A 144,179-nucleotide genomic window follows, 5' to 3' on the forward strand; every position below is an offset into this window, starting at 1 on the left:
GACTTACTTTCTCTAGCTCTATGGAAACTTTTATAGTAGTCAGAAATACTCTAAATTTCCTCCCCTACATTTCTATATAATTCATACAATGATAATTATATGAATTATAATAATAAATGTACCGCTAGATATCCTTCCATTCCAATACACTGACTGATAAGAATTATGGATTGTTCCCATTTTTTAAGGCATTTTGATAGTTCCTTCAATGTTTTATTATTTGTAATTGTTTGGCGTTGAGTACTACATTAACTTGGCAAACTTATTCTTACAGTGAATACATCAATGGATAAATTGTAGATTAAATTCACAGAGCATATTTAATCAGTAGTTTTTCCTCTCATCATTTTGTGCTTGATACCTTGCTCCTTCCAGAAATGAGAAAGTACTCCTGCAAATTTAATAGCTGATCCTACTCTTTAATGCAAGTTCTGGACAGAGGGACTACCCATAGTAAATATGAATGAGGAGTGACAATGATGGCATAAGGTGACCTGATTTTGTATATGTTTATGGACCTATACAGTCTAGGATGTAGTTTCCTGGTTATTTTCATTATTACAGACTAGATAGGGAAGAAATGATCTTTACTGTGCTGTTTCAGAGCATGAATCATACTTTACAAGCCATTCTTGTCAGCCTATAATGTAAACTAATCTTCTAATAAGACACCGTGTCCTTCCATACACTCCAGCGAGGTTCACAGTGCTTTGAGCATTAATAGAAAATGATTATCTTTTCCTGAGGTGACCTCTTAACCCAAACAACAGCCCAAGTTCATCTGTATGTTTTAGTGGTATGTCTATTAACGTTGTTTTCAAGAAGGAGAGCATATTACACAAAGCATTATTGAGCCAGATTTCCATTATAAAACAACAACAAACACTCTTCATGGTATAGTCTCTGACTGCCTAGAGAGCTAATGTGAATGATTGGGAGTGAGGTAGCATCTATCTAACCCAGAACACCTGCCTATGCTATATAAATACAATAAATGAGACTGTATATTTCCCTTGGTTTTCTAGTTTTAAAAAGTGAACCCTTTGTGGTTTCTTGAAAATGACTACCCCTTCAATGTGTTTGGAAAGAGAAATAAACTGCACTCATATATTTTAATGTTGTCCTTTATGCTTTCATTAATCCAATTTGCTATAGGTCATAGAGCTTTTATTTGCAGGAAATGTAGTGTGAGTCAACACACACACACACACACACACACACACACACACACACACACATGACCCTCAAACTCAGCTATATACAATAAACAGGAAACAGGATATCCAACTAGCATTTAGGAAACATAAAAATTAATTCCTAAATAACACTGGAATTAAATGTAAATGAGTTTTCTAATGTGCTTGATATAGTTTATTTTCTTCAATATTTTAACACATCCTTTAAGATTTTATGTGAACTATTACTGTTATTTAAAACCGATTTTCTTATATACAGGAACTTGTACCCAGACCCTTTCTATTTTACTACAAATTCCTAATTCAGAGAGCCTAAGTGATCTTCACTGACTTCTTTTGGGCTGATATGTCACAGTATGAATTAGATGACTTCTTTATCTGTTTAAATTTCAATTTCCACTATCAGGAACACAGAGAGCAGTGTGAAGGGAAGAAAATGGCAATAAAATGTTGTTAAATAACTACATAAAGCACTCATAAAAAATTAATAGTGACCAAGTGATGGTTTACAGCTCTTTACATTTAGAGAGCTTTCCCCCGTAGGCTTTCGTATTTGATTAAAAAGAGTTTTCATTCTTGCCTATTGACCTCCTTCTGCATGCCTCACAGTAATATGACTGGACTCTTGAATAAATTGCTGTTTGCCTAATAATGATAAACTGACTTCAGCCCCACCTAATTGGCAGAGGTTTTAGTACATCTAACTGATTATAAATAATACATAAATTAGATCATTTCAGTAAAATAACAGACATTTTTTCTTATAAAAATGCTGATACATTCATACGTTATGAAATAACTTTGGCTAGTTTAGACCATTCAAACTGAAAATACTTGTTCATTTTAGGCAACACTGAAGCCCTATTATGGCTTCTCAATGTATCTCCCACATCATGCTATAGTTGTTTGAGAAACTCATGCCAAAAGAAAAAATACACTCTCTGTACAATCTATGCCAATGAAGCTTTGATAATCAGGCCAATCACCTAATTACAAGTTTGTATTTCTATTCCCACTGAGATGTGCCAATTAAAAGGATTCAACTTTAATTTGAAACAACATATTAGTCCTAATTGCCTTATGCATGCACTGTTTGCTTTGCATTTTTTAACCATTTCTCTCTCTCTCTCTCTCTCTCTCTCTCTCTCTCTCTCTCTCTCTCTCTCTCTCTCTCTCCCGCCCCATATATACCAGGGGTGCCAAAAAAAAAATGTGTACAAGTGGACACTTTGGACAATGTTGCTCCAACAGTAGTTTGCCTTAATCAGAAGTGTCTGGACATTGATGGTAAACACTTTGAGCACCTCTTGTAATTGCAGAAGTCAAACATGACTTGCATTCATCTTTTGTTATCAGTATATATTGAGTATTACCATTTTAATACAATTTCCCTATTTTTAAATGTGTATACATTTTTTGGCACCCTCTGTGTGTGTGTGTCTGTGTGTGTGTGTGTGTGTGTGTGTCTGTGTGTATGTGTGTGTGTGTGTGTGTGTGTGTGCCTGTGTATACCATGGTTTTAAAAAAAATAAACTGGTTCTACCTTTTCAAAACAAGCTTGTGTCATTATCCAGATAAGTTGAATTACAAAAATAATAACTATGGATCATCAGTCTTGAAAGAATTACTAATTCTCCCGTGTTAAAAAAAAAAGAAAGAAAACTGTTTCAGTTCATGATTGACATCATTGACTGAAGCAAATTAAGTCATTTGAAATACTAACAAGGTGACTCATATGCATATTGACTACATTCAATTCTCAGCATATTGCAAATTAATTCAATCGCTGCAAAAACAATTTGTGTGCTTTATTTGCACAGTAAGAACTGATTGGGAAGTCAAAGTCTAATGGACAACTATAAGAAATCTAACTATTATAGTCCTAAGGTACTACTTAAAGCAGAACTCCTAGATTTTCAATTCTCCATTGACTTCAGGTTTGGTGACTTTTCCCCTTGGTTTAGAGTTAAAAAAATGACAATGTTGAAGAAGTGAAAGCAGAGGCCAAGTTTCAAGCAAAGACATTAATGTCTCTTGGAACCTAGAGTCGAAATGTAGAAATAATTTGATTATAGGGCAAAGAAGAATAAAACTCCTAACCAAATGAAACAATGGCTTTGGGATGTGTAAGCTCATGAAAATTGTAGAAATCAGAGAATATATTCAAAAGCTAGTTTAAAAGAAATAAAAGAGAAAAGAAAAACCACACCCCACTTTTTTTCCCAGATGTAAACTTCAAAAAAGGAATTTTAAAATTGAAGAGACTGCCCTCAAATGTGTTTAATATCCAAGTATAATTAAATTTTACTCCTTTAAGACAGCTGTCTTTCCTATTCTAAACCTCCCCATTTTCCATACTTTATTACATAGAGTTGGGTATCATCTCATCAAATGGTTGAATCCAATTTAAAATTTAAAATAAATATTGATAAATAACAGGAAAAGGGGAACTAGAAATTGAATAAATATAAACACTGGTCATCGAATTAGAACCAAAAAGCATGAATAATACTCTGACAAAAAAAAAAAAAAAAAAATGCAACAGAGGGAACCAAATTCAGATAACAACAAAAAGAAATCTGCCTCTTACCACTGCAGATTCTCCTTCTAAGAGGTTTTGAAGAAATTCAAGTCCTTTTATGCTCTATAAAATAGTATAGCAGATAAAACGGTAACCTTTCATTTCCCAATGTAGAGAGACTCAAGATCACGTTTGTTATACTTACTCATTTTTCACTTATTATTAAAGACTTGGTTATAGACATCTCAGTACCAGAGCACGACAGATAAAAGACATATAAAGGAAGTTCAGAGAAGCGTAACAGAAATGATTAAGGGAAATAGGTCTTGACTTATGAAAGAAGATTAAAGAATCGAAGTCTCTATAACTGTGCAAAAGGATGACTAAAAGGTAAGATGATAAAAGCCTACAAATATTTGAAAGGTATAAGAACAGGGAGGACAAAGAACTATTGCGCATTTCACTAAGGAGATTATTAAGGTACAGAATGAACAAATGGATTGAGTTAAAATGAGAAAATCTGGGCCACATATCGTAAGGAAATAACTCTTCAAATGGGTAATACTTCCTAGACTCCAGAAAGAATGAGTTTAGTACTTATTAGGTGTTATGCTGCTCACCTTTTCCCTGTTCTACATAGTATGCACACTAATATCAACACATATATCAACACATAAAAAGAAACAGAAGAAAGGCTTATTCACAATTGGAAAAACCAGCGCAGCATTTTTCATTTAAAATTTTTCACGTTGCTTTTACCCAATTTCACAGAGAGCTATATTTATCTCTTAACACCTAAGAACTATAATTATGTGTCAACTGAATTCTGTTTCAGCCTATGACTCTGGGCAAACAGTGGTACTAAGAAGCACACAGAATCATAGAATTTGGGGGCTTAAAGGGAAGGCACATCTATTGCTAAAGAATCAGCATCCTAACAAATGACTACCAAGCCTCTGCACAAACCTTTTCCATAATCAGAAATTTTCAATCCCTGAGACTGCCCATGTCATATACACATGGCATGTGTGTATGACCTGTTACACAGGTTCTTCATTTTATGGAGCTGTTGCTGTTTCTCTATACTTTTCTAATTCCACTAATTCTACTCTTAGAGTTGTACAAAAATGAATTTGAACACAGCTACCATAACACTCAGACACTCAGATAAAACGTTCCTGTATCCCTCAATTATCTTTCACATCACATTACTTTGACACCTACTTCTATCTCATCATTATCACCTCAATGTATTTTTCTATTTATTAAGGTATCTCCTTAAATTTAACACCTAGAGCTAACCAAAATACTGTGAACTTGTAGACAAAAACAAGGATGAGGGTCTCCGTAAGTTCGTATAAATTGTCTCTGTTTACAGTAATAGGAGGATATGGCAGTATGAGGCTTGGGGTGGCCATTTTCAGTGAGATAATTAGTATAAATTACAAAGTGATGGAACAAAGTATGAGGTGCTCTTTGACTTTTAAATATAGTTATATGAAAGAACAGTGTTGTATTTTTTTCTTTTTTCTTTTTAATTAAAGTTTATTGGGGTGGAAATTGTAGTAAAGTTACATAGATTTCAGGTGCACAATTCTGTGACACATAATCTATATATCACATTGTGTGTTCAACACCCAGAGTCAGTTCTCCTTCCATCACCATATACTTGAGCAGAATAGGAAGTTCAGCAATAATTTGACAGACATCCATGGACAAAAATGACATTCTTTTTACAGTAAAATCTATAAAGAAAGAAATAGGGTCATTATTATTTTTTAGGAAAAAACCTTAAGATTAAGGCCAGCCAAGTTGCTGAGTTACGAGGACAGCTATCCTGGAGGATAATACAAGCCTGCAGCTAAATTTTCATAATGGAGAAATAAACATTTATTGCATTAGCCATTGGAACTGAAAATGTTTGTTACATCAGCATGACCTATATTGCCCTGATTAAAATATTTAGCCTCTCATATCAGTGCCAATGTGTTAACAAGTAAAATCATCTGTTTACCTGAGAGGTTTCACCATTTCGGCATAAGCCCTTTACAGTTGTCAGAACTTGGTAAGAGAGACATGAAACTTACATAATTTTATTAACTAATGTCACCTTAATAAATTTCATATATATTTTTAAAAAAGTATACAGGGCCTTTTGACTGCTTCAGCCTTGAAATGAGTCTAATTGTTTGGAGACCTGTAAGTGAGTGTGTGTGTGTGTGTGTGTGTGTGTGTGTGTGTGTGTGTGTGCCGATTTGGCAAGCACTAGTAATGTCTGCCATATGAGGTGATAACTCTAAAGGCCATAGAGCTGGAAAATGCCCAAGATTCTGTAGAACCCAGAGTTTGAATTCTACTTTTGGTATTCCCTCTACACTTCTCAATGAGGTCCTGAAGTGAATTATTTATTATATTTTTACTCTTTTCATTGGATGAATTTGCATTATACAGAATAAAAACAAATTCTTATTGATACCGATAATAATAAGCAAATAAATAATGATTTTGCAATTAGTTTGGTCTGCACTATTTCCCCATGCTTTCTTATAAAGTATATACATTATAATGGTTGCACAGTGATACCCACTGCAAAACTATCCCAACTCTTGAAAATGCAATGTTGCTTTATGAAATTAACAAAATTTATCTATTCTTTAATTGTCCATTCTTTTTTCTTCTTACTTTTAACTGGCTCAGTTATTCACTACATGTATCTTTTTCTACTTCATAACTTCAAGCTTATGCTTTTAACTTTCTTGTAATTTAGATCTACTATGACCCATTATTCCTGTTACTGTGCCTTGTAGTAGCTCCATGAATCCTTTGATCTCTCACCCCTTCAAAGTGCCTTGTGTTCCTGTTTGCATCTGTGTGCATGTGTTTTCTCCCACATGAACCTCCTAAAGCAGATATTCTGATTGGCTTATCTTAGCTTTGTAGGCTGGGCCACAAAATAGGTCACAATTCAATCTAGAGACTGACAGCTCTGGTTTAGAAAAGGTGCCCATCCTAGTATCACATTAGTTGTAGCTGACAGTAGGGGATTTTGCATGGTAGAAAACATGATTAGCCATCATTGCCCATTCAGGAGAGCTTATAGGCAGAGTAATTTCTTTTTGTTTTAATTGAAGTTTATTAGAGTGACAATTGTTAGTAAAGTTACATAGATTTTAGGAGTACAATTCTGTATTACATCATCTATATATCACATTGTGTGTTCTCCACCCAGAATCAGTTCTCTTACCATCACCATATATTTCATCCCCATTAACCTCATCTACCACCCTCTCCTCCCTACCCTCTGGTAACCACTAAACTATTGTCTTTTTCTTTGAGTTTTTGTTTCTTCATTTGTTTTTCTTGTCCTTTTTTTGTTTTCAGTTTTATATACCACATATCAGTGAAATCATATGGTTCTTGACTTTTTCTGTCTGACTTATTTTGCTTAGCATTATAATCTAAAGATTCACCCACGTTGTCGCAAATAGTACTATTTCATCTTTTCTTATGGCAGAATAGTATTCCATTGGGTATATGTAGCACAACTACTTTATCCATTCATCTATTGAAGGACAGTTTGGTTGTTTCCATGTCTTGGCCACCATAAATAAAGCTGCAATGAACATTGGAGCACCTGTGTCTTTACAGATAAATGTTTTCAGATTTTCTGGGTTGATACCCAGGAGAGGGATTGCTGGGTCATATGGTAATTCTATTGGTAATTTTTTGAGGAACCTCCACACTGCCTTCCATAACGGCTGCACCAATCTGCATTTCCACCAACAGTGTATGAGGGTATATTTTTCTCCACAGCCTCTCCAACACTTGTTATTATTTGTCTTGTTGATGATAGCCATTCTGACTGGGGTGAGGTGATATCTCATTGTGGTTTCTATTTGCATTTCTCTGATGATTAGTGATGATTAGTGAGCTTTTTTTAAATATGTCTATTGACCATTTGTATGTTCTCTTTGGAGAAATGTCTCTTCAGGTCCTCTGCATATTTTTTAATTGGATTGTTTGTTTTTTGTTGAGTTATATGAGTTCCTTGTATATTTTGGATATTAGACCCTTATCAGAGGGGTTGTTTCAAAAATCTTCTCCCATTCAGTTGGTTGCCTCTTTATTTTGTTGATGGTTTCTTTTGCTGTGCGGAAGCTTTTTAGTTTGATATTGTCCCATTCATTTATTTTAGCTTTTACTTCCCTTGCTTTTCTACTTTTTAAAACCTCTGCAAATAATAGAGTATATTTATCTCTCAAATGGGAGAAGTTGCAATTGGAGATTATTTCCGTTTATTATCTCAGGAAGGCAGACAACTAGTGAGGGATTTGGGGAAGGGTAGAGAAATGTTTTGTGAACTAATCGCTTTTTTCTATAATTCCTAAGATGGTGGGCTGGAAGAGGTAGTTTCTCACTGTTTGGGAATGTACACATGAAACAGTTTAAAGAAATTGAGCTGAAAGCTGATAAAAAACAGTAAATGATGTCATATGTAATTTTTCTTAAATTTCAATAATCTTGTTGACATTTTTTTATTGGTACATATTTCTGAGTATTCTGCAATTTTCATTTACTGCTTTGTTAATTAATTGAGGACTTAGCAAAAACCTGGACCAGTAATTCACTGAAATTACCTCACATTGAGGTAATTAATGGCTGACTAAAATATCTACATTTTTGCGTAAATTCTGGCACTGATATTTCTTCAATGTTTTCAATAAAAGTAGAAGGTATTATTTCAGTTAAATTTTGTTTGATCTAATTTAATTATCCCTTCTCTGTACAGTATTTCAGGATTCTGTCTCTAATATCAACAAAGCATTATCATCTTGAAATATATTCTAACAAAATTGAGTAAACATATTTTATAAACCCTCATTCAAATTATTGAGAAGAAAAATAATGAGTAAGGGAGTCATACATGAAGCTTTACACAATTAGAAACTTATTTTTTCAGGTAGAATATTAGTTAAGAAAATTTGGATATCACTACCAGTAACTGATTATCATTAATTACTTATTAATGCATCTAGTTGCCCTAACATTTATCATACATGAGGACAGCTACCTAATAATATATAGAATCTCATGAGATAACTTGTGAAATGAATTGAATAGCCATACAATGTCATTCATCTGTTAGACAGATATTTATGTTTAAATATTAAAACTAGTAACCTTATGTAGTAAATTAAGAGATGTTATCAACTTAGAGGTACATAGTTTATACAATGTATACAGGTCTGTATTTATAGTAAACATATACAGATCCATTGATAGGTTAACTTCTAAAAGCTCACAAAATACTACAACTCTATCCTGATATAAGCATTAAATGTAGAGCCATAAAAATACTCAATTTTCACAGAGAGGATGCATTAAATAATTACTGCTGCATAGTATAGATTAAAAATATAGAGTACAAATTGGGTGTTTGGAATTCTTGTTCTGATGGTCATAATTAGTTTAGAATGAGTCATTGACTATCTTTGGCCTCAATTTATTCATTGATAAAACAAGAAAACTTCTTGTTTTATCAGACCACTTCTAAATTATCTTCCTTTTCATATATTCTATGCAATCTAACGTTATTTAAATTATTAATGTGTTAAGTACCAGTCCTCTGAAAAAGATTATTTTAAAAAACATTATTACAGCATCATTGATACTCAATACTTTGATGTAAATACTTCCATTTTAAAATAAGTTATTGTTTGTTCTTTTCAAGTGCATTACCATTTTTTGTCATTTTTAATTGAATATGGTGCATTTTAAATGGTGCAATTTATTATCATACCTTAACCTTGAATGCATTCTTTTTATATTCACCATGGTTTCCTTTCTTTCTTTTTCTTTCTCTCTTTCTCTTTTTTCTTTCTCTCTCTCTTTCTCACTTTCTCTCTTTCTTTCTTCCCTCCCTCCCTCCCTCCCACCCTCCCTCCTTCCCTCCCTCCCTCTCTTTCTTTCCTTCTTTCTTTCTTGTTTTTTCTTGCAATGGACTTTATAATACTCAAACTTTAAATCTCTTTGGCTTGAAAAAATATTTATCAAGTATTGAACTGTGTGCTCTTCCTATACTATCTCAGTTGCAAAAATGTCACATCATTTTGGCATTCTAAATTAAATGAGATATATTTGCTTCAGCTGAAATCTCTCTTCAAGTAAATGACCTAGAAAAATGCATGAAAGTAGAATGGTATATGTAATGTAATCATGAATTCTCCTCTGTCTAATCAGCTCTGTAGGCTTTGGAGAAATGCAAACTGACACTTGCTGATTCTTACTCATCCCCAGGAAGAGTCCTTACTGCCACAACATTTTGATGTTATTCATCCCCGTGCTTTGTTTCTAAGCAGCTTAGTTTCTAAGTAACATCATAAAGTCCTTTGAAAACAATACCATTTCAATCTAATCATCTTGCTTACATTCTCCTTGTTCTGCACTACCTTCACAACATAACCTTTAAACAATACTAAGGACACCACTGCAGCTGCCACTGATATTCTGAGCAACTATCATCCATAACTAAAACCAGATGGTTGAGTGACAAGGAAAAAAGCAGAATAGGAAAACAGCAGAACAGGAAGTTCAGCAGTAATTTGACAGACATCCATGGACAAACGTGACTTTGTGGGAACTTTAGATCCCAATAGGAGATTGTGGAATGCTACTGGAGCTTAAGACAAAGGTAGGCCAATTTGAGAGGGCAGGCCGATGCTCAGGTAATAGAATCACCGACTGTGACCGCAGCTACAAACCCAGAAAAAGCCTTGATCTCCTGTGGACTTAGCTACAACCTGGTTTGGCCTTGATACTGCCACAAGCACCATCTGCCAAGGGACTCAGAACGAGTCACACCCACCCATGCCCCAAGTAACAGACCCTAGGTCTCAACTGTACGTAGATCCTAAAGTGGACTGAGGCCTACTCCAGACACTCTTTGATGCCAGTCATGCCCTCCTAGGCACCTGCTTAGAGACATGCCCATCCATACCCTGAAGCAGACCCTCTGACCACAGTCCAACTGCAGATCCTGAAATAGCCCTGTAGTTTGGTTCCAGCTCCTCTCATCCATGGGCCCAAAACACTTCTACTCACCCAAGGCCCTTCCAGGAGACACAGCCACCTTAACCCTGGAGGTAGGCCCACCAATTTCTGTCAAACTGCAGAACTTCAAGCAGCCCTGTAACCTGGCATTATGAAGATTCCTCAAAAAATTAAAAATAAAAGTACCAAGTGATCCAGTAATTCCACTCCTGGATATATATCCAGAAAAAATGAAATCAATTTCTCAAAGAGATATCTGCACTCCCATGTTCATTGCAGAATTATTCACAATAGCTAATATACGGAAACATCACTAAGTGTTCACTGAAAGATGAACAGATAAACTTAAAATATAATATATATATAATATAATGAAATAGTATATAGCATATAATGAAACGTTACTCAACCATAAATAAGAATAACATCATTCCATTTGTGACAACATGGTTGAAACTGGAGGACATAATGCTAAGTAAAGTAAGCCAGACAAAGAAAAACAAATACTGTATGATCTCACTTACGTGTGAAATCTAAAAAAAATGAACTCTTAGAACCAGAGATTAGAAAGGTGAGTCCTGGGCCTAGGGAGTGGAGAAATGGGAAGATGTTGGTCAAATATAAACCTTCTGTTATAAAATGAATAAATCTAAGTACATAATGCATAACATGGTGATTATAGTAAATAATACTGCATTGTATCCTTGACATTTGCAGAATAAGTATATCTTAAGTGCTCTCACCACACAAAAAGTGATAACTATGTAAGGTGAGGGATACATTAACTAACTTGATTATTAATAATCATTTTACAATGTATACATATATTAAATCATCACATTGTACATCTTTAAAAGAAAAATATCACATTGTACAACCTAAAAAATAAATAAATAGCTGCTGAATATAAACAGATAGAAAGATAGAAAGAAAGATAGATAGATAGATAGATAGATAGATAGATAGATAGATAGATAGATAGATAGATAGATAGATGATAGATGGATGGATGGATGGATGGATGGATGGATGGATGGATGGATAGATAGATAGATAGATAGATAGATAGATAGATAGATAGATAAATTGCATGGTATTCTTATAGTTCTAAGGCTGTCATCACCTGCCCTTGTCTCTTACTGTTCATTCACTCATGCTTTATGTTTCCTCAGAATAACTCTGGAAGACACAGATTTTTTTGTTTGTTTGTTTTAAAAAGATATACCTTTGTTAAGCTCTGCATACCTCTCTTCTACTCTACTTTATAAGATTATATGACTTGATTTTGAAATTTTCATTTCAAATACACATTAATTTGGGAAATAATTAAAAATAAGTTTTAAAAGGAAGAATAACTGAAAGGTACTTGCAATATCAAAAGTAATAATACTGTTGCCTTTTCCTTTCAAATATTTCCCTTGAAATTCCACTGGGCTTCTAACTCATTACCATTACCACCATAGCACTATTTTTAGGAGTACAGAGTGCTTTAATGTCAAACTCACAGCCAACTGATCTTCCACTAGCTTATATTCATTTCACACAACATAAAAATGAGCATAGTGCCAAGATTTATAGAAGATGAAAATAAGTAAAATATGTTGAGAACAGCTTTCTGTTAAAATAATTTTGTACCAGGAAAAAAAAGAAAGAAAATAAAAAGCTTGTTACATATAATCAACATCTTTTTGAAAAGCTATAATGGTAAAATATTCTTCTATAAAAAACCTCAATATATGAGCATTTAGTATTAAATGTTTATTTTTCTATGGCCCATAAACAGCAACATTTGGCTCTAGTTCTTTGTTTCATTGAATTCATCCTTGGGTAGTTGAATAGAACACATATCCTTGACATAAAACATGAAGAACTTTGCATATATTTAAAATGGTTTCAGGTTAAAGAAATAATTAAATTGTAAAGATTAGTCATTGTAAATTAACAGTACTTCATATGATGAAAATGAAAGTAATTATTTCCTACTATTTTGAGAGAAATAGGTTGTAGCCATATATGTCATGTCAGGGTTAAATGCTGAACAGAAAGGAAATAATTTTCAATTTTTTTTATTAAGTCTTCTATTCTTAAAATTAATTAAACAGGACTTCTGCCCCCATCAGAACTGTAATATATGAAAATACGTTGACAGAGTCTAGAGAAAGTGGAATACAAGAAATCTATGTATTTCAATTTACTCACAGAACATATTGCTTTTTTTTATAGACTTTGTGTAAAAACATAGCCATAAACAAAACAACCAAGGCCAAATTTAAATATCTTTCAGTGTTTAAATTGAGTATTTTTCAATTTAAATTGAAACTGAAGTGAATATTTGCCAGTGTATTAGTTTTCTATCGATGCGTAACAAATTAGCAAAAACTTAGGGGTGTAAAACAACATACTTTTATTATCTCACAGTTTCTTCGTCTAGGCACATCTTAACCTGCTCACATAAGGCTACATTCAAAGCATGCACTAGGGCTTCATTTTCGTCTGGTGACTTCAATGGGGGTGAATCAATTTCCAAGCTATGACTAATGGCCTTAGATTCTTGCTGGTGGTCATCCAGAGGCCACCCTCAGCTCTTAGAGGTCATCCACAGTTCACTGCCACATTGGCCATGTCCATGGGCAATTTACAAATGGCAGTTTACTTATTGAAGGTCATCAATAGAGTGGGAGCAAGACTGCTAGCAAGACAATCTTATAAAATGTAATGTAATCATGGGAATAACACCACTTTTCTCATAGTCTATACGCTAGAAGCATTATATTACACAAGGTATAAATACTAGAAAGCAGGAATCATTGCGGTGGGGGGTCACCTCAGGGTCTGTTTGCAACTGCACTTAGAAAAAAAATATATACATTTCCATATTAAACGCAATTGGGTAAATTAGTAATTAAGAAGAAAGAGTTCACAAAATACAAAATGCTAGCTAAAGAAACCATACAATATAATGCTGTTCTGTCCACATCATTTCTTCTAAATTATGCCATTATCTTTGGTGAAATGGCCAATTATCAGTCAGTGGCTGTATTGCTAAATGTAGGAACTAAGCTTAGTCATTTACTCTATTGATTTATTGATAGACAGACAGACAGATAGGTAGATAGACATACAGGCATATAGTCAGGGTAATGTTTTAGTAAACTAGTGCAATAATTACCACTAATTTGTTCATATCACTATGTCTGCCTGTGTCCTTTCCCCTTAGAAAGCTCGATCCTACACTGACTTTCTACTTGGCCATGTGCCTTGCTTTCACCAATAAAACAATAGCAAATGTGTCACAATCAGAGCCTTGAAATGTAATTAAGTATTGGGTCTTTATCTCCATTCTTGAAATATATCACCATCATGAAAATAAACCTGGACAAGCCCACTGGATGACGAGAGATTCATAACCCCCTTGCCCATTACCCCAACCAATACTCAATCAACACTTAAAAGCGGAGCTGCCCACCTGTTAAGTAGCTGACTGCAGATTCATGAATAGACCCAGGTTAAGTCATAAGAACTTCCCTGTTGAGCCAGACCCAAACTGATATTGCACAGAATTAGGAGTTAAAAACATGTTATTTAAACCCACTGGGTTTTGTAGTTCTTGGTTAAGCAATAAAATATAAGCAATAAATATATCTATAAATTATATGCAATAATTATATATATATATATATATAATAATTACACACATATATACACACATATCAGTGTGTAAAATCCCACAACCATAAATATTATTTGATATCATTTATATTTTAGAAGGAAGATAATTAAAGTGAATTATCTTCTTATAAATATTCCTTACAATAATAAACCATAATTTTTTTTTCTTTTGTTTAGCAACACAATGACTGAGGACTATGCCCAGCAAGGATCATTACTAAACAATAAAATATTTTGAAATAGGTTTTGATAAATTAAGATACTTCCTCTTTTTCTCAAAAAGGAATTGCTGCTGCCTGATTGCAGTGAGCAAGTCTGTAATCAAACGAGTTCTAACAGGAATTACACTACTTCAGCCATTTTTAGTAACCAGGATATTACAGCTGCATTTATAGTGTGTAAGAAAACAAAAATTTAATTAGCTATATTGTGGAAGGGGACCCAGATGGAGATATTTAAAAAGATGCATACATCAAAGAAAGAAAAGTTGCTGTGGTTTTGTTTTTATGAGAAAAAAGGCTAAAATATCTCTCTACTCTGCCAAAAAGAATTGCCACACTATTCTTTTATATTGATTAAATAAAAGTAAGATGTTTGTGGGAATTTTTGAAATAAGTTCTTAAAATAGTGAGGAGAACTTAGAAAATTTTGCATATCATAAAAACATTGTTCTATGCCATGTAACTGACTTTAGGATTTAAGTAAATCCACAGTGATTAATTTCTCTTTTCTTATTACTAAAAAAAAAGCAAAAAACTTATATCACACTGAAATCTTAACTGCTTTCCTCTGTCTACTCATCAATAAAATATTTGGGTGAAATGTGAAAATTTTAATTAGCTATCTTGGTGTTTAAATGTAATAACTATAAGTGTTATTACATTTATAAATTTGACATACAGCATGTAAACACTTAAAGGCATTTTATGTCCTAATAATTCCTGTTATACTTATTTAAGGATCAATGACATATAGTGCAATATATAGATGATGTATTATAGAAATGTACACTTGAAACCTATATAATTTTACTAACCAATGTCACCCCAATTCATTTAATAAAGATAAAATAATAAAGAACTTAAAACATCAAGTGCTTAAAAATACCCTACTTTCCAATCATCACCAAATCCCAAAGATTCTGTTTCCTAAGTACCCCTTGAATCTATTTTTTCCTTCCCAATTCTCTACCACTAACTTAGATCTGGCCCTCTTCACTTTTTGCCCAGATTATTGCATTGGCTTCTTAAATCGTCTCCTTTCCTCATTTCTTACTGTTTTCTGATCTTTGCATCACATTCCAGCAATATAAAATTACAAGTAGTTAGCTGAATACACTATTTTGTCTCTTAACTTCATGTCTAATTATGTACAAAAATGTCTTATTATTCACTATATGTGTACCTATCCATCTTCAAAAACTTGGCCTAGGAATTTCCTCCAATCATATTAAATAGTCCCAATGATTTAATAAATTCTGTTCTGTTCTGCATTTATATAACCTTTTGTTTGTATATTATACATTTTTTTATTATAATGAGGAGGCTACTTTATTGATGATGACAAAAATCTTTCAAAAATCACAAGTAAGCACAAGCAAGATAATCATTCAAAAATCACAGGTAAGCCTCAATAGATTTTAGAAAATGGATAAAACTAAATTAATAAATTTATATTTTCAATGATCTTAAGTTCATATTTCCTGCATTCTGTCAATAAAATGAATTGTTGATAAAATCATATATTTGGCATTCCCAATGAATGAATGATAGGAACAATTTTCCTCAGCATCTTCTCCATCTTACGTTATGTATTTTCATTCTTCTTGCTCTCTAACCTCAGTTATTCTAACATATTCTCCTTTAGAAGCCCCCCCATTAAAAGCTAAAAACACCCCATGAATTTCTCTTTTCCATGGCTTTTTTTTTATCATGACCATAAACACTAGACATCTATTGTTTAACCAAGTGACAGTACAGTTCTTTAGATTAATTAATTCAATAAATATCTCTAAAACACCAACAATGCATACTAAGATAAGATCCTAAACTTTCTGTACCTTAAGAAGTTGCTTTTTAATTTCTTACTGAACAAATACTTGAAGAATGACATGTTTTTTACTTTGATACCAGGAGTTCATTGTCAAGATCAAAACGCATAAATAAGAATTTTAAAATTTCAATAATGTTCCAGGTGTTATACAGCTACTTTCTGCTCTACACCCTAATTCATTTCTACCAGTTTTAATAACTCTGTCTGCTCTTCATTGCTGATCTCTACGTAACACAAAGAATGAACCAATTACTTTGGTACTTCACAGTTCTTCTTTTAAGAAACAACATTTGTGTTTTGATGGCAAAATAATATGTGGTATAAATAAGAAAGAAGAACACTATTTTTAGGAGCATGATGTGGACACTTAAAAATAATAAATAGTTCTTTTAAGAATATTCTATGTTTATCTTAGTTTAACTCCATGGAATAATAAGGATTTATAATTTAATTCCTCTCTCAATTATGACTTACCAATATAAGTCAACAGAGAATCACAGAACTTTAAAGTTGAAAGAGATAACTATGTCCAAATCCTTTATCTTACAGATAAAAATCTTAGGTCTAAAAAGAATAACTGATTATCCAAAGACCAAATATCCCTGGAAAGCCACACTATGGGCTCTTCTTGCTTCAGATTCAACTTACTACATAACTTGCCTATTCATATATATATATATATATATATATATATACACACACAGACACACACACACAGACACACACATATATTTGCATTTTGATGTCATATATATCATATGACATTTCTTAGTTACCTTGACTAGTGTTATTTAGAAGTAACTTTGCTTCCAATGAACTAAATAATGAAACCCAGCCATAGTGTTCAAACCTTGGGAGATCCTTCTCTGCTTTTAAAGCCTGTGTGTGAACTACTTACATCACTAAGGTTATCTCTGCTCTACTTTCTGTACATTGGGAGATCCTTCTCTTCTCCATCATTCTGTCACAGCCTTCAGAGAGCAATTGCATTACATTCCATGAATGCTTACAGTGCTTTGGAGGGATTTTTCTCATCTCATACTTATTTCTCATCTCATAAATTATGAATAATAAAACAATATATTAAATATATATGTTATCTGGAGTACAGTCCACATCATTGGTTGGATATAATCTCATTGATATTAAGAATGTTAAGCTACTTTGCTATTTCAATGTAAGAAGGCCATCTGAAATCTCTGGCATACTGGATTTCTGTCTAACAAAATTTTGCTAAGCTAAGAGAAAAATATAGCTCATGACCTATAGAAATTTAGAAATTTCGGTTTGACTATATGAATTAGATTAATAAATGAACAAATACAGCCTCATTCTCATAGCTGGCAAGAATATTACATATGCCTTAAAGAAATTAACAGAATATAATAAATCTCTATTTTCTCTTCAGTTCTTTTCTCCTTTTTTTTTTTTTTTTTTTTTTTTTTGCTAGAAATAAATTTAAGAGTGAAACTCTAATGGGTACATAAAAATTTATGATGTCATTTAATCTAATCATTCTTAGATGTCATAAATATGGCGGTAAAACATTTATGAAAAAGTAAAAGAGCAAAATATATATATGTATATATATACATATATATATACACACATATATATACACATATATATGTGTGTATATATATATATCAACATATATACATATACACACATATATATACACGTATACATATACGTATATATAACTCCAAGCAATTTTTATAAACAAAACTGAGTTTTTGTGACACTACATAGTTTAACTATTTCTACTATCAATCCAAATTGTTTGTCACAAAAATTTTTTGCAAATATTTTCCAAAAAGTTATTTTCATTCATTTTTGCCATGAATTGATAATTACAATTTTGAAACATCTAAAGTATCTTTAATTACCTCAAGCAATATAAGACACAATGGACCCTAACTTAATTAATTTTTCAATAGTTTCGAAGCTAGTCATAATTAATTTAAGGAAGCGAATTACTGTGTTTCCATGAAAATAAGACCTAGCCAGGCAATCAGCTTCTATATTATATATTATATTATATTATATTATATTATATTATATTATATTATATTATATTATATTATATTATATTAGATAAGACCCGGTCTTATAGTAAAATAAGACCGGGTCTTACATTAATTTTTGCTCCAAAAGACACATTAGAGCTGACGGTCTGGCTAGGTCTTCTTTTTGGGGAAACATGGTATATATCTCACCTCTATCCAATTCCACTACTCACTGTCTAAATCCCATACTGCCCTGTACTTTTGAGTGAAAATTTAAGATAAAAGTGAAATTTTAAAATGTGCTACCAGTATTTGGAGATGAGAGAGTAATTTTTGTCATACCAATGGGATTACACATTAAACACTGTAATAACCACAGGGAGCAAAACCACAGCTTATTATTTACATATAATAATTTTGCTAATTGACAATATTCAGGGTTTCTGGTATCATCTCTTGTGAGCAAATCTCCTTATAATTGAATAAGTATTTTGGCAAGTAATTTTTTCTTCCTTATTTGACTTGTCAGATACATCAAAAGATGATTGACTATCATGCCAGCAATGAATGAATAAAATGCCACACTCAAAAGTCTGTGGCAGAGCCTTCTTACCACATGAATATATTACTCAACAAATGCAAATGAATGGTTCCCTTCCTTCCTCTCTCCCATCCTTCTTTCTTCTTTCCCTTTCTTTCACCTTCATCTACTCACTCAGTATTCATGGTTTCAGTTTGTGGCTTTCAGAGTCACACAGATGCATTTGTTTCACTTATTATATAACTTTCAGATTCTATCCTTATTTATATTAATGTGAATAAACTGACATTATAACTTAGAATTGAAATGGATAACTTGTTATAAAAGTTCTTTCAATCATCTTAAAATATTTTTCCAGTAAAACATTCAGGGCAATATTTTCAGTAAACTGCTCATCGTTTACATTCAGCTACATATTATGCTAAATAAAAGAAATGAAATCCTTGCAATAAATTCCAAGAAACTTATTGTACTATAACAGAGAAATAGACAAATAAACAACAAATATATATGCTTACAAACTTGGGAATTATTGTCTTAAAATTCTTTTTTAACCAAAACAGAGACCTAGAGATATGAAATAATTTGACCAAAATCACCTCACTAGTAAATTCTTCTCAAATTGTTGCTTTAAATTGATTATTTTATCTCCAAATCTTGCATTCTTTCTTCTAGAAAATTTAGTTAATGCCTAAGCTGAATAATGTTTAAATATGCCTTTCCACACAATGGAGTAAACATTGTTAATATTTTTACTAATTTCAACTACTCTAGAAAATCTCACACAATATTGCATTATTCATCAAATCACCTAGTTGACACATGTAATTTTTTAATTAAATTATTAGGGTGACAATGGTTAGTAAAATTAAATAGGTTTCAAGTGTACAATTCTGTAACATCATCTGTATATCACATTGTGTGCTCACCACCCAGAGTCACTTCTCCTTTCATCACCATATATTTGATCCCATTTATCCTCATCGACCACCCCACTCACTCTCCATTTACCCTCTGGTAACCACTAACCTATTGTCTGTGTCTATGAGTTTTTGTTCTCTATTTGCTTGTCCTGTTTCTTTGTTGCTTTCATTCTTATATCCTACATATGAGTAAAGTCATACGGTTCTCGACTTTTTCTGACTTATTTCACTTAGCATAATAATCTCAAGATCCATCCATATTGTCACAAATGGCAGTTTCATCTTTTCCTTTGGCAGAGTAGTATTCCATTACATATCTATATTACCTTTTCTTTATCCAATTATCTATTGAAGGGCACTAGATGTTTCCATGTCTTGGCCACCATAAATAAAGCTGCAATGAACATTGAAGTACATGTATCTTAACAGATAAATGTTTTCAGATTTTTGTGGTAGATACCCAGGAGGAAGATTGCTGGGTTATATGGTAATTCTGTTTTTAATTTTTGGAGGAACCTTCACACTGCCTTCCATAGAGGCTGCACCAATCTGCATTCCCACCAATGGTATATTTGGGTTTCTTTTTCTCCGTAGCCTCACCAACACTTGTTATTATTTGTCTGTTAATGACAGCCATTCTAACAGGTCTGAGGTGATGTCTCATTGTGGTTTTGATTTGCATTTCCCTAAGAGCTAGTGAAGAAATTGAGCATTTTTCATACATCTATTGGCCATTTGTATGTCTTCTTGGGAGAAGTTTCTGTTCATGTCCTCTTTGAAAAGATTAATAAAATTGACAAACCCCTGGCTAGACTCACGACGATAAAAAGAGAAAAGACACAAGTAAATAAAATCAGAAACGAAAGAGGAGAAGTTACCATTGATACCACAGAAATACAAAGCCTCATACACGGATACTATGGGCGACTATATGCTACCAAAGAAACATGTAAATTTGAACACCAAAGAAGCCTGATTTGCTCAGTGAGTCATTTATGTATTGCTGTGTAAGAAGCTACCTTGTGCTGTTTTCACCTGTGCTCCTTCACCCAGCTAAGAATTTGGCAGAGGTTGGTTCAGCTGTAACATCTAGAATGTCTGAGCCTCTCTCCAGGTATCTTTTACTTGCAAGGGGACTAGAGCAGGCTGGGCTTCCTCACAGGTGATACCTGCATTACAAGAGAGTGCTAGATCTTTTGACTGGCTCAGTAGTTGCACAGCATTATTTCTGCCACATTCCATTGGTCAAAGCAAGACACAAGGCCGTATCTATAGTGGAAGAGAAATAAGAATCCACCTCTCAACGGGAAGACCTTCAATGACACGTTGCACTAGGGCTTTCAAACCAGGCCATAATTGGAATACCACATTTATTATACAGCATGAATGCAAATGTATGAATAAAACTCTGTATTTCAAATTGGTTTTTATATCTATCTCAATCATGAGATGTCTTCAAGACTTAAATTTAGCTCTTTGTATTCTTCTTCCATTTTTACTTCTTTGCAACCCCTTTCCATATTTTATTTTCTTGGAAATCTATAATGATAACTTACAAATGCATTCTACCATGTAAGTTAATGTCACTACATCAGACTCTAGATATCTGAAATTTAGACTTATCGTCACAGAATCCCGAACTGTCAATGCTACCTTTTTCATATTCCCTTTCAATTAATCACACAGAAGAGTGGTTTTAAATGTTGTTAGCAAATGACCACTTTTTCCAAATAAAATCTTACATAGAATTTCAGTAAGTAAAAATATAAACACAGTAATTAGTATAACTTTACTTTTATATAATATTTATAACATTTATTTATTATCATTTTAATCAATGAGAAGATTGAAGGTGTTCAGATTTTAAAAGTTGAAAACAAAGATTATTAAATTATGGTTATTATTGTACCTTAGTCTATCATCTAATGTCTTTCTTTTTGCTTGTGTGCTTTGATTGCATAATATAGATAAAATCCTGATTTAAACAGATCAGCAGCTACCATAGCTAACTTTAAAAAAAATCTCAAGATGTTCTTTAACTAACCTGAAATAAATGCTTACAAAAAGTATAATAGAAAAATAAGTGCTTCAAAGTTGAATTGTTATCAATATTAAAGTTGCTAGCACTCCTTATAGTAAATTTGAAAGATAAGCCATACCCTAAAATTATAACAATACAAACATATCAATAAGACACTCTTTTCATGTCAGGCCTCGTGTTCATTTCTTGTTGATAATGATTATTCCCTGACATAGATGATCCTGAGCCTTGACTAGAAATCATTCCAGTAATTTGCCTAGAGGTAATAATCATAAGATATAACTGAGAAAAGAATCCTTTTTTCTCTGTATTGTGCTCAGAGTGCATCGCATGACAAACTTATTTAGCTGTACAGTTCTTTCACTTTAATCATGTGGGCACAGATGGGTCTATATGCACACACAGCAAGGACACTTCCCTACCTGCAGCAATTGCAACAGATCCGCAACTATCCACTGGAACATTTTTCGAACTTATCACATCACAAACTGGATAAATCAAAGTATTTCTTGAATCCCTACTATGTTTGGAGCCAATTCAAACACAACAATCTGGTTTCAAAATCTGTATCAACTGGCTCCTTAATTCTTTAACATCATCTTCTACTGTTTCAAATACACTATATTCCTGTATAACCAGTCTTACAGAACAGGTCAATTTCCTTTCTACCCCCTATTCTGATGTTTCTCCTACCTACAATATTCTCATGTTCTCCTCTCAGCCCACGATATATATTTTTATATGTATGTATGTACACATGTGTTCTTTGTTTGTACTTATTATGTACTTATTTAATGTGAGGTTTGCACCTTATATGCAGGATAGCTTATAAATTCAAAATTGCCCATTACAATTGCTTTTAAAACTTGAACTAATTTTTAATAGCTACTATAAAGCCATCTGCTAATTCAGACACCTCCTTTTCATTATTGATTGCTATTTCTCCTGGTGATGGGTCACATCAACTGCTTTTTTTTACATGTCTAGTTTTTACTGTATACTGGACATTATGAATATTACATTATTGATATTTAGATATTATTGTTTCCCTTAAAAGAGTGTTTATTTTGTAGTTAATTTATCTACAGATATCTTTCATTTTTCCAAGGCTTTAAAAAACTTTTTGTTATTTATAACAGACAGCAGCCTTTACTTGAGAGCTAGAATAACCCTACTACTAAAATGTATCCTCTCTGCTACCTGTCATGTTAAATGAAGTCTCTCCACACCGGCTAATTGGAAGCAGAACTCTGTCCCATGCAAACAGCAGCTGTTGTTCAGCTCCTGCTTCCTTAGTAGTGGTGTGTATTTGGTATGACTACCAAATTATGTCTCCTCTTGGAGTGTCAACTTGTACACGTTTAGCTTGGCTCAGCCAAAGACCCAAGGCAAATCATATATAGGTTTCCGAAACTCCTTCTCTAGATAGGGATCTTTGCTCTGGTACCCTGCCTTAAACATTCCAGCCACCTCAATAGCCTCAAGTTCTGCTCTTTGTCTCCTTAGCTTGGTGGAATGACTTTTGGGCTTCCTCTTTCTGAACCATAGTCAAGAACGTGCATTCAGGCAGCAAACCAGAGTGATCATGTGGCTAATTTCACTTGTTTCCTTTCTCTCAATGATTGCAGTCCCATGACACCTGTTTTTCAATGTCTGAAAATAGCTCATCTATTTGCTGCAGTTTTGTAGTTATTTATGGTGACAGAGCAGATCAAGTTGCCATTACTTTTTGATGGTAGAAAGTAGAATCACACAACTCTACCACCTAGTAGTTGGTAACACTGTAGGGTGAATGACTACATGTGAGATACATCACAATAGTGCAGGGCAGGGGGAGACATCTTTAAACATTATCTAACAGAACCTTGCAAAATGAAGCAAACTCCTTTCGTAAACATTAAATTAGTATTTCTAGTAAGTGTGTGGTCACAAGCATCAAAATATGTGAAAAATGAAGTAGCAATATCACTCTTGAATAATATTAATATGCTCTTGTCAATTTATGGCAATCAGAATGGTGGGCAAAAATCTGGAATGGAGTAACCAGGTTCAAGTCCTGAAGCCTACATGTGCAAGCCTTGTAGTTACCACAGGTCTAGTCAGGCAGCGGGTCAAGTCAAGGAGGTCAGCAGGTAAGTCTATCCAAAAATAATCTCAATTTAGATTTTCCAGGGACAGGAATGACCAATACAAGATTCACCATGTGGTGCCGAACTCTCCGTGACACTCTATTCCAGTTTTTGAAAATGGATCCATGATTTTTTGCCTCTAAATAATCATCATGCTCACAAGTACAACAGAGTGCCACAGGGGAATATGTAAAGTGGGGAATGAAGTTTCTCTCCCTAATTGCTGTAAGCAAAAGAAAGCACATAGTTATCATAGTAACAGGTAGAAAGGTTCACCTATGTCACTGCAGAGCAAAGTAGCATTTTACTATGAAAAGCCTGTGAGGTTGACTATCAAGAAGCTTTAAAAGGCAAATTCAATAAGGTCCTGTACCTTGCTGTCAACATTCAGAGTAACTGACAATTAAGATTTGAATTGATATTTAAATAAAGAAGATTCATAAATGTCTAATAAACACATGAAAAGAGGCTCATCCTCATTAGTCATTTGAGAAATGCAAATTTAAACCACTGTGAGTTGTTATTTCACACCTGTTAGAATGGCTATAATAAAAAAGACATGAGTAGAATAACAGTGCTGGCAAGAATGTGAAAACTAGAGCCTCCATACATTCCTAGTGGTAACATAAAATGGTGGAGTTACTTTGGAAAACCTCTTGCCCGTTTCTTAAAAAGTTAAACATAAATTTATCATACAATCCAGCAACTCCATTTCTAGATATCTGCCCAAAATAAATAAAAATACATGTCCACACAATGACTGGAATGTTCATAGTAGCATTATTCATAGTAGCCAAAATGTGGAAATAATTCAAGTGCCTATCAACTGATGAATGTCTAAACAAATGTGGCATATCCATATGACGGAACACTATTCAACAATAAAAAAGGAACAAATTGATATGTGCTACAACATGGATGGACCTCAGAAACATTATGCTAAGCTAAAGAGGAAAGATGCATTACTACACAGTATATTACTCCATGTATATGAATGGTCCTGAAAGACAAATCTTTAGACAAAATGTAGATTAGGGGTTGCCTGGGGATGAGAGTGGGGATGAGGTTTGTCTAAAAATGGGAACAGGGAATCTTTTTTGCATTTATGAACATGTTCTAAAACTGGATTATGATGATGGCTTTACAACTCTTTAACTTTACCAAAAATTATTGAGTAATACACTTAAAATGGGTGCATTTTATGATTTATAATATATATCTCTACATGAGGTTTAAAAAAATTAAACAATCTGACATCTAAAAAGAACCTTAATGTAAATTAGAACTGTATTATAGCAGTTAATCATGTGCTTACAGCATCATACATTTTAAGATTAACTTTTTAGTATCTGTTGTTTTTTTCTTGATCATTGACATCTGATAAAATAAAAAATATGAAAATTCCCTGTATCATGGGTGGGAAGCAGGGGAACTTTTTATTCTAGTAAGTCAGGAAAGAATCACATTTTTTTTATGGAATATCTGTTCTAACTCAACTATATATAGGCTGTAAGGCCATTCTGTTCAATAGCATCACTAATGACAAAAACATCTTGCAGAAGTAATAGATCATTACTCCTATCATAATATAAGAATCTGTTGTATCTTACATATTTTAGGGATTTTTTTTCTCAATACATCATATCCTGAAAGAATGAAGTAAGAATGAGGATGCTTTGTGAATTTCACATTAAATATCATCGGTTCTCGAAAGAAGATGAAAACAGAAGGAAAAGGTTACATTCTGTGTGAGGTCAATCCCTTTCAGACACTCCCAGATTTACATATGAATTCTTTAAATAAGTTTTTCATGTCTGAATGACAACCTACAAAAGACTTATACTCTTTGGAAGGATTCACTATTTTTTCTTCTGATAGTTGTTTTTTTCCTCTCTCAGATTCCATGCTTCATTTTCCAGTCACTACATTCTAGAAACCACGTACTGTGTAATGAGACTGACAGGGTAGAGGATACGGGGAAAGGAAATACAAGAAAGGAAACACAGGAAAGGAGACTAACTACCACTTCGCGCGCTGCTTATGCTTGCCACATCTTGTCTTTTCTGAAGCTGAAATTTTTAAAAGTTAACATTTAGTTAGTCTTACACGACAGTTTCAATGAAATCATGAAATCTTGTAAGTAGATATCTGAATCTCTAAAGAAATGTATATTTCCTAAAAACATTATTTATTCTTTCTTAGTACAAAATGCAGATGTTCTTTTCATACACTACATTCACCATATTTTACTTAGGACCGATTGTCTAAATGTATTAGTGCTCTCTACTAATTCTTACATGAAAGAAAAATCATTATGTGACTGGTAGCTAGGAGGAGTTCATGTCCCATGGGTTACTTTTCCTGAGGATTTCTTGTAGTACTAGCTCATATTTTCATTGTCTGTTAAATCAATTATCCCCAAATACAATTGCTTATTTCAGTTTCAGGGGTCACATACTGTGAGAGACATGCAATTAGACTCTTTGTGCCATTTAAAATTACCATCAGAGGAAAAATTGGGATAAAATGAAAATTTTACCAGACTAGCATATGAGCAGTCACTGTTAGACCTCTATAATTACTTATTTGTATAATACAGTGTTTCAAAAATAACTTAAAATTGTTTATAAGGATCAGTAAAGTACAATCATAGCAATAAATAATGGTAGATGAGAGAAAAAATGAAAGATGGAAATATAAAAATACAATAAACACTAAAACCAGTGTAAAATTAATACCTCATTAGTATTAGGAGTATAAAGGTTGGAATATATCAGTAAACAACACCATGCTTTGGGTAAAGAGGCATTCTCTAGACTCTAGAAAATAAATCTTACATTTATTTGCCATACTAAGCAGAGTTCTTAGAGGTTTGTGTAAGACTTTTTTTTTTTTAACTTGGGATAAAAAAAAACCCAAAAACAAATGTCAAAGGTTCATGAACTAAAAGTACTGTGATAAGTACATAAAAGTAATAACTCTGTTCCAGTCAGTAAATGCTGACCACAAAAATGTTTTAGTTTTAGGTGCTACTGAACTTTACCTCAATAAGCAAGATAAAATAGTTGAGTCAACAAGAATTGTTCCCTGACTCTGTAAAGCAGATGTTAGAAGTAAATAATTAAAAATTAAGCCTACGTGCTTCTAATGTAACAGTCAGTCTTTGGGGAAACGGAAAAATATGCAGCAGACCCCTGTATCTGATGACAGAAAAGGAACATTAATGTAGAAGAAAAGAGGAATCTCTGATAACAACCTGAATCTGCTGTAGTAAGCGCTTGGCCTGGATGACTGGGAAAAAAACCAACACTCCTTGGTTTCTCTCTTCAACTATAGCAGGAGACTCATATATCATGAATCAATAAAGATTTACAATCATCACACACATTCCAACCACATCTGTCCAAATGGAAGATGGCTAGGTTACAATATCTACCACTGGGAACAAGAACTGGGGATTATTGGGGTGGATGGTCGATGAACCAAGATAAATAGCCCTCTCTTTTGATGGGTTTGATGTGAGGTCTTCATTCTACTAGCATATGTCAGTACGTTAGGGAGGTTTGAGATACACTGATACATTTCCCTCCTACCCACTTTTTTCCTAACTCAATTTTTCTCAAAGTATGGTCTGTGGAGCCAAAAAACACACAAATCAAACCAAACAAAAAAAAACATAAACAAACAAAACAACACCCAAAAACGAACAAACAAAAAACAGCTTGTAAGATCTTTTCAGAGGTCAATGAAGTCAAAACTATTTAATAATACTAAGACATAATTTGTCTTTTTTACTGGGTTTACATGTACATTGATGGCGCAAAAACAATGATGGTAAACTACTGTCACCGTAACATGAATTAAGGTGGCAGCACTAATTATATCAGCAGTATACTAGTCATTGTTCTTCACTGCCACAAACTCATAATTTTTTAGAAAAGAAAAACATTGAATTTCACATAACAGTGTTCTTGATAAAGCAGTAAATTATTAATTTAATTTAACTCAACCTTAGCATAAATACCTCTTTAATAGTCTGTATCAGAAAGTAGGAGATAGAGATATAACACTTTCGCTACATTCTGAAGTATGATGGCTATCTCCAGTAAAAGTACTTGTTCAATTTTTTAGATGCATGCTCAATTAACTGCCTTTTTAGTAGGACATCATTTTTACTTGAAAACACAACTGACAGATATACTATAATTATTAAGACATGTTTTGACAGACATTTTATTTTATATTTTTAATTAATGAAGTGAACCTGTCATTTGAAGGAGAAAAACTGACAATATTTATTCAATGATAAATTTCAAGCTTTCAGGGAAAACTTAGAATTTTGGAAAATGTAGGTCTGCCGCCATGAATTTGACAGTTTCCCAATACTTAAATAATATTCTGATGAGGATAGCAGTGATGTTAACAAATGTGATAATACATTTGTCAATTTTTGGAAGATATACATATCTCAGTTAAGCAATATTTTCCAAATGCCTACTGCATGGTGATACAAAATTATGCATGGGTAAAAGATAATTAAGATGTAAGTTAGATCAAAGTATTTCATATTTGTTGGTATGAAATATTTTGTTGCTGTGGATTAACATTCTACATTACAGTCAACTTTAAAGAAACCATCAATTGACAAGTTTTGGTGTAGTTTCACCCAAAAATAGTCACAATTACCTTAAAGATTGTTACAATACTTCTCCCTTTTCTAAATGCATATCTGTGTTAAACCAAAAAGTCTTCATTATACTTCAGTGAAACATAATAGAACAATTTCAGTGCAGAATCAGATATAAGAAGCCAGACATTAAAGTGATTTGCAAAAAATTTAAACAATGAAAATTTTCTCATTATTTTGGAAAAATCAATTTTATATGAAATATGTTTTTTAAAAAGGTATAGTGAAGTTAAAATGAAGTAATCAATAAATATTTTTTAAATTTCTCAGTTTTAAATTTAATACAGTAAATATTGATATAGGCAACTCACATAAACAAAGCTTTTTGAAGTTCTAAATAATTGTTGAGTATAAAGGGCTCCCATTCAGAACAATTGCTCTAATTAAATTTTTACCCATTTTGTCTTTCACCCTAATGTTCCTGCCATTGACCAATATGTCCCGTCATTTCTGTCCCTGTGCTTCAACTACCCTCCTTCACAAACCCTCCCACAATTAGGTTTCTGACCGATGATATAGACACTTACCCAACAGAACATCAGACGCTTGCATCTGGGATAGTCCCAATTAGCAGCAGTAGTAGCCTCATTTTTATTGTTAAAGCTTTCTCTACTGGTTTCTATATTAGTTGCTTTATCTCTCATTTCATCTTCATAATTCTTTGAGGTAGATTTGTGTATTACTTAGAATTATTTTAGTTCTAAATATATGAAAACTTAACAGGAGTTTGAATTGTAGGGATTAGCTATTGTATATTTAACAACAAAAAAATGTAGAAGAATGACTTCAGGGTTGGTTCGGCAGGTTAAAGAGGTCATCCAGAACACTCTTTTGCTCCTTCTTTTGACGTTCTTCTGCGCTTTCATCCTCAGTCTGTTGGTTTCCTTCTTCAAACTTCCTTTAACAGTCACAACATGTTTGCTGCATCTCCATGCATCATATCCTCATATGCCAACGTCCAAAATATAATATAATTGGGAGGGAAAAGGGATTCTCTTATTCTTAATATGGCACTTTTTCTCACATAGGAGGAAAATCTTTCAGAGAACTATCACCGACTTGGCCGATGTCTCCTTTACTCCGTTTGGCCATAGTTAACATATTTCCAAATTAACTGGATGAAAAGGGGATTGGTATGTCTAACCCCATGCTAGCAATAGAAATATGCATCATCCTCTGGGCCTGGACACATTGCTGCTCAACAAATTCTAGGTTCTCTTAGGTAGGAAATGGCAAAAAACTGTGATATATATATATATATATATATATATATATATATATATATATATATATATATATATATATATGACATAATACAGACGGTGCCAAAAAAAATGTATACACATTTTAAGATTTCTTAAACTGTGTATACACTTTTTTTGGCACCCCCGATATATATACCATGTTTACCCCAAAATAAGACCTAGCCGGACAATCAGCTCTAATGCATCTTTTGGAGCAAAAACTACTATAAGACCCGGTATTATATCATATTATATTATATTATTTTATATTATATTAATTATATTATATTAAAGACTCAGTCTTATATTATAGTAAAATAAGATCAGGTCTTATATTAATTTTTGCTCCAAAATATGCGTTACAGTTGATGGTCCAGCTAGATGTTATTTTCAGGGAAATACAGTATACACATACACCGGGGGTGCCAAAAAAATGTATACAAGTGGACAATTTGGTCAATGTCGCTCAAGCAATAGTTTGCTGTAATCAGAAGTGTCTGGATACTGATGGTAACCACTTTGAGCACCTCTTGTAATTGCAGAAGTCAAACATGACTTGTATCCATCTTTTGTTATTGGTATGTATTATTACAATTTTAATACAGTGTTCCTTTCTTAAAATGTGTATATGGTTGTGTGTTTTTTTGCACTGTGTGTGTGTGTGTGTGTGTGTGTGTGTAATGTCATATATGATTATATATTTATATTTGTGCTCTAATAGGATAAATATGGTCACTAGATCAGAGAACAGATCATTACTAAGCACAGAACATCTTAGCGCAGGTTTCCCAGTCTCCAATCTCTACTGGGCAACATGCTAACATGCCGATAGTCTGATATTACCTTGTGGTTACAGTGGGGTTGCATGACAGAAGACGAACCCTGAATTTATGAAACTCAGAAGTTGTATAGGGCAGTTGACACATCTGTCCCTCTTTCCTTTGGGGGGTGGGGAGAGAGAGAGAGAGAGAGAGAGAGAGAGAGAGAGAGAGAGAGAGAGAGAGAGAGAAATCTTCTAGCTGGAAATGTAAACAAATATTTTCCTTGAAAGGAGAGGGAAGTTCCCAGTCTCCCAAAGTTGGAAGGATAGCCAGTAGCGCCAGGGGAGATAAGTGTCTAAATACCTTTGGAGCAATACATCATCTCAAGATTTTAAAGCATGTTTGCTATGAAGGATGATTAAATCCTTTAACAAAGTTTTCCACTGAGTTTTGTTCAGAAAGCCTAGACCACACTCAAATGTGAAAAAAAATACAGAATACTGTCTCTCAACAATGGCACAGCATCATTATCCCTGCTTTACAGAAAGGATAAATACAGCTCAGTGATGGCAAGAAACTTGCCAAAAATAAACCCAGCTCAAATCTAGATGATGTTTTTGATCCAAAACCCTTATTCTTTCATGAATGCTATGCTACTTTTTGTAATGTGTGGCAAAGGAGAGGAAAGGAAATAGATAAATGGATTCTGGAATCCTAAATTATAATTCCAAAATATTTACCATTGAAAATATATTTCAACTTATTATTTGATATCTTTTGTTGTGTTTTAGACTCTAGTTGGAACCAAATCATGATTTCTAATACTGAATACATGTAAAAATGTATTCCTGATAGCAAGAAACCAAACTGTAAGTGAACTTTGAAAAAAATCCATTTTAAAGCTGAGTGGTGTAGCCGAAATATTGGCTTCCTTAAATATGACTTGAGAGAAATGTTTGATTGTGAAACAAATAGCTCCCATTTATAAGATATAAGTACAAAAGGAATTTTTGTTGAAAAAAATTGTCACAACATATCAAATACAGTCATACAACATCATTTTTCTGCTTTTAAATATGGCTTCTATTGATCATTTAATACAGCAAGTCCTGCAGATTTTGGTCATCACGAAATAATGGATTGCTATTCTTCCTTTTTTAAGTTTCAAAAGAAACTTTGAGCAATTCAAAGTAACATGATACCAAACAAATGCCACAAACTGAGATATTTTTTAATCTTTCATAGCTTCTGGGAAATTTTGCCCTTTGTAATTCAGTCTGCACTCCACTGACAGTTTTTCTGTAAGAAAGGGTTGTTGTTCTCCAATTTAACGTCAAATACTATATAAAAGTAGTTCCCACAATTACTATGCTGAAAAGTTTATAAATAAATGTCACTATGTTTTGCATTTAAGTTATAAGTATGACAAACTATGTAATAATAAAACTACAAATTTGGAAGAAGAAAAAAGAAAAATGCAAATGAAATGCCACAAAATTTTATACAAGTTTCTCATCTTTTTTTTCTTTTCTTTTCTTTTTGTTTTAATATATCCAGAATGAATCAAACAAGCTCCACGTACAGTTGGTCAAAAGAAATTGCCTTGCTAATTCATATATTTTTCAGTAGTCCTCTTTTAGGAGATTGTTCTATGTAATTTTAATCCTCAGGTTTGGAGATAAATTGTGGCTGTCAATGGATGGATCTTTTGATCATTTACATAGAAGAAAATCTTCCCTGTTTATTATTTTTACATAACATTTTCCATCCATTGTGCCACACTGGTGTACAGAGTACATTTATTGTTGCTTACAAGTGTATGATATAAACCACAGAGTAAATTTATTCTGACTTACCTGAAAGCCTAGTTTATTTGAAGGATTTTATGGCCAGAAAACTTTTGCATAAATGCATATGGAAATTCTAAGAAATATTGATAATTTTCTTTCTGATTTTTCCTGATACTGTTTGTCTCAGTTGGTAAAGTAACTGATTAAAACCTAATCAGTTCACAATATGTACACAGTCCCTAACATATTGAAATTGCAATATAGCTTGCAGAACAAAGATTTCAAAATACAAATGTTTTAGTGTAGAGAAAAAATGAAACTTTAAAAAACAAGTAAGTAAACACAAATACAGTTCAACTTGCTATGCGATATCTTTAGTTCTATTTTAGACCATATTGGAAACCAAACTATGATTTCTAACCTTGAATACATATCTCTGATAGCAACCAACCAAACAATTACATAAGTGAACTCTGAAAAACATCTGCTTTTTGTTGTTGATTTTGTTTATTAGAATATAGTTGGCATACAACATTGTATTATTTTCAGGTATATAAAACAGTGATTTAACATTTATATATCTTAAAATATGCTCACCCCACTAAAGTCCAGTAACCATCTGTCACTGTGTGGTTATCACACTGTTATTAACTATATTCCCCTTCACCTTTTTAACCCATCCCTCCACCCCTTTCCCTCTAGCAACCATCAGTTTGTTCTTTGTTTCTGAGTCTGGTTAGTTGTTCATTTGTTTTGATATTTTTAAATTCCACATATAAGTGAAATCATGTAGCATTTGTCTTTCTTAATTGCTGCTAATATACACACACACACACACACACACACACACACACACATATATAGTTAAACAGAATGGGCTATGTATACATATATAATATATAAAATTGTATATGACATATAGCAGATTAAATTGTACTTGATTTTAAATTATAAAATCTCAGAGAGACTAATTTAGGACCATTCTCAATTTTTGAGAAGGTACTTTCTACCTTGGTAAGTTTAGAAATGATCCTTTATTAAAACCCAGAGGTTCATATGTCTTAGACTGCAAAGTACAAAAAATGGAAATTTTTTTTCAACTGTGAGAACAAGAGAAGTGGGAAATTCAAAGTTTTATTTGCCATCGTCATGTTTTCAAAGCTGTATGTGTTGTATTTCAGAGCTCTTAAGCTGTGTATTTTACTAAGACAATTCAAACATTCAGACATGACCTTTAAATTTCATTTTTTCCTAAAACTAAATGTGTATGTTTTATTTGCCATCGTCATGTTTTCAAAGCTGTATGTGTTGTATTTCAGAGCTCTTAAGCTGTGTATTTTACTAAGACAATTCAAACATTGCCAGACATGACCTTTAAATTTCATTTTTTCCTAAAACTAAAGAATATGTTTTAAGTTTTCCATTTCTTTTTTGATCAGCCTCAATTTAAGCATCTAATAGTCTTCTTATGACCATCATCTTCTTAGAATCTTGTCTTTTCCCTATACAGAAATAAAATGAGATTCCTACAAAGCAAGGTAGTTGTTTGATATGCTTGCCGATATTCTCGGGCAGGAAGTAAGTGGCAGGATATCTAAGACATTCAAATTTAAATCTAGAAATAAAAAATTCTTGACATTTCATAAAATTGAAGGAGTTGCTCATGGTTTCATAAAATTCACGATTTTATTATGGTATTCTCAGCTTTTCTAAAGTCTCGCTACTAAATTTAACTGTGGCGGTTCCTTGTAGACCATTCAGTATAATATTCTGAGAGAAGACATTGTGATTTTAGTTTTTCATCCTGCTCAAACTTTCTTAAATTTCTACTTTCTTTACCAATGTTAGTTCACAAAGTTGTTCTAAGTTAAATACTTCAAAGTAATTTCATCATTTTTTTTTTTTTATCTTGAACTTTCTTACAAATCGTCTTTACTTAAAGTATTATATAAAACAGAGCTACCTTCATTGAGAAGTATCAGCTATTTTGAATTCAACTGTTTGGTGATGCTTTGAAAGTGGTATTTCCTTTTTCTCTATTTGGGTGGGACTCAGCAAAAACATAGAAATATTACTGAGTTTCTGTTTGGCAGCCCTACAAATGACTCCTATACTAATTTGCTATGCCTTTGGGACTACAGCTAAAGGAGCTGTGGCAATGGCAGCCAGAGGCAAATCAACCTAACCTTAAAGGCTTAAGTAGCTTCAATTTACTGGCCTAAGTTTCTACTAGGATCTCCCCTGAATGAGCTGTTGTCTTACTCAGAGAACACATATTCAGCATATCCTACTGTAGGTGAGGTGGGAACTGTTCCCTGGGAAAAGATGTGAGTAATTTGGATGAGAGATACGCTGGATTATATGGATGGAATCATGTTGGCCACGCTACCCCATTTTCCCCCTTCTACATTCTCCTTTTATCATAGAAGCTGGAATTCTGGGGCCCGCATTTAAATAATTCCTGCCAGTGTGGACCTACGTTAGATTCTGCCAAGGAGAACAACTAGTGTATATTTGGAAGGCATAGGAAAAACAAACAATTATTATTCTCATGGCTGTGGCTGGCAATTACCAATGCTTCAGCACCAAGTTTTTTTTCCAGCAGCTTCCTGGTGTCCCCTAAAGAATCACATGCTTTAGATTGGTACAGCCACTGTGGAAATCAGTATGGAGGTATCTCAGAAAACTGGAAATGGAACTACCTATGACCCAGAAATTCTACTCTTAGGTATCTATCCAGAGAAATCCAAAACACTAATTGGGAAAAAAAAAAAAAAAAATGCACCCCTATGTTTATTGCAGCGCTATTTACAATAGTCAAGACATAGAAACAACCGAAATGCCCATTGGTGGATGACTGGATTAAGAAACTGTGGTACATTTATACAGTGGAGTACTACTCGACCATAAAGAAGAATGGAATCTTACCATTTGCAATAATATGGATGGACCTAGAGAACATTATGCTAAGTGAAATAAGTCACGCAGAAAAAAACAAATACCATATGATCTCACTGTGTTTCCTCGAAAATAAGATCTAGCCGGACCATCAGCTCTAACGCGTCTTTTGGAACAAAAATTAATATAAGACCTGGTATTGTATTATATTTATTATTATATCATATTATACTATAGGCCATCTCTTCCCTTATTTTTCACAAGGAAAATTAAACCTCTTGTTTCAGATTTTTATTTGCTCTTACATTTTACATATCAAGAATCAAAACATTTACATAAAATTAGCTCCCTTTGTCTTCATCACAAAATGCAATCTCCCAATATTTGAATAGTTGGGTTCTCCAAGGTAGTATAGAAGGCAGAACGGAGACTATGGTAAGGTTAGAAAAATATATAAATTTATAGGATGAGAGATTTCCTTAGAAAGTAAGTTCCATAATCTGGATTACATGTAGATATTATTTTTAGACAACTGAGCCAGTAAAATTACGTACACACAAGTGAATTTCTGCCAATTTGTATTTTGGATAAACAATTATGATCAAACTGAACCAATTCTACATATTATTTTTCTCAATAGTTTAACAGTAAGAGCATGATTGTTGCACTGAAAAATACATATACTGGATCTTGATGGTAATTAAAATGTTTGTGCTTTCCTATTGTGTAAATGTAATTATATGTTGAAAAACCACAACTAGTAAAACATGAAGGCAGAAATGAACTAAATCACAGTTATGCAGACAAGGAAAGAACACACATTTATCGCATCATTTCTTGTCTGAAAAACTATGTTTTACTTTTGCATTCAGGCTATCAAATGTACATTCTCAATTAGTGTGCTCATCTCACTAAACTATACTTAATGTTGTATCCCTGGTGCTTGCGTATTTCGTGGCACAATGATGAAAATTAATAACTGTTTATTGGATTAAATTTTAGAATAACTTTAGCTGAAAATTATCCAAAAATTAATGTCTACATTGTCTTTCTGTTGTTTTTTGTTTGTTTTTGTTTGTTTTTAGAGCTACAGTGTTCAGGTCAGGCTGCTCCAGAATGTGCCACTGGCAAGTGAATTATCTTACACTGAAAATAATCAAGGCAAAATAGACTCAAGAAGAGCTTTAACTGCCTTAACTGCCTAAAAGAGTTTAGATAGGGGGTCTACACCAGGAAGAGCACTATTACCAGAGACAAAGTTTCACATCAGAAGACTTATCTGCATGGCAATGCAAACATTTATTTACCAAACATTTGCTCTTCCCATTTTCCTGTGAAATGTCTTCCTTCCCTTTGAAGGTCTAGATTCCTACCCCCTTCTCCCTATGGCATATAAGTTCAAATTGTCTGATGTCTGAAAGCTTTTCCTGTCATTGTGGGGTTTCTGTACTACAAAATTAAATTTGTTTTTCTCCTGTTAATCTGTCTCATGCCAATTTAATTATCAAGCCCGCCAAAGACCTAGAAGGAAAGAAAGGAAAAGTTTTTTTCTGCCCTATAGAGGAACACTACACTTTCAAACTAAGCCGCCAAAAGGGTTACTTTAATTTGCTGAATATGTTTTACAGTATGAAAAGGAGCATGGAATATTATTTATACATTCACTTGACATTAATTCATGTTTAATAGAAACTCAATCATAACTAACAGTTACTTTTATTGAGTACTCATTATACACTTGGCAAAACATTTTACGAAAGTTATACTCCTTAAGTTTTACAATTCTATCAGGTGTTTTTTGCTAGTCTTACCCTTACAATTGGTGAAACTGAAGGAAATGAGAGAAAGTAACTTAGCCAGGGTGATACAGCTGGAAAATGATAGATCCGAGTTTAAACCTAGGTCAGTCTCAGTACACAGTTACTGCTCCACTGTCTCTGCTTTTTGTCAACACCTTCTCTAACCAGGTAATGTGTGTGTTAGTATCTACCAAGGAAGTAGCAATTTCTGCCTTGTTCACATCACCATTAATATTCAAGACGGCTTAAACCCCTGGGTTAGGAACGAATCAGGTGACCCTAGTGATAAACATTCTCAGCCAAAAAGGTGATAATGCCATGCTTTTGGATGACCAGTTCCTTGTAACAAAATAAAAGAAATGGGTGTTACAGATGTGACCCGTGAGGGAAACTGTAAACAGTTGACATACAAGAAACAAAGTTCAGAACTTGTGGAAGGGCTTCCAGCATGTATGCAAAAGAACTGTATTGTGGTTCAGGAAAATCTCTCCAGTATTCCCAGTAAGGCCTGGAGTGATAAATAGAAACTGCATTCAAGGAGTTAGAGAAAACGTGGGACTTAATTATATTTCACTGGACACTATGCAGCAGTTAACTCAGTAAGCTTCTGAGGATGAGCATACTGCTACACCCTGCTGAGCCAGTGTGTGGGACTTGCATGGAATGTCTGGAGAAGTCTGTACAGAGCTAGGAAAGGCAGGATATTCAGGGAGGGAGGGGTCCTTGTGGGAGGGTGCAATTGGAAGAGGAGAAGAGCCTTTGCAGGCTTCATAGATCTGCAGATTCTATGGTTTGGCTGAGGAGACCCGGTTCTCTTTTACTTTATTCAAGCCGCAGAGATAGGGAAGGCATGTCTGCAGGTACTATCTCATAGAAGTTTTAAACAACACTTCTGCTAATGATTTAGCATATGCCTTGCTTTTCTTATTGCCCTGGTCCTCAAGTTCCATAGGAAATTGTGATACTACTGTACTTTTTTGTCATTTTATTATTATTATTATTATTATTATTATTGCTTTTCTTAGTTAAAGCTTGTATTGTTATTTAGCTATTTGTTTGTTATGTGTTCCTATCATTTCTCCTCAACCCAATGGCAAATTCCTTGAGGGCAGGAATGTGTCCTAGAGATCAATTTTCTTATTTTAAGGCACAGCCTTTGCCAATTTGATCTGGCAGAGAATTTGGCCATATTGATCTTCTTCGTTCCAACAATAGACCATGGGAGACAGAGGGCTTTGAAGCAAAGAGTCTTCTTGTTTAAGGATTACTTTCACAGCAAGTGAAAGAAACCCACATTAGTTCACCTTAATTAAGGAGAATTTTTTTGATTCATGGACACAAGTCACAGGAAAAGCTAGGATGACATTGCCTTGCACATTTAGATCAGATAAATCCAATATTACCACAACCCTTCCTATGTGGCAGTAGGCAGAGCTGCAGAAAACTTCAGTTTTCACATTTCTAAAACACTGGAACCAGAGGGAAAAGACTACCTCTCTTTCATCAATATTTTAGAAATCCCAGGGAAAAATTTGCAAGCCAATTAAAGAACTGTCAGTAAAGAGGCAAGATCCCAACAGTTCCCTTCAGACCACATGGTTAGAATGTGGGGAGAGGTGCAGTTCCTCAAAAGAATGGGGAGGCCAGTAGGTTAGTATTTGTGACCTAGAAAGCCATTATATTTTATATCTAATGTAGAATGTGATAAAAGGAGAGAAACAGTGTATTTCAATATATGTTGAGCAACTACCATATGCCCTATAAATTTTATATACATTATAAACTCATCCAAATATCCATAAAGGATAATAAACATGAAAATAAATGGAATGACACTAGGCATTATATTTGGCCTACAAGTTCTACACAGAGTGAGACATTAATTATTTAAAAATAACAATATATTTTTAAACTATTAACAACAAAGTTTTTCTTGTTGATTTTAGGATTACTTCTTTGCCCAAAACAAACTAGATAATTCAAAACTTCAATCTGAAAGAAGATTATTATTTGCAGAATATCACATGCAAGCATTTTACATGCACTATATCATTTAACTCTCATAAGAATACTAGAATGTAGGTACTTATATTTGTTAGAATATTGGCTGAGCCACTTTAGGAAAGAAATCCAAATATACATTGACTTAAAAAAATTACAGGTTTCTTTCTTTCTTAAAGAACACTTAGTTTATTTTGGGTGATCCAGAATGAGTTAACCCTAGAGGGTTCTGCCATACTCAAGGTAGACCTTCCACATCAGAGTCCAAAATGGTGCCATTTCACAAGTCCCGCTATTTTCATTTCCCAGCCAGTGGAAAAAAGGAAATGGAGGACAAGCAGAGTTTTTTAAGGATATGATCTGAAAATTGCATTTATAATTTGTGTTCTCCTGTTAGCCAGAACTGTGTCAGGTGGTCACACTTAGTAACAGGCAGGATAAGAAACGTAGTCTCTAGCTGAAAGAGCAGAAGCCCTACTGAAATATGTGTGTATGGGGTGGAGTTGAGCGCAGTAAAATTACTGGGATTTACTGTGACGTTAATGTGAAATAACCTTTAGAGTCCCTCACTTACACAGGCTCCTTTCAAGGTCTTGGGGGAGAGGCGGTTAGCAAATTATTTATTTATTGTCTGTCTTTTTTTCTTAACACTTCCAAACAATAGCTCTGCCCCAGCCAGGTAGGTCCTATCTACTAAAACATACATATATTTAAAAAAAAAAATAAAAAATATATACATATATATACACACACACACACACACACACACACACACACACACACACACATATAAACTTCTGGAGGAAAATTCACTGTCTCTGCCCCAAAATAATTTCCTTTACTTTACCAATGAGGCCCAGAAGGTAAAGAATCTTACAAAAAGTCACATAGAGTTGGAACCAAAATTAGAACCTGGGTCCCCATGGCTCAAAGACTTTTCACTGTTATATTTCTAGTGCATGACATACTCACACCTTTTATAACTTTATTTTCTCCCAACACTATCTCAGGATAAAAGTTGGGCAATCTAGAAATTACAAGGTAATTGGCTACATCACTTTGTCCCTATCTGTTCAGATGATCTTGGAGACAAAGTGAAAGTGAAAGAGAACATGTAAAGCCCAGCTGCCAGGCTGACATGACAGCCATTTAGTTGGGGTGATGCCACTTTCAGATCAACCCAAAGGTTAATAACACAGATGCAGTCAAAGATCTGATGGATAGAGGCTGTGAACTCCCTATCAATAACTTACAGCGAATGCATGGAGGTGGCAGATGAAGGGGCCCATCATCAATTAAGCATGGCAGCCCATTTTTATAAAATTGTCAGAAGGGATTATTAAATTTCACATCTTAGTTTGCTTGGGGGAAAAAATCAAATAACACTAAAGGTTGCATTTTTAAAACAACATTTAGTGTAAACTATTGCTTCTGGCCTCAAGTCAAACTGTCAGAGACGCGCTATCCAATTTGATCCATGCTTTTCTTTTTTTTTTTTTTTTTTTTCATTTATGAGCCTGGGCAAGTATTTCTTAATACTTAGTATTAATCTCACAAGTTTTCAAAAAACATCTGATTGATAATTTTTAGTTTAAAAATTTCATAAGTTAGGGAAATATTTAATTATCAAGAAAACCTCAAAGTCTAAATATGAATGTGAGTGCAAGGGGAATAGTAATTCAGCATATCAGTTTGAAGTACACATTCCTCAAAAGAAAGTACCAAAGTAAAATACAGAACAAGCTTTGCTTTTTACAAACCTCCTTATTTATAGTAAATTCAGAAAAACATGCTGCACTAAGTCGTAGAGGACTTAAAATGGTCTGTCTACGTATGCTTTTTTTTTTTTTTTTCATTTCAAGACTTGATGATTCAGAGGGTTTCATCTAAGTTGTATTTACTGTGGATCAGTTTGATTATTCAACCTTCTATAGTAAATCTTAACTTTCTTGTTTTTGTAAAACCCCTATAAAAAACAGAATTATTTGGTAGCACACTGGAAAAAATTAAAAAACCCAATACGACACTTTTTAAAGGGCAATTATTACTATTATAATGCAATCACTACTGAAGTATAACGAATTGTCATAATATCCAGAAAACCATTCCGTTATCCCACCACCCATACTTTCACACTTAGCAACGTGATACTGTTTCAATAATTGTTTACTATTGTAATATCATTGGCCTAATACTTTCTTAAGAAAATTATTTTTTTTTTAGTACTGGATTAGTATTGTCCTATACTTCTTACTTTTTATTCGTAGCAAGTTGTATGCAATTCTATACCACAATCCCCTTAATGTTTTATTTGGTGGACATCATTAAAACTGTAAACTTGATTGTAACAAAATGAAATGTTTACACAGTGATCAATTAGAGGTAGTTCACTGAAAAGTGCTCATAACACACCAGAAAGCTGTAGAAAATTATTGAGAATTATTATTTTATATATTGATAAAGATGGAGAAAAAAATCATAGAATCCTAGAATTATTAGGCATAGGAATTATTTAGGCCGACATTTTAATTAAATAGGCCATGGACCAAAAACTAGATTTGATAAAAATCGTAAAATATATTGGCAGCTGAACCAAGATTTGGACTTACTATTGTGTATACCATAGCTTACTGCCTTCCCTAAAATCATGTAGTCCCCAAAACGGCATAGATATAATGACAAGATCAGTACTTGATTTTCCGTACTTGAATCAAGCAAATTATGGATCAGCATTTTCTCTCCAGATTAAAATTTCTCAGTGATTTTTTGTCTCCCCCCACGTTCCCCATATATCAGCCCACATGGATGACTGAATCATGTGGTTGCAGCGCTGAGAAAGTTTGCACTCTCCTTTAGGTTCCAAAATGTTTCACCTTGTAGCAACTAAATGGAAAGTAATTGGTTGACTGGCTGGCTGATTGATTGACTTCCAGACTAAACCGTTGACTGTCTAACAAATTACAGCTTCACAGGGAGGGCCAAGGTCACCATTCTCTGCAGGTTCCTCAAGTAAACTTCCAATGTCCAACAATTGACAAACCTGATATCTGGAATACCAAGTTAAGAAAAAATTCTAATTGTAACTGAAATCTCTTCAAATCTTTCACAAATACCCCCCCCCCATATTTTTTTCTGTTTTATACAAAATACTATTTAAAAAATTAAACTATGATGAAAATGTCTAGAATGAAAATATGTAGTAATTCACCATCAACACCTGATGTTGTGTGATAGACCTAACAGACTTAATATTGTGACATGATAATTACAAAAGTAATAAAGCATTTATAGTTTAAGATTTGTACATAACACAATGCTTTTCAAAAGGCAACTTTTCAATACAAATTTAAAATTAATATTATCAACTTTTTCTATCTAATACTTAACTGTAGCAAGTTGATATATTCCATTCTGTCATTCATGTTTGGGGAAAATGATTTTTGCAAATTTCATAGAAAAACATTTGGGCAAATCAAAAATCATTGCAGCAATATACATAGGTCTCATATTTCTTTGAGTTTCCCCTTCTTTTTAAATTTCCACATATTTTATATTATGAGAAGACACCACCAAAGAAAAGACAAAGAATTACTACAAAAGACAACATTTGTTCTTAAGGAAAAAGAATAGTGAGTATTTTATGTGATTAAAAAAATCTGTTCTTTCAATGTCCTTGTTAATGTGAACTGAACCTAAAAATGTGAACATGTAGACCTGTATATTGCTTGATTCCAGTTTCACCTGCAAGACCAGGTAACCTGTGCTTGTAAATTCCTTTCTTAGAGGATAATTCTTATATGTTTATTTCTTTTCCTCATTTTCCCATTAAACTTCTAATTATTTTGGAGTTAATATTACAGGAAGGCATTAGATACATACAAAAAACTGTTAAGTTCTTCATACAGTAAAGCATTATGTAAACATAAAAAAAAAAAAAAAAAAAAAAAAAAAAAAAAAAAAAAAAAAAAAAAAAACTTGTGTAATGGTCTGTCCTTCATATCAGCTTTAGAATTTCAAGCTGTATAAACAAACATGAATGCTAAGACTGAGATGCCTAGGCATTGTTCTACTATTATATGAGAGAGTACTAACAGTATCAGATGCTAACTTAACCAAAGCTGAACTAAAATGGAAAGCATCATGGTCATCAGCCAATGCCTGCTTCATTCTAAACTTTCTATTTTTAAAGAGTCAACCTCCAGCCTTCCTCTCCAGAAGAAGAATGAAACTAGCATTACTACCGTGCACATCAAAGCTGCACTGCTCAGCCAGTCGCTGTGTTAGCTGGCACTAGACTCCTGACAAGCACAGTATTACAACACAGGTCATTGGGATGACTGTGAGTGGATGGGCTTCATGTGATGGGGATTCATCTGGTCAACATGGCCTTTGTAGAAATTGCTATAAAATGCAATACTAATTCTGAAGGAGCAGGGAGGGGAAGAGTCATCTTTTTCATTAGACCAGTGAATCTTCTTTTAATGTTACCAGTGCTGCACACAGATCTTAAAAATGTAAGAGAAAGATTCTGTTTCACTGTATTGAGTATCATCCTCTTGGAAAACCATTTCTAGTCTGGAAAAGCCTCTCAATAAGGGTGCTGCTTCTTGAGTATAGCTGAGATTCAATTTCAATTGATGATTTAGTAGCTTTAAAAAAAATTCTTTTGGAGAATTTTTTAATGGTCTGTAGAAAGTTGAAAAGTGTGTGGGGGAAGGGTGGGAGAAAGGTGATAAATTCCTATTACTGAAGAACTTCAGACTAATCATGGACTTTAAGTTTCGTATTCAATTCTATGGCAAATGGCACCAAGCTTCTCCTGCAGGCTATGGGCATCATAGATTAGGTAGTGGGAAAAGACAGATGTGGGTGTCCATTTGGCCTCCTGGGTTGCAGTTTGTCCTCATAGGTTCCAATTTATCTCTATTCTTCCCTACTACATATCCAGCTTTTTTACAGACTACTGACCTAGTTGCTCTTTTGAGACTTGAGGCCTAGCACAAGTGCACAGCAACCGCCTTGTACAGACTTCTGCACCAGCTCCTACAGCTGTGTGAGGTGACAGTCTTTAGAATAAATCTTTATTCTACATCGCTTATAGTGATTGTATTTCTCAGGCCAAATCCTGACAGGTAAAGTAGTAATGCAGGGACACGAAGAAATTAACCAAAGGAATTAATGCCCAAACGCTCTGAAAGGGAGTCAGTCGAAGAACCAAAAGCATATCTTTTTCTTCTTTGATTTGATTCCATATCCCTGAATGCGTACTTCTAACATCTTTATATGATTTAGGAGACTATTTTATACCGTAACACTGAATTTCTCCAAAGGTGGAAAGAATAGAGCTCCTAATAACTGCTTCTTCAGATATTCACTCTCAAGCCCACTAGACTCTTCAGTCTAGAGTTCTAGTTCCACTTTCCCCTGCCTTCTTGCTGACTACACTTGGAGCATTTGTCCCTCTGGCTATGTTAAGCAGCCCTTAGGAAAACTACCACAGGCTCTTCTCTTCGTGCATGAAGAGTAAACTCTTTACAGTTTAGCAATTCCCTGCAAACGTGCAAAGGAAGTGATGCTCACGTTTTTCTTTTCCTTCTATAAGGATCAGCCTGCCTCTGACACTCCTAGCAGAAGTTGAGTAGAGCAATGAACAAACACAACTTCTAGCAAGCATTAAATCACCCATAATGTGAAAGAGAGAAGAGCATATCAGCTCTCTGACTAGGAGCTACCAGGCAGCCATTTCTTTTTATTCCAGTTTTCCTGACAGCTGTTTTGGAGTCATAGGTCCACTGTGCACGACCTTTCTTTTTTTAACAGTGTCATCAAATAATCTACAAGTATTTACTGAGTACTTACCATGTACCAGGCACAGAATTGAGCCCAGGCGTCTGCGGGGATGACATATGTGATGAAGGAAGCGTCTTCAGTTTGTCTGAGGACACAGCATATTGTTGGGTATACAGGCTACCCAAAGAAGAGAGTTGTAGTAACTTTTGTTGAGGTTAAAAATATGTAAATATAATGCTGCTTTTCAAAATTTTACCTAATCTGTTGATGTTAAGAGTTTAGCGTAATGTGACTAGAACTCTCCTTTTTTTCTCTTGGTTAACCCTCAATGTTTTTATTTCAGCACCATTAGTATGTTGCTAGGAAGGGAATGGTTTAGAGCAGATCTCTAGGATTTGCTTACTAGACATTGTATGCCCAAGGCTTGGGCTTCCGTCTTACCCACTATAAGTATGTTCAAGTGATTATTTTATAGATGACATTGTAGATTAGGGAGTCCTACATAAGATATGAAAAGAAAAATCCATTCCTCTTTTAACTTATTTTCTATTCATCAGTACATCATTTCCCAATACAGTAAGATAATATTCAGCAACCCATTTATACCAACCAGCAACAAAACAAGCAACATCTATTGTTAACTTTTTACAAATGCCAGTGGTTAAAACTAAAAGAAATCAAAATAGGGACTATATAAATGATGGCAATTTTACTAAAAAAGACAAAGCTTAGACACACACACACACACACACACACACGAGCACACACAAGCGTGTTTGTGCACACACACGTATAAAAGTACACTGGGTGTACTAAAATACATCCCATGGCAGAAACTCATAATTATGGTTATAAGCAGAAGATAGGGTAAATATATTCTTAGTATATTCAATTTTGTTAGAGTTTTTGAACAAGAGACTGAAAAATATTACATTTACCAAAAGCAGTGATGTCTAAAATATGTTTTTAAAATTAAGGGAAGAGGAGAACTTCCCTGCGTCACCATCCAGGTTAAAATACTGTGAATTCATTTTTCAATGTTGGACCCTGTTCTCTTACTACTACTCTCATACTACTTTTTTATGTTTATATATAATAATATAATATGTAAATACGTATTTATAAATAGTTATGTAATTAATAATTACAATAAAAAACTGCAAACATATGTTATTTAAAAAACATTTCTGAAAACACTTTAAAACTGAACCCTGTGAAAAATGTACAAAATAAACAAAAATATTTATATGCTGCCTCAGTCACTACTATTATTTACTTAATTGTTTATATCTGTATGCTCAGTACATTTGGAAATAATTAAGGGCAACTTATCAAAACACATAGTACAACAAAATACATACCAAAAATACGTGAAGAATTTGTGGCAAAGGTAAATAAGGGTAGAGATAATAGAATAAATTCAAAAGTTATACAAAATACATTCCCTGGAGTATAACAGCTAACATCAAGCCTCTAATTTGGTAGTGCACTGTCTATAACAGTAAAGCCAGAGGAAAAACAACCAGTTACTTGAGGCTCAGCTTCCAAAATATGAAGATAGAACAGTTCTCGAAGAAGCATATTTATCGCTCAGATGGACACCAAAGATAAATATCTTCCCTAGACAAAGTGGTATGTTTTGTTTCTGCTATTGTTGTTTTACACACACACACACACACACACACACACACACACACACACACACACACACACCTCTGTACTGCGGGTAGGACATAGACAAATTTAGGCATGGAGGCCATAGGGTCTCCACAGGGCTATGGGAAAATCATACCATCAATCACATGAATGCATAGATAGTGAAAGTTTTAAAGGTCTGTAGTAAAAATAATGCCAACAAGAACATTAGTCTAAAAAATATGTGCAGCCCATTTTAATCATACTTCTTGTTGTTTTTTTCTTAAAGTGTGTATTTGTGTGTGAATGTGTATATTCTCCAGTAAAGCACCCACAAACATTTAATAATAAAAGATCACAGCACATATTCTATTGTACATGTCAACTGCTGGAGACAAAGTCGTTAACTGTTGGAAGACATGTACCAAAAGGCAAAATATGCCTTTGTTTTAGGAGTAGCTGGTCTGAAGTCATTCTTTCTGACATTAATTACATAATTAATTCAGTTAGCTTAGAGTTTAAGAAAATACATTCCTGTCAATTACATTAAAGAGGATGTGTATCTTTCTATTTTTTCTATAAAGGACAGGTTTCCAGTTCAAGCAAAAGTGGTAGCAAGTTAAGATTTTTCCTACCAAACTTGAATTTTTAAAAAAGTATAAAAATATGAGTATTGTATAAAAATCAATAATGTATCTACATTGATTCCAAATAGCTCTCTTCTCGGGTAATGTAAAGTATGAGATAAATTTAGAGAGTATTCTGAAAACATCTTTAATTACCTAGATCCATCCAGTCAAGAATAATGTCTAAAAATAGACTTTTGTTTTATATGGGTCAATAAGTTTCTTTTTTTAAATTAAACTATTTTGAATTTTGGTTCTTTTTAACCAAATAGTACAGCTACATGCAGCCATAATTGAGTTCAGGTCACTGAACAAAGGACAAAGTCAACGAAAGTTCCACATTACCTAAAATGATTCTTAACAGATATTTCCACAAACTGATGAATATTATGAGATCAGTAATAAAATCATCATACTGTGAGCTAGCTTACTCTTCAAATAGAAAAGTTGATAGCAAAAGCCAAGAATACTAATTGTCAAGAACAGAGTTTACTCAGCATTTTAGATGGGATATCTATTAAGTTAAAAGGACTATAATTCAGTGTTTAAAAAATGAACAAATTAGCTAATTCTTTCAGCCCAACTCTTACTCCATTCTCCTTTGTTATTTCTAATCTTTCAGGTCTATGCTTAAATGTCACTTTTTCAGAAACCTTTCTTTAACTAACTAAACTAGAGTTCCTGATATAATTTCTAGTTATATCTTTTACCATTATATAGCTTTTTATCAGGAATTACATCTCTATACTGTTGTATAATTATGTAATAGCAGTAGCCCTATCTCTGTAAACTGCCATTCTTGTGAGGGCACTTCTGTCCCCATCTCTCTCCCTCCCTCCCTCTCTTCCTCCCTCTCCCTCTGGCTTTCTGTTGTATCCTCATCACCCAGTGTAGTATCTGGCACTAGGAGGCACTAAATCAGTATTTGTTAAAAGAATGAATGAATGGATAAATAACTGGATCAAAGAATGGGTGACCGGTTTAATATGCATGCACTAAAGAAGTACTTATGAATAATCACTTCGTTTTCCCAGTTCCAGGGCCCTGCATTATCAAAATCAAAAGAAAGCAATACTCAGACTGTATCATTGAATCTTACTATAACATGAAGCAGGAGTTGACAACTCAGCTGCATTGAACAAATCAACTTCTACAGATCACATTATTTTTTTTGTAGATTATATTTTTATTGGGGTTTGCTCCTAGGCAGATCTTTAAATTTCAGTAACAGGGAATGAGGTCTGAAGTCACTGAGAGTAAATTAGTTAGAAGTATGTCATTTCTTGAACATAAAATAGAAAAGGGAAATTTCATACAATTATTTAAGACCGATGCTGGAGAGATAGGAACAACATTGAGCGTGTGCTATGTGCTAGCTTTATTCTATATAGTTTCACAGTAAATTAAGAAGTGGGAATTATTATCCCCATTTAGTGGCTTGAGGAACTGAAATTTAAATAAGTCAATCAACAAAATAACTAATCAGTGGTTAACATGTGGAATTAAAGAATACAGGGAAACATCTATATGACTCTTGCAATGCAAACATGAGCTTTTCACTACAACAAATGGCCTCCTTAAGAAAAATTACAATTTCAATGTCTATTTTATTATTCTAACCAATTCGTTTTAATAAATATATGCATGCTGTTTGATAGTAAAAATTAAAAATGATTAAATAGAAGTTATCTTGACTAGAAAAATGCAAGAAATATAAAAGCATCTGAGGGGCTTGTACTTTTAAAGGGAAGGCAATAAAAATGTGTATTATGCAAAGAAAAGAAAAAATGAATAAATATTTATAGAGCTACATAGAAATGCAAACATTTTTATGAGTCTATTTAGTAAATATTATCTAAACAATGCAGCAGCCAATGCAACCAAAAAAAGACAAATACAGCTGCAATGGCAGACGTATACATACAAGGTATACATATACATAAATATAAACACTGGGTTATAAAAGGGCCTGCATTATATGATTCATTATAGAGATAAGAATAGCGATAGAGAAATACCATATTTAATCAATTCAAAACTGCTGATTTTGCCGCTCCTTTCCCTGTTGGCTCTCAGATCCATTCCCCACCCATCCCTTGTTCTGGAGACCCTGCAAACTCTATAGCCCAGGCTTCTTGCCAACTGGCTTCCTACCTATCTTTCCTACTTCTATTTGCCTTTTTAGCTTTCTAACATTTTTCTAAGCAGTTCTCTATTAATTTAGTTCTGTTGAATTTCCTGCGAGCTCTGTTTCCTGAATGGACATTAACTGATGCTCACATTGTATTGATGTCCTAACATCTCTGAAATTGGAATGGATCTTATCATTTTTGTTGATGAGACAGCAAAACTGATTTCTTTGCAATTGCCTGTGTACGTGTACCAAAACTTGCAGAATAGGGGCCAGCAGCTTAAAGAAAGATCTAAGTGAAAATAATAGAACACTCATTTATGAAGCAATGTAGCATCTATGCTCTTGTAGTTAGAGCAGATATTATTCGCCCCTGTGAGACAAAAGTAACTCAATAGAGCTGGCATTGCATGTAAAGATAATTTAGAAGTATCTTAACCAGTTTGTTTTGCTCATTTTTTCAGTATGTCCAAGTGTGATATATGAATAAAGTATTTGCTAAATGTCTGAAAAAAAACCCTTTCAATGCATAAAAATAAAAATATGCCATAGGCAAACATTTTGTCATAGCTTTAATTGGCAGCATATTTCTTTTTTTCTTTCTTAATGGTTCATGACATAATGGGGTATCTTACAATGGATGGTATCTTAGATTGAATGAAATACATAATATATATAGGCCAGTCACTAGAAAGATTATTTCCAAGATCAGTATAGGGATTTCTATAACTCTTTAGTGGCTTTATAATTTTACTTCCTTCTTTCTGATTAAATTATTATAATGTCAAAGTATTGTTCAAGTGTTCTTTTACAATAAGAAAAATCTATTTTTAAAGACGGTATATATATTATCAAAATCTATATTGGAGGTATAATCTGGGATTCTTGCTTACATGGCAGAGTATGCATTGAAACCTAGTTCGCTAATGTTTCTTCTCTATTACTCTCTTAGGTTAATTGACACTATAGCTCTTAAATCAAGTAGCATTTCTTTTTCTCATTAAAGGACCAACAATTACTGACATTTCCTTTTTATGTCAAAATGCTTTGAAATGATCTCTTGGCTAATAAGTAGGCTATATTTAAACTTGAATATTATCCAATAAATTGATCCTGGCAAAGGGATGGACCCCAAATCGGGGTGTTCAGCAGAATATCTCAGGAAACAAGATCATGGTAAGAACACAGGAGGGTACATACTGGGCCATAAACTGGATTCGAGGTGAGAATAAAAATGACAGGTTGAGATCTCCTTAATAGTATCCCTATTTTTCAGGATGGTGACAGAGACATAATATAGGAAGTGGCATGTATATAGTAATTACAAAATTCCAGGCACTGTTTGAAGTACTTTACATATATTTCCTCATTTTAACTCTCTAAAAATCCAGTACTAATAGTCTTCAACTTATATAGACTAGTGCAAGAAGCCAAAATTACTTGGAGAAAGGACAATAAATATGCATAATTACACGATGTAAACCTATGCAGTTTTCATAGAGATTGGCCCTAACCTTAGTGCCTGCCATGTATTTTAGACACCACAAATTATATCAAATCACTGATATTCTGAGAACCGAAATAGAATTTTTTCCCTTTAAATCTCCTGGATGCAAAGGATCATGGTTACTGAAAGGACGTGGTTCCACTCTATCAGTATGTTCATAAAATTAATTTTTGACAGAGAGCAAGTTGGAAGCTATAATCTCTTAAAAACTAAGCTCAGAAGTGATATACCATCCCATTTGCCATATTTGATTCACTATATAAACGAACTAGTACAAATCACAACAAGGTGTAGATGCTGGGAAGCATTAGGGGCCATCCTTAAGGCTGGTTACCACGTAGTTCTTTACTTGGAATCCAAAGATTTGGGTTAATACAGTTATTTGGGTATTTGGGGAAGATAAAATCCCACTCTTTTCTTACCCTCCCCCCAAAGCTCCATAAGTAGAAAAGATGACCCTTGCCCTTCCATTTTAGAGGTACTGTATACCCTCCTGATTTTGTTTCATCATTGGGAGACATACAGTAATAGTGTATTTAAACAGTGAAGTGATACACTGAATATCCCCTTAAAATCTTGAATTCCACTGCTTTTCTGTGTTCTCCAGTTAAAGCAATCAATTCAGCAGAAAAACCTATTGTTAATCAGAAGTTGAGTTAGTTTTCTTAACAAGAGGAGCTGAAGAGAGTAGCAGAGCAATCGTACCTATACCTCTGAGATGCCATATTCTCCATTCTTGTCAAAATTTCCATTTATCCTCCTGGGATCCATGAAATAGTTGAGCTCTTCAAGGACTTACGGATTCCTCTTTGATGTTTTCCTGAGAAGTTTTCTATGTGCTTCAAGACAGAACATTAAATTGAGTTAGCCCCAAGGCCAGCCTACACACTAGGCTGATGATTTACATGCTGTTCTTTATTCAATCTGAATTAGGTTAGTAGAAGTGCTGTCCCCTAGAATGACAATTAGGCATGTAACTTACTATTTGTAGAGAGTTTTGTATAATGTAGACCTTACTTTAAGTTTACTCACCTTGGCCTTCAAACATGGTCAGACCTTACTTTAAGTTTAAACATGACTTTTTAATAAGACACACATACATTTTTTGATGTATTACCAAATACAATCAATGTATATGGTTTTAGAATAAGCTCACCATCGGGGAGACTGAGAGCAAGAAAGGAGTATTTTTGTGCTAAGCTTTAATGCTCAGTGACTACTTACATTGAGCAAATGTAGTTCAAACATCAGCCAGTCTATTCTTCATTCATTTTAAGAAAATGGCTCTTTTTTTACCTTATTGATTTTCTCTGCTTATTAGGGATCACTTTACCTCCCTTTGATTTGTTTCTCTTACCGACTTGACACTTCTTGTAGGTGCTTCACTTCTTACTAATGGCAATTGCTGGCTATTGACCAAATATACTATGACTACTGAATCGAAACTTTTTACATCATCTTAGCTCCATATTGGTAAATGCAGTTTTACATACTCCAAATGAACTCTGTCAATAACATTAAGAAATGTAGGGACCAGTCAGGACAACACCATAATAAAAATGTCCAAAATTACAATCAGTTTAGATCGCTCCTAATACTATATGACAAGATATTTTTGCTTATCTAGAATTAAGGAGATGTTTCCACAAACATTTATGTATTTAATATCTGTGTTATTTTACTGGGATTTTTATTCCACTTTGTAATAGAACTGCAAAAATAAAATCAATCCTATATGGCAACTGTTTGGTCACTGACTAGGCAAACCAAAAAAAAAACAAAAAAAAACACACAAAACAAAACAAAAAAAAACACTGATTTTTGTTTATTTTTTTCTTAGATGCTGAATTTCACAAGCCCAACTTTCTCAAGGACAGTAATTGCTACTTAGCCCACTTGTCAATAATGAGTGATAGAACACTATGTATTACATCCAGTGTTTCCTAACCTGTTTCTGTGACCTACAAGAGTTACTGACTTTTCATTTCCCCCCGCCCCCAAAGACTGCATTGGTAATATAACATATTCTACAGACTATGTGACTGAAGCAGAACATGAAAATACATCCCTTTGTGAAATGTGCATGTTTTGGAAACATGGAAAGTCAGATACAGGATGGATGAGGCCTAAGAAGTGATAAGAGGGAAGTTTAAAAAATAAAAAAATCTACAAATGAAAAGGTATCCTATGGTTTTTGTCATGCTTTTCAGGGTCCCAGAAACGATAAATGTATCTTACAACAGAACCCACTAGCAGGAATTGGAGGAAATACAAGGTGCAGTACTGTATGTGGAGACTCTATTCGTATTCTTATTTTGATACAGACACAGACCTTTTTCTTTCTCTGCTTGAGCATAATACTACATGATCATTTATATGGATGAGATAAGTCAACACTTTCTTATTGATTTCCTTTCCCATTCTCCTCAGTCATTTTACTGCACCTTTACTACTCTCCTTGAATTCCTAGCCTTCCTCTTGACTAATACCCTCACCTTGGCCTTCAAACATGGTCAGTCCTTTCCACTCAGAAACTGGACAAAATTATCAATGTATTTCAGCTTCTACTTCTTTATCTTCTTTTGACATAGACTCTTGAGAGTAATCTATAACAACTTTTTTCACTTTTATGCCTCTTAGTGAGTCTTAAATCCATTGCATTGTATAATTTTTTTTCCTGTACTACTCCAGTGAAACTACCTGAAATTGACCTCTGGATTGTCAAATAGACTTTTCATTTTTCACCTGCTTTGATTTCTTTGTGGTAGCTATCTTCTTGGACACTTACTCCTTTTAGTTTAACTGGTAGTACTATTTTGATTTTCCTTCTTGTCACACACTGTTATTTATCTGGCTGGTTTAGCATTAGTTTTCATCTGTTCTCTGGTCAACAGAACAACATCTTTCTTTCTGCTACAGTCTTTCTACAGTTCCTTCCATGATATCAACTATACAAAATTATTTCTCCAGTACTAAACTTTCCCCTGAATTCAAAGCTTATTTTAATTTACCTCCCAAACTCTGAACATCTGTACAGTTCTCAAATAGAAATCTCAAGTATATTAGGGACAGAACTAGTAATAATAATAATAATAATAATAGTAATAATATTATGATAGAAATAGTAGCACATGTCACATACATTATCTGTTTTAATCTCCATAATAACCCCTTGAGAGTAATTAGTCTATGTATTTTACCATGAACAAGACTAAGAATCAGAATGATTAAGCAACATGCACAATGCCAAAAAAACAACAACAAAAAACAGTAAGGGCAAGTACAGGGATTTGAATTGATTGCTAAATTCTACTGCTTCCAAAACAAAATTTACATACAATAAAACCCACTTTTCCACCTTTTTTAAAGCTCACTTAATGACTTCAGCATCTATCCATCACTCACATTTCAAATCCAAGAGATAGCTCTGACCATTCCATCTCCAATAAACACATTCAGCTTGTTTGAGTTTTGATAAATGGATTCCAAATATGTTTTTTAAATTCCTTGCTTCCATTTTCTCTACTGTAACTCATATTCACAGATTTCCTATCTCAATTTCTACTTACTACCTGAATTATCATTCTTAAACTTAAGCCTTTTCATATCATTCCCTTGAACAAACTCTCAATTTTAATTGCACACAGGATAAAGTCCATACTCTCAATCCTCTCACTGACACATCCATTTTTATTTCTAGTTGTATCCCTTGTCACTAAGCCTCATGCCTTTCTGGCTGTAGAGTCACCCCATCGTTGTTTGGTGTGTGAACATGCCACTCACTTTCACACCTTCCCTTATTCTTTGTCTCATGCTCTGCCTTCTGTTCTTATTCTTCATCCCTGACTAGAAATCCAGTTCCTCTCTATCTGTCACTGATATATTTGGATTTGAATAGGTCAGTCATATGTCTATCTCCCAAAATAAACTGACAGGTTTCACGGCAAGAGTTAGGCATTTATTTTCACAACTCTTCTCTTTTTTCCCTAGGGGCCCCATCATCTAAAGCTTCTTGCACATGAAAGTTCAGACTGAAATTGTTGTTTTGTAGCTATGGTGGGATAAACAGAGTAAGTTTCAAAATTCATATATGAAGTTTTGAGATCCTGGGAAGAACATAAAAATGAGAATAATCACAATAACCATCTTTCTTATAAATTACAGTGTGACAATGACATATGCAAAATCCCACCACAGTATTACACAGTAACATTTCAGAACACTTATAACATGAAATAGATCTTTAAAAAATTTTAGAAATAAAACATCGCATACACAGGATAGGAGATCAGATAAGTATAACACTTCTCAAAATCCATAGCAATAAATATTTTCTAAAAATTAAGGACAACACAAGGAAAATATAAATTTGACAGAAAAACATTCAAATAATAAAAGGGAAAAATGCAATGAATAAAAGTTTTATTTTAGCAAAATTCATAAAATACAAGAAAAGAATGCATGACAAAGCCTAACAAACATGAAATGTAACATCAACTAGGATAAATAAAGCAAACAAAAGTCTATTACAATACATGTAAATTAAGGTTTAAAAACTTACAGATATTATTAAAGAAAAAAGGAAAGTAAATCCAGTTATATGTAGTTTATACTAGTAAAACCTAAAAATGAGCAAGTAATACATAAGCAAAAATATAACAGATAAAGGAAAACAAATATATTATAAGATTGTAATTTTATATTAGATGACACAGTACTCAAGAAAAAAGTCTTATTTTGCATTAATGGGAAAATATAAATCTTTTATAATGGAAAAAGCTGTCACACTATTAGCATTTATAAACACATGTCCCTTTAATGTAGCAGCAAAATAAATAAAACAAGAGTATTAGAAACAAAAATTGTTTGTTACCCTCCCTCCCTTCAAAAACAGATTCATATTAGAAGGCAATAATTTATTTACTTTAGAATTTAACAGGGAAAGGAGACAAAGAAATGATACAAGGGATTTGAATATTCTTAATATTCCTATAATTTTATACTATACTTTAAATATATATTATTTTTAAATTTAAAAAAGATTATTTATAAAATCAGTTGTCTTTTCCACAAAAATAATCTCAATAAAATTTCCAAATAGCAATGATATAAATCAACATTCTCTAATTTCAATGCAACAAAAAATATTTTAAAAATTAATGCAAAACAAAATTTAAAAGATCAATCCTTTATTGTTTTCTAAAATAAAAAAATATAAAAATAGACTAGTTAAAATTAATACTGATGAAATACTACTGTATGCAGTAAACAATGTATACCTTAATTCCTTTAATTAGAAAGATAAGATATAGAGAATAAATTATGCATTTAACTTAAGAAGGTAAGCAAAAAGCAATAAAACATCAAATTAATTTAGGTGGAAGCTAGTAAACTGGATTTTAAAAGAAAATACCCTCAAAAAAGATACATGTAGTCGCACTTGTTTATTTTCATTTTTGTTGCCTACTCTTTTGATGTCATATCCATGAAATCATTGCCAAGACCAACGTCCTGAAGCTTTTCCCCTATATTTTATTTTAGGAATTTTATAGCTTCACGTTCTACACTTAAGTATTTAATCCATTTTGAGATGACTTTCGTATATCATAGAAGGGCCCAATTTTATTCTCTTACAGGTAAATATCCATGTCTCCCAATATCATTTGTTGAAGAGACCACTTTTCTCCTTGGGTGTTATTATTGCCCTTGTCAATGATCGAGTGAACATATATGTGTGGATTTATTTCTAGACTCTATTCTGTTCCATTGGTCTATATGTCTGTCTTTATGTCAAACCATACCATTTAGATTACTGTAGCTTGATGATATATTCTGAAATCAGAAAGTTTGATGCCTCTAGCTTTGTTCTTTCTTAGGATAAATTTGGCTAGCTAATCACGGTCTTTTGCGATTCCATATGAATTGCAGAATTTATTTCTTGTTTTCCTAATTTTGCAAAAAAATGATTTTGGGACTTTGATTACATAAAACTTAAAAACTGCAAAGGAAACAATAGAGTGAAAGGCACTGATAGAGTAGGAGAAAATATTTGCAAATAGTGTAATGAGTTTATTTTCAAAATATATAAGTAAGTCCTATAACTTAATAACAAAAACAAAACAAAACAAAACAAACAAACAAAAACTAATAACCTGACTTAAAAATGGGCTAAAGAGTTGAATAGACATTTCTCCAAAGAAAATATACAAATAGCCAACAGGTATCTGAAAAAAGTGCTCATCGTCAGTAATCATCAGGGAAATGAAAATCAAAATCACAATGGGATACCATCTTACATCTGTCAGAATGGTTATTTAAAAAAGGCAAGTGTTGGTTAGAATGTGGAAAAATTAGAACCCTTGTACACTATTGGTGGTAATGCAAAATGGTGCAACCACTATGAAAAACTGTAGGAGGTTATTTATAAATTTTTAAATGAACTACAATGTGATCTAACAACTCCACTTCTGGGTATGTATCTAAAAGAAATCAGGATCTGAAGGAGATATTAGTACTCCCATGTTCACTGCAGCACTATTCACAATAGCTAAAATGTAAAAACAACCGAAACACTCATGGACAGAGATGAATGGATAAAGAAAATGTGGTATATACATGCAATGGAATACTACTGAGTCTTTAAAAAGAAATGTCTGCAATATGCGACGATATAGATGGACCTTGAGAACATTATACTAAATGAAATAAGCCAGATATAGAAAGATAAATATTGCATGATTCTACTTATACAAGTTATTGGAAATAGTCAAATTAATAAAATCAAAGGCTAGAATGATGGTTACCAAACACTGAGGGGAGTAGGAAACAAGGAGTGATTAACTGACAGTTATAAATTTTCAGTTAAGTAAAATGAATATATATTCTAGAGATCTGTTGTATAATATTGTACTTATAATCAGTAAGAATGCATTGTACATTTAAATTTTAAGATAATAAATATCATGTTAAGTGTTCTTGCTACATTAAAACAAGTTAGCATGACTAATAAGACTAAGAGCTGGAATTTTGAAATGACCAACAAATTAGACAAACTTCTAGTAAGCCTGATAAGGAAAAATAATAACAGATATAAAAAAATAACATTGTCCATATGAATATAATGGCAGATAACAATAAGATTAAAAATTATAAAGGAACAACATTTTATTACATTAAATTTAGAAATATATATAGAAGAAATATATGGTAGCATAAACTACCAGAGATGATTGAAAAATGTAAAATATAGATAGATAGGTAGATAGGTAGGTAGATAGATAGATAGATAGATAGATAGATAGATAGATAGATAGATATAAACCAAATTATAAAAAATAAAAGGAAAAGTTAATGATCTATTTTGTTTCTTATTCCATATTATTTAAAATATTTAAGAATATAGATTTTTTTGAAATGCCTTGCAATTTATTTTAGAAATGTTACTGAACCCTGACACCTAACACTGACAAAAATAGCACAAAAATAGAAAATCATAGATTCCTATCATTTATATGGGTGCAGTGGATTTGCATTTTACAAGAGGATTAGGTTCTGAACTCAGTCTCTAAGGGGAAAATCTGTTTAATATTTGAAATTACTCCTGAAAACCCCTTAAAATGCTCATAACAACATAATATTTTGTTTTGTGTTTGTAAAGCAAGTCAATATTATATCACTTGGTATGTACACCATATTACAACAGATTAAAAATTTGCTTTGCATTTAGGGGCACTGCTGGTTAACAAACACATACATTTAAACATTAGAAAAAAAGAGTCATCTTAGAAAAGCTTTCCACAATGACAGGCGAACAGAAACAGAGTTCAGTTGAATGGAGAGATTCCTATCTTCCTACACCATGCTGATTTCAGAGCATAAAATTCTTAATGCAATTCATTCTTGTTTTTTTAATTAAAAATCTGTCCTTTATATTCAATTAAATATTTTCCTGAAATACCGTCTCTGGAGTTCAAAGGTAGTTGCTCTTAGGTATTCAAGTTTTCCCCACCTTTCCCCTCACCACAAGAAGTTAACAAGATTCCCTATTTGAAAAAAAAAAAAAAAAAGTTTCATTTATCCTAATGGGAAACTTTCACCAAATCCATGCTTTTCTGTCGAGCCATCTCAATGATAGAAATTTCAATAGTGCATTTGACTTTATAGATTGCATAATGAATTTTTGGAAGAAGTGTGGATGACAAAAGTACATTACATATGGCACAGATAGTGTATGCTCATATCTGCAAATTTGCAAAGTTAAATTGATAAAAGTTGAACAAAAGACATAAATTTACTACACTAATTAGGGAAGATATGCTAGAGGAAAAATCTTTTAAATTTGATTCTAAGAGCGGAAGAGGCAGTCAAACGAAAGACTGCATCAGGATTGACCCAATGAATATTGAGGTGAGAGGAGGATCTAGATATAAAACCTGTAATTCATTCACATTGGCCACTAAAAATTTAACTCTTTAGTGTCTCCTCCCAGCTCTCAACGATGTTACTTCTATTAATAAAATCAAATTATTTCTTTACCTGAACATAGTGGGGGATGAAGATGGGAGAATGGCAGTTCCCGAGTACAAAAGACTCACAATATATAATGGGGAAATGGGAGTGGCTTGGGGTTCACTGGCTGTTATCACACTTTTGAACCCCAAAGGTCATTGTCCCAATGTCTGCTCTATATTAGTATAAAAAATGATCTTTTGGCTCATCAGAGAAATAGAAAACCAGCACAAACTATGTATATTTCTTAACAGATATATCTGCTTTGCCCTTTAATAACTCAGTTTTTAAATGAACATTTACAAGTTGAAAGCAGTTATATTTTCAACATTTCTTGTATCCTTTTCTGATGAACAATTCCCTTCATAGGCATTTTGATTTCATTACAGAGTGATCTAAAATCTAATTTGAAATTTCTCCTAATTCATCCATTAGAGATACACCTTTATCTTTAACAAAAGACCACATTCTAATGATGTCAGATGAACGTTTAATCTTGCTTTAATTTGAATATGGCAAGAATCTGCAGTTTGCAGACACTCAAAATCTGTTACTCCAAAGCATAACCCTGCAAAATCTGCAAGATTCTTTTCCAGAATGAGTTAAATTTCCCAAACCTAAATGTTTCTTCCCTCACCACCTCTTTTTCAATAATATACTATTATTACAGGGAAAGACTTTTCGTCATTATGTTGTACAAAGATTTTTTCAACCCATTCAGCTTAAAAAAAAAAAAAAAAGAGAGAGATCTTCGTTTTCTCAGATTCAAATATTTTGAAACCCTAACCCTGAAGATGCATTTACTCTCATAGGCATTCTTGAATGAATATAATTTAAACAATTTACTTTCAATTTAAAACTCTTAAGAGCTGAGTTTAGAACTATTAAAAACTCACTCAAGTAACACTGTCCCATTTTGTTAGAAGTACTCTGTGAGGGCATTGATTATGTATAAAATGATATGAGAATATTCTGACTTGTCAATATATAATACAGAAATGTTCCACACAATTAGGCATTCTTTTTGTACCTCTTTGGTGGAATTGTTTTAAAGAGAATCTATAATAGACTATACTACATGGGATTTAGATTTAACCAAATAAAATTAAGATCATGTATCCCCACAGTAACTTATTTATTATTTTTATTTTTATTGCAGCTTGGTGATTTTCTACCTGTATCATATGTAAGCCCATACATTGTTATCATTTACTGTTTTCCTTTACAAAGACTGGCAGAGAAGTTAGATGGGTGATTTCAGTCCAATATAATTCAGTAATGTTGTTGAAATTAGCTAGTGCAGATTACATTACATGGGATAGTTTTACGTGTTATTTGGTCATATGAATAACAAGATTTTTAGAAAGCATTTACTGAAAGGAAATTAACTTAGTATTTGCAAGCCTTTAACCCAATGTTGCACAACAGCATAACTCCATCTGTATTCTTATAGCATCCCCTAATTATTTTCTAGAAATTCATTACAATTTTAATTTTACTAAATATATGTTATTACAGTAGCTCCTTCATCTGACTGTGAGTGCGTAAAAGTTGGGACTATATCTCATTTAAAATATCAATGTCTAACACAATAGCTTATCTTCAGAGCTAATTGGGATAGTTTTAGAAGCAAGTAAAGGGTAGCAAATCAATACAAGAAAACTAAAGGGAAAAAATAAGAGCACAATATCAAAAAACATAATGGTATTAAAGTAGCCAGACTTTGAAAAATTCCAGAATTGGAAACTAGAATGCTGTTTGTTGTCAAAAACCATGTCAAAAATGAGCAAAAGCAAACAAATCTAGAGTCACTATCCACTCCTCATCTTTGTTTCTGTATCAAGTCATTTTTTTAAATTCAATATTCATATGAGCTTTGCCTACACCCTAGTCCATGTGGCAGAAAACATGGCTGAGTTTTTACATGTTTAACCATTCAATAAACATTCCCAGGTATGAGTCAAATCTTAGTTCCAGTTCTAATTTCATTGTAATGGGTTCTGAGTGGTTCACTTTGGGTCACATGCCCCATTAGCTGTCAGGTGTGGCCAGAAAGTGGGGTCAGACTACTCAATGGCCATGGGAAAGAGAGTGTGAAGCAGTTCCCAAATGGGGGTGCTGGAGATGTCTAGGCAGCACTCATATAGGTTTGATATAAAGATGAATGAATGAATCACACTACAGCATAAAATCCATTTTTTAACAGTTCTCATCAACAAGCTTTGATTGATACATTCTTGGAATGGAAAGTATTTTTCCCTTAGTGACAAGCAAAATAATAATTAAAGCAATTTCTTATGATTGACATCATTTTTGGATACTTGTTTTCCTTCCTTTTCTCTCTGCTGTATTTGTCTTGACTTCAGATTAGCAAGGAAGCCTTTAAAGTACAGAATTGGTGTTTCATCTTTTTTGCTACTGTTGTGAGGGACTATGTAGTTTCCACAGGATGTTCAGTGTATGTTTTTAGAACTGCTTTAATTATTCGTATCCTCCAGTGATTCATGTTGAACAAAGATGTTTGTTAGCAAAACATAAAAACAGTGCATATAACAAATACTTGAATTTCCAGTTACTACTTCCCTTAACTCCCTTTACCTAATTTAGTGATGCTTTCTCACAGATTCAATAAGATATATTAAAATTTTAATTAATAGTTCTAATTTTTAGCGCCTCTTCTTGAGGTTGAAGTGTGCTAGGCCAAGATGCAGCCAACTGTAGGGTAAGTGTCTTCAATAATATAAGTAAAACAAAACCAAGAAGCATGCCAGGAAGTGAGTGATTAAGCAAGAGGCAGATTCCATAAGCAGGAGAGTGACGCTGGGTAAATATCTGAACTTTATCATGAGCTTGTGGCTTGTGTTTATTTCTTTGATGTACCAAGGTGTGTGGATGGATCACCTGGCTCCATTTAAAATTTTAGGTATATGATAATTTCCTCTCTATCTCACCTTTAGAGCTCACCCAGAAGATTTGTACACATTCTGGAACATTCCTGAGGTTACAGGTTAGCTGGCATAATAATTTTATTTTACTGTACCCTTTCTACAAAATCAAAATTAGGAGTTTGCAATAGTGTTTGTGGGAGGAAACTACTTCTTTGAAAACCTACCTAGATTCCCCTTCTTGGCCTGTCAGTGCTGATGGTCGGGGATGATAATGAGCTCGGGAGTCTGAATCTCATTAGGATTTCAGAAGAAATTTTATATAGCAAATATATTAGATGCTGAACTTTCAAAGACAAATTCTTATTTTTTTTAAAAAAAGCAAATTTATGTATTTGTCCTATAATCCTTGCCATTCTTTGATATCCTTTCTCATCCTTTGAGATGAACATTATGCATATGTTACCTAATTTTCAACTTAAAAAATGGGTTTACTTGATAAAACAGGAAGAATCTTTCAATGCCGCTAAGTAACCTTGCCAAAAGTGGTTTTCATATCCCAGTTACAGATTTCATTATGGCTTAAATGATCTCAAATAGTATCATATTCATAAAATCAAAGTTGGTTGAATATATTGAATAGTTACATGATCTCCTTTTAAAATATAAAGTTCATTTAATTTTTATAGTTTTCTTCTCCCTGAAAGAAGTTTCAATTTAAAAAAAAATCTAAACCCCTTATGGACGTGAGGGAGTAAATCTTTACTATCCAATTATTTGCTGAGGTATAGTACTACTGACAGCTTAGAAAATACTGTGTAAGGAAACAGGGCCCAATTTTAAAACTCAGATTTAAAGCTTTTCAGTAGCTTTTGTCCACTAGAAAAAATTATACAATCTTTCTAGACATTCCTTTTCTCTTCTACAAAATTGAAGAGATTACATTTATTTCTACGGTCCATTATAGTTCTAAGATTCTATAAACATATGGAACTCTATGTAGTGTTAATGTTTTCTTTCAAATAATATAAGTTGATTAACCTGAAGAATTTGCATTATGTCTATCTTATTTTTCAGAGTTGTGATACATGAATAAAAGAAACATTATGAATATTATTCAAACTTAGAAATTTTACTTTCTTCTTCATTCTGTAAACTAATCAATATTTATTGAACACCAACCATGTGTAGGTATTCCTGTTAAATACCAAGGTAATTACAAATTCCTGCCTTTATAGAGCTTACACAGAAGTTTTGTATTGCCTATCAATGAGTTCTACAGCTTATAGGTGTGTTTGATTTGGTCTGCAGTGCTGATTGCATGGTGTTTGTTATTTTTAGATATTTATTTATTTTTTATTTGCTAAGTGAAAGTGACTTAACATAAATATATGCATTTCTGGTTTATTTTGAAAAAAAATCAACTTACGTGTTTTATTCTTATATGATGAAAACTGACTAAAAGTACAACTTCTACTTTTAGGTAGGACTATCATTCCCCACTTGATTATATATGCATTTACCTACTCCTCCTGGCCTCATTTAGTTTTCATCCCTGGTCTATAAACATAAAAGTAGTTGGGAAAATATGTCACTGAGAGAAGACATACCGAGCTAAGTCTGCTGTGAGAATTGGCTAAGATAGCCAACATATATACCTAAGAGATAATTTTGTCAAGAGTTAGGCCTAAAGAACAGGATAAAGACATAATACATTTGATGAGCTTTATGAGAATCTAGGATACAAGACAACTTAATAATTTGGTTTATAAGCCATTTCACATCATGTGGATTCATTTTTGTGTTAGGTTATTTATCTATGTATTGAGCCTAAGGAAACTCTATGCAGGTAATTTTCAAATAGTAAAAATATTGGAGTAAATTCTGGCCATTCCTTCATCTTTGAATTCTACCAAAGTGTTCACATAAGCCTTTAGAACAAGCTTAAAGAACCAATAGGAAAGAAGGAAGAAGTGTACAGAGAATAGTAATATTTATCTGAGCAAAAAGAGGAGGAAAAAAGGAGAAGGAAACGGCATACGTAGAGAAAGAAAAAAAAAATCATGATAGAGAGATTAACAAGGGCTACTTTACCTGCCCAGCTAACACTTGGTAGATATTTTGTTTATGACCAGATTTAAAATTGCAAGAAAATAAAATAACAATTTTAGTTTAAAAAGAGGTACTACTCTAAATGAGTATGCAAATATTAATTACGTTTGGTTGCATGTTTTTGTTTAACTTATGCTTTGCAAATTTCACTTACCATTAAAAAACATCAAGAAGTTTGTAAACAGCCTGAACAGCCATCACTGGGGAGTTGATTAAAATTATTATGGAAAACTTTGTAGTAATAAAACCAGAGCTGAATTATCTTTCAATTAGTCAAACTACGCATAGTGCCTAAGTCCTAGAATATTTTTATGGACACATGAAAATGCGTTAATTTTAATTTCTTTTAAAGTTAGAGGAAACAAATATAATAATAATAAATAATAATAATGATTCTAGCCTGGATTTACTCATCTTTATACAAACATAGTCATAAATTATAACTTTTTTTTTTTAATGGAGAAAGAGGCCAAAAAATGCAAAAGTGCCCAGGGCTAACAAAAATCATAAATCAGCCCTGAATAAAACACTATGATAAATATCATGGCATAATGTGAAATGATCTCTAAAGTATTTTTAAAAACAACAAAAAGAAAAGCATATATAAATGAAAGTTTTATATTACTTGTATATGACTATGTCTGGAAGATGCACAAGAAACTGAAAACATTATTAGTCTTTGAGAAAGGAACTGTATATTGGTGAATAGGGATGGAAGAGAGTTTTCCATTAAATATCCTTTAGCACATTTTGAATTTTGAACTGTGTGAATTTAATATCTATTTGAAAAATAAAGTAGATTTTCATAATATGGAGGCAATTTCTCTTTAGGAATCATTTCTCTCGCTTGCATGGTATCAAGTATATTCATTCAAATTAATGAACCATTTTTAACTGCAATGATTACTATCCAGATATAATATGTTCTTTTTGCAATGAAAACACAAGTACGGTATCTCCAACAAATTGCAGCTTTGGCCTCAGCTCAATTAACAACAAAAAAAGGCAAGATTTGTTCACAAAAACTTACATATTCAATTTCCTTGCTGAATTTGGTTTTCTTTTCTGAGGTGTCTGTCTTGTTTCTCGGCTTTATAATTTGAATTTAAAACTTCACTCCCTCATGCCTCTTCCTAGTATCAACCACCAAACCCACACTGCATTGAAGCGGCCCTATAGACATCAGCTGCCAACATATCTGTTACAGATGATAAACCCCATGGCCCTTTGATCCCAACTCCTCAGTGCCTCAGTAAACGCCTATTGCCCAGTAAGTGCTGTTTTATACCCACCTGGTGACACTATGCTAAGGAAAACTGGGCAGTGCTCATATAGAGCCAGTTACAACTGCCTTGTATGAAAAATATTGATCTCTTTCCATTTTCCCTTCAAACCTGATACTGACTTCTTTTAGGTTTATTGCCAATACACTATCTTTCATCTTATGAACACTAAACTACGGCAGAGGATGAAGTATTCATTAATACAATCCTCCTCTATGAGGCCTAACCTTCTCTCAAGTGTTGATGGAAATGAGTCAGAATCAAAGGTGGTGTCACTCTACTTCATACCTGGCTCTGCTCTCAAACACTGCCCTCCTGGGTTCTCGCCTGTACTTCCACCACAGTCTTGGGCTTACTTCCCACAGTTATTATTCGCTGGGCTGGGCTCAGCTGCAGCCAATGAGTGTCATTTAGTACGTGCCTCCGCTCTATCCACTTCTGCTTTTCCACCAACTGACACAAGCATTTTTTTCTTCTCATCTTCAATGCAGAGAGACTTCTATACATAATACCCTAAATAAAGGCACTGGCATACATTCCCTTAAGAAATAATTCACTGGAAGAGATGAGGAAAATATTTACATAAAATAATGCCATAGGAATAATGTTCTAGTTAAAGGGTAATTTTCCAATTTAGTAAATACATGATAAACCATTAAAATTCATGTTCATAAAGAGATTTAGACAGATAAAATAAGTTATGATATAAATACTAAAATAAAATATAAATTATATATACTCTACTATTCTAAATATATAAGCAAAATTATATATGTGTATGCCCACAAATACATATATAATGTTGGAATATTAAAAGGAAATTCTCAGGGTGGTAGAAACATTGCTTCTTCACACTGTAAATTTCCAAACTTCGATAATATGAATGTATCACTTTTATTACTAGAAAAATTCCATTTTCATGACCCACTGTAAGAAATACCTGACAAGGATGATTTTTATTTAGATTTATTTATCTTTTCTTAGATATACTTCTTTTCATTATTTTTACTGGGTATTAAAGTCTAACAATGCTCCTCCTTATTCCTCATTATTATTTAAACTAGGTCTATTTAGCATCAATATTGTGTCACTTCAATCTTCACCCCTAATTTTTTGAGCTTCCTACATCATAAATCCCACTTCACACCCGACATTTCCCACCTCACACTTCACAAATGTAATAGCCTTACAACAGCATAATTGTATTTATAAATATCCAACTTCTCACTTCCCACTGACATTTCAAACTTCACATTTCACATATTATATTTCGCAAATGGGAAAGAGTATATTTCCATTTACAACTCCCTTGTCCTTTACCTTTATGCTCTGTTGCCATATTTTTATTGGCACACACATAAGAGTGCCCTTATTATTTTAGAAGGCATTAAAGTCCTTTTAGTAAAATTAGAAGTTGAAAAAACAGATTTTTGTATTTACACACTGATTTTCCATTTCCACTTGCTAATTTCTCCTTCCCGTAAATTGTAATTTCCATCTTGTATCACCTCCATTCAACCTGAAAATACATTTTTTAGTATTTCTTGTAGTGCAGTCTGCTTGAATGAGTTTCCTCAGCTGTCATTTGCTGAAAATATCATATTTTGCCATATTTTTTTAAAAATATAACTTTATAGGATACAGATTTCAAGATTGATAGCTTTATTTTAAGCACCTTAAAAACGGTACTGCGTTGTCTCTGGTTTCCATTGTTTCTGATAAGAAGTATGTCTTCATTTGTATTATTGTTTTTCTGTATGTAATGCATCTTTTTTTCTAAGGCTGTTTTCAAGAGTTTCTGATTTAGACTCTGATATTTGTGACTCTCCTGTGATTCTGACATGCCCAAATATGGTTTTCTTTGTATTTATCTTGCTTATTACTTTCTGATCTTCCTGGAACTGTAAGTCAAAATTTGTCAGCTATCATTTTTCAAAAATATTTCATTGCCTCATTATACTGATTTTTCTTTGGGAGCTCCAATCCACATATATTGACTTGTATAATACTGTCTTGTAAGTTTCTGGGGTTCTGTTCATTTCTCTTCAATCTTTTTATATTTCTGTTCTCAAGACTGTAGAATTTCTCTGTATCTGTTTCCCAAGCCCTTCTAAATTGGCAAGATTCAATCTCCAAACTCTGTCTCCTCTAACAATCAATCTTGTTAGGGCGTGGTTTTAAGCTTTGTTAAAGTGTGTCTAAAGTGGGCCTCTCTCTGGGTGTGGACTTTATCATAAAGCAGTGATTCATCCTGATTCCCCTGTTTTCAGGAAGTGTTAAGGAGCCCTAACCAGTATGTCTGTCCCATAATTCTAAAGTCCCCGGCTCTGCTAATTGTGTGCTACCTCGGTTCTCCTCTCCCCTCTGCAGCAGCCACTATGCCCTTGGGTGGCCATGCCTATGGTTGTACTGTCCAGCGCTCAGGCAAGAACTTGTGGGAAACCCCTCTCCACACATGAATTTTATGACCTCCACAGATTACTTCTTTTAATGCCCTGCTTCATAGAGTCCCATCACTTCAAAAGTCTAGAACTCTAATCTCTGCCATTTAGATAGAGAGACTTCCATATTCTGATTGAACTCCAGGTCACTGCACTGCAGCTAGGAAATTTTCCCGAGGCAGAGAGCCAGAAAAACTGGGACACACCTTGTTTCTTTTCTCTCAGGAACCATAGCCCATTTGTATGGTCATTTCCTTTTAGATATTTAATGCTAGTATTTATTCGTGCTCCTCCTTGACTATGTGGTGCCTACCCCAACAGCACTGCTCCCTTCTAAGTTGTCTCTATGGCATTCCAAGTCTGCCTTCACATTCTAGCTTTCAGCATACATTCTTTTGGCTGTCTGGTTTGGTGATTAGTTCATACTCTCTTTTCTGGACTATTTAACTCTGTTTCCTTTTGGACTTTAGAGTATAGATAGTCCCCTGATGTGATGCCACTCAATGTGTAAGAGATTCCTTCTGTCAAATGTGACCACTACAATTGAGCCAATCTCCTGCCTTCTCGCCTCATTACTGGACAAGCAAGGGGATTTTGACAACAGGGCATTCTTATTGAGCCTTGGTCTCTATTATTTAGATTGAAGTGAAAATGAAATGCCTATCAATATAACTTGTTTTCTTTTTACTTGCTAACATAAACATACTTTGGCTAGAGACAGAATATGTCTATCTAAATATTAAAATTTCCAGATTCCTAACCTAGAAATGACCATGTCATACTTCTCTCCAATGAGCTCCATGTCAAGAGCAAAAGATGGGGCTTTGAGTAATCAATTGTTTTCATTGTTTAAAAAAACAACAAAAAAAGACACACATGGCTCATTTCTCTTCATGCTTATTCCCCATTCCCCTTCCACTCCTCACACTGCCTCAGGAAGTTCTGACCTTAGATTTAACATAAACATGATCTAGACATGATCCCAGAAGAACGAGAGGTGTCTGGAGTAAAACTGAACTAAACCTGTGGCCTGGAACCAAGCCTACACAAGGTTAGCTTAAATCAATCTCAGCCTGACCCAAAACATGTGAGAAATAAATGCTTATGACACTGGGATCTTTTTGGTTATTGTTTATACAACATTATTCTAGCAATAGCTGATTGAGACAATAAGCTAGACATAAATCATGAAAACTCTTAATTAGGAGAAGATAAAATGCTGCTAGACTGCCTGGATTCACTGCCCCGCTCTGTTGTTTTCACTCATATGGATTTTTGCCAAATTGATTACCCCGTGTCTCAGTTTCCTTGACTGTAAAATACGAATAATAATGTGTTTTCTTAATGAGGATTAAACAACGATAATCATTTAACATTTGATAGCATGATATCTGGTACACGATACTTAATCAATATTCAAAATTATTATTCAATACCACTGTTGGGTTTGGATTTTACTCAGGCGGCCAGTGGTTTTTAACTATATTTCCAAGAAAGACTGGTGTCTGTCATCTGAGGGGGTTCCCTGATAAATTCTAATTTATCAGGGTCTTTTCCCAGTATGCAGATTAATTTAAGTAAATCAATATAAATTCCACATTCTAAGAATTTTTCTCCCCTATATGTTTTTAAATCTCTAGTGATTGGCACAACTTTTAAGCAGTCTAACTGAAAACTAGTAAATGCACAAGTAGTAGTATTATTAATTGAACAAATTCAGAAATGCCAATTATACTTTGTTTGACAACTTGTCTTTTAAATAGACATGCGTGCTCAAAATTTTCATTTTATATTACACAGGCAAAATATTTTCTCCCAGGAAACTTGTTCCCACTTCCTGTGATGGAACTGAAAATATTGTTTCATAAAGCTTTACAGATAATATGGTATTCTGCAAAGCACACATTAATTTGCAGGTGCTGTGCTGCTTAAGATCACGGTTGTTGAGGACTGAGAGTCTTTTGGAAGAAAATCTATTTGTTCATTTGTTATTTTAAGAGAGATCTGAGCTTGAAAGTTTACCCTGGCTGTAATCAAAGGTAGAAAGGGCTGGGAGCAAAGAAGACTAGTGTATAGTCCTAGAAATATAAAAATAATTCCTTGTCAGAAGCAGGGAACAGAAAACAGTTGATTAGTAAAAAATATGTTAGGGAAGTGAAGAAAATTTGACAACATTTGGATGCAGGTGGTAAGGGAAAGGAAAGACATTCTTAAACATTAGTGTAAATGAAAATTACCCCAGGAGCTTAAGAAAAATGCATACATAGTCCATATCCCCACTCCCAAAAATTGCGCTCAGAATTTCTAGAATAATGACCTGCATTTTTAACAAATCCCATTTCTGATACTAATTCAGGTGGCGGAGAGTCACATTTGGAGAAACATTAGAACAAGATATGCTCTCATCATTTGGAATCATTAATTTGACTCTACTTTCAGAATTACTTAGCACTTTGCATGTTCCAGTTACTGGCAAGGATTGCTGCTGATGGGAAGCCAAGGATAAAGGATGGTGCCAAGATTTTATGCCTAATCACCCTGGAGATGAATAACGCTTGTAATCAAGATGAGAAACACAACAGTAAAATGTGATATTGTAAGGAAGGAAAGATGGTGCACTTTTTTTTTTTTTTTTTTTATGTGTTGATATTGGACTTTTTCAAAGGGTGGAAGTGAGTGGCATTAAATACCAACCCTCTTCCATGTATGGCTCTGAATAAGGTTGTGACTAAGGGAGACAGGATATCCAAAGAACCATCTTATTACTGATAAATGCCAGGTTGGAAGCTGAAGTTAGGGCATGTCACCAATGGTCTTCCTCACACTGGAACCCAGCATTAATTAAGATGCCTAGTCCCTACAATTCTACCAGAGTAAGTGCATTACTCTATTACCCCTAAAGACATTATCCTGTCCACCCTACCTACAATAGTCCTTTACAATTTTTTTTACTGTAGATCCTGTACTTGTCATTTACAACATATTTCAGAATTCAGAATGAGCCCAATTGTTTATCTCCATATGAGCCTAAGTACGATGACAGCAAAGATCACATCTGATTTGTCTACTATCCCATACTCATAACTTCACACAGTGCTAAGCAAGTAGAAACTCAAAACCAGTTTTTCAGTGAATAAGTTTTTTAAACAGAACAAATATTAACTTTGGCTTCTGGTCAGGTTTTTCTTTTTTTGTTGTTGTTGTTGTTGCTGTTGTTATTGTTTGTTAGTATCTGTTAAGACCAAAGTTCCATGTAAGATGTCAAAGAAGGTAAAGAAGACATTATTCAAGACTATAATAGACCACAAAAGCCAGAACTCTGAGCTCAACTACCCAAACACAAAGAGATGGAAGCGATTTTAAGAGTTGAAGTCGGGAACATCACAGGCCACCTGTGTTTACTAATTGGCCTTATTCAAAGGAAAAGTTAACTTTTTCTCTTAGCTTTGTGATAGGAGGAAGTTCTACAAGTTGGAACAAGGTGCCCGCCTAAGTTAGGCACCCACCTTTCCACAAAGACTGCAAAGATAGGGGTGCTATTTTCTGCCTTGATTACATTTCAAAAGAATGTCTCCCGGTCCTTAATACAGTCCTGGGTTGTAAACCTGGCAAGAGCTTTTTAAAGGATTTATTATATATCTCAAAAGGGCAATGGATGAATTTACAATTACAAATTTTCTACAGTAAATACTCCCAAGAAAGGAAGCGCAGGGACCTGGAGACTGGAAGACATTTGTCTAAAATTTGTACCTGAACTAAGAGAAACGTCAAGCCCGTCTTCATTGTGTTTCTGCAGTTCTACACAAAGCAACTCAACAGTGAGCTCCCGCTCTCTCGAGGTTTCCTTATGCAAAGAGTTTATGAACATTTTACACTATACATTTTTGTTTACTTTCTTAATTATGACCCACCCGTAGAGCTCGACTCAGCTCCTTCTGGCAGAGCGTGTGCGCACCACGAATTCCGCGCCTGACGTCACTGAACGCGCCTGACGCTACATGTTAGCAACCGAAAGCGTCCATAGCAGCAGTGGCGGCTGAAATGTACGAACTTCCGGTTTTCCCAGCAGCTGCTGTCGTTGCAGCTGCTGTCGCTTCTGTCACCTGCCGCGGCCGGGTCTCAGCCCGGGATTTGGTCACCTCTTCTTCGTTCTCCATTGCGCCCATGGTTCCTCCTGGAGCCAGGGCGGCGGGCCCGGCGGCTCCGGCGTGGTGAGAGGCCGGTCCGGGGACGATGAAGGCCCTGCATTGCAGCTGCTGCCTCAGCCGCTTTCTGGCGTCCGCCCTCCTGCTGCTGCTACTCCTGCCAGGGTTAAGAGGGCCCATGGCGGTACTGTTGCAAGCGGCCGAAGCCGCTCGGGACCCCGGACCTTTGGAGCGTGGACCGCGGACCCTGCCCCCACTTCCTCCTGGCCCCACCGCCGCCGGGTCCCCCAGCCGCGCTCAGGCCGAAGCCGCGAGGCCTCGGGGCGCTGAGGGTGGCAATGGCAGCAGCCCCGGTGCAGGGCTTGCGGCGGAGGACCCAGCCGGGAAGGCGGGGGAAGGTTCAGTGGGCGTTCTCGCTGTGAGCCCCGATCCCGGCGAGAAGCCCATGACCCAGCGGGCCCTGACCGTATTGATGGTGGTGAGCGGCGCGGTGCTGGTGTACTTCGTCGTCAGGACTGTCAGGTGAGGCTAAGCCTCGATCAGCCTTCCCCCAGGGCCTGCTGACCTTCTAGCAAGGCACATTTCTGGAACCTCGCGTTGCCCACCTTCCTCTCCCAGTATCAGGGGTGCCTGTTTGAGTGAGATTGTGAAGATCACTGTCGAAAGACAGTGGTACCTTTGGGAGAATTGAAACCACCAAGTAGTTGCTCCCTTTCATTTATAAATTATACATAGTACCCGCCTCCAAATCCCTTTACCTTTCCTAAAAGGGCATACTTTCCCTGAAAGGAAGTAGTCTTGTATTGGACCACAATGTGTTGTAATACTTCACTTTCTATTCTGTACTGTGTACTTTGTCAATTTGCCTATTAGAATGCAAACGTCTTAAGGGCAGGATTCCTATTTAGTAGCGTTTGTAAGCCCTAGAGTTCCTTGTACAATACCGCCACTTGATAGGAAATCAATATTTATTTAAGTGGATTAATAGTAGTGCAGAAGGACCTTATTATGGTTATTTTATAAAATATAAAAGAAAAAAAAAGTTCTTCCTTACCAGAGAATTTTTAGTGTTGGCCTTTTAATCTGCCCCGTAAGCAATTAGATTGTACCATATGAAGTTTCCTGCATTCGACCATTTTTTACCTGGAAAAGTGACAATTTGGTATTGTCACTTTCAATGTGTGTCGTACTCCCCATTAATCAGAAATATTTAGCATTCATTTCACATGGCACAGTTATTTCAATGCAAAGTGTTACCAGTTGCATGATAAAATGGAAAACTGATAGCCTATTAAGCAAAGGAAAAATGTTATAAATATGATCCAATTTTAATATTATAACAAATATTTAGTATCGTAACAAAACTGTCACTATACTGACTTTAAATTTACAAATATTGGAATTCATATATGGATAAATTTGATATTTCACACACACACGTGCCAACTTTCTAAAATGAATTCACCTATAAAAAACAACTATAAGTCATTCAAAAAGTTTAAATTTACAAAATACATAGTTTTTAAAGACTATTCCAACTACAGAATGCTAGATTGCTGAGTTATTTAAATTTCAGATTTCAAACAGATATGATCACTTAAATGACAACTTTCACTTTACCTGTGAGGAAATTGACCCAGAGGGTAAAATGATGTGTCTGATATTCCATGGAGCCTAATAATAATCTATGATTGTACAATCCACTGTTTGCTTTGTTTGAATATTTTCCAATTAACAAAATGTCTATGTCCTGACCTATGATCAACATTTTTATTAAGTAAACCAGGTCATTATAAATAAAAGGAGACAATTGCCACTTATTTTTCTAATACCCTAATGCCTTATCAAGTAGAAAAGGAATTATATAATGCAATTAGAGATATTTGTTACCAGTAATCTCCATTTGATGCATCCCTTTATCACTGAAGTAAAATTGGCTTATGACATCAATCATATTAAAATATTCCAACCATGTAATAACACTGATTTGGAAAATCTATAATAAAGCCTCTTTTAGTGGGTTAGCTGGGGACCACCTTCTGAAGAGCTGAAATATAGAGCCAAAATTTCAATATTAGGAGCTGTCAGACAAGAAAAGAGCTGAGGGAGCGCTGTCACAATAGTTTCCTCCTTAATAAAATAGAGGCTAGGTTTTCAGGAATGTACTTGTTTATTGTTTTCCAAACCATCACATTTTTTTCCCTTAACTGCCTACCCTCTATTATTTCATACATTCCTTTAAATATATTTATTTAAACTAAAAGTTACATTTTAAATAAATCTATTTATTAGTCCATGAATGGAAAACCAACATCCCTTGGCTTAAATAGCTATTGAAAAAATAATAATAAAAAATAAAAAACAGTGTAAGCCACTTGTAGCAGACATTTGGTCCAGTGAATCTTGGGAGTTGGGAGGGTGGGTTCTTTGAGACCTCTTCAAGGAATCTGCAAAATCAAAGCAATTTTCAAAATAATACATTATCTTATAAGTTTATAGGGTATAAGAAGTTCATTGATACAGTTTCAAATTCTACATCACAGCTAATTTTTAAGAAACTACCTCTTGTTGAGTTTTGGTGTAGTAGCAAAAAAGAATAAATACTAGCATCTGAAAAGATTAAAATGCTCCTCCCTTTTCCAAGTTCATACCTATGTGAACTTAGATTTTCTTCATATCCTTCAACCAAACACATTGCAAATGATTAAATGCAGAAGCAAATATAAATATTTACCTATTTTCTATTTTCTGTCTCTTTCTATTTTCTATTTAGTTCTATCTGTTTAAGCCAGACATTAAAGGGATTTGAAAAAAAATCTAAGTCAGTACCCTTCTGTCATCTTTTTGTTTGTTTGTTTTATTTTTGACAATATATTTTTTACGAAAAAAGGTATGTTAACATGCAATGGGTTTATTATTTTAAATTAAATGATAGATTTTTGGTTTAATTAACCTTTAAATATATTTATTTAAACTAAAAGTTACATTTTAAATAAATCTATTTGTTATTCCATGAATGGAAAACCAACAACCCTTGGCTTAAATAGCTATTTAAAAAAACAAACAAACAAACAAACAAAAAAAAAAAAAAAAAAAAAAAAACAGTGTAAGCCACTTGTAGCAGACATTTGGTCTAAGTATTATATTAATATGTATGTATAATCCACATATATATATAAGCTATTTGTGGTCATGAATAATTTTTAAAACTATAGTTTTTACAGTGTTATTGACTATATTTCCCATACTGTATTTCTCATCCCCATTACTATTTTCTAACTACCAATTTGTACTTTCTAATCCCTTCACCTTTCTCACCCATCCTCTGAGGCCCCCCTCCCTTCTAGCAGCCATCAGTTTTTCTCTCTATCCATGAGCCTCTTTCTGTTGTATTTGTTTATTTATGTCTTTTGATTGGAGCATTTAATCCGTTTACATTTAAGGTGATTATTGATAGGACATAGTCATTGCCATCTTACAATTGATATTTTTGTTCTCCATTTATTTTGTTCTTTTTTTTTAATTTAATTTTTTTATTTTGTTCTTTAGATTCCACATGTAAGTGAGATCACATGGTATTTGTTTTCTCAGTCTGAAAAAAAGCTTGTTTCACTTAGCATAGTACCCTGTAGGTCCATCCATATGGTTGCAAATGGTAAAATTTCATTCTTTTTATGGCAGAGTAATACTCCATTGTATATATGTAACATAATTTCTTTATCCAATCGTCTATTGTTGGGCATCGATCCTAACAATGATAGAACTCATATACTTTTTGCTTCCAGATTGTGGGATGAAAATCATTCATTTTGGTGAATGCCCATTTTGGCTCCCCACTTCCAAAGTATGTGTGACAGCACACCAGCATTAGTTATTTGTCCCAAGGGGGAGGAATGGGCCAATAATCATTTCCTTAACTGATGATGTAACACTGAGAGTATTTTACTTGTAAAATACTTGAACTCCATTAAACTTCCAAATTATTTTGTTTTAGTCTAATTTGGCTATAATGGATATGTTCCACAAAGTGGAAATAATATCCACTTTGAGTTTGGACATATTCCAAAGAACAATTAGATTCCCTCTGTAGAAACTGAAAAATACATACAAAGAACAGTAAGAACAGAATAGGCTTCCTAAGATTAATATGTAATCTCTATGAGAAGAGGCTCATTGCCTTATCACTACTGTATCCCCAGTCCTGAACATTATATACAACATATGGTAGGCACTGAATAAGTGGTTGCCTAATGGATGACTGTTCTTCGTTAATTCTTTATGTTGCTGTATAAATAGGTAGTAAAGATTTGGAAATTTAAGGGTAATTGATACTTATTGATAGAACAAAGAAATACGAAGATCTCAACTAATATTTAGATTTACTTTCTCTCTGTCAGAGATTCTTTTCACAGTAAAATCTGTGAAGCAAAAAAAAAAAAAAAGAATAAGGTCGTTATTATTTTCTAGGAAAAAATCTTAAGATTAAGGCCAGCCAAGTTGCTGAATTACCGCCTGAGGACAGCTATCCTGGAGGATAGTCCAGCCTGCAGCTGAATTTTCATAATGGAGAAATACACATTTATTGCATTAAGTCATTGAGAGTGAAAATGTTTGTTACCTTAGCATAACTTGTATTGCCCTGATTAAAATATTTAGCCTATCATATCAGTGCCAATGTGTTAACAAGTAAAATCATCTGTTCACCTCAGAGGTTTCACCATTCCGGCATAAGCCCTTCACAGTTGGTAAGAGAGACATGAAACTTATATAATGTTATTAACTAATGTCACCTTAATAAATTTAATATTTTTTTAAAAGAGTACACAGGGCCTTTTGATGGCTTCAGCCTTGAAATGAGTCTAGTTGTATGAAAACCTGTAAGTGAGTGAGTGTGTGTGTGTGTGTGCGTGTGTGCCGATTTGGCAAGCACTAGTAATGTCTGCCATATGAGGTGATAACTCCAAAGGCCATATAACTGGAAAATGCCCAAGATCCTGCAGAACCCATAGTTTGAATTCTACTTTTGGTATTCCCTCTATACTTCTCAGTGAGTTTCTGAAGTGAATTATTGATTATATTTTTACTCTTTCATTGGATGAATTTGTGTTATACAGAATAATAAAAACAAATTCTTATTGATACCGAAAATAATAAGCAATTAAATAATGATTTTGCAATTAGTTTGGTCTGCACTATTTCCCCATGCTTTCTTATAAAGTATATACTACATTATAATGGATGCACAGTGATACCCACTGCAAAACTGTCCCAACTCTTGAAAGTGCAATATTGCTATATGAAATTAACAAAATTTATCTATTCTTTAATTGTCCATTCTTTTTTCTTCTTACTTTTAACTGGCTCACTTATTCACTATGTATCTTTTTCTACTTCATAACTTCAAGCTTATGCTTTTTACTATTTTGTAATTTAGATCTACTATTACCCATTATTCCTGTTACTGTGCCTTGTAGTAGCTCCATGAATCCTTTGATCTCTCACCCCTTCAAAGTGCCTTGTGTTCCTGTGTGCATCTATGTGCATGTGTTTTCTCCCACATGGACCTCCTAAAGCAGATATTCTGATTGGCTTATCTTAGCTTTGTAGGCTGGGCCACAAAATAGGTCACAATTCAATCTAGAGACTGACAGCTCTGGTTTAGAAAAGGTGCCCATCCTAGGATCACATTAGTTGTAGCTGACAGTAGGGGATTTTGCATGGTAGAAAACATGATTAGCCATCATTACCCATTCAGGAGAGCTTATAGGCAGAGTAATTTCTTTTTATTTTAATTGAAGTTTATTAGACTGACAATTGTTAGTAAAGTTACATAGATTTTAGGAGTACAATTCTGTAATACATCATCTATATATCACATTGTGTGTTCTCCACCCAGAATCAGTTCTCTTTCCATCACCATATATTTGATCCCCTTTACCCTCATCTACCACCCTCTCCCCCCCCACCCTCTGGTAACCACTAAACTATGGTCTTTGTCTATGAGTTTTTGTGTCTTCTTTTGTTTGTCTTGTCCTTTTTTTTGTTTTCAGTTTTATATATCACATATCAGTGAAATCATATGGTTCTTGACTTTTTCTGCCTGACTTATTTCGCTTAGCTTTATAATCTGAAGATCCATCCATGTTGTCGCAAATGGTACTATTTCATCTTTTCTTATGGCAGAATAGTATTCCATTGGGTATATATAGCACAACTTCTTTATCCATTCATCTATCGAAGGACACTTTGGTTGTTTCCAAGTCTTGGCCAGTGTAAGGAAAGCTGCAATGAATTGGAGCACATATGTCTTTATGGATAAATGTTTTCAGATTTTTTTTGGGAGGTAGATACCCAGGAGAGGGATTGCTGGGTCATATGATAATTTTATTCTTAATTTTTTGAGGAACCTCCACACGGCCTTCCATAGTGGCTCTACCAGTCTGCATTCCCACCAACAGTGTATGAGGTTTCCTTTTCTCCACAGCCTCTCCAACACTTGTTATTATTTGTCTTGTTGATGATAGCCATTCTAAATGGGGTGAGGTGGTATCTCATTGTGGTTTTTATTTGCATTTCTCTGATGATTAGTGATGTTGAGCATTTTTTCATCTGTCTATTGGCCATTTGTATGTCCTCTTTGGAGAAATGTCTCTTCAGGTCCTCTGCCCATTTTTTAATTGGATTGTTTGTTGTTTTGTTGTTGAGTTGTATGAGTTCCTTATATATTTTGGATATTAGTCCCTTAGCAGAGTTGTTGTTTGCCAAAATCTTCTCCCGTTGGTTGTCTCTTTATTTTGCTGTGCAGAAGCTTTTTAGTTTGATATAGTCCGATTCATTTATTTTAGCTTTTACTTCCCTTGCCTTTGGAGTCAAATTCATAAAATTCTCTTTGATCCCAAGGTCCATAACTTTAGTACCTATGTTGTCTTCTATGCAGTTTATTGCTTCTGTTCTTATATTTAGGTCTTTGATCCAAAAGAAGCCAAAAACATACAATGGAGAAAAGACAGCCTCTTCAATAAATGGTGCTGGCAGAATTGGAAAGCCACGTGCAAAAACATGAAACTGGACTGCTGTCTGTCACCATGTACCAAAATTAACTCAAGATGGATCAAAGACCTAAACATAAGACTTGAAACAATAAACTGTATAGAGTAAATTTTTTATAGGGAGAACTTGGAACAGTGGACATTGACAGCGTGCCTTGTGCATTATTCTATGTTCTATCTTTTTAGTGGTAGGGCCCCCAATATGTAAACTGGCTAAAAGCAACACTGCACTGATTGGCAGCACTTCCACTGAAGTCTAGGACTCTGAGGTGTCTGCTTTAAAAACAGTTCTGTTCATGAATTTGGGCTGCTGAATCTCTGAGGAGAGAAAAAGAAGAAAAATATATGATGAGCTAGAGGGAGATGGGACCACTGAGCAAAGCTGAAAAAACAAGTATAGGATGGAACTATGGAGAGTTAGTAGGTTCTTTTGTGGCACTTTGGTTTTTGATTGAAAATCTCTGAGCAAAAAATGTGATTAATTTATTTAGGGTGGAGTCATTGCTAATAGAACCTTCCTGAACAATTTTTAAAAAGAAGAGAATCAGAAGGAAATACACATGGGCAGTAAAAGGTTGGCAGCCTAAGGCACCAAGATGCTAAGTCGCCTATAACAGAGTTTCATTAAAAGTGACTTTAACATAAGGACATTATTTTGTTATTTACCATGAATATGAGCAGGCTCAGGCTTTGTTCAATAATTTTGTGAAATTATCAAGAATTCTGGGTTTTTCCATCCTTGTTTCTCCATAGGGTAGCTACCTCAGATTTAGCATTATGTCCTCACACAATAGTGTCTCAACGAGAAAAGAGAGAAGGGGCCCTGAACAGAAGCTTTCTCTTCCGATGTTCTTTTTTTAATCAGGGAGAAAAATCTTTCCTGGAAACCCCACTTGAGGCATCCCCTTCTGTTCCATTTGTCTGAACTGTTTCATCTACTCAATCCTAGACAATGACTGGGAAAAGGAAAATTACATTTTTTTAATGATTGGTTTGCACCAATTATTATGATCATTTTGTATTTCTTAGGGCTGGACTCAGTTGCTCTCTAAACAAAATTATGGTCCAGTTAGGGGGGAGTAAGAGGGTTTTCTTTTGGATAAACAAAGCAGATTCTGGTACAGTGATTAAAACTAAGAGATGGCCTAACCAGAAGAACATAAATGCCCTTATTAATGCAAGTAGCTACTAAGTTATTACTTTTACCACAGAAGGATTAACCAGAAAACATAGTTCACCAGAACAATATGTCTGGTCTGGTATAATGTATGATGATTGTATTGGGGATGAGGAGACTGCTTGGGTAAACCACTTTTGTGACCTTGGTTAAAATGACTTTGATTCATTAGGAAGACAATGATGGCTTAATGTTTAAGAAGCTAGGCTTGGGTGTCAAATTGCTTGTATTTGAATCCTAGCTCTTCCATTTACTGTCCCGAATTTCATTTTTTCCAAACTTTGCCTTTCTATATATAAAAATGAGGGTGCTTATAGGTTGTTGTGAGGATGATATCAGGTAATGCTTATAAGCTCCTTAGTTCCATGTTTGACATATTTACATTCAGTAACTATTTTTAGTGATTAAAAAAAAAAATGTAGAGTTGGAATGGGAATATATTTGGGGGTTTTACTATATTTTCTAATACCTCCCCCATATCATATTCCGTGTGGTATCTGACCTCTGAAACTATTATATAATCAGAAAGAGGGTAGGTCTAACAAGTCTAGATATAGATTGGAAGCCGAAAAAAAGGAGATTATAAGAGAAATATGTTGGAGGGGTTGGTCATATAGTTAGTCAGAGGCAAGCTGGGATGAACCTTGGAGGTTCTGAGTTGTAGATAGGACTTTAAAGTTGGTTGGGAAATAAACACGTTCTGAAATCTTAAAAATGGAGGTCAGAAGAATTACCAAGCCACACATCCCAAGCTTTGGGGACTGAAAGAGAATACTAGGACACCCATGTAAACACAAAAAGGAGAGATGACAAGGGAGCTATGTGCTGTGTATTCACTTTGATATAGTACACTTTCTACCCAAGCTCTGTGACATTTACTTAGGATTTACTTCACCTAGGCACAGGCACCACGATACCGTGAAATGGGAGCCAAATTTAAGCGCAAGAAGCGGTTGTGTGTACTATCCTACAAGGAACTGGGTGAATAAAGGCTATCAGAGAAAGCAAGATTGAGATATTCTAAACATAGATGAGCATGCATTTGACCTTTTAAACTTTGGGTGTTAGCAGTGATGTTTTATTGTAGATGAGCAAAGGCAGGATACCTTGTTGGGGGAATCTTCTGTTTAGTGCTGCACTTGATCAAGATTGAGATAGTGACAGAGCTTGGTAACTGGTAGGCCTGTAGAGAGGACCCCAAGAATAATTATGGAAAAAGCCAATGGAATTCAAAAGCACAGAAGTTTGAAAACTTCACCTTGGGGTCAATAGTTCCTGAGAGCATCATTGCTTTACATCACAGTAAAATAATCAAAAAAAGTCGAATTAACTCATTTTATCCTGTATAGTAAGGCAGAAATATCACTAGCATTGGATATGGTTCCATGTAGAATGCAAAGAATTTAAAAGAAAAAAGAAAAAAGTCAGTTGGCTTTTGAAAGTACAAACTTATTTAGTGAGTAAATGAAAGATAACTACATATTACCATATGGTAAATTTTCATACCCAAAAGATGAAAATGAAACTCCGCAGCACAGGGTGTAAGTTGAATATTGGTGTTTCTAACTTGGGTAGACTGTGAGAAGCACCTGGGTTTGACCTAAAACATCCTAAATGAGAATTTCAGAGTCCTAGAGTGAATGCATATTTAAGATGTTTAATTATTCTAGTAAGTTTTTTTTTTGGTCCTGAGTCAGAAGGGTTTTATTCATATTATAATTTAAAAATTCCCTAGCTCCCCTAAGTTTTTCTGTGGTGTATTTCTAGACATGTTTTTTCAGGCTTCTGTTATCCTAGAGGTGGTGATTTGCATATAAAATTATAGGTATCTTTGTTAAACATAGAAAACGCAAGATGTATTGTGGATCCATATATTTCTGTTAAATAATTTGTTTAACAGATACTTATTAGGCATCTGCTTTATCTGATCCCTGTGTGCTGTATAGTAGTGAGCAAGAACAGATCTATTTCCTGCTTCCATGAAACTAATGGTCTAGTAGGAAAGACAAATAGTTACACAAATAAGAATACAAGACACCTTTGGTAAGTACTTTAAAGGAGATGTACATTGTGCTATGGAAACTAGTAATAGGTGTTTGTGACTGAGCTGGGTTGATCAGGGAAGGCTTCCCTAAGGAAGTGAAACTTGAGCTGGAGCTGAAAAATGAATAGACTTTAACACAACAATATTGTGGTGGGTGGGGAAGAGTGTGAGGCCAGTGACAGAGAAAGCATAGCCATTCTAAGGGAATGAGAAGGCTTTGTGGCTGGAGTGCTGAAGGTGAAGTAGAATGTAGAGTGAAGAGCAAGGTGAGGCTAGAGAGACAAGGATGAGCCGTCCTGTGTTAACTTTGTAGGCCAAATTACAGAGGCATTACCTCATGATTCCTGCTGAGCTGTAGGAATCCATTGGAGATTTTAGAGAATGGAGGGGGGTTCTTGGGTGACCAGAATAGACAGAGGAAGACAGGTATGAAGCTATTTTAATAGTCAAGGCAATTGATAGCACTGTAAGTGAACTTCAGTGATTCTCAGGAAGTATAATCAATAGGATTTTGTGATTGTAACTTCATTTTAACTCCACTGACTCTGTGAAGAACCAATCTTTAAATAAGGTCACATGGTGAGGAGCTAGGGGTTAAATATTAAGATTTCAAGATGTGGATTTGGGAGGCGACACAATTCAACTAGAAACATATTCTTATCTCTTACCGGTTTCTTGAAGAACTTGAAATGACAAGCGATGGATTATGTTTTGGGAATGGGAGATGAAGATGAGAGAAATGATTTTTATTATATGGTATATGTCCAATTGGGTTGGATTTCGTGATGAAAGTCATAGACAACTAAACTTGTGGTTCACTAATTTTTATTTCCTTATGTCACAATGGCAAAAAAAAAAAGAGAAAAAAAAAAGAAAATCATTCTTGTTTACTAATTCACTTTTTTGCCAAAAATAGTCAAGGCAAAAAAGTCTGTATCAACTGTTGTACCTTTATTTATTAAGATTTACTCTGTTTTATCATTATGTCTAATCACATAGGGGAGTGTATGTGTATAAAATATACAGTAAACTAATGCATTCCTTAGTCTAGTTTTGAATGTGCTATAGAAGAAATTAAAGAATAACATTACTTATGTCATTCTATACTTAATAATACCCCACCGACATATAGAAAGAAAAGAAATAAAAAAGAATAAAATCAGACTGGTGTACAGCAAGTTATAGCCAGTTACCTTGGTCGGTTTTCTCCCTTTCATTGAGTAGTAAAATGAAATGAAGTTTTATTCTGTTGTGGTTATTTTATGTGGCATCATACCTTTTTACATAAAATTTTATCAAGCTTACTTTAGTACTTTAGTTTTTCTGCTGTAGCTTTTCCATGTTATTTAAATAGAAATAATGTTTACCAACCTGAGTGTAATGGAACACTGAGGAATCTGCATCTGTATAAGATAGCTATTTGGACAATAGCTTGAATACCTAGAAGAAAGCTGATCATTTGCCTGTGTATGCCATGTGGTCAGGGAATACAATTCAATACAGTAAATGATATAGCTGTTTTGTTTTGCCCTCTTAGGCTTCCATATTTTCCTCTCTGCGCATTAATAAAGTCCCTGTATTTTTTTTAACTAAGAGCCAAGAAACTTTGTTTCCAGATTGCTATATGCACTTACTATGTCTAGCAGAAAAGTGTGTGTCTATAATTATATGTACGTAATTATCGACACACATAGACAAGTTTGGGTATCTTGAGCTTAATGAAAACATTTATTTGTAAGAAAAGGGAAAAAATGGAAAAAATTGCATGAATTGTAAAGCCTCCTTTACTCTTATTTAAAACTAATATACACTGCATATTACAAGATAAAAGTACCCTTTTTACTTAAAATTTCAGTACATTTTTATGTGTATTGTATGTTACACATAATGTTTGCTAGTATTTTAAGTAGATGGTTCATTGAATGGGCCCAATAATTTGAAAAGTTTACAAGTGTTTTTGACCTTCCCTGAGAAAAACCAATGTGTATGGATGCATGTGTGTTTTAATACATTCAGTGTTTTCATGGCCATGTAGCTGTCATGACCATGTAGCCATCACTGCCTCTATCTTGGGATTTAGGAAAGACATTTTTTAAGGAAGTTCATTTCAAGTTTATATTTTATTTAACACTGTACAGTTATTTTATTTGACTTCTTATATAAATTAGTAACATTTACTAAAATACTGAGTTAATTTAAATTGAACTGATGTCCCCCATTTCTTTGGTGCATAACAATGCATCATCTCTATATATGAATAAATTGTTATCTTTGAATAGCTTGGATTTATGTTTGGAAGACAGATATAGATAGATAGATAGATATCTCTCTATGTATATCTATATATTTATATCTATCTATATACATATATATAATTAAAGAACATATATATATATAATTAAATATATATTTATAATTATATACATATACATATATATAATTATATGTGTATATATATACACATATATATATAATTAAAGGACAATACAAGCCTGCATAAATAACCAAATACTCACCAAGTCCAGTCAAATCTTTATACTGTACGCAGATGAAAGAAAATCGTGTTATTTGCTTATTAAAGATTGGGTATCCACTTGTATGATGAAGACCTTGAGAGTGGAGAAGAGTGGCAGCTGAGTTTTACAAATCCTTAAGTTCTGTGTTCCTATTCCTATTTTGAAGACTTGTCGAGGCATCCTATGCCCATCAATGACCAGGTTATTAACATACTGACAATTTGATATATAACATATAACCTGGAAGAATCTGGCTTATTTCCAAAAACAATTTTCCGTGACATTACTTTCTTCTTTGTTGACTGAAAATGAATGTTTGGCTGAATATGATTTTGAAAATTGAGCAGCAGATTGGCAAAAAACAAGAGGATAAATTATAACAGAATATCCTTAACTTATGCTGCCATGTTGCTTCCCTCACTCTTGTGTGTTAACTTTTTTAAATCAAAAGAATACCTGCAAATGTTATTAAATCGTGTGGTTCATTCAAAAGGACCAATAGTGAACTGTAATACCCCTGCATGTTTTTTTTATTTCTATTTCTAGAGTCAGTACTTTTATCATTTCCGTTATTAGTTTTTCTGTAAATTACTTTTATAAGTCTTAAGTCAAGGTTGGCTAACTATGACATATAGGGCAAATCCAGTCCGCTGACTGGCTTTTTAATAAGGTCAGTGAGTCAATAATTTTTTTAAAGGGCTGTTAAAAAGCAAAACAAAAAAGAAATTAAGATGAATATATGCAGAAACCATATATGATCTATTGAGTCTAAACTGTTTACTATCTGGTCTTTTACTGAAAACGTTTAGACCTTGGTCCGGAGAGAGAGAGAGAGAGAGAGAGAGGGAGAGAGAGAGAGAGAGAGAGAGAGAGAGAGAGAGAGAGAGAGAGAGAGAATGCATACCCATATATACAAACATGCACACATATATACATACTTGTTAATTTAACAACCTAAACATATTTAATTTTTCATTATATGAAAAACAAACAAACAAACAAACAAAAACTAGCCTATACTACCACCAGTCTTCCTCATACTGTTCTTACGTTATTATTTACTCTTTCTTTGGTTACATTTGTAGCTTTAAATACTGTATTATTCTTAAACCTCTGCTTTCTGTTCTAGCACCCTTTGGGGGGTCATATAGATAGATCTAGAGGCAGTGATTAGTGGAAATTATCTTGGTTTTTGTCCAGGCTTAGTCATAGTTTTAAAATTTTGACCACTGAGACCAGGTACTTTACACACAGAAGCTAGCACAATGCCTGATGCTCAGTAAGACTCTAATAGTTATTGAGTGATTGTTCATATGTATGTATGTGTAGGGCATTTTGTATCTCAGGGGTCCCCACTGTCATTTGCAGAAGCTTTTATTGCTCTCTGCAGTTGGTGGTGTAGTCACAGTATTTCTTCAGACTTATCTTACTACATCAAAGTGAAATCAGAGCTTCAGTAAACTTATTTGTCATTACTTGCTGAGATATGTTCTGTTTTATTTTTAAACTGCTCTAGATACTTCTGTGAAACATTTTCCTGTATGTGGAGTCAAGGTTGTTGCATTGGAGACAACTTAGGCCTTGATTGCAGGGTCAGATTTGGATCACTGAGCTAGAATATGATATCACTCAGATGCTCAGCAAACACTTAAGGAGCATCTTAATGGACCAGACACTGTGCGGTTCATTAAGTAGTAATGCAGTGGTGAACACGGCAATCACGGTTGCTGCCCTCATGGAAGTTAGTGGGAAAGACTGGCAAATAAACAGTCATACTCAGTCACATGCATAAGCACATTTAAATGCAAAATGAAGTAAATAATGTGAAGGAAAGGAACAAGTTATTTTAGAAAGAAGCAGAGAGTAGGCTTCTAAATCCTTCCATACACACACTTGCACATAATTAATATTTAGCATCCTAAAATATTTTCATTCCTCCAGGGCAGTAGTTCCCAAACTTCTACATGCGTCAAACTCACACGGAGTATTTGTTAAGATGTGGGGTTTTAAGCCCCACGTTCAAAGTTTCTTATTCACTAGGTCCCAATGGGCGTGAAGATTTGCATTTCTAGTAAGTTCTACATATTTGTGATTTTGCTGATCCTGGGAACCACACTTTGAGAACCACTGATCTAGGATAGTAGTTTTCAGTACTTTGGAATCACTTGTAGAACTTTAATAAAATACTGATGCCTAGTTCCTGTACCCGGAAATTCTGGTTTAATTGTGTGGAGATATGGCCTGGGTATAGAACTTTTTAAAATGCCCTAGGTGATTCTGATGTGCAGCTGGGGTTGTAAGCTACCCAGTCTAGAATTTGAATATGTATATGCATACCATGTTTCTTAGTGGGGCAGAAAGTATCTAATCCTGCACGCACTGTGTTAAGAAATGCATGGAAGGGGTGGAGAAAGGCTGGAATAGAAGGCTTCAGTAAAAATGCAGTACCTGAACTAGACTTAAAGGCGTATCTCTAAACACCATAACTTGACAGAGACAGAAGACGGCATGTCAGACAGAAGAAATGGTGATGGCACACAAACATGTAGGGAGTAGGTGCTGTGTCACAGATAACATAGGCTGCGTTTCTGAAATGTAACCATTCTGATATTGAGAGTCTCCTATGTCTGAAACAGAGGAGATAATTTATTCTTAGGTTACAAGTAAATGTAAAATAAAGATCATCTGTACTATATTCAAGTACATTTTATTTATTAATATGTTCTGTTTAATAGGATGCGAAGAAGAAACCGAAAGACGAGGAGATACGGAGTTTTGGACACTAACATAGAAAACATGGAATTGACACCTTTAGAACAGGATGATGAGGATGATGATAACACATTGTTTGATGCCAACCATCCTCGAAGGTAAGTGTTGATCAATTTAATTCCATGATCGGGAGGCAAGTCCTAGACAAGTAAATTGAAAAAATAAAGTACAATTTCATTTAACAGTTTTTAACCCTAACAGATTTTATTCAGTTCTGTTTAATCAAGTTCTTTGTACTATCCAACCAATAGCTCATATTCACATTGCTTTGCTAAAATAAACATAAACAGTAGCATACCATGCCAAAAATAAATCTTTATTGTAGATCTTCTTGCAAAGATTTGTCCTTTTTTTTCTTTTTCTTTTGAATAAATTAAGGGTTTGATGTTTTTATTTTTCACTGCACAAGAAATATGCATATTTTTTTCTTCTTGTAAACCCCTTAAACCCTACAGAAATCTATAAATTAAAAGTTTCCCCTCACATCCCATTTCTTTTTTCTTTAATTTTTGTTCAATTTATTGGGGTGGCATTGGTGAGTAAAATTACATAGATTTCAACCGTACATTTCTATAATACATCATCTATATGTCACACTGTGTTTTCACCACCCAGAGTCGTTCTCCTTTCATCACCATATGTTTGACCCCCTTTTCCCTTTTCTATTACCCTGCCTTACTTCCCGGTAACCACTAAACTGTTGTCTGTGACCATGAGTTTTTGTTTCTTTGTTTGTTTGTCTTGTTATTTGTTGCTTTCAGTTTTATATCCTACATATGACTACAGTCATATGGTTCTTGACTTTCTCTGTCCGATTTATTTTGTTTAGCATGATCATCTCAAGGTCCATTTGTACCATGTTATCACAAATGGCAGTATTTTATCTTTTCTTATGGCCGAGTAACATTCCATTGTATATACGAATATGTACCATACCTTCTTTAATCATCTGTCAAAGGACACTGGTTTATTCCATATCTTAGTCACTGTGAATTATGCTGCAGTGATTTGTATGTCTTCTTGGGAGAAGTGTCTTTTCAGATCCCCTGCCCATTTTTTAATTGAATTGTTATTTTTTGTTTTTGTTGTTGAATTGTATGAGTTCTTTATGTATTTTGGGTGGTAGTCCCTTATTGGAGGTGTTATTTGCAAATATCTCTTCCCATTCAGTTGGTTGCCAATTAATTTTGTCAATGGTTTCTTTTGTTGTGCAGAAGCTTTTTAGTTTGATATAGTCTCATTCATTTTTTTTTTTTTAGTTTTACTTCCCTTGTCTTTGAGGCCAAATTCATAAAAATCTTATCTGAACCCAAGGTCCATAAGTGTAACACCTATGCTTTTTTCTATGCAATGTATTATTTCCAGCAGTCTAGTTTCATTCTTTTGCATATGGTCTTCCAATTTTCCCAACACCATTTTTTGAAGAGGCTTTCTTTTCTCCATTGTGTGTTTTTGGCACCTTTTTCGAAAATTATCTGTCCATATATATGAGGGTTTATTTCTGGGTTGCAGTTCTCTTGTATTGATTTGTGTGTCTGTTTTTCTGCCCATACTGTGCTGTTTTGATTATTGTTGCTTTGTGGTACAAATTAAAATCAGGGAGTGTGATACCTCCAGCATTGTTCTTTTTTCTTAGAATTGCTTTGGCTATTTGGGGTCTTCGTGATTATTCCATACAAATCTGATGAGTTTTTTCTTGTATTTCTCTGAAAAAATGCCATTGCGATTTTGATGGGTATTGCATTACATCTGTATATTGCCTTAGGTAATATGGCCATTTGAACTATCTTGATTCTACCAGTCCATGATGGGAGAGTTGTTCTTTAAACTGTTGCATACCAGTAATACATATTAAGTGTGTGTGTGTGTGTGTGTGTGTGTGTGTGTGTGTGTGTGAGAGAGAGAGAGAGAGAGAGATTAGTTAAATTGATTTTCTTTTTGCATTTTGAAGATATTTTGGTTTTAGTCTGGGTTACTCTGCTTGTAAATAGTGCTTCCTGGCAAAATTGTGGGATGAATAGTCTATGGTGTAGCTATAATGTCAGTTCTCAATCTAGTCTCACTGAGTGTTAAAACCTATCCTAAGAGGTTTGGATAAGTGAAATTACATGAATTTAGAATTACTTTCAGTGCGTATGAATGGGCAAAGAAGGCAGTATGATTCCACTCAATAGGGAAGGACATATTGGATAATTATTTGGGTGAAGAAAAACTAAATTCCAGACAGAATCAGGTACAAATGCAAAGAATGCAGAAATCTGGGATTTTAAAAAAAAAGGACTCAACAAAAAATGTGTTTGTTAAGTCTTGTCTATATGAGCTTTGAGTTACTGGTAATTCATTCAATTAATAAAAATACATTCGTGAAATGCCTGTTGTATAGTTAGAATAGTATAGAGACTGGATATAAAAACATGACCAAAACAACTGTATCTGTTCATTAGCAACTCAATGTCTTGGAGAAAACAAATGTGAATAAAATGTATTACAAAAAAATTTTAGAATCTTCAAATATACCTTCTGAAAAACCCTTAATTTGCCTATCAAATATTGTGCGATTCCCATTAAGTCTAATATTGCCAGTGGTTGACTGTTTCTTTATTGTGAACCAGACAAAGTTGCTGGCATGCATTTCGGAGCCATTGTGTGTAATGGAGACTTATCTGTATATTAGAACCATAGTCAGAACAATGTGAAATACAGTAGGAGACTGAGACTGACGAGGGACTGGCACATCATTTCTCTCATCTTGGGCTCACCCTCCAAAAGGTGGTCATTGAGTAGGATGAAAGTGGAGTCTCACATATATGTAATTCTTATTTTCTTTTAATTTTTTGCAAAGTTTTCATAATATTTAAAAAGTGTAGTATTTGTAAAAAAAAACAACAACAAAAAAATAATGCACATGAGGTACCTCTTCTGTACATACACAGAATGGGAAGACAAAAAGGAAGTTGCTAACTTAGGAAGTCACGGTTCTCAAAGAGGAACTAAATTTGAAACCCAGTTATTCTGTTTCAAGTGTGCTTACTGGAGACAAAGATTGTTGTAGGCAGAAGCAACTACCAAAGTTCAGTAGTTGTGAAAGAGGTAGTGTGTCAGGTAATGCAACAGGACATGTGTAGAATGCAGCCTGTTTTGTGTGCACATGTATTTATGCAACGTTGGGAAGAGTAGCTGCTGTGAAGGACACGGATGCAAGGTTTTTACAGGGAAAGGTGCAGAGTTTTGTAATCTGCTACGGAGTTTGCTATTGCCTTGCTTTCATTGGAGCACTATTGATGCTGTTTGTCGGGAGTATATACAACCACATAATCAGATTTCTTAATAGAATCATACCTCTTGTAGTAGCAGGGGGATGGCCTAGCAGAAAAGAAAGGGACAGAACTAGGGAAGATAAGGGAGGGCATAAAGAAGGGACAGTTTCCATGAGATAAAATTACCTGTTGCCATCTTTTATTCTGTATCCTGCCTCATCACAGACCTTTCTCTAATAGTTATCTTTAATTTATGCCCCACTTTTCATTAATCTTGCCTTCCATTCGGTAGCTAGACATTAATAAGAGTTACATAAATGGAGAAAGAATAAGTACAGGTGGTGTAAAAACTTACAGCAGGGGTATGGGACACTTAACCAAAAAGTAATGGTCCAGAAAAGCCTCTTGGAAGTGATATGTAAATTGAGACCTGAAAAATTAGTAGAAATTAGCAAAATAAAAGGTGAATATAGGGGTGAGGGTTGAAAAGAGAACAGCAGGCACAAAGTATCAGAAGCAAGGGGGACTAGAGTATTTAAGGAACTAAAAGAACTTAAATAGATGCTACATGACCATGTGGGAGAATAAATGAATGAGTGAATGAACGGTTTTTGAGCTTTGAATCCGAAAGGAAGCACGATGGGTAAGGCAGCACAAAGAATCAGAAGGCACATCGTGATCCATGTTAAATAGTTAAAAAATATTCTACAAGTTATGAAAAGCCACTGGAAAATTTTAGGATGGGAAACAAAGATTACTCTGCAGTGGATTGGAGAAGAGTAAGATAGGAGTTAGGTAACCAGGAAGATAGTACAAGTACCTGGGGTGGCTGGCACTAGAGTGACAGCAAGAGAAATAGGAGTAAATTATCCAAGAGGCTTTGAAAGGTATTATCAGCCAGATTTAGGTAATGTGTTTGGAGTGTGTGGAGGGGAGAAATGGTAATAATGAAGAAGCAAGTTTCAGAGGTAATGCTTATAATAATTATCAATGATAATTCCCATTAAGTATCTTAGAGAAAAGCTTTAATATACATATGTCTACATAAAGTAAAAACAGCAAATTATTAACTGTGCTTTCCTATTCATTCATGCTTTCATCCATCCAATAAATGAGTGATGTAGCAGCTATTCATATAGCAATTGTTTAGTTTCAGGCACTGGTCTTGGTGCTTGGGACACATTAGAGCAACAAAACAGAAAAGAAAAAAAAGGAAAAAAGAAAAACAAAATCCTGACATTGTGAAGTTTAGCTTCTAGTGGGAAAAAGGTGAGAATGGGAGGTTGACAGTTCATTTTCATTTTCCCTGTTGTTTCTGTATCCTTCTATGTTGTTTGATTTTTGTTTCTTTGAAGAGCATATATTTATGTGTTACTTTAAAAACAAATTTTTGTTTGGGAATAATTTCAAATCTTCAGAAAAGTTATAAGAATAAAAATAGTACAAAGAATATCCTGTGATTTTTTTTTTCTCCTTTTGTATAGATTCACCTATTAACATTTTACTTCATTTGTTCTCTTGTGTGGTCTTTCTCTCTCATACAGAAGGATGCGTCTCCCTCATTTTATATTTACCTCATGTTCTGGTGTTTTCTCATAATTGGATTCAGGTTATACATTTTTAGTTGAAATATTGCATAGACCATCCTTTTTCCTTCTCAGGATTTCATATCTAGAGACACGATTCCCATCTATCCATCATTAGCATTGGTAATTTGGTGCACCTGTTCAAGGTTTTGTCCAATTTCTCCAGTATGTTACTGCTTTTTTCCCCCTTTGCAACTAACAAGGAGACATTTTAAATCATGAAAAGATTCTACTTCTCATTAAAACTTCTCCCTAGGTTTAGCACTCATTTGTCATGATTCATGCCTGATCTAATCTTCACTATGATAGTTGCAAAATAATGTTTTTTTCCAACTTCAGCATTTCCTCCGTATTTCCCAGTCAGCATTTACATTACCTTGTGTGGCTTAGAAATTATTTTCTGTGATGAGATATGCAGTCCAAACTTCATTACTTCATTTGAAGCTGATTCTATGAGCAGGACTTTCTCTGATTTTCTGATGCTGGCATTAGAGATTAAACATATGTTATGCCATCAATTCATTCAACAGTTCAAATTTATCTTGTGGGAGAGATGCATATCGATCTTATCATGACTCATTTTAATAACAAATGATAATGATGGTTAATGACATTTGTTTTTTCCAATAAAGGTGGAATATCAATACTTATAAGTGGAGAATGTATTACAAGGTCTTGATTCTGAAAAAAGACTTTTACCAAGGGCTTCTCAGAATGGCCATATTAATGGTAGAAATAAACCAATGGGTGATAGTGGTAAATGTCTTTAGAAGGATAACATCAGGGGTCCGGTTACTCAGCCCAAGGGGAGCCTGGACAGAGTGGGGTAACAGAACTACAAAAGGAGTGATTGTAACGGTCACTGGTTAGTAAATACCTACTTTGCGTAGTACTGGATGTGCCTGCTAGGCTTCTTGCATGTATGTACTATGAAATCAAAACAAGTTTTGCAAAGTACTTCCTATTGCTTTCATTTTAAAGATAGGAAAACTGAGGCTCATAAGTTATTTAGGCGTCTCTTCCTGCCTCAGTCTCATTTCATTTTTAAAATATTTATTTGATTTATACATATGAAGAGAATAATTTTAAATTTTATTCATTTTGTCACGTATACCAGCACTCACTATCACTCCTTTTCAAATGAGGACCCTAAAAACGAGGAATGCACATATTTTGATCTGCCTACCTTGTCAACTACAATGCAGAATCATATTAGTCTACAGTATAACTGCTGGCAATTCTTGTCGGATCGTCTCTTACTGATACTGCTTTCATTAAGTGCTTTTAAAATTAGTTCCTCTTCATTTTCAAAATAGCAGGAAGCAAGTCATTTCCAGAGAGGAAAATGGATTTCCTTGCTTACTATTTTAACAGAGCCTGAAATTATCCTTTTGTAATTAACTCTTTCTGAGAGGGATGTTTTTAATGTGGCTTTTAATACATCACATTTTTAATATTTAATGATTGTAGTTGGGAGTTAGGATTTGGGGTAATTATTTTCACTGTTTCTTTCTGTTAGATTGAATCATATGAACTGCCAATATATGGTTTAATCTAAATTTCCTAAAGGAAATTGATTATTTTATATAAAAGGGTGTCAGAGATGGGCCTGACTCCAGGTAGGGTATATCAGGGCTCTGGCTTCTCTTCTCTGTGATGCCCGTGGTTCTGCCCATCCTCATGTGTCAGCTTCATTTTTAGGCTGATAATACAATAATACCAGCAGATGCTATAATCACACCCAGAATGGTAACTGTGGGTGGAAGTTACACCCTTGCTCTTTTGTGCCTCTTCTTTAAAAATGAGAAAAATTTTCCCAGAAACTCTTAACCGAGTTGTTTTCTGGAAATGACTTGTTTACTGTTACTTGTTTTTATTTTCCACCACATTACTCATGTGATTATTGCTAAACTAAACCCTGGGAAGAAAAATGGAAGTACCATGATTAGTTCAGAATTATCTTTTGGGGTTTGATAGATATTGAGTAGTTAACCACCATTACCACTATAGTAATTTAAGCATTGAGGTTAATATGGTCAGATTGGGAAAAATGTGTAAGTATGTGGAAAAAAATAACTTAAGCAGCTTGGTTAATATAACTTCTCTTGAATTTACTATTGATACCTTAATTTTGTATATTAGAAGTATCTCTTTGTTTAATTACTGAGACATTTTGCCCAAAAGAATTATAAAACAAAAACAAATATCAGTTCTTTAACTATTGTGTAGGATGTTTCAGCCCTTTTGGTTAGAATGAGGAATCTGAGAACATATACTGATTAAAAATTATCTTCATTTTTCTCAAATCAAATACTGAGAATATATTTTAATATATTTTATATATTGAATATAATTAAAAAATATGTGAAACAAATATTTATAACCCATCTCAAAAACACAGTTTAAAACAATGCTTTATAACATAAAACAACAAATAGTAACAATACCTTCTTGCTATTCTGTTTGATTTCTACTGAACAGTAAAATTATTATTATTTTGTAATGGTAAAGGGCATTTTGACAATCTTGATAGCAGCTTCTAAAAGCTAGTAATTCTATCACTTCAAGGCTATTCTAATAATTTTTGGCAAGTATGTAATTTAAAATACACTAAATTTGCTGTTTAGCTACCACTGTTCTGCCTCATTAATTTTAATATTGTATGTGTTCATTACATTTGTACTCAATGTTACTTGGCCAGTAAATATTTTCTGGTTATTAACATCAGCATAGCCAAATCAGAAAGCAGATTTGATATAAGTGTTTAACCAGAAACTCTCATTAAGAAGATCTTATTTAAACAGTTATCAATTTGAAAATAGTTCCAATTTCTCAAACACTACTTTCAACGTAGAGCATAATGTATTATCACAATAAACACTAAGGTTATTCAAATGTTTATTTTAGATAGAAATTGGTATTTTAGTATACCCAGTGGTGTGTTACTAGTGAGATAGTCTGTATTTTATCCACTTAAAGGGAACTATGCTGTCTTTTTCATTACTTAAATAGATAATAAAGAGAACCTATCATGTAGGAGTTTCTTTGTTTGTTTTACTTTATTCAATGTGGACATTGGGCCTTATAAGAAAATAACCTTGCTCCATTAATAATAATTAGACATCACAATGTGCTTATTGGTTAACATGAATCATTTGTATATTATTTTAACAAATGATGTGTAATATCAGATTCTGATTGGCAATGCTATTTTCTCATCCCAGTGCATGGTCTAGAGTTGTCCTGTCTAATTTGATGGCCACTAGCAATATGTGGATATTGAACATTTGAACTGTGACTAGTGTGACTGAGGAACTGAATTCTTAATTTTATTGAATTTTAACGAATTGAAATTTTAATTTAAATTGCTAGATTTGGCTAATGGCTATTGTGTTGGACAGCACAGACTTAGAGTAAACATATTTGATCTAGTTTAAACTGATTCTCTTAAATGAAAACTCTTATACAACAATTGAATTACAAGTTTCTGTTCATGTAACAATTGATTCCTTTAATAAAATGCTACTGCTTTGGTTCAGGACTTATGTTCTGCTGTGATTGTTTGGATTGCAGACTCTCTTAAGGAATATGGTGGGATAGATGGACATGGGTGGCAGAGCATAACAACCCGTAAGGTTGGTTTATGTGAATGGGGTTAGGATAATACAGGAATGAGGACCTCAAGTTTATAGACAGGAAAAGTCCTAAACACAATTATGAAGCACCTTTCCCAGTGCTTCTCTCCGATAAAGTTCATTCTCTAAAATCCACAGATATTATATCTTCTTAAAAAAAGAGAGAAAAAAAAGAACTGGGAGAAAGAAAAAAAAAAACGGAATCTAGTATTTGCAAATTTATTCAAATGAACAAAAAGTAACAATGTCCTTGCCTGCACTAGAACAGTTTTTCCTCTCAGACTTGATTTAGATTTATAGCCATTTTAATAGTTTCAGATTTTCCAAGTTGGCTTTTAAATTGTCCTTGAAAATAATGTCTTTTTAAAATTATTGTATCATTATGTAATGTGTAGAGACAGTACATTCTTGAAGCTTGAAAAAAATGGAACTTTCCATAAAATTTATTAATACTACACATAGAAAAGTATGGCAATTTTTTTTTTTTTTTTTTTTTTTTTGGATGGGGTATTTAACATGAGATCTAGTCTCTTCAATTTTTAGGTGCACAATGCAGTATTGTTAACTCCAGACACAGTCACTAAAACTTAGTCATCTTGCATAACTGAAAGTTTTATACCAGTTGAATAACAACTCCCCATTTCTCCCCTCAGCTCCTGGCAATCCCCCTTCTACTCCCTGCTTCTATAAGTCTGACTACTGTTTACTACAAGTAATAGAGATCCTAGAATTACAAAGACTCAGAAGTTTTTCTTGCATCATAATTCTGCAATATTTGGCTCCTGGCATCAATTCAATAGCTGTTTGATGACAGAGTCTACCTCTATGCAATGTTCTCAAACCTTTTCTCATGCTTGTCTTATCCTGGTTGTATGGCTGCTATATTTTCATCCATCACATCTATGTTCCAAGCAACAAGGGGGTGACAGGCAAGAACCCATGCCTATGTCTATGTCTTTATCAGAAATTCAAAATTTCTCACAACTGTCCTCTTCCTCCCAAAAGACTTTGACCCACTCCCTACCCTTAGCTCGCCAAAAATAAACAAACAAACAAATAAAGTGGGGGGGGGAGAGTAGTGGAGGGGAGGAGAAGGAAAAAGAAGGGAAGACAAAAATTGATATTTTTATTAGCAAACGGAAAGGAGAGAGAATAAATGTTGAGTAGACAGTTTATAATATATGTCATCCTGGCTATTTAAAGTATTTTCTAAGGTTAAACTTGGCAACTGGCAAGAGAGGAGTGTTTGGGTTTGGGTGGGGTCACTGAATGAAGGCATGAATTTTGAGGAATTTGTAGTTCATGAGTAGCAGCTTTGCAGAGAAGCAAGAAGTATTCAGGACGATAGGATTATAGGATAGAACATAGCATGCCAAGAGTATGTTGTGATTGTTTGTTTTTAGGAGTAGGAATCTATTGTCATACCAGAGTAGGTTTTTTTGTTTGTTTGTTTAGTACAGTGGGAATTCTGTAAGTGGTCTAACAGGAGAGCATTTGACATCTGATCTAATCTTTAGATTTCAGTGACTAAACCTTCATGATTCAGAAGTCTTGGTAAAATAAGGAGCACCAGAATATGATTATGTAGACTCAGTGCTTCTTGAGCTTCTGTCCCTGACAACTGAATAACTTTACTCTAGTCCCTTGAATATTGACTCTTCCTCCTTAACAAGTTACCTGTCAAATAATGTGATTGGATTGCATCTCTAAACTGTTTCCCAGCTTTGGGGCCCTGTAATGGTTGTCTGTTTTCATCTTCCATAAAAAGACATCCTTAATATTCTTTTGGAAACTGTTTCATCTGCCTTTGAAGAAAATGGACTTGAGAGCATCCAGTGAATAACTGACCAAGATAGTACTAGAATTCAGACTTCCTTTCAAAGACCAAAGTTTTTCGTCCTTTGAGTGATTTCTAGGTTTTTAGTTGTGGTTCTGTAATGAGAGAGCGGGGAATTATGTTTATTATTTTCTTCTTTGTTTCTTTTTTGTCATCACTATCCTTGCCAGTATCAAGCGATATTTCTGGCTGATAATGAAAGTTCAATATATGTTAGTGATTAAATGAATGAATATCATTTAAAATATATATATATATATATATATATATATATATATATATATATATATATATATATATAACTATTAAACTCAGTAGCACACATAACCCAATGTATTGCATACCCTATTTTAAATACACTGGAAGTCATCAAGGCATTAAATGTTGAGGTTACCTATGTCTGTTTTCTCATGTGACTATGTATTTGAAATAGGTCTGTTGTACTGGTTCTGTATGTCACTATCATAGAATGTGATTGAGCAAGGATGTAACATTCTTAATTTCTTTACATCTTGAATTCTAATGATGAAGAACCTAAACTTCTCAATTTCAGTAGTTATCTCCAGTATAAACATTGTCAGTTCAAGATTTAAACACCATAATTAAAGATTCTCCATAATCCTTTTCCCCCTCCCTTCACTCCAAGTTGACCTAAGTTCTATGGAGATTTGCACCATTATTCATTTAATCCATGACACTATTAAGCTGTAAAACTAAGAAAAAAAAATGCTGTCAATTTAATTATGAAATAATATAATTATAGTTTACCTAATGCAGGAATCATACACACCAGCCTCTCAGTATTTCTACATTTTTTTATCCCTTCTAAAAAAAAAAAAAGGCAATTTCTTCCACCATCAAATGCATTTTTTTGGTGTGTAATAGTTTCTCAGAACAGAAATTAGCAGAGTTTTGTCTACCTGGAATGTCTTCCCATTTTTAAAAGACGTTGTTTCTTGACAAAAATATAGAATTCACCCCACTGTACCAGTGACAAACATTTGCTTACTGATATAACTTAAAGCCTACTATTCTTTTTCATCCCTTTCTACATATATGATGACTTTTGCTTCAGTGCTGCTTCATGAGATTACTTTTTGAAGGCATTTTAAACATCATTAAACCCATTCTTTATAATACTAACAATGCATATAACTCAATTGAAGTGACAACAATACAAAGAGCTTTGCCAATTTTGTACACACATAGGCAATGGCAACTGTGTAAGAACTACCACCTGACAACAGCTCTAAGATATCATCATTGGAAGATGCATCAAAGATGCACCAAAGATGTTAATATAACATCTTTGTTAATAAACTGTGTGTTTTAGAAGCTATGAAATATAGTCCTTTCCCCAGGAGACGGTGTACTTGCGGTCCTGCTTGATTTGGGGGCTTTAGCCTCTATCCCTGCCACTTCCACCCAAAGAGCCTCTTGTTAATAGTCCATACAGACTATACTATGTACTCCTGGTTCTGTCTCCAACTTCCCTGAATCTTCCAGTCCACCTTTTACAACTTCTGTATTTCCTCTCCAGACAGCAGGAATCCTTGGTTATTTTCACCATGCCATGCTCATGCTCCACATCTGTCAAACTTCCAGTGGGATCTCTGAGAAACTGAGTTAGGGATAGCAATATAGGAGATTTCACTGAGCAGGTGATACTTGAGTTGTAGTTATTTTAAAAATATATGTTAGATATTCAAATAAGAGACATATGAAAGGGGAGAAAGCTTCATTTCAAGCAAAGTTGAAAACATGAGCCAAAGGATGCCCTGTAAAGAGTGTGTGTATGTTGGTGAGTCTCTATAGAACACAGGATATGTGCTAGGATCGTAGAAAATCAGTCAGATTTGGGACCAAATCAAAAAGAGAGTGTTAAAAAACAACATATTAAGGATTTGGATTTTACTATTTATGAAAATGGTCATAAATCGTCAGCTGCTTTGGAGCGAAGGAGTAAATACCATAAAATTCACGTTCTAGGAAAGTGATTTTGGTAACTTGGTAAAAGATGAATTAGAGTTGGGAAGAACTAAGGTCCAGTATTTTGAAGTTGTTTCAGTTGTTCAGTTGAGAGGCGTCAAAACAGAAGTATTGGCCAGCTTAGGAGAGGCGGGAAATGAGAACACTTGATAAGATAATAGTACTCCCGCAGAGTGTAGGGCCTGAGAAGTAGTCCAAGAGGACCTGAGGGCTCCCACTGGCGATGAGGACTAGGTAGGCAGATGGCGTTTCATTATTTGAATTAAGAAGATACAGTGGAGACCAGGTTTAAGGCTGGAGGCTGATGGGTTTGATTCTTAATAGGCTAAAAATATTTCTTATCGGGCTTCAGAGAAAGAATGTTTTCTTCAGTATTGTTTGGTCTATAGTTTAGTCCTGCCAGGGAAGGATGAGAGAATGGGTGTTCCACGTAGCACATAGTAAGTGTTAGGGTGAAAACATCTGGGATAAATTGAGGAAATCCCAACTCAAGGAGTGTAACACTCTAGTAATTTGGACAGTCTGAAACATAAATAGGTTTAAGAAAATGTTGGATAAGTAATATAATGTATCATAATAGACAGTTATGCACATGCACATGTTTTGAGATTGATTTTGAATTTCCAAATGCATTTCTGAAGCTACATTAGGAGATTCTTCATGTACTAGATACTTCTCGACCACAAAACATCTTACAGTTCCATTGCTAAACATTTCTTAGGTTCTCGTAAGAAGTCCAAGTTCAAAAGGCTATATAATGATAGAGTTGGATTAAGTGCCTGTGAGTTTATGTTCTTATTCTGCTAAATGAAACTGCCATTTTGATTTCACTGATTTATTTTTTCATAGTCCACAATTCATTATCAACATGATTAAGTGTTTTATGCATGGAAAGGACAAGGGTTGTATAAAATGAGGACGAAGTGTTACTGTTTTTTAACGACTTTCAATATCTTTTTTAAAAAGCTTAAATTTACCCTCAAATTAAAATATATTAAAAGTCATGAGCTTATACAAATCTAATGATCATTTAGAGATCTATTATAGATTGCTTGCAAAAGGTTTAGATAAAATAAGTTGATAGAAAGTATTGCTCATTCTTATACATATCTTTCGTGAAATTCTAAATGTTGATTACAAAGGAAGATGTATTCAGTTAGTAAAATTTGCATACCTTTGGCTATTCTTTCAGTTTGACTAAATGCTTTCTGTTTTAATGGCTCTTATTAAGAGAAGTTTCTTGGAAGCTATGGTTTGGATAGTAAAGTCTGGTATATAATTAGGATAAAGGTCTATAAAAATGTGTGTGATGAAGCTATAACTTCGTATTATCATAAACTAGTCAATAAAGTAAGAAAATGGGCAAACTTACCCCATTGTATATGTTTATGGAAAACCTTATCTTCTGTATGGATAAATTCTGTTATTGTGTTATAAATATTAGAAGTATTTTTGTTTGTTTGTTTCATAGACCATACTTCTAGGCCTACAGCTTCAATCAATTAATTAGAAATAGGATCAGTTAAGATTTATATTTACAGAAACTAGGGAAACAGATAACTATATTGTATACTTGTTAATGAAAGTCATTTATGAATATTATGTGCGGGTATCACTTTAGTGTGACTTTGAAATAGTCTAACTACCCACACTAGTTACATGTAGAATCCCTTTGAAAAGTTAGAATTATAATTTAAAAGATGGTATCTGATATAATTAATAAAGACAAAGTAATCATGTGTTTTATCTGTGCCATTCACTGTTAATTCCCTTAGACTAAATACTTTCATTATCTTCTTGCCACTCCAAATCTTAAGGAATATTTTTAAATGTGTTTAAATTTGTTCCAGGATGAACATTTATATTTTTTTTCTTGCAGATAAGAATGTGCCTTTTGATGAGAGGATTTCATCTTTCTACATTGAAGAGCAGAATTTCTATGTTTAAGGAATAAGAAGCCACTTTATCAATTGGGGGGGGGTATTTAAGTTACATATATTATGACAACCTTTAATTTGTTGTTTCAGTAAGTACTGTTATCATTTGCTATATCTTTGTATGTATAGAAGTGTTCTTAATGGGCTTAGAGTTATTGGCAGTAAACTGTACTATAATAGAAATCTGTTTGAAAATTACTTTAAAGCAGTGTTTACTGATCAGTTTTATTTTTTGCTTACCATATTATTGTAAAGTGTTTTATATACTAGTCAGATAATGTTTTGTTGTTTTCTTTTTTCTGGTTAATTATATTTTTTTTTTTTCCCGGAACTATAAATTCCAGCAACTAACTGGTATGTAAAAATAATTTTAAAATTCCTTTACCAAGATATACTTCCCATTTTTGTGGGGAAAAGAAGTCAAATTTATCACTTTGCTTTTTGTTTTTTTTTTAAATACTAATAAATGTCTGAGTTGTATGCAAAACAATAAATATGATTTAAAATTATTTTAAAGTGGTACAGACAGAATGTGTTTACAAAACAAACTCAAACACTATATAGAATTATATATTAACTTACATATTTTGTATGATTTCTAGAAAAATTTGTCAAAAAAGGGTTATTGTATTTTAGCAAATTCCTTGTTAAGATACCTACTTTGATTAGATATTTGAGAAGCTATTGAATTTCACAGCCATTTTATTTATTTATTTACAGTATTGTGAAAGAAAAATATTGGCAAAAACATTCCAGTCATATTATGGTGTAGGAGAACAAGAAATTAAAGTACATGCATAGTCTATGGAATCAGACAGACCTGGATACAGAGACTGGCTTCGTTATTTCTGAACAAATCATTTAACCTTACTGAGCTTCAGTTTTTCACATTCTAAAAATTTACTTATAGGAAAAGCATGGGTCACAAATTCAGTTGCTTACAGGGGCCAGGGCGGTCATTTAAATGAGTGTGTATCAGTCAGGATAGGCTAGATCGTATAGTAGTTACAGATGGTAGCCTAATCAGTGGGTTACAACAAAAACTTATTTCTCACACATGCTGCCCATTTGTTATAGACTGTGATTCTGCTCTCCCTTGTGTTTTCTCCAGAGCCAACCTAAGCTGGTGGAGAAACCTCTGCCTGTAATATTGCCTCATAGCTGAATGTCCAGACATGGTGAACTGCGTGCTAGTTCATAAGTTTCTGCCCTAAAGTGATATATTTAATTTGCTTCTACATTTTATTGGTCAAAAGAAACCCTAAGGCCACTTCAGAGTTCCACAAGGCAAAGATAGGTAATCCTCTAGCAATGAGGTAAGTTGGAGTATGTGGCCACCCAGAATGCCGACTTAGTCTTACCTTTGTGCTGACAGGCTTTCTGCCAAGAGTCAAGTCCCTTGATGTCAGTGTATTTGTGTATATTGTGTAAGCAGGGACTAAGTGAAATACATCTCCTCTTCTAAAGGGATCAACGCTGTTCAGCTCCCAGTAATTGCTGCTACAAGGAAATACTTGCCCAGTATTGCTAAATATTTTAGTTTTTATTTTCAAGAGATGCCAAGACTAGATTTCTTATATGAAGTTTCCTCATTTTAAAATGTTATTTAAAAAGAACACATTTTTTTGATTAAATGTAGCCCCATACCTACCATTTAGTGATATTTGTAAATCATATACTATAATATCTTAGAAATAATGATCATTCCTTTAATAACTGCTGTTATTTAAACTGACTTTTGTGTTAACACTAAATGGAAATAAGAATCAAATCTGCTGAAGAATAAGAATTTTAATTATTAAGATAACTTAAAGTAATGGTAATTTTCATAAGTGATCTTCCAATTGATTTTAAAGGAGATGTTACCAAAATGTTTTAAGCAGTGGTGGCAACTTTATTAGAAATATACAGTTTCTCTAGATGACTACTATAAAAGTAATATTTTTCAACTGAATATGGAAATTCTGGCATGCTGATTAAAAATGCTTTTATTTCATTAGTTTCACATAGTCATTCTTGAACTGCAAATCTACCGTTATAATCATCATAAGCCATACCTTGATTTAAGTTCCAGATAGTATGTCAAATTTTAGCTGCATTAGGTATCTAACAAACATTCTGAAGAAATGGTTAGGATTTTCGCCTACAAAGCTCTGTGGACATTATAAAATGGCTGGTGATAACTTAGATGTTGTAAAAACATGTTGCTATTCTCCTTTCCCATTTTGTACTTCCTTTTGGCTGTGTTTTTTGGTAAGAGCCTAACCTAGGAATTAGAGATCAGTGGAGTAATTGCATTCTAGTTCAGGAGAAGAGAAAATGGAGAGAAAGGATAAGTTTGAAGTAATTCATAGATGTTCTACACATGAACTGGAAGCTCTGACCAACCATACATGGAGCTGGAAAATCAAGTTGTTCTTTCTTCCTAATTTCTCAGGTTTATTAGGTAGGTAACCTTGGGCGGGGTGAGTACTCAGCCTGCACCTTGTCAGCTTCTAGCTGGTTTGAGAGTTTAGTTGCCTTACCAAGAATATAATCTATTACATTTTATCACCTGCCCTCTCTCTCCCCCTTCTCTCTCTTTTTTTATGTTCTTTGTTTTGCTACTTTAGTTCTAATTTTATTGATTTTCCCTTATTCAGTATAGTTTTACCTAATTTACCTTTCTAAATGAAGCAAGAAAGGAAAGATAGTTTGTTTCTCTCATGTGGGGAGGTAAAAAAGAAAAATGATTGAAGGGATGAATGTAGTGCAATAATCCATTCCATAAATATGGGTGATCAGTATACCTATTTCCCTAAATACTCCTCTGGCTACCCCACCGCTTTCAAGGATGGCTTTCATAAACAGCTTTACCTTCAGTGACTTATAAGAATCAAGCAGAAATTATTCTCAATACAGATGCTATGCTTGATTTACTAAGATGTTTAATGTTTCCTTTCATTTCATAGTATCATCCCCTACGTCAGAAGTTGAATGTTTTAAAGCCACAGTTTTCAATATATTTTATCTGCCCATGACAGTAGCATGTTACAAGGTAAGAGGTAAATGTAGAAGGAGAGAAATTAAATTTCCATAGACTAGGAACCATCACATTTCCTGCAGAATGTAGTGCAATAATCCAATGGAGTGGCTGGTTGAGAAACCATCAATGGTGCATGTTCCATTTGAAGATCTTATTGTAGAACCACAGTATAGGATCCATAGCCAAGCTTCTGGCTCTATTTTTGTATCTGACTCAGTATATCAATATTTGTTTTTATTTGGATTTCTCTCCATTCTTATTACACAAATTCCATCAGTAACCATGCCGTATCACCGAGGATAAGGCAAAATGAGGTAGTTTTTCGCAAATAGGTGTTTGAAGCCAAGTAAGCAAAACATCTCTGATAGTTATTTCCCTTAATCTTTCAGGGTACTTTTAGAGGCAATGTAGGCCCACACCTGTTATTACCTAAAAGGGGTTAGGAGTTCATTTCATCCTTTGGTTCTGCTCACCCTCTTATCTGAAGAAAGTTCTTGACATAGAGTGCACCTCAGACAGTTTTGTTTTTGCTTTTTTTGTTTGTTTGTTTGTTTTGTTTTGTTTTGATTTAATACTTTATCTCCAAAAAAGGAAGGATGGCAACCCTTAAGCTTCAAACTTGTTTTATGCATTTTCCCCACTGAATCTTTTGTTAGTTCATCCATACAGGGTCTTACCTTTTCTACCTTTTTCCCCTTTTTTTGCAACTGGTTACATAGTGCCTCCTACAGCCTCTCAAAAAAATACCTCTTTGAACCTTCTCCTAACTGGACCCTCAGACCAATTTTCCAACTATATTTTAACTAGTAAGTTTCTCATGGAACAATAGCTTCTGAATAAATCAGTTAAATTTTAAATAGACTATTACCTATTTAGTCAGGGAGGCCTAGGAAGCCTGCAGATTTCCAAATGACAGACTTGAGATCTTTGATTAGTTGCCTTTGGCTTACTCATATTTGCGATACATCACGGAGCTATGGATTTAAGAAATCCTAGTATCTGAAGTAAAATCAACAGGTACGATCTTTCCGAAAAGACAAACTCTGGATATTTCTGTGGGTAATTTTTTCTTAGAATATGGCAAGCTAGGCTCCAAAAGTAATCATTCCAATTCTTTGTCTTGTCCTTTCTAATAGATTTCAATTTCTATTTTTAAGATATGTTAATTTTTATTTGACGGTATTTCCCGACTCTCTGTGGTAAAATAGACATTGCCAGATAGGGGTAGGTTAATTGAGCTTATTTCTCACATGCGCTGGGATCTGCTTATTCCTCCTGAATTAGTTACCTATCAAGATACTGAACAATATTCCCAGCAAAAGCACCTACTCTGGATATCTGTACAGTTTTATTTATATGGTATCAAAAACAATTACATCTGGGGACCTGAAACCCGAAACTGTTAGCAGGACCAAAGAGACTCTTCATAGACATAATGAGGAGCAAAATATTTCTTTTCTGCAGGAAATGTGATGGTTCCTAGTCTATGGAAATTAAAAAAAAAAAAAGTATATATGTGTGCTGTTCCCACACTCACGTTATATTGGCATAGGGAGTGGCCTAAGTATCTGTATCCTTAGACAAGCTCCACCAGTGACCCAGTTGTAACCTCAGAATGAGATCGTCTGCCAGTCTGAGGATTAACCACATCATGATTAAGAGCAGAGCTTCAGGTCTAACCTTATGCTGTTTTCTGGTTCCATCACTTTCCTCAACTTAGTTATCTTCAGGATTTCTTTTTTCACATGTTCTCCACATGTAACTAATAATTCAGGCTAATTGAACACTGATGTACTAAATGCTTTAGATTCGTTAATTCATTCAATCCTCATACTAACTCTTTGAGGGGAAGATGATTATCCTCATTTTGCAGCTAAGGGTACTGAGGCTGAGAAAGATTAAAGGATTTGCCCCAAATCCAACAACTAGTAGTAGCAGAATGGCCTGTTGAATGTAAGTTCAGGAAATTTAATTTTACTAATGTAAATTTTGGCTTATTTCCCAAAGGATAAGGTTGTTTATAAATGTACATACAATGAACAGATAGAATCATTTTGAAGAGGTGAGGAAATTGAAGCACAGGTATATAAAAGGTAGGGAAATAAAGTCATACTATGATTTTATTGTCTCACATCTATGCTATGAAATTTCATACACTTGCTCTAATTGTGTCAGAAGTGTCACTCAAGAGAGAGGCAAAGTTTTTCAGTTATTACTAGTACAGAGACCAGAGGGAAATTTCTTTTACTAGGTTTTCAAGGAGTAACATAATGGAGGTCTGGTATACAGTAGTGTATACCAGTGAACACTTTTCTCAACATCTTGACAGTGAACCCACAAAGTATATCATGCACATCTTTCTTATAAGGTCTTTTAATGTAAACGCCTGACATCACACTCCATTATAGTTCAGTAAAACTAATTTCACAGGAAAGCAAAATAATCCTGTTTATATACAGCCATCTACTGATTTATATGAACTGATGGATGAATTTTAATAGCATCTAAGGCAGCCTTTCCCAAAATAGTCTATAAAAAGAATCACTCTCCTTGGCTTCTCTGATATCTTCTTGTTTGCTTTTCCTCTTCTATTTGTAGCTCTCTCTACTTTTTGGTTTCTCCTCTTTACACTCTGATCTCTCCCTAGGAATAATTACTCATGACTTCATTTATTATATATAGACAGTGTCAAAGTAAAAATTGCACTAGGCAAAATTAAACAGGCAATTAAGAGTTTATTCAAGGCTATTATAGTAGTGGAGAGAGGCCAGAACTGAATTTAACCTCAATTCCACTGTAACAAAGAGCAGAAGGGTTTTTAAGTACTGGGGTGAGCTAGTTGGGAAGAAGATGTTAGGGCCATCTATGTTTTCTAGTTGTCTTGATCCAAAGGAAAAATAAACTCATATCTTTATGATAAGAGATAGTTTTGCAATTTGGTCCTGTCAAAGTTAGGCTCTTACTCTCCCATAACAGCTGAGAGATAAGGGTACTAGCTCCCTTAAAATTCATTCATGCTTCCAAAAGATGATTCCAGGTCCCTAAGAAAGACATTCCTGGATTGTGAAACTGTCAAGATGTTTTTAAAAATATTTACAAAATAAAGAGGCAACCAACCAAATGGGAGAAGATATTTGCAAACAACACCTCCGATAAGGGACTATGTCTGAAATATATAAGGAACTCATACAACTCAACAACAACAACAACAACATACAATCCAATTAAAAAATAGGCAGAGGACTTTTTTTGATGAGAGATTTCTCCAAAGACGACATACAAATGGCCAATAGACATATGAAAAAATGCTTAACATCACTAATCATCAGAGAAATGTAAGTAAAAATCACAATGAGATATCACCTCACACCAGTCAGAATGGCTATCATCAACAAGACAAATAATAACAAGTGTTGGAGAGACTGTGGAGAAAAAGGAACCCTCATACACTGTTGGTGGGAATGCAGATTGGTGCAGCTGCTATGGAAGGCAGTGTGGAGGCTCCTCAAAAAATTAAGAATAGAATTACCATATGACCCAGCAATCCCTCTCCTGGGTATCTACCCAAAATATCTGAAAACATTTTTCTGTGAAGATATATGTGCTCCAGTATTCATTGCAGCTTTATTTACGGTGAACAAGACATGGAAACAACCAAAATATCCTTTGATAGATGATTGGATAAAGAAGATATGGTGTATATATACACAATGGAATATTATTTTGTCATAAGAAAAGATGAAATAGTGCCATTTGCGACAACATGGATGGATCTTGAGATTAGTATGCTAAGTGAAATAAGTCAGACAGAAAAAGTCGGGAACCATATGATTTCACTGATAAATAGTATATAAAACTGAAAACAAAGGAACAAGACAAACAGATGAAGAAACAAAAACTCATAGACACAGACAATAGTTTAGTGGTTACCAGAGGGTAGGGGGGGTGAGGGGTGAGAGATGAGGGTAAAGGGGATCAAATATATGATGATGGAAGGAGAACTGACTCTGGGTGGTGAACACACAATGGGATTTATAGATGATGTAATACAGAATTGTACACCTGAAACCTATGTAACTTTACTAACAATTGTCACCCCAATAAACTATAGTTAAAAAAAAAAAGATTTACATCTCAAAGGGACAGAGATAATTTACATTTACAAGTTTTCTAAAGTAAATGATTGGAAAAAAAAAAAAAAAAAGAAAGGTAAGGGATGTTGCAGTAGGAAGAAGCCTGTCAGTTTAGTCAGGCTGAGGGGAAAAGCCATTCCAGTCAGCAGAACACTCGCAAATGTGTTGCCTTCAATTTTCTGACTCTTAAGACCTGTATATCCAAACCTCTGTATATACTTCCCACCCATACATGGGTGGTCCATATATCCCTCAAATTAATGACCATCCTCACCAAACTAGGCCTTATTCCCAGACTAGTGATGGGCATCAACCGTCATTCAAGTATACCAGCCAGAAATCATGAATCTTCCTTAGCATCTCCCTTACCTCTTATATCCAAATCAACACTCTGTTCACACACACACACACACACACACACACACACACACACACACAATCAAAGAGGGCACTTTGGCAGTACCCAGTTTTTTTCCAGGTTAAAATTATTGGGCACATAACTATATGCCCATTTTTGTTGTGAAATGAACAGAAATGTTCTATAAGAAAATCAGGTGTTACTGGCTGCTATCTCAGCCAGTCTGGATTGAATTAGTCTTCCCTCCAGGCACATCTCCTACTTAGGCTGTTCAGTTTCCGTAAGAGGATGCTAACTCCATCTCCATAGGAGCATTTGAGTCCATCTTTAATTATATACAATATTTGCACTGCTGGGTTTATCAGATATACAGAAAGCTTACTAGCAAAAAGTTTTTATAAACATTGGTAATAGCAATCACTGGCCACCAATTCTTCTAGATTCTGAATTTTATTCTTTGATTAATTCAGACTACCAACAGCTGTAAAACTTCACTACTTTTCATTTTGTAGAATTGCTTTAGACTGTCTGGCATGCTGCTTTCACTGAAGAGAGATGTTATAAAATATATAGCTGTGAAGTATAAGGTTATATTTAACTTGTTAGCGGTGGGTAAGTTGTATACTACAGCACACAGTATCTTTTTCTTTTCTTTTTTTTTTTTTTTTTAAGGATCTCTGAGAAATGTTTACTTCAATTTGGTATCCGAAATGTTTGGGTTCCCAGTGAGCAGCTAATGTGATTGTTACTTTTATACTCTGGCAATTTTATAATCATTTGACTGATTCTCCCCCCCCACCCCACCCCCCCAAAAAAAAAAGTCAAAGCTGAACAGCAGCCTCCGCTTAGCAAAGTACAATACTTTATGGTATCATTTTGTGTATCCACCTCATCTCTGGAGTGTAAGTTTGGTTATATGGTCGTGTGTGACCAAAAGCCCAAATAGGAGATTATTTCTTCTAATGTCTTGAAGTTAGGAAGTTTGTGCTTGCTAGTGCTTCTTTTATAGTTTAAAGCCTTCAAGGTCAAAGTCCCTTAAAATGTCTTGATATTTCCTCATGATCTTAAGATGACTGTTCTAGATGCAGGCATCATGACTTTTTGAAAAAGGAAGAAGGAAAAGACCAGAAGAAAAATAGTCCTGATAGCAGGTGTCCCTGCCATCTACCATTTCAGGTCAAACTTCCTCAACACTTAGTAGGTTAAAACAATTCATTGTCATCATATATGGTTGTATATTGACTAGGCTAACTGCCTGTCTGTTCTTGGGATCACTCCTGTAATTGCAGTAAGATTGTATCTGGGACTGCAGGCATCTGCAGGTTTACCAGAACTGAAAGTCAAAGTGACTCACTCATGTGGTTGGGTTGATGCTGGCTGTTGGCTAGGGCCTCATTTGAATTGCCTACACATAGCTGGCTTCCCACAGCATGGCGCTGGGGGACGTCATAGGAGTGAGTGTTGAAAATAAAAGTGGCAGGGCTTTTTATGACCTGCTCTCAGATGTTTGAGAATATTGCTTCTGTCACATTCTATTGGTCAAGAAAATAACTGAAGTGTATTCAGATTCAAGGGAAGGAACCTACCTTGTCATGTGAGAAAGCGGCATGTGGACACGGAGGCAAAGAATCAGTGGTGGTCATTTTTGGAGCCTGTCTACCTACCACAGGCTGCACCCTGGCTACAAGTATGCATGCCCCTTCTACATGCAAAATAGACTAATCCCTTTCTACTATTCCCCAAATTGTATTCCATTATGGCTTTTGTTTAAAAGCTAGGATTCGTCATTTAAATCAGGTTCCAGGGAAGGTGAGGATCCAATTTTTCAGATGTAGTTGCTCAAGCATGATTTCTCTCTAATGGGAGATTTTTGAACTAAAGAGACAATTTATCAGCTCTATTAGCTCAGCAAGATATCTGGTCAACACATTCAATATTACAATGGTGATCCAAGAGTATGAAATTTGAAAAAAATAAATAAATAAAACCTCCAATTTTAAAAAGGAGCGGGATCTGACAGGAGGCACATAATGTTCACTCATCCACAGGAAGTCTGAAGTCTAGCTGAGCACAAATCACCAGTTTCCTTGATTAGAGTCGAGTTGTACTCCCTAAGAATGAGTCTCTGTGTCATTTGCCTCTGCCCTCTAGGATTCTGACTCCACGGTCTAACTGTTATATTCTTTTCATTTAGAAATGGGCTGTGTTTGCTGCTGAGTAGCTTTCTTCACCTACTTTCTGCCTTCAAAAAGGTTGGAGCCCCTGGAAGCTCTTTTTTTATTTTTATTTGTTTTATTTTATTTTAAACCTCCTCTATCCCTTTCAGTTCAGTCTTATTGGGGTTTACTTCATTAGACAAAAGCCACCCACAATTTTTTTTTTTTTTTTTTTTTTTTTTTTTTTTTCTCCAGAGAGGCTCCTTTCTACTTTGTGCTGAGAGTCTTCACGGTGTGGGGTCAAATCCTTAAGATTCTTAGGAGCCCTATTTTCTAGTTAAGAAAGTCTGTAAGATACTCGAGATATTCATAGAAGCCGTTTTGTCTGGTTGAGGCCCTGCCATAAATGTTCTTAGGTGTCAGTAAAAGGTGTTCCATATGTACTGTTAAACTGAACTTTACCCTCCTGTTATGTGTTACTGGAAATACTCTGGGTTTCAGTTTTGCCCTCAGGCCATTTCTTATTTTGAGAAACTGTTTGCTGCCTGGAAAGACTGAAGATGATAAATAGTTCTACTTCTGAGCCCAATAAACCATAACTCTTTTCTTTTTCCTCTAAATTCTATAAAACACTGAATATTTTGTTTTGTTTTGTTTTCTTGTCTTTGTTTTGTTTTTTAAGCTTATTTTTTCACCTGTATCTTATCCTATGCATCTGACAGAAAACAGTTGACACTTTCAACATTCTGCCTGGAAATCTCCTTAGCCTGATATATCAGTTCATTAGGACTATTTTCTATTTTTCACTGCAGCATGTTATCACTAAACTTTTTGCCACTAAAAGGTTTCATATGATCTGGTTTCAAAAGTTACTGAATATAACTTCTGCTATATCGTATCAGTCAAATCATTCACTAAGGTATTTCCAGATTCATGAAAAGAATTGGACTCTACTTTTTGATATGTTAAGCAACATGCATGTAAAGAAAAGGAAGGAATTTGTGGTGGCCATCTTTGGAGATTATTTACCACACCAGGAAAGTAAAATTTTCCAGAAATCCTGAGCACACTTCAACTTTTCTCATTAGTCAGAGTTCTTTCAGAGTTTGTTAAGGGAACAGTACAGAGACTAGGAAGTTTTTTTTGTGTTTTTTGTTTGTTTGTTTGTTTGTTTGTTTGTTTCTGGGTTTATTGCCAACCCACACAAAAAAAATAGGAGTTCCCTTAATGAGAAAGAAGGGAATGGGTATTTGGTAGGAGACTAACATTTGCTGTTGTCCATACCTTGGCTATTTAACATTCTATATACACCATTCTTCCAAACAGTAGAATATAACCACTTTTTTGCCCCCAGTGGAAACATCTCAAATTCTATTCAAGTTACTGCATACATCTCAAAGTTCAAGGGGTGTAATCTTGATGATGGGTAATCTCACCAGTAGGACCACTTGTAGCTCCTGGTTCTCTGGAAGTTTAACTGTGTCCAAAACAAGTTTATCTGTGTCCAAAACAAGCACAGTGTTGGCAAAGATAGATTAACTATAATGAAAACTTCCATTTGAGAAAAGAGGGGATTGAGAAAATAAAGAGAAATAGCATTCATAGCAATTTTCAAATCCTGCTGATCAGGAATAGCAAGGACGCCCAGAACTAGCAGTGGAGTAAGCTCTGGGTCAGCCATTCGCCCATGACTCTGCCTTCTGAGAGGCTGCACAGATAGGATACTTCAGGCTCTCATACAGTTCGAAAACAATTGTCTGTGATTATTGGGGAACCTGAGAACTGCTTTGTAACATTTTTTAGTGGAGCAATAACAGTCACAAGATTTTGCAATCCAGACTGGGTGTTTGGTCATGATATAGCTCCGTCAGAATGTGTCAGAATGTTGGTAGGTTACTCGTGTCTAGTCAGTGTCCTGTAGGTGTCACTGTATCCTGGAGCTAAAGATTTTATCTAGTCAAAGTTTTGAACCTCAAATATTCTTTATTCCTTCATGGGTAATTTTCATTTTATTTTACATTTTTACTTTCCTTTTAGATATTGCAGAATATATTGAATTAAGAGAATCTATGGGGTGGTAAACTGTCTACACATTTAGTGGCACAACGAAACTAGGGACAGGTAGGCATGTAAAGCTTGCAATTGGAGCAAAACTCCGTATGAACAGAAGTCCTTGGTTGTGGACAGAATGCCCTCTGGCTTTCAAAGCCTAAGTCTTTGTCAGTATACAAAAACCAGTTGTACAAAATCCCTGTCAGGAGAAGCAGTAGCAACAGGATAGATTAAGTTATTGGCATATGCCAGTCTGGATGGTGGGGGCTAGCCAATCTGAAGGGAGCAAGGCTGGTGGGAGGCTGGAAAGTTCAGGATCTAGGGTAGAACAGTGGCCTGGGAAAGTTAAATGGTTAGTGTGCTCCTCAAAAATCCCAGTTTACCAAACCAGTCCCTAGGATGGTTTGTGCAAACAGGAATATTCCCATTATTGACAGGCCTTTACATTCTTCCTACTCTCCCTCCCTTAACTTAATAGTTGTTACCTTGCAATAATTAAAGTAATATATTTGGGGGAAGGCCAAACCCTTAATCTCATTTTTGCTTTCAGACAGGCCACATTTGCCTACCAGTTTACCTCTTCCTGCGGTTGCTGGTTTTGCTGCCCTCTCAGTGGCTTCTATTTAGGGTCTGAAATGTATTTTTATTTTTTAACCTTCTAAGGCTCCAAATTAGAGGATTCTCTAGTAATATTGATATCAGACTGTAGGGAGAGAGTACTTCTTTTACCAAAGTGGCATTTCCTCCCATCTGTGTTTGCAAGCTTTCTACCTCTTACCTGGGTTCACCTAGCTCTTGTAGATTTTCCTAAAGGTGACAATAGAGCCTGTGCTAGCCAACATTCTGATCAATCTCCACTTTTTCCAACAGTACAGCTTTTGTCAGTGTATATAGTTTGCTTCACAAAGTTCATCAGGTGACGATTTGACCAAATATTTTTCATTGTACAACAGTGTGACCAGTTTTCCAGTATCAAGCATCTCAGACCTGAGTTTTCATCTCGCCACGTTCTCCATTAAGCCAATTCCAAACTTCAGTTTCTTTTATGTAGAGCACCTATGTCTAGTAACAATTATTGAATCACTCATGGTACTTAAGCGCAAGAACAATGCATGTTCACTAATTTAAGTGGCAACGATTTATAACAATCTCCAGAAGGCCCAGAGAAAAAAACTGCCGAAAGGGAAACTATTGTTGCCGTGCTTGTCACCTAACACTTATGACACTAGGAACTGGATAACAGAAACTACTACAACTGACCCAGAAAAACAGACCTCTGTGATTAGACATGTCAGAAGATCAGATCTCCCTACCAAAGGCTGACTCATGTTGCTCTGTTCTTTTGCCGAACTTCTGGTTTGGTATTGCAAAGCAGTGTGGGTCTTGCAGTTTTTAACTTTATAGTCTCTACTTTACAGAAAGACAAGCTAAAAAGAATGTAAGAATGGATGTTGAATAAGTAGATATCTAGAATCTGCGACACCTAATTTTTATTCTATTTCTTTTCCTGTTGAGAAATAGCATAGCATAATGGTGACTACAACATAGTAAGTAGGCTCAGCGTTCAGACTTCAGTAACATCCATGCTACACTAGCCAGCTGTGTAGCTTTGGGTAGTCATTTTTCTAAATTTCAGTATCCCTATTTAGAGAAATTGGGATAATCCTATAACGTAAGTTTAGCGTGCTAACTATGTGGAGTAGTGCAAATAGTTATCATAATAGTATCTTCATGAAGCCAATTCTCACTAAGTAATATAATAGTTATGGCTATTATATATTATCTCCACTTTGAAACACTCTCCTAAGTTAGCTTTTTCTCAATTTGAAATGTATACTATATTTATTTTGAAAAGGTATTTAAGGGTTTTGAAATTTCTTTTTAGAATGAGACATGGCTTAAATAAATATAAATAATTCTGAGTATTAAAATATTTTAAAAGTTTGCATGAAAATTTAAGTCACTGAAATTAGAAAATTTCTCAGGATTTTCAGGAAGAGCTGTAAAAGCCTTCTGTAAAAGTTTATCACCTCACATTTTTCTTTGGATCATGTTGCTGAGTCTTAATATTTAGTCACTAATGCTACAAAATTTTGTTAAGTACCTTCTATGTGTGAATTTCTGCACATAAAGGTGAAAAGTCTTGACAAGACCTCCACCACCATAATGTATATTGCAATAAGAGAGACAGGCAATAAACCAGTACACAAATATAGGTAAAATGATTAATGGCAAGTACTTTGAAGGAAATACCTAGTTGCTATATCAGAAAAGTATTGGTAGGGGCAAGATAAACTACTTAATATAGAATTCAAGAAAGCTTCCCTGAAAAGGTAGATTTTAAATGAGACCTGGGAGAATGAAAAAAGACAGATGTGTGAAAAAACAGTGAGAAAACATTCCAGGAAATTAGAATCTCAAAGTTCCCTAAATGGAAACTAATTTGAACAGTTATAGAAACTGAGAGAACACCAGGGTGCCTGGGGTTTAGTGAGCTAGTGGGAAAGACTAGCGCAAAGTTAGAAAGCCAACATGGGCCAGATTATGCAGAGCTATAAAGACTTGGCAAGAAGTTTGGGTTTTATTATAACCAAAATGCAAATGGGAAGCTATGGAAAGGTTTAAAGTAGGGAAGTAGTCTAATTTGAGTTTTGAAAGATATTTCTGGCTGCTATACAATGAATAGACTGGAGTGAGTTAAGATAAAAATTAGAGCAACTAGTTAGGAGGATATTGAAATAAATAAGTGGTATATGAGAGTGAAATGGTAGATGCAATGGATTTAAATGGATGGTATCTGATACAATTTAGACACAGAACCAACCAAGTGGACCTACTGATTGATAGATTGGATGGGGGAGATAGAGAAAAGGGAGTCAAAATGACTCAGCTATCTAGCTTCCCTAATTGGGTCAGATGTAATATTCTGAGATAGGGAAGATTAACTAAAGATTAGGTTTGAGATATTTTCTGGGGATGATCAACAAGTCAAGATTTTCATTTTGCTCATGTTTAAGATTTCAATGAGATAGGCAAGTAGACAGTTGGGTATGGGTCAGGAACACAAGGGTAGTGAGATAATGCACTTGAGTATTACCAAAGTGCAGTGCTATCTAAATTCATGACTCATGTCTGGAGGTTTGAAAAAAAACCCACAAAAAACAAAAAACAAAACTGTGCATTATCAACATAAAAACAGTATTTATCATGGTGTAAAAGATGAAATTACTTAAGAAGATTGTATAGATTTAGAGAAGTCATAAGATCACTGTCCGAGGAACCTCAATAAACAGAGTTTGTGAGGAATTCTCAATTATGAGTGTTCTTGGCTTATATTACAGATCACAGAGAACATATGTATGTATGTATATGTGTCTGTGTAAGATTTGATTTTGAAAAACAAGTCATGGAATGGATGAAGTCACTGGTCACCTAGAGAAAGTAGGTAGATTTAGAAGGCCCCAGACTGAGCTCTGAAAAACTTCTATTTTAAAGGCTTAGTGGAGAAAGTTACACAAAAGAATTAAACATAAATAAATAAATAAAGGGAAGGAGAGAAGAGAGGGAAGGAGGGAAGGAGGGGAGAGAGAGAGAGAGAGAGAGAGAGAGAGAGAGAGAGAGAGAGAGAGAGAGAGAGAGAGAGAGAGAGAGAGAGAGAGAGAGAGAGAGAGAGAGAGAGAGAGAGAGAGAGAGAGAGAGAGAGAGAGAGAGAGAGAGAGAGAGAGAGAGAGAGAGAGAGAGAGAGAGAGAGAGAGAGAGAGAGAGAGAAAGAAAGAAAGAAAGAAAGAAAGAACACTAAAATAGGACAAAAACTATGAATAGTGACAACATGCTAAGAGAGGAAAATATTTTAGGAAAGATGGAGTGGTCAGCTGTATCAGAAACTGTTGAAAGTTTTAATAACATGCATAGAAGTATATATTGAGTTTAGAAACATGAAATTTATTGGTGGCCTTATGATGGAGACTTAAGCCAGAAAAAGTAAGTTGAAGACTGAACGTAAGATGAAGTAGGAGCAATATAGAGAACATTTTTTTTTCTATAAACATGAATGAACAGATGGGACTCAAGACAAAATTAAAATTCTTTAGAAAGTGAGGATGATGGAGATCTAGAATTCAGGGATAGGATTTGGTATTTTATAGGAGGACAAAGTTTCCTTCAGATATAAGGAGAAGTTGGAAAGCAGAAGCTGGATACAGACACTGATGGTATTGAAACATTAGTAATGAAAAAATCTTTTAAAAAAAAAGAAAAAATGAGGGATTTTATATCTGATTTGATGACGTTATCAGTAAGAGTGGAGTTAAGAAAATGATAAGGAAATCTTTAAAAAAAACATGATATAGCTGTCATTGTGATAGTTGGGTAGAACTAAGTTTAGCTTGTTTGTACCAAATGAGTCAAAAGTGTAGAAGACAAGGCATTTGTGAGTATTTGCAGGTGAAAATTTAAATGATTAAATTAATAAAATCCTCTCTGAACCCAAGGTCCATAAGCTTAGTACTTGTGCTTTCTTAGTAAAAGCAAAAATAAGTGAATGGGACTATATCAAATTAAAAAGCTTCTGTAAAAGAAAAAAAAAATCAATGAAACAAAGAGTCAATCAACTGAATAGGAGAAGATATTTGCAAACAACACCTCTGATAAGGGGCTAATATCTAAAATACATAAAGAATTCATACAACTCAACAACAACAACAAAAAAATCCAATTAAAAAATGGGCAGAGGACCTGAAAAGACACTTCTCCCAAGAAGACATACAAACAGCCAACAGAAATTTGAAAAAATGCTCAGCTTCAGTAGCTATTAGGGAAATGCAAATCAAAACCACAATGAGATAGCACACCACAGCTGTTACAATGAATATTGTCAACAAGACAACTGATAAGTGTTGGGGAGCCTGTGGAGAAAAAAGAACCCTTATGCACGATTGGTCAGAATGTAAATGGGTACAGCCACTCTGGAAAATACTGTGGAGGTTCCTCAAACAGTTAAGAATAGAATTACCATGAAACCCAGAAATCCCTCTTTTGGATCCTACCCCCAAAATCTGGAAACATTTGTTCATAGATATATGTACCCCTATGTTTATTGCAGCATTATTCATGGTGGCCAAGACATGGAAACAACCAGTGTCCTTCAATAGATGATTGGATAAAGAAGGTATTATGATATATCTATATCTATCTCTATATCTATATCTATAATATATATATATGTATCTGTAATACATATGTGTAATATACAGATTATATGTTTTATATATCTATGTATCTATATACCTATATATTATATATCTATATCTATATTATATATAGATATAGATATGTAGATATATAGATATAGATATAGATATAGATATAGATATAGATATAGATATAGATATAGATATAGATATAGATATAGATATATTAGAATATTACTCGACCATAAGAAGATGAAATACTGCCATTTGCAACAACATGAATGGATCTTGAGATTATCATGCTAAGTGAAATAAATCAGACAGGAAAAGTCGAGAACTGTATGGCTTCACTCATATGTGGGATATAAAACTGAAAGCAACAAAAGAACAAGACAAACAAAGATACAAAAACTAATAGACACAGACAACAGTTTAGTGGTTACCAGAGGGTAAGGGGGTGCGGGGGTGGTAGAAGAGGGTAAAGGGGGTCAAATATAGTAATGGAAGAACTAACTCTGGCTGGTGAACATGCAATGCAATATATAGATGAGGTATTATAGCAATGTACATCTGAAACCTATATAATTTTACTAATCAATGTCACCCCAATACATTTAATAAAGATAAATTAAGAAAAGTTAAAATGATTAACAACGGAATCTAAGCTAGAATATGAGAAAAATGAAAACAAGTTAGTCATGGTGGATTGTGAGAAAGTGAAAAGATCAATGGGTTGGTGATCTTGAATAAATTAAAGTATTGCAGAACTTTTGAAAATAGTATTTAAAGTAAGCTTTCCAGATACTTTGGGTTGTGAGATATTTGAAATTGTGACTGAGGATGGTAGACTATGGTTTTAATTCTGGTTGGTCTTTTAATATTTATCTCATTATGATAGGATGTGGTTTTTAAAAATTGACCATAGGGTCCAAAACCGTTTTTTCTATAGGTTACAAATTTGGACTTGAAGACAGCTTTCAACTCTTAAAGAGTTGAGATCTACTGAAATGCAGTTTGCTAAGATTTTGAGGTACCTTAGTCAATAATGATAGGGAATAAATACATATTTCATGAGACATACTAAAAAGGATATAAAGTATGTTATATATAGGCTATATGAACAATGGTTACCTTATGCAGCTGTGAAAAATGCAGTATATAAAGAAATCACTTTGGACTTAATTTACCTATTTTGTAGTTTGTCACCAATACATTGCCTTTAAAAAAATGAATGTTATTATCCAAAAATTTTAATTGATTAAAGAGAATTAGAAATAGTAAGGGATGTGGGGGGTGGGAGATGAGGGTAAGGGGGATCGAATATATGGTGATGGAAGGAGAACTGACTCTGGATGATGAACACACAATGGGATTTATAGATGATGTAATACAGAATTGTACACCTGAAATCTATGTAATTTTACTAACAATTGTCACCCCAATAAATTTAATTAAAAAAAAAAAAAGTAAGGGATGATATTTGACGTGACAGATATCAGGAAAACACTTTAAGAAATTGTTTTCCTTAGTGGATATCAACATTTTGTTTTTGTCCGTTTCTTTCTTTATTATTTCTTTTTTATTTTTTAAATTTTATTATTATTAGTTTCAGGTGTACAAAACAACATTAATAGTTAGCCATTTATACCTCTCACAAAGTGATAACCCCCTCCCCCAATCTACTACCCCTCTGACATTTTATATAGCTGTTACCATTCTGCTGACTGTTCCTTATGCTGTACTCTATATCCCGTGACTATATATGTGTTATATAATATATATATATATATATATATATATATATATATATATATATATATATATATATATCTCATACATATATATATACATGATTAGTTGACCTTCATTATTGTTCAGTTTCAGCTTCAGGTGTACAATGCAGTGATCAGGCATCTATACCGTCCATGAAGTAGATGTGTCTATTTAATAAGACAAGTGTCCATCAAATACCCTACAAAATCTTTACAACGTTATTGATTATATTCCCCAAACTGTCTTTCATATTCCCATGGCAATTTTGTGGTTACCAATTGTGCTTTCTAATCCCCTCACCTTCTCCCTCATCCCCACCCTCGCTCCCACTAGCAACCCTCGTTTTTTTTCTCTATATCTCTGAGACTGTTTCTGATTAGTTTGTTCATTTATTCTATTCTTTAGATTCCACATATAAGTGAGATCATATGGTATTTGTCTTTCTCCATCTGACTTATTTCACTTAGCATAATGTTCTCTACATCCATCCATATCGTTGCAAATGGTAAGATTTCATTCTTCTTTATGGCCCAGTAATGCTCCATTGTATAAATGTGCCACAGTTTCTTAATCCAGTCATCTACCCACCGGCATTTTGGCTGTTTCCATGTCTTGGCTATTGTGTATAGCGCTGCAATAAATATAGGGGTGCATACATCTTTTTTTTCGAATTAGCATTTTGGATTTCTCTGGAGAGATACCTAAGAGTGGAATTGCTGAGTCATAAGGTAGTTCCATTTCCAACTTTTTGTTTGAGATATCTCCATACTGATTTCCATAGTGGCTGCACCAATCTGCAATCCCACCAGCAGTGCACAACGGTTCCCTTTTCTCCACATCCTTGCAAGCACTTGTTTGTTGATAGCCATTCTGACTGGGGTGAGGTGGTATCTCATTGTGGTTTTCATTTGCATTTATCTAATAATTAGTGAGGTTAAGCATTTTTTTTTCATATGTCTGTTTGCCATCTGTATGTCTTCTTTCTTTTGTCTTTGTACCCTAGCAGCTTGCTTTTGGTCCTTAGCATATTCCCTTGCAGAGTGAATACCTATGTATATTAGCTAAAGCAACATGAAAACCTGCCAAGGTTATTGTTAGAGTCAGACTCCACATTACAGCTGTGTTTAACCATCAGAGTTGGCTGACTAACATGCTTTTCAGTTTATGTTTCCATGGTTAGCAAGCCTTATTTTATGCAAAAAATATCTGTTGGCTGAGCATCAGAGTTCATAAACATAGCTGCCCCCAACTAGGAGGTTCACTTTTCTTTTTTCTCTTCCTCTAAAAAGCTTAAAAAGCTGTTATTGTCTTTAAAGCTTAGGGACAAGTCAGCCTCATGGAGTAGGCCATCTCTTGTGTATATCAGTTAAATTCTATGCCATGATGTATTAATTATTTATGAACTTTGGGTTTTTAAAATGCTTTGCTTTAAACAAAAATATCCATTTCTACTCCCACTATCCTTAGACTTAAAAAGGGAAAGAGTAAGTAAATGGCACAGGAAAAAATTAAAGCAAGGATAAATCTCCTAAAATCCAATAATTTTTAAAAGGTAGTTTCATATGGATTTAAGTAAAGAACAAAATATTTATATAAAATAAAGGATAGGTTTTCTGAATTCAACCTTACCATTTTTCACATTTATAATAATTGTTTTTACCACTTTTTACTTTTGGAAACTTTATTCAATTCTACTCAATTTGTCAGTGAGTTAGTAATCACTTATTACATGAAGAGCACTAGTCTGATGCATGGGAAAGTAAAAAGGATAGTAATTTTTCCTGCCCTCGAGGAACTTAGATTATATATAGTGCTTTAAAAGCAATTGGGTCTAGTAATTTTTTAATTGCCCGAGTCCCCTAGATTTTGTTTCAAATGCATGTTTTTAAGACATAGTTCAACACAGAAATTTCTATATTAATTTTTGTTTTCTAAACACGTACACAATCAAAAAGAGATCTTCAAAGATTCAGACTCATTCTTTCTTGGTACTTCTCTCCACTGCTCCCACTTACCTCATTATTTCCCCTGGGATTTTACAGGGAGTGTGTGTTGGCAGATTTTCTCTCTATTGATGGTTTCTTATCAATTTGTTTCTTCCCTTTGTATTCACTGACTTTTTTTACATCACCACTAACTTAGTATACTTTACACATTCCATGAATGTGCTGATCTATCAGGTCATTAATGGAACCATGAAGAAGTTAACAATTTGCTGTTTTGCTTGAAAGAGCCCAAGTTTTCTGGCTCTTGGGGCGTAATAGAAAAATCCATCTGTTTGTCAAACATATTCCAGATGAAACAGCAGGCTCAAGACCATGGATTCCAGTCCTAAAGTATTGTAAATAAGCAAAGGTATTTTTTCATGAGAAACAATAGAAGGAACAGATCAGAAGCTAAATGATATCTTAATTATGTTTTTAGGTACGCTGAAAATTAACAGTGTACTCTGTTTTCACAGCAAAAGTCTAGTATTACCTTTAAAATTTCAACTTTTTACTCTGTCTTCTGAAATAAGAAAATGTTCATCATAAACATTTTGGGGGATGCAAATTCTAAGCCCACAAATTTAAAATAACCTGATATCCTGTCACTGTAACGTGTTATGTAGGTACATACACACACTCAAACATGCAAATGTGTAACTATACATATATGAAATGCAGTATAAACAGCTATTTTTACAATTTTATTTAATATATGTTTAGTTTTGTCAATACTTTCTCATAATATTTACTGACTACACATACTTTCTTCTGTGAAATAGTGTAATTTATTTAATCAAATCCAATTGTCAGGCATTCATTTCTGATTTTTTATAAAGAATGCTAAAATAAATCTCCATGTATATATACATTGATCTCACCGTTTAGGATATTATAGAAGTTATGCTGTAAGATTAAGTACACAAGGATAACGGCTTCACTTCTAGACATATAGAAATAGTTTATGAAATAATAAAACAATATCACAGTGCTAAAAAATAATATATGAGCAAGAAATATTTTTGCAATCGCAACAGGAAAATGAAGCCCTGTGGCCCAACAGATTGCTGGTCTCAGAAGCAGGAGTTGCGTCTAGAATTTCAGCATTTACATTTGAACACAGAAAACACTTGGGTCACAAAGCCAGGCTAGGTACATGAATGAAGTTAGTAAAGTTTTGCCTACTTGTGGGAGAAATAAACTGCTTATATGTAGTAGAGGGAGTTAAAAGAGACAGCAGTACAACTTGAATTCTGGCCAAGCCATATGCTTGTTTTAAGACCAGGATACTGTCATCTAATGTTCTGAACACTTTCTAATGACCTATTTCTGAGCTGTGCATCCCTGGGGCTATGCTGAGATGACCTCAGAAAATACCGCACAGAGAGGGTTGATCTGGTGGGAAAGAGAAACAATTGAAGAAGAGTTTTCAGGCTATGATTTACTGACATAAAGTACAAGAACTTTATTTCCTTTTCAGGGTACAAATTTTAGTTTCATGCTGTCTTTGACGCATGCAGTTTTTCAGTGACCTGGAAATAGAGATAGTTCTTCCATCTTTAATACTTGGCTTCAAAAATTGCTCTTATCAACATTTTGAAGGCCACAGGAAAGTGGAAAGAGCATGGGAAAACATGGGTGGGAGGTTTATGAGCCATGTATGGGAGTGGCCCATTTTGCTTTTATCCAAAGTCTGCTAATCGTTATCGAGGAATCTCAGACTCAAATGAATTATTGAATAAAAACATGCAGCTGTTAATCAATAATAGGCTAATATAAAATTAACCAATTAAAATATAATGGTTGATATAGTAAATTTTAATAGACAAGCTCTACAGTAAACTGGGCACATCCAAATGTAATTAGTATACTAAAATGTAAAACTGAGAGAATTGCTCAGAATTTTAGAACAGAGAGATAAAAGAAAGCAAGTATATAATTAAATTTCTAGGGGGAGCACAGAGAGGCAATTGGGGAGAGATAAAATTCAAAGTTATAATGGCTAAAACTTTTGAGAATTGAAGAGAGCTTAGAGTACTAAACAACTAATAAAGTATGCAGAATAAAACATAAAATGTACACTTCACACATTCTAATAAAGCTACTTATTATCAAGGACAAATAGAAAAAATTCATAACTAACAAAGAAAACACCATGGTTATTAACAAAAAGGAATATTGAATTATAGCAGACTTCCTATATAATAAAAGATGTTTAAAGACAATAGAATTATATTTTAAAACTGCTAAGGGGAAATTGTTACAAACCTCAAATTCTCTATCCAGCTATTCTTTTACTCTAAAATAAAATATAAGCAAAATATGATTAGGAATTTAATAACTGTGGGAAGTCTAAGGGGAAAACTATTAAAATGTGCACTTCAGGAAGAAATAAAATGAACCCAAAAGAGAAGAGTGAAAAGCAAGGAGAAATGGTGAAAAAAATTAACTGGTAAAGCAAGTTGTTAAATACAGTAAGTGCCAGTGTAGGAGAAGAAGATGGAAGGGGGAGGGGTATGGGGAGCAGGTGAAATACGTGTATGTGCTCTCTTTGAACATTGGGAGAAAACATAAAGTGAATAAGTTTGTGCAATATTTAAGGCTAATCAATGCAGTGAGAAATGGAATTTATAACTTAATAGTGAGTGATGGGGGAAAGGAAGAACTTAAGAATTCAAGAAAGGTAAAAGGAAAACAAAGCAAAGGAAGCATGATATATATAAAAGGTTGCAAAAGTAAGACTAAGTACACATTAGTATTGATAAAAATAGATGAAATAAAATTACTGCTTATGACACACAAAGATTGGAATTTTGTAACTATCTGCTCATTAAAAGAGGAACATTTATATTAAAATAATACAAAGGGGGTAAAAATAAAAAGGTGGAAAAGGATTCACCAGGCAAAGATTAATAAAAGTAGCATTATATGAAAAAAGTATTTAAGACATTAAATAGGGTATAAGTATAGGAGATTACTTATGTTAAAAGGAAGGTATCAATCATAAAATTGTATGTACCTAAAGGATAGCCTAGAAATATGCAAAGTAAAACCTGACAATTAAAGTAGGAAAAAAAAACAAAACCATGTCAGGTTTTCTATATTCATTTCTAAAAAATTAAAGGTAAAAAATATGATTTTGTTCTTATTTGGCCAGTATTATTCTGGGGGTACCAAAAAAAATGTATACAAGTGGACACTTTGCTCAAACGTTGCTCAAGCAGTATTTCGCTGTAATCAGAAGTGTCTGGACGCTGATGGTAACCACTTTGAGCACCTCTTGTAATTGCAGAAGTCAAACGTGACTTGTATTCATCTTTTACTATCGGTATATATTATTACAATTTTAATACAGTTTTCCTTTCTTAAAATGTGTATACATTTTTTGGCACTCTCTGTAGTAGATTGGTGGTATGAAAGACCCTCTAACTTCAAAACAACTAGATAATAGATACAACACACTCTGAGGCATTTCTGCAGGTCTCGTATGAGGTAGTCATTACTCCAAGTCAGCATCTCCAAAGATAAGCCCTCCCAAACAAATAAGAAAGCAGACAAGTGAATTGCTGTTGGAGACGCAGGCAGCAAGTAGAGGCATGATGGATAGCAGTAGCATAAAAATTGTCTGAATACTGGAGCTTTGGGCCAGAATCGAGGTGGAGGAACTGAGGCTGGGACTTAGTGAAATTGCTCACCTGAAAATGGTTAGAGGCCACCCATCTGGGTGGTGCTTTCCAGCTACCCAAAGAAACAGAATCAGACCTTAAGGAAAGCTTTCCCAATTTTGGCCTACAGGACTCCCATTGATTAAAACAAAGCAATGAACTCACAAACAAAAATAAAATATAAGAATTGTTAAGGCAACATGTGTAACGGTCAACATAAGTAAAGTATCGTTTAGATGACTAAGAGCTGACCAAAAAGTAATTTAGAGGACTTTGGACGCTTTGTATAAAATAATAAAAAGAAGAAAAAAGACAGTCACAAAGGTAAGCAAGGAATAAATGGTTAATAAAATTGTATGGGCAAGTTTGAAAGCAAATGGAACTGATAGGAATAAAAAAAATACAATTTTAGAACTAGAAAATCATCAATATGTGAAACAGCATGATACACATAACTAAAACTGGAAAATGTATCTAAAGAAATTACCTGGTTATGAAGTTCTGAACAATTTTTTAAACTATAGCTAACAGGATTTTCTCAGAGGAGACAGTTTATAAAAGAAAGGGAGGAATCAAGAATAACTCCATTTTTTTTTCTTTTTTCTTTTACTTTAGCAAGTGGAAGAATTGAATTGCATTTAACTAAGATAAAGTGGTTTTGAAGGAGGACTAACAATATTTCAATTCAAACTCTAAGGTTGATACGTCTGTGAGACATCACTGTTAGTAAGTGCACAATCAGGAATATAAGTCTGAAAATCAGAAAAAGGTCCAGTCTGTAGAGATACATTCAGAAGTCATCATCCTGAAGTTGGTGCTTAAAACATGAGGTGAAACATGATGGCCAAGGGCATAAGTATAGAATAAGTGGAGAAGAGAGAAGTTTCAAAGACCAAGTCTTAGAGCATTCCAACAATAAGAGGTGAAGAGAACAGAGAACGGACAAGGAATGTGAAATTTTTGAATAGGATGTAAGTAGGTATATAGAAACATTTTCTGCTGAGAAGAGTAACCTAGTGACAAAGTCTGAGCTTGAGTTTAGGCATTATTCTAACAGAGTGGTTGGCCTTTGGCAAGTTAGTCACTCTGAGGAACTTATCACTGGTTTTTCACGTAACTAGTCAGGTCCAGCCACGATTTAGGTCCAATTTAAATGTCACTTCCCCAAAGAAGTCTCTCTCTGCATTTTTACCCATCACTTAGCCCCGTGGTTACTCCCTATTACCATGTCTTATTTATTTAATTTGCTTATTCCCAGTCTAAAATTAATTTGTGTATTTATTTATTTATATAATTTGCATATCTCCTTCTCACCAATAATACAGAAATGTATACTGCAGGTAGTTTTTTGCTTGTTGATTGCTTTGTCCTCCACTCCTAGCAGTGTCTGGCACATATAACAGGTTCAATAAACAGCCATGAGACAACATGGATGGGTCTTGAGATTATCATGCTAAGCAAAATAAGTCAGACAGAAAAAGTCGAGAACCATATGACTTCACTCATATTTGGGATATAAAACTGAAAGCAACAAAGGAACAAGACAAGCAAAATCTCATAGACGCAGACAACAGTTTAGTGTTACCAGAAGGTGAGGAGGGAGGAGAGATGGCAGAAGAGAGAAAAGGGGGTCAAATATATGGTAATGAAAGGAGCACTCACTCTGGATGGTAAACACACAATGCGATGTATGTTAACAGATGATGTATTATAGAAATGTACACTTGAAACCTATATAATTTTACTAATCAATGTCACCCAATAAATTTAATTTTAAAAAAGGAAAATCATAAGATTATCTCAATAAATACAGAAAAGCATTTTGTAAAATTAAAAAAATATATATTAAAAAATAAATAGCCATGGAATGAATGAATTTCCCAAGAATTTGAAATACTGAATTAAAAACTCACTTGTATCCTAATGGAGATTCCATCTGCTTAACATACTCCTCAATTTTCTAAAAAAAAAAAAAAAAAAAGGTTTTATATTTTTGGAAGTGTAATTTTTGTTAATTATTTTTGTATTCCTTATCCTTTCTAGCCATATCTACTTATAAATATCAGTTCAGGCATTTTAAAACATTGAGCAAAAACTTGCATACCATCTATACAGGACAAACAGCATTCTAGAGGCCTATTGGAGGAATTCTCCCTTCCCCAATACAGCACATATGTTTGCATGCACACATGCACACACATTACATGCACACACTTCATGCTTTACCTTTTACATTCTGAAACATGCTATACATGGATAGGTTTGGATGATTTTTCTAATCATGAGTTATTTCCACATACTTTTTGAATTGAAGTGTAATTACATGCACCACCATGTCTAAATTCCTAAAAAAAAAAAAAGTCCTTTGAATTATCCCTATCCCCTGTTCCCTTTTGCCACATCTATTCGGAATTACTGAGAATTTATGTTCATTTGGTGTATAAGCATAGCAAGGAATCTGTCATCTCTTCTGTTTTTCTTAATCAGTCTCTATAAATACATGGGAAAGGAACAGTAATAACTTCTGAAAAAGGAGATTTCATGAAATTGCAGATGTACATATGTGCATTTTATTTTTATAAGAAGAAACAAGAGTATTATCAAGCTATCATAATCAGAAAGCACTAAGTTATAAAAAAATAAATAAAGAGAGAGAGAGAGAGAGAGAGAGAGAGAGAGAGAGAGAGAATTCTCACAGAAAATAAAAACATTCTCATGGAGAAACCATGCAGTTTCTTAGCAAAGATTGTAAATGACATATTTGCAGCTTCCTAAGTGACCACCAAGTTACATAAGCTATTTAAAGACCAGCATCTTGACTTTTACAGCTAAATAAACTGACCACTTACGCTCTCTTTCACATCAGTGCCTTGGATTTATGATCTCTTCATCCCAGAATAAAAGAACTTTTATAATTTGCCAGAGATTTTAAGGTGCTCTGGTTATATTGTTTATTAGAAATAAATTCAGTAAGAAGGAAGAAACTGAGTTTCCTTCTGGAATTTCCCTTGAACAGATATATGGTACATCCATTTCATTGATTTTCTTCTTATTTTTTACATTAATTTATTTGTTAAAGTTGTAATTATAAAAGTAATTTGATTAGGATATAATTTTATTAGTTTATAATTGTTATTGAAAATATTTCACCAAGTCATATACACTTAATTCATCTTTTATAGGTTTTTTCTTTCTTTTTTTTTTTTAATGAACCAGTGTCTGTACCAGTGGGAAATATATAAATAACTTGGAATATCTCCTATAAAGACGTGTTAAACATTATATAATTTAGGTAGCAAAGTCTATAACCTTTCATTTTGGCAAAGTAAAAAGTATGACAAGTAAGTAAAACCCCTCATATTTATCAGAAAACGTGTACATTTAAGAAATCACTTTTTTCCTGAATATAGTAAATATAATGATTATACATTTATTTATTCAACATTTGTATAGTAATATAATTATTTTTGTCACATATTCTGTTACCCAAATGTAAATTTTTCTTGTCTTTCCTCTTTTTTTAGCGTCACAATGAATTCATGGATTTTTGTTTATTCAATGTTTTGTCTTCAAGTTCAGTCACTGGGATGCTTTAATTGACCAGTGGGAGCCCTTTCAAGCTGACTTTTATGTATTTTTGACAACCTTTCCTTTTAGGCTTGCTTATTTTCTTGCATAATAAAAGTCTCAGGATCCTGTTGTGTTTTCTCTGTTCTAATCCTGGAATGTGTCCAAGAGCCCTAGTTTATTTTAGCAGGATGTATGGAAACCAAGATCTGGATTTTAGGGATACTCACTGCAGCTAGAGTCTCCTGACCGTTCAGTGACTTAAAAATCATAAGTTCATATTGACACATCTAACTTAAATTTATAATGACAGTATTTTTCTTAGCGTTTTTTTTATTTTATAATTTCACCTCTTCTTACATGAAAAGTCTCAGTCACTAATATCAATAACACACTTGCTTATTTGCTCTAGCCTGCAATTTGAATATAATTGTTGCAAAATTACAATACCTTTATATGTTTTTTACTAACCAATAATTTTACTAATGATAAAGCTCCTGAGAGAAGCTTAAGATTTCTTTGCAATTATTTTTATCCTTAAGAAATATTTCACTAATGATATATAGTCTGAGTTTTGCTCAAAATTTACATGAATTTTTTCCCCCCTTGTGGTTATGGTACAGTTAAGTTACATTCAAGTTATTCTAACTCCACTCTCTCTACTTCCCCACATTAGTGTCCCTCCTCCAGGCTCACCTTACCAATATCTAGCTTAGGTCATCTTTATTATTTGTTTTCTCCTAGGACACTGCTGAGTGTTATTGAAGAGCTAATGTAAATTTGCTAAGTTCAATATATACAGAGGGTGCCAAAAAAAAATGTATATACATTTTAAGAAAGGGAAACTGTATTACAATTGTAATACTCAATATATACCGATAATAAAAGATGAATGCAAGTCATGTTTAACTCCTGCAATTACAAGAGGTGCTCACAGTGGTTACCATCAGCATCCAGACACTTCTGATTATGGCGAATGACTGCTTGAACAGTGTTGCCAGAGTGTCTACTGGTATACATTTTTTTGGGGCACCCCTGGGATATATTGATGTTTTTGACCAGCACTGGCCCCTTACCTACATTTTGTAATTATTTTTATTCCTCTGCAGCTGACTTCCTATCATTCCTAATATCCCCTCCTAAATGTCCCCCTTTGTGGCTCCAGTGAACTTATTCTGTACAACAATCACCCTAACCCTAACCCTAACCCTAAGATGAAGCCAGGGGAGTCTTGAGAGAATCATTAGCATCTGCATTTGTCATGACATTGCAGAGCTTCCCTCTGCTTATTAGCAAGGCAAAGTGAGGCTACTGCCCTCTAGAAAGGCTGTAGCTATATTTGCATGCTCAGAGGGTTGAAGGTAACAGAAGTTTCAATGTTGGAATCAATTGCCAAACACTTCCTTCCCAAGTCTCAGGTCTCCTGATTCCATGTTAGGGGTCTGATTTTAGCGCAGGAGACTTACTGAGGCCATGGATTCAGACTCCCTTGTTATTCTGTTCCTGCAACAACTGGCTTTGGGCCTTGATTTTCTGCCTAATCTACCCTCTTGCTGCAGACTATGAAAGTGTCTGTAGGCCTACTTTCTGGCTTTCCCACCAGGGCCTAAATTGACTATTGGCTGGCTGGGTTGAGCCTGCCACTGGATTCCTTCAGTAATTGTTTAATTCTGCAATTTTTGAAATTGTATTACTACCATCATTCTCCCCAATGTGAGAGATAGTGAATAAAGCAGTGCTTCACCTTTTAACTGTATCACGTCCAATTTATCACAGTAACAATGAAACTGCAGCACGCTAGTGCTATCATCACCCAATTTACAATCAGCTATGGAGTTCTTGTCCCCATCTGACTGGTATATAGTCCAGTTTCATAATTCTATCCTGAGGATCTGATTTTTAAGACACTTTCAGGCACAAGGTATCTTAGAATGGGTTTCTCCAGAAGCTGATTATAACACAAGAATTTGAGCCTAATAGCTCATTCAGGAAGTTCAGAAACCACTGGTATGGATTGAGGAAGGGATTGAAAGAAGGAAAAGCAGCTAAAGAGCATTTCAAGGTGAGCCCACTTAAACTTAATCCCATAGTGAAATTTGGGGAGAAAAATACAAGATGAGTAGAAATAGAATTATAGTATCATCACCAATTTCCCAGAAATACTCAGTTACAATCTGGATGTAAGACAGGACCCTTAAATATTAATTAGTATGTTTACACATATATGTTTTTATTCATTGTTATCTAACAAGAGCTGTAATTTCTTCACCATATTATAAACACATTTATCAATACATATTTTAATAGATACAGAATTCCAAACTTCTTCCCTTATAATTGTTTATTTGTTTTATGTTAAAATTCTTGCTAAATTTGCTTTCAAATGTTTCATTTTGTGTTGACAAATTACTCATGATCAATAATTATTGTAATATCTGTTATATGAATTTAATCATTGATTTTCAGTCATTTACAAATACTTTCTTTTTGCATACTCAACACTGTGTGGGTTTGTAGTCACTTAATGTGTAATCACGTATCTGTGTTAAAACAAAAGTCAGAAAATGTGTGCGTATGTGGGTATGTGTACTTTATCTAAAAAATAAGGTCACTTGATTCATAATATATATTTTTTTAAATTAATTTTCTCTCACTATTCATAAAACATGACAGGCTAACAAAATCGGAGTATGTGGTATAAAAAGCTCAAAGGAAAACATTGACTAAATTTGCAGCAATCTCACCATATTTAACAATATGGTTTAAGGAAATAACTTTTTAAATCCACTTAGATATTGTTTAAACCCTAGTGACATTACTCTAAGCCTCCATTTATTAAAGTGCAAAATTGAAAATCTTTTGTCTACACTTCTAGGCTGTTTAGGATGAAATGAGATTATATATAATTTTACGTTTAACTAAATCTTTACTTACCTTCACTTCCTTTCAACATGTACTCTTGAGACTTTTCCTTTCCTTTATTGAGCGAGCAAATTTGAATGAAGGAAGGAAGAAGGAAGGAAGGAAGGAAGGAAGGAAGGAAGGAAGGAAGGAAGGAAGGAAGGGAAGAACAAACGAACAAACAAAGAAAGGAACTATAAATCATTTAACAGGAAAACTCAGATAATATCAAAAGACATTACATAAATGGGGAAATATTGCAATACATGAGACACTACAATAATTACTTTCATTAGTATTCAAAATGTTTGTACAAATTGAAAACATACAAATAAACATATCTTTAGGAAAATAAGCAAAGGATATAAAAAAGGTAATCAAAGAGGAGAAAAATGCATAGTCAACAAACATGGAAATATATTGAATATCTCTAAAGGGAAATTTAAATAAAAACTCTAATTGTTCACCAGTTACTATTGATTATCCTTTCTTAACATCTCTCAAATTGGTCCTGTTTGATGTACTCTCATTATTCATAACTCCATCCAATCCACCTTCATGTCTCCTGGGTTAATGTAAAACCTCCTGATAATGTTTCTTTTTCTATTCTTCTTTACAAGCTAGGCTAATTTCTCATAAAACTTTGTCATATCACTAACCTACTTTAAACTCATTAATGGGTGCTTAGTACAATTAATATAAAGTTATTTCTCTGTCATTATTGTTCTTACCACATACTTTTACCACTATTTCCAATCTGATGTTTGTTTGTTTTTAAGTTACTCAAATATACCAAACATTCCAGTGCTTCACATGTACTATACTGTACTCCACTCCAGGAATAATCTCTGTATCTTTGCCTAGCTAACTCATAGTTCTCATGTCACTTTTAACAGATATAAAGACAGTGACCTCCAACCCTGGGTTATGTGTTTCCCTTTGTGCTTCATAAACAGCCTATCAAAACAGCCATTTATGGTAGATACTTGATTGCTTGTCGTTTGCTTCACTAAAGTATGAATTTTTCAAAAATGGGGACTGTGAAAGCAGTGCCTGAATCATTTTCACTGCTCCACTGTGTTACATTTCCAACATTGAATGGCATAATAAATATTTAATTCTAATCATTGAATGGATAACAAATCAATGAATAGAATATATAACATATCTCAAGAGTAATTAAACATCATTTTAACCAAAATATATAAAATACCTTTTTTGGTGCCTAAGGAATATTTGCATAAATCAGTCATACATCATGTCAAAGAGGGAAACTTAATAAATTCTCAGAAAATCTATGGGCTTCATTTCATGACCAAAATACCATAAAACTGTGAACAAAAATAATGAACAGAAATAATGTACAGAAATAAACCCACATATAAACTAATAACAAATAAGTTTATTTGGGCAAATAAACTAACCATCTGAAAATTTAAAATACAATATATAAAAAAAATCTTGGGTAAAAGGGAAATGAAAATGTAAACAGATTCTTTGATAATTTTACATTTCTAAAAGTATGGGCTCTGGCCAAAGCTGTACTCAAAATAAAGTTATAGCTCTTTTGTTTTTCTTTTAATAACCAGAGCAGAAAGGGGCACAACTCCAAAAAGTATTAAATTCCAAAAGTTTTAAAAAGAACCCACAAAAAAACAAACAAAAACACTAAAATAAATTTACAAAGGAAGTAAGAATTAGAAAAAATAAAATAACTTGATGGATTGGAAAACATAATTTATTAATAATGTCGCTATCTAAAAATAAAATTACAGAACATTTTGACAATACAAATGAAACAAATACTTAAGTATGAAATGGGAGAATATAATTACAGGTTGTGTAGAGATTAGAATAATGAAAATGCTACAGAGATTGGGATAATGAAAATGCTGCATTCAATTTCAAATGCTATGTTTAATTCTATATTAATAATTGTGAGAGTTTTGATTAAAATATATTATTTCATTTGAAACTTGTTATTATAGAAACTAGTAGAGCTTTTAAAGGGGAGCTGTGAGATCCAAGATACTGGAAAGAAACGGGAATCAGTTAAATATTGTTTATGCAGTATATGGCTCTACCTTACCCTTCTTCTATGTTGGATATGGCATGGGGAAAAACCAAAATGGTTCTAAATAATGAAATTAACAGAAACTGTAGCTTGGAGGAGATGTTCAAATTGTCCCTATCTATACGCAACAATTAGACCCCTCTATCTATACACTTAAAAAGGTTTGGTATACGTTGGACAATCTCATATTTTCAATATAGGGTGTATGTGGTCCTATGACTAGAACTTTTAAATATCTAGTGCATCATTGCTAGAAGTAAACAATTAAAGGAATATATCCTGTGCCATCAGAAGAGAAAATACTTAAAGCACTAGATAATGCATGGTTTCCAATAAAATATGACAGTGGATGTAAAGAGAAGTTACAAGTTCTGACTTCCATAAGGACAAACATGTACAAAATTTTCTCCTAACTGGAAAGCAGAAATAACAAGTAAATAAAATTTGGAGTGTGGCTGCCTTGCTAGTATTTGTGTTATTTTTATGATTATTGAATTTAGAGAGATGGCAGGTGAAGAGAGGACTCTGGGAAGCTAAAGGGGTGCATTTGTACTTATCTTTCCATGATTACTTTTTCTCTTCTCTGAAAGTCAGAACAGAAATAGCTTGCTCAGGTCATTAACTCACAGATTTAAAAAGAGAATGATGGGCAGACTTGCCCTTCATATTTGCATAGCCCAAGGCAAGAACCAAAATGAAAGATCCTGGCCCCTCACCATTATTTTTCCACTCCTGGCTCTGACATTACTCACTGGCACCAGTGAAGTTTCTGTAAGTAGGATCAGGGCTGTTGAGGCAGGGAACATCAGGACTCGGATACTCAAAATGTGGTCTGGAAGGGATGCAGGGGTGAGGGCTCATTGGCCCCATAGATTTCTTATCCCAAGGGCAGTTATTGAGCTTTGGACTAGAGGTAGTCTCTAGAACAATAATAATAATAAAAAAAAAATTCAGGGTACTATGAGACATAATAACAGGATCATAACAATTATTAAATATAAATGTTGGCCGGTGTGTTTGAGTGGGCCCTCCATGGAAGTGATTATTACTCGAAAACTGAAACAATATAGACACTAGGCATACCAAGGTGGATTAAAGAGAATTCTAGGAAGATGGAGTTATATGAGGAATACTCTTTACATCTCAATGAAATTGTTTTAAAAATAAATAAATATTTTATGATGGATTAGTGTAAAGGATGAGGTAAAGGAGGTTTTCAAGTAATAAGGCCCTCATCACTTACTAGATGAACCTGAAGGAATTCAAATGCTGTCAAAAAAGATGATGAAATGTGAAAAAGTGCATTTTGGATGGGGAGAAATCATGGGTTTAAAGATATTATGTTTCATATTCCTATGAGATATACAGGTGGATAGACTCAGGGAAGATGTCAAGTTTGAAGGTATAGACTTGAAGGATACCAGAATGTAGATGGAATACAACGCCATGAGACTGGAGAACATCTAAGGAGAGATTAGAAAATAATAAAAGCAACCAAAAAGAGACCCTACAACTGAACCTTGAGTTATTCTAACATTTAGAAGACAGAGAAGAAGCTCACAAAGGAGACTGGAACAAAGGGGAAAAAACAAGTAACAATAATAGCACTAGATTTTGGAGTCTTGGATGTCAAAAGGAAAAAGAGGAAGGAAGGAGTGGGAAACTTGAATGTTTGGGCATAAACCACAAGGACAGAAAAGTGTTCATTAGATATGCCAAACTTGAGAGGACCTGAGCTGGCACAGTTTTACTGCAGAGGTAGGGGAAGAAAGTTTTCAAGTGAATAATACATTAGTGGACAAAGGTGGTACCATTTAAGGACTTGGATTTGAGTTTGGGATAACCTGCATTATTGGCAAAATATTCAAGCTTTTTTCTACCAAACCCCTCTGTAGTGGGCCTGTCCCATACACATCAGACAGGCATGGGATTTGCTTTGTCCTATGAAATGTGAGTGTATGTGAGGCATGCTATATTCAAGCATCATCCTTAAGTCATTAGATGGTTCTATCATGACTCTTTTGCCCTGGCACTAACTTTACACATATATATGTCTGCTTTATCATCCTAGAGCCTAGACAAAAAGAAAGACAACCCAAGATGCATGTATAACAAGAGTCTTCAGGATAAACTAGTGAAATATAATAAAAGGGAATAGCGTTGATTTTGCCATCTTGATTTAAACTTGATGATGTATAATCACAGTGTAGCCATTTCCTAAAAAAATAGTAAATGCGTAACAAGAGGCGTAAATGCAATCTGTGAATATATAGTTATATTTCTAATGTAAAACAGGCTTACAAGGTAATAAATATGTGTTAAAGCAAGACTATATAAAATAGATAAATAGATACCCAACATACTTTAAATTATTCTTAAATGATTCTATGAAAATCATGCAATGAATAGGTTCACCTATTTTTCTAACCTACTCTGCCTGTATCTCATTATTCTGTTTCTACTTAGTCTCCAGGAACTAATAATGAGGCTGTTAAAAGACTCAGAGTATTACCAAATTTTGCTTATTACATTACTTGATTATATGTCAATTCAAGTATGTGCCAATTGGTCTAAATAGGAACTTTTTTTTAAAGAGAAGCATAGATTTTCTCATTTCTCTAGTTCACATTCCCATGTGACATATCACGCTGCTTATCACTAAAACATTACTATTAATGAACCTGATTGTATTTGACAGCAAGGAAATTGATTATGGAGATTTGTACTTCTTGATAACTTGTTTCTTTTTTAAAAATATCAAACATTTTCCATTGGAAGCCTGTTTAAGGAAACCCTGCATTCAAAAGTGCTGTATAGTAACTTCCTAAAAAAAAACGTTCCTGTGTAACTTACTTCCTCTGACTTAAACTACAGTATTTCCAGATATGTGACTCTATAAAGCTGACACACCTTAGTGCTCCAGTTTTCTTCCCCATCAGTGACTTTCCTATCATACTCACTCAGTTACCACGTTCTTTTATTTTAATAATGTGGTCAGTAGTGCAAGCTTAACCACCTATTAGAAAACCAAGTTATGTTCTTTTCACTTCATACATCATCACCAGCAATAAAAATCCTGAGATTTTTGGAAGCATTTTGACACTGCATTAGGTGCAAAAAAGTCTGACTTGCTCTTTAGAAGTTCACGACTCAGCATTGATGATAATGGTGCACTTGTTTTTTCTTCTGTGAAATACGCAGACCTGACTTTTATCGCTTACCAGGTTGAATGTATGTGCAGTAGAAAAGTGCTGTTTGCTGTGTGACAGGAGCTTTTCTTATCACAGTTCTACTTTTCAAGTAATGTACTTTATTCAAAATGATAGAACATGAAATGCTGTTAGTGATAACAAAGGATTTTGGTTTATAAAAATTGATCAGTTTAGTGCGGCTGGTTAGCTCAGTAGGTTAGAGAGCGATGCTCAGAACACCAAGGTTGCCAGTTCAATTCCCACAATGGCCACTGTGAGCTGCGCCCTCCACAAATAAATTGAAACAACTACTTGACTTGGAGCTGATGGGTACTGGAAAAACACTTAAAATCAATAAAAGTTAAAACAAAAACAAAAAACTTTTAAAACATTTGATTAGTTTATACAGGCTATATATAAGCATTCTAAGTTTCAGTTCTTCCATTTAATTTGATAATTAAGAAACGTTTTCTAAACCCCTCACCCACTGTGTTTCCTTCTCTTCTCATCTGTGGCTGAAAAAACTGTTTTGTTGTTGTTGTTTAGAATAATCGTATGCAAATATGTTAATGTGAGCAAGAAAATATTTTGAAAGATTGTTACAAGAGGGTCTTCGTGCTTAACTCTTCCCACATTTTCCCAAGGTTAGCATCAGGGCATGGGTTAAGGGATGAAAGTGAGGAGGGCAGAAGGATAGGAAATAATAGGAGAATATGAAGGAGGAAACCAGGCAGAAACTAAGAGATACTTGAAACATGGCCTTGAATCTATACAGATTGAAAGGTAACCCACGAGGAAATGAATGTTTTGCCTAAATCTATGGAATTAGTATATGCTGATCATCAACAAATAATACAGCAGTTTGCTAAAGAGTTTGATTTAGGTAATGGACAATATTTGTATGTAAATATGATGGAATGGTTTCATAATCAAGAAAGTCAGATATGCAGAATGCTGGATAAAGAAGAAAATTATACATTACAGATTATATATATAAACATAATATATATATATATATAGTATATGTAATATTTAATATATAATATAGGAAATATGATATATATCTCCAGTTCTTCTACTTTGGGCATTCACAATCTGGGGCAGTCTCGCTGACACAGATACACAGATATGCAGGAATAGGGTGCAATAGCAGTATATATTCATGCCTCAGAAATCAATTTAGAAATTGAATCAAAATATAGGTCATAATTACATATGAGGTCAGACAATTAAGTTCGTAAATTCATCCTAGAAAAATACCTCATTGCTGAATATCACTACGGTCACCTTCGAAGTACTCCCTTTAAGAAGCTTTATGCACCAATGCCAGTGCCTAGTCCACCCTTCAAAGCAATTTTGGAACTCTTTCTGGAATGGCCATCAGAGCTGTCGTCATACTACCCTTGATGTCCTGAATGTCATGAAAATGTTTTCCTTTCAATATTTCCTTTACCTTTGGGTAAAGAAAGAAGTCATTGGGGGCCAGATCAGGTGAGTAGGGAGGGTGTTCCAATACAATTATTTGTTTACTGGCTAAAAACTCCCTCACAGACAATACCTTGTATTGTCGGGACGCGAGAGGCATGGATTGTTGGGGAAAAGTTCAGGTCGTCTAACTTTGTCATGTAGCCTTTTCAGCACTTCCAAATAATAAACTTGGTTAACTGTTTGTCCAGTTGGTACAAATTCATAGTGAATAATCCATCAGATATCCAAAAAGGTTAGCAACATTGTTGCAACAAGCTCGCGAACCTAATTGTCAGAACTTGTATGCAGATCACTTGAGATTTCTGTGTACCTCTAACTATTTTTGTGGAGAACAGTTATTACCTTGAAGAAGAAAATAATATATACAATTTATTTTATCGATCCAGGAAAGCTTATCATCTTCAGAGGATTTTTTTGAGAAAGAAATGATATATACATATATGGTGTCTACTGGAATACCTCTTACAAAGAAAGTCCTTTAAAAGGGAGCTTTTTAAAAATTACTATTTCTTTATAAAACAAGACATCCAGCGTGTTGAGATTTTTAATATGCATGAATGTGTTCTGATTCTACGAATGGCATTTGATGATCTACACATATTTATAAATGAACAGGGTTAATAAGATTGAGTTTGGGAAATTATGTTTTCCTGGGAATATTCTATGGCGTCCTTAGAGAACAGTCATATATAGCAGATTGTACACTGTGCAAAGTTACCCACCTGAAGAGAGTGAGAAAAAGCTGAAGTATAGCATCTGTGCTGTGGTATAGCTGAGTTTTTCCGAAAGGAATGCATTTTTAAATATTTATCAAATTGCCTTAAAGGTCAATAGTGGTAATATTTTTGGCAATATTTTTTTTTTTTTTAATTTAGTTATCTGGAATTTTAAAGTTAAGGAAAAATCCTTTCCTAGCATGAATCAGAATCAGGAGAATCCTAGATTAATGTCTAAATGGATACATTTTTAAACATAAAACGTTTAGGTCCGCCTTTTGCACAATTATTTTTTCTAGATACTCATACTTATAATGAAATATATTTTATTTGTCATCTATATAATGTAAGAGAATCAAAACATAGGCAACTGGTTTTAATTTTTACCCCATGAGGACATTTGATAGCATTTTTGAAGTATTCTAGAATATGAAGATCTTAATGGTTTGGTCAGCTAATATTTTTCTCACTGACTTCACTTTTTAAGTTACTCTTAATGAGCAGTAATTGTGTTCAGAAAACAATTTCAATGTCATTATAAATATGAGACAACAGAAATGCCTGATTGATGTACATCTAGTTTAGGAAAGTCCTTCAAATTATGACCATTTCATACTTTCATACAAAGGACTAATTTTTACCCTTGCTATGTCTCCTCTTTCAAATTGAAAGTCTGACTCAATTGTGTGACACTTAGTGGCTAATGTAGCAAGTTTTCCAGCTTACTATTTACTGATGTATCATATTTTTCTCCTCTTTTCCCTGCTATAGTTCAGTTCTTAGGTCAAGTGAATTACATTTTAAAAGATCTCACACAGGTGTTCATCTTAGTCTCCTTCTGCCCATCGTTGCTTCCTTCCTATACTCAGCTTCCTTTTGGTTGGACATGGAAAATCCTTTCTCTTCTCTCCACAACAGTCATTAATATGTCCTCAACCTTCTCTAAACAAGCTTTCCAACAAACATTGTGAAATGCCATTAGGAAATATTTGTTGATTAGTTTAACTTAATTCCTAATCTTAAAACAGTGTTATTTTCCATAATGAGCTAAGCAGGTTTTTATGACTTAGCTTTGTAACATATATATATATATATATATATATATATATATATATATAAAATCAGCATATGTATATGAATTGGAAACTACATGTAGAGTTGTTGGATTCAAAAACTTTTGTCAAACTCTTTGATAAATAAATGCTAAATGAAACTCCTGAATATAAAAGTTCTCCTCTACTTTATTTACATGGAAAGGTCGTGGGAAAAAAGAAATGCTCTGAAACTAAACCCATGAACTATGCACATTCCTGTTACCGGTCTATGTATTTTATATTTTGGATGTGAAAAAGCCTAAAATAATGAAGTCCCGAGAGTAGACATATACTTTAGTAACAGAGTCAGATCTCAAATGGGTCAGGACCTCAGGGAGTCTCATTACAGGAAACCTTGGCATTTTTGTGGTTTCACATCTGTGATGGTTAATTTTTTATGTGTGAACTCACTGGGCTAAGGGGTTCCCAGATTAAACATTATTTCTGGGTACATCTGTGAGGGTGCTCCCAGATGAAACTAGCATTTGAATCAGTGAACTCAGTAAAGCCAGTTGCCCTCCCTGATGTGAGCAGGCATCATCCAACCCCATTGAGGGCATGGATAGAACAAAAAGATGGAGGAAGTAAGAACTCACCCCTTTTACTTCCTACCTGGTTGCTTGAGCTGAGACATCACTTGTTTCCTGTCCTTGAACTGGGGTTTACACCATCAGCTCTTTTAATTCTCAGGCTTTCCGCCTTGATCTAGATTATACTATTGACTTTCCTGTGTTTCCAGCTTGCACATGGCAGATCATGGGACTTTTCAGCCTCCATAATTATGTAAGCCAATTCCTCATAATAAATGTCCTTATGCATGTAAGTAATATCCTATCGGTTCTGTTTCTCATTAGCTACATGATTAATACAATATCCTAGCTCCTTTCTCACTTTGGTCTCCCTTTAAGTTAAAAGGAGACACCAATTTTCTCTCCCAATTACCAGGCAGGAAAATTGTTACCCAGGTCCAGCCCACTAGACAATAATTTTGAACTTTGGATCTTGAGGGAATAATTCAAAGGAACAAGCAAGTTTGTGATTGATGAGCAAAGGTTATGGTGGAGATGAGGGTATCCAGGTGTAGCTGCAGTGTTCCAGAGCCGATGGCACTAGGGGCAGCAGCCTGCACAGATCCTTAGCGTACAAGGATCCTGTTTGTTCTCATCTCTGTCAGCTCCTGCCTGAGTTTCTGAGCTTCCCGATATTCTTTTTGAGCTTCTGAAGCTACCCAACTATTTTCCAATAAATAACCTCATCAGAAATTCCTTGTGCTTGAATTCGTCTTATTTCCTTTGTCACAATTCAAACCTTGACTGAAAGGTCATTCTAAAGTGGATGGACAATGCTGAAGGACTCCATTTTAATGATGGCCACGGAAGTCCCGGATTTATGATTGAAATTTTTGTTCTTGACCTAAGAATCTAAGATCCACTCTCCCATTCCAGGAAGAAGATGAGTAATTTTGAAATACTAATCAGTACCATAGCAATATAATGGAGTTTTAGTAAGACCATAAAGAAACAGACGTTAATGGATAACACTCAATTTAGTCTGCTTCAAACAAATTTTCATGTATACTAACTCAGGTTCAGCATCGGGCTTAACAATGATGAATAAAGTGTTACTCTTTTTCTCACAAAGTTTAGAGTCCAGAATAGAGACATATACTATAATACTTATAATACAATGTAACAGAGTTGTAGTCATATAGATATCTTTGAGGACGTGAAGTTCAGGGATAATTTAAAATTAAGAACAGAAATATTTCTTCTGTCCAAATTAGAGGCAGCTAAGGAGGCTGAAAGAGGTGATAAGAGCTTCAACACAGAGAGCCTCAAGGCAGAAGTAGTAAGATTGTGGAGCAGAAAGAAAAGGATACAAATTTAAGATAGCCTACACTTGTATTTTTATAGCTTCTGTCTGTTAGTATGATAAAATCAGCGTGTTCAGTATCTATCAGAGCTACTTACAGCACACCCAGCTGCCTGCAATCACTGGATAGGATTGAGCATACAAACAGCAGGTATAAGGAGACACACAGAAAGGCCGCCAGTACCACACTGAACGGTTTCTCAAGGTTTGTCAGATTAGCGATCATTTTTCTACTCACCCTGAGCATCATTTCTCTAATGCTGTACTCTTGATTATTGCTATTAGCTAGCACACAGAGAAGCTGCTGGGTGTAGCTCAGGGGTGACATCCAGGCTTCCTGCTTATGACAAGGGCTGAAGAGAACCTTTTCTGTTTGTTTGTTTCTTTGTTTGTTTCTTTGTTTAGTAGAGACACTGCTGACTCCCAAATATACTTTACACATCAAAGTTGAAGCTGAAGGATGTCAGATCATGAATCTACACAAGTAGATTGTCAGATTTCTTTAAGCTGTAATCACATATATGATATTGAGATCTCATCTCTTTTTTCACATCGAATAACATTTGCTTTTTAAATAGTTTCTTCAGGTTTCAACATCCTAGGCAATATTTCTAAAGTTCTTTGAAGCCACGGGAATGAATATTTACAAAAGTATTATTTTTCATACTGGTGTGATAAAGTCATCTAGCTTGAGATTCCACTAATAGATTTTTCAGTGGACTAGCCTGAAGTTTATCTGAATTAACCTCATTTTATTAGGCAGCAAA

The 144,179-nt window shown here is 34.1% G+C and overlaps 1 protein-coding gene and 1 long non-coding RNA gene across 3 annotated transcripts; one reads left to right on the top strand and one right to left on the bottom strand.

The window, feature by feature from the left end:
- Positions 1–45,176: 45,176 nt before the first annotated feature.
- On the bottom strand, positions 45,177–72,198 carry LOC141570679 (uncharacterized). Its single transcript, XR_012494980.2, has 3 exons — positions 72,141–72,198; positions 51,706–51,839; positions 45,177–45,278 (listed from the first exon to the last, which is right to left on the bottom strand). It is a non-coding gene; the product is annotated as an uncharacterized LOC141570679 (long non-coding RNA).
- A 264-nt stretch (positions 72,199–72,462) lies between these two features.
- FAM174A (family with sequence similarity 174 member A) lies at positions 72,463–102,682 on the top strand. Of its 2 annotated transcripts, XM_019727926.3 has the most exons (3): positions 72,463–72,896; positions 87,896–88,030; positions 102,116–102,682. In XM_019727926.3, exons 1-3 carry the CDS (start codon positions 72,463–72,465, stop codon positions 102,117–102,119), a joined length of 573 nt encoding a protein of 190 aa, XP_019583485.2. In that variant the 3' UTR covers positions 102,120–102,682. The 2 variants fall into 2 exon arrangements, with proteins under 2 accessions (XP_019583485.2, XP_019583486.2); XM_019727927.3 differs by lacking the exon at positions 102,116–102,682 and having other exon boundaries at positions 87,896–88,034.
- Positions 102,683–144,179: the final 41,497 nt, after the last annotated feature.

Source organism: Rhinolophus sinicus, chromosome 3 (assembly GCF_057876585.1).
Source record: "Rhinolophus sinicus isolate RSI-liver-muscle chromosome 3, RSI-T2T, whole genome shotgun sequence".
In the NCBI taxonomy this organism is placed as follows: Eukaryota; Metazoa; Chordata; class Mammalia; order Chiroptera; family Rhinolophidae; genus Rhinolophus; species Rhinolophus sinicus.

Bases quoted from the DNA above. Each gene is read 5' to 3' on its own strand.
- FAM174A (XM_019727926.3), top strand. From the start codon at position 72,463: ATGAAGGCCCTGCATTGCAGCTGCTGCCTCAGCCGCTTTCTGGCGTCC. The intron at 72,897-87,895 runs GTGAGGCTAAGC...TCTGTTTAATAG, and splicing joins TTCGTCGTCAGGACTGTCAG to GATGCGAAGAAGAAACCGAA.